We start from the raw sequence: 140,963 nt of genomic DNA, 5'->3' as shown, positions 1-140,963 counted from the left end.
TATCTTGTATCTTGTCAAAGAGGAAACTAAACAACATCACCTGAGTTCATGTTTTAATCTATAGTAGTGTGTCAATTTCTTCTGGGTGAACCCAAAGAGCATCAGATGCATCTTTTCCAAATTCTGATTGATTCATTCATTCCAACAGGATGTAAACACAAAGAATAGAAGGAAAAAGGAATAAAAAGGAAATCCTGTGCTTTAAGAGCAAGACATTTAGGAGTGTCATGAGACAAGGAATGCCACGAAAAAGTATTGACCTATATCCATTAGGTAACCTACATCCTAGAAAAGTGTGACCTGTAATTGTGAAGCCAAGGACTTGGCTGCTCTCCCAGCTGATGTAGGCTGTGCCAATTCTGCTACCTTATGATTAATTGATCACCTCATTATACGGACTGGCCTATAAATTTTTAACTGCCAGTTCACATTCTTCTTGCCTCACAGTAGACTTGGGGGGGGGGGGGGGTAGCTTCCATGAATATGAATACAACTGCCTTTATATCATGTGACTTTTAGAAAACTGAGCAAAGCTTGGTCTTTATCAATTTTGTTTGCAAGACTGCCTTCTTTGTACATTGGGCCAAAATATCGACATGCCAACCTGAGTCAAATTGGGGGGGGGGGGGGGGGGGGGGGAAGAAGCCATTTTAGAAACATTTTATTCATGTCATTCAACAAGCCAACTACCTCTATAAACAAAAATCCAAGTGACCAATAACCCTAATCCATAGCAATCAATTCAAAGAGGAAAAGAAGAAGAATGAATAAGGAAGAGCTGAGAAATGAGAAGGAGTAGTTTCTGCATATAATTACTGGAAAAAAAACTTCTGTTCTAAGAAACTACACGGCAGAACTGTTAGCTGTTTTCATTTTGTGATTGTACATTGTAGCATACACAGTAAATTTATGACACACAATCTGCATAAATACAGCTACAAACAAAATATCAAAAAGATTTGTACAGAAATTGATTCTTTTGGCCGAGCTGATCTTGAATTGGACTGATTTATATCAGCCTTTGTTGCTAAGGTACAATGTAGTTAAGACATCTTTTTAATCTGTTTGTCAAATGATACTGGCTGATATCATCACTAAATGTGAACAGGGACCTAAAATCCTGAGGTTAGTCTGTTTCAAATCCACCTTAAAAATATTCACCAAAAATGCCACCATTGTATGAACAACATTACAGTATTCTGACGGCTGGAAAAAGTGTATTTATGTTGGAAAACATTATTTTTCCCTCACTTGCTATGTGCCATTATGAAATCTGGAGAGAAAAAAAAATAGTATTTTCCGTGAAACCTGCAGTATTTGGGGCAAAATCAAAACAAAACAGTACTCTCTAAAAAGAATCGAGTGAAAATTTTCACTCTGAAAGGAGTGAATACAAAAAAGAGTGAATTTCGAGTGAATTTCGAGTGAATTTCGAGTGAAAATGTTCATTTTCACTCATTTTGGAGTGACCTCAGGGACCACTCGAAGATTTTGGAGTGATCCCTGACGTCACTCTAAAACGAGTGAAAATGAACATTTTCACTCAATTTTCACTCCAATTTCACTCTAAATTCACTCTTTTTTGTATTCACTCCTTTTAGAGTGAAAATTTTCACTCAATTTTTTTTTAGAGAGTACTAAATACTGTAAAAAAAAATAGTTGGCATCTCTATTTCACCCACTGAGATTGCTATAATTTCCTTGATTGGTCAGGCCATTGAGGGAAATTTGAGTTGGATATTTGTCCAACTACATCGTCTATAGACAAGAACTACACTGCCAAACAACTCAGGAGTGACAGGAATTATTCCAATCAATTTAAACTGTCACAAACTAAATTTAGATCATACACAACTGTGAGGTCAAAATCTAACTGCAATGTCTGACAAGTGATGAATAGAAGAAAGGCATACCAAAAGTAATACAAACTAAGCAGGTAGACTCCACTAGTATTTTCTATCATTGATGTACAAAAGATTTGATCCCGTAATCCATTGGCTAAGCATGTCTCTATAAAATTACCACAAAATATTTGCACATCTTACAGGAGCAGTGGAAACAGTGGTACAAACTGCAGGAGGCAACAATGGTACAGGCTGTCATAATTTAGTATAAATGATAATAAAACACTTACATTTCTGTATGTAATTTTCCATACATGTATGCTTGCATCTGTTTCGTAAACCATTAAGAACAAGCTGATTTTGCTATTTCAACACGTTTCCAATAGACACCTGCCCGAGTATACTTGGGACTATTTTAAAGGTTTTAATACCCCCCCCCCCCCCCCACCCAAAGGGAAAAAATCCTGTTACCTTCAGAACAAAATGATAGTTGAAGATAACCAACCACCTGGCTTTACACTGACTGACTAACATCATGAATTCAGCTAAACCTAGCAGAACAATTGCTGAAGTATTGCCAACTTGGAAGTATTGTACTTTCTTCCTGCACCTGATTCTCTAGGGTTTCAACTCTACTCATTATTTTGATGCATCTTCAGACCTCATTTCCAACTTCTGGCTCTCTGCCTCAGAGTGATTGCTCCTGAGTTTGTTATGCAATCTTTGTCATGAATGTGTGTTGTTGTTTTTGTGTGTGTGTGAACACCTTACTTTTTACAGCATTTATATGCACAATAAAAATTCTTACTTTTGAGCAATGAAACCATCAAACCACAATATGATCCAGTACAAAATGTACACAAAAATGTAAGTGTCCTGGAGTACAGTCCAACAGACCAATTATTCAAAGCATACCGGTACTCTGAAACACTGAATGTCCTATTCAGTGCTGAGCTAGTGATGAAAATTAATGTAGAGCATAGCTTCCCAGGATGATTTACAACATTTCTGCTATGGCAACAAAAATGTTAACGAGACTAATGACATTTGAAAAGAGGAAACACTGCACTGTTAAACATATAAGTTTTGGTGAGCTTTTGTGATCACCAGCCTTTTTTAGATACGCCTTCTGATATATATATATACCATACAACTCCATCCATCTCCCTTTGGTACTCTTCAAGGACATGTCAAATAAATTTGCATCCTTCATTAAAGATTGATTTTTCCTTTAGTTTTCTCCTGGGAAATTCACTTGGGTCATCCACTTAATAGCAGTTTCCACACACACACAAACATATATATATATATATATATATATATATATATATATCTTTTTTTTTAAATATATATATACATGTATATATATATATATATATATATATATATATTCTTTCTTTTTTTTTAACCTACTGCAAGTAGCACATTCCACAACATAACCAAGGCATACTATTACTTGATCTAGAGATATGTTCATGGGAAACTTATTCCACTTACACTAAATGAACAGAATAAAAATTAAAAATGTATTTGATATGATGATGTGATGTCAGGACAAGTTTCTTATCACTTACCAACACAGTAAATCTTTACATACTGTATATCTGAGATTTTTTATTTATTTTTTTTTGCCAGTTCCTTTCTGAAAAAGTTCATAATCTCTTCAGTCATGACATACTTATATATTTAAAAAGAAAAAGAAAAATTATATCACAACACTACCTCACCTGCTCTCTGTCAGATGTTGTATACATGATGTGCACATGTTTTCACCTTCAAATGAGCAGTAGGGTCTCCATTGTACTTACCATCTAGACTATATGTCAATGGTTTAACAAAATTGATAATACTGCTGTACATCTATAAGAGCCTAATCAGTTAGTTTTGGTACTGATGAAAGTGATAGCAACAAGATGACTGTGATCCAAGATGAGTTTGTCAATTTGACAGTAGAAGAGACCACTGTTCCAATCTGATGATATTTATGTTTCCAATGCCAAATGGACCTAAGGCAATGACTTAACTTGTGGACAACGATCTCATATTAGTACTGTATGACATTCACAATGAATTAGGCCTACTGTTCATAAAATCAAACTCAGATATAAATGGATGGACTCAGAGTAAAACTGTAGTTTGAATGTCTCACAATAGTCCACTAACAGTTATATTTTAAGCACATTTTAGTTCAGCCACTTGAGGCAATACTGATTTGGAACAACTAAGCAAACTGAATGATTTGTCTCACATCATAGCTTCTAGAACTTAGAGACATCACTTTGTGTTGTATACAGGTGTAAATTAACAGTACTCTCTCACATGAAAAACAAATACTTTCTGCTTAATCTGGTTTGATATATAATTCTATATCAGACATAAATATGTGGTGGTCATAACATATATTTTGTCATAACACAAAAATAAAACCACCCTAGGTCTATATTTGGTCGCTGTAGTTAGGAACGCTTATCAACTGTGTTAATTTACAATACTTAATTTACCTCGTCGGGCGTGTAACGTGTATACAGAAAACATGCCAAAGTCAGCGGAGAGAACAAAGCCTCTTTGCAGATATAGGTCATTGTTCGCAGGACCGCCTGCCCTTAGCTGCCCGGCCCCCGACCCTGTGTGGAGACGACAAAGCCTGGTAGGCTGGAGCGAGTCAGGTACAACCGCTTTTGTTTACATCTAGTCAACGAATCATTGTATCACGGTTCAACGAAAAGAATGTGCAATAACGTACCGAAATAGAATGATGCAGGAACTGAAGTCATGTATCCTTTCTAAATGCGATTACGCTTTATTCTACGAAAGACCAGGTTTGGCGAAATGCTCACAAATGATAGAACAAGTGTCTTCATACATACTTCTCACTAGGGGTTACCCCCTTGCCATCGCCGCGACACACCGACGGTCGATCGAGTAGTGCAGCAGTATCAACTGAGATTGCGCATAAGGCACTCGTACTTTAAATTTCGAAGAACCGCGCGACACACATGATCCACACATGGACGGTGACGACTGTATGCGCGACGCTCGACGATACCCGGTAGTAAGCCAGGCCAGCCCAGACACAAAAACAAATTGACCCACTGACCCAATTCTCGTGTGCTTGCATATCGTGCTTTACGCTGAAAGCAAAAAATATTGCACAGCTGCAGGGCTCCGTTGATTGGCTCGCTCAAGGCACGTTCATTCCCAAAGAGGGGTGCTGAAAAATATTTCGAGCTGCACAGTAGTTGAGGGAAGCCCGTCTTGCAATTGGTAGCGTCGGCAGGTGAACCAAACTTGAGTAGAAAACTAGTATTCAGGGTTATTAATTTACAGTGTATAAAAATACAAAAGCTGTACGCATATTCAACATGCTATAGTACGTGTACATTTTCATGTACGTGTTTAACCCTATAAATCCCAAGCTATTTTGACCCCTTCTAGGCCCAAGGGGGGGGGGGGGGCACATTGTGCCCCCATACAACTTCTTTATTTTATGATGTATGACCGTCATATTTGGCACGTAGGTAGAGCAACTCATACTTTACGTGACCCAACTTTTGAAATTTCTCAAGGTCATCCACTGAGGGCGCTATTTACCAAAATATAAAGAAATACATAGCAAATACACTAAAATCATGTTTTTTTTTCTTTTTATTTCTTTATCCCCAGTATATATGATTTTATCTTATATCAATCATTTTCATATTCACCACAAAGGAAAAGCAAGTCAACCTTGACTATTAGTTATGGTTGACATTTCTCAAGGTCAACATGTGGGGGGCGCCATTCATTACATTATAAAGAAATATAATGAAACCCATGACGTATTGCTTGGAATATTATTGGTATCACATTTCATATTTCCAAAATATTGAATTTTTAGTTTGCAGATCGATAATATGATGAACAAATGATATCACAGGCAAAGCTTGTGTGAAGATGATACAAAATAAAAGGGTAGTCTTTGAAAAATGCTGTATTTTCGAGTTATTTTTATCATATCTATTGTGTGATACCTATGTCATATAAAAAATAAAGGAAATAATAAGAAGACCATTTCCGGGTAATTCACAACCATAATTACTTCACATTTTGGTCCTTCAGCAAATTAGAGCCAAGAAAACTCCCATTTCATCCATAATTATATTGTTAACTGAAATTGAAACAGAAAATCATGCAAAATCTGACGAACATGGTTGTCAATTTACGGTTGCCATGGCAACCAGCAATATCGGACATAGCTAAATTATATATCAAAATATTTGTAATAAGATTTTAGGAAAAGTCACCAAATTTGGTTGAAATCGTGTAAAGGGTGTAGGCGTGGCAAACAAAAATATGGTAGGGGGGCACAATGTGCCCCCCCCCCCTTGGGCTTTATGGGGTTTTAAGGGTGACGTCAGTTTCCTCGACATTCTTACGAATCTCTGTGTATTGATACATGTTGCAGACAAGGCCCTGTTTAATGAAGAGTTTTAATTGATTATAGTTGATTTCTATCATAAGTCTATGGCAACCTGTGTTGTAAGGAAATTTAAAATCGATTATAACTTTTGATGAAACGGGGCCCTGTGGGAGTACTTGCAGACAAACTTGGGAGTGTCCCAGCGATCACTCGGGAAGGGCGAGCGATGCTGCGGAAACTCGACCGTAGCAGGACAGCGCGGACATAGGATCAAGCCATGAGTGGTAATATAACACGGACAGGATGGCTTTCCGACAACCATTCAGATGCGCGGAAAACAAGAGGAAATAATGCAAAGCATTCATACACTCAACAAAAAAAAGAAAGTAAACGCTTTTTCAAGTTTAGATTTCTCATAGAACATTTCGCTGAAAGCTAATGTATTATATACCATATTGAAGGTAATTTAATTGACTATCAACCTGGAAGGTTAACATAAAGGGAATTTTACGCATTAGTGAACACCATTGTTTTCTCTTCCAGGACACAAAAGTAAAAATTGCAAAAATGAACAAAATTGTCATTCATGTGTATGTGCTCTTCCATTGAACAACAAGAACAAACAACAAATTTCACACAAAAAGAAACATTAATCAAGTTGAAAAACTATACCTTTGATCTCTATGATATCTTTAAAGCCCAAAAGATCAATGAAGGCTAAAAATGATGAAGGAAAATAAAGCATCTTATGTCAAAACAAATTCAAATGAAATAAGAGAAGAAGTAATAATTAACAAAAATTGTACAAATTTGAGCTTTTTTGAATTAGGAAATTGTAAATAATGTTTGGTTCTTGAAATTGTCACATGGATTCTTAAATCACTAGATTAAAATAAATAAATAAAGAAATTCTGCTCATTTAATCATCTTAATGCTTGTTATTCCCTATGTCATTTTAAGTTTGGCTTGACAGAAAATTTTTATTTTTCCCCTTTAGTTTCCCACCTTGTTTTTCTTAGAGGTTATAAAGTGATAAAGAGAACAAAAACTTATTTTTCCTATTTCATTCATGTCTCTCATTGTGTTAAACTGGTCTTTTGTTGTCGATGTTATCGTGAAGGGCACTTGCAAATGAAAGAAAACATTCAATTTTTGCAATTTTTAATTTTGTGCTTTGGAGGACAAAAACGAATGTGCTCACTCATGCGTTAAGTTTTCGTTTTATTTAACCTATTAACTTCATAGCCAATTATATTCTCTTCAATATGGTATATAATACATTGATTTTCATAAGAATCTTTTATCAAAACTACAACCTCGAAAAAGTGTTTACTTTATTTTTTTGATGAGTATATATTTGTTTTTGTTTGTTTCTTTTTGTTTGTTGTTTGTTGTTTGTTTGTTTGTTTGTTTGTTTGTTGTTGTTTTTTCCGTCATGACTTGTTCTTCTTCCTCCTCCTTCTCCTCCTCCTCTCGGGCACTATACTATACCATGCGGCCTCGGAAGAATCCAGGGTTTATGATACATGTAATTACACATGAAATGATATGATATAATGTTATATGATATAATAATCACACAATGTAGTATATTGTAAAATGATTTAATGTGATATAATATAATATGATATAATATAATATAATACAATATAATATAATATAATCATAATATGATAAGGATGCTTTAATGGTACATATTTATTCATTCATTCGTTTATTTTTTCATCTGCAACAAAACAGGTAAATACGTTTTTTTTTAACACTTTAATGATATAGTGCATATATATATATAAATATATATACATAAAGACACTGCAAAATATGATAAATGAAAATTATGGATATACCATTGATAAGGTAAACAAGAAAAAAGCATTCTTATTAAGTTTTGCAAATACAGGAGATGGGGGACGCTAAAAAAGCAACGCTTGTATAGCGTGCACCCCCCCCCCCCAACACAGTAAAAAAAGTATACATGATTGTGTGATCTTCTACTTTTGTACATTACACTGGAATTACAAAAACGAATTACACGAACTAATGATAAAAAAACTTAACTAGCCCTATAGACAAACATTCAGACAAATCCCAACACTAAGTCTCTGTCATGCAGAAAAGAGAATAGGAACGAAGAGAGAGGGAGAGAAATAACATGGTTTGAAAATGAAATTAAAAAATTTCGATGGCGAAGACAAAAAGTAATGGGTGAACGGAGCCGCTGAGCTATAAATATACGCATAATGTTTAGATTTAGTTTTGCATATAGGTCTACAGTTAAACCTGTCTATTCAGCGGCCACCCAAGGGAGATCAAAAGAAAAATGGCCTTTACAGATAGGTGTTCGCTGTATAGACATGGTCTTCAACATGGCTTTTCTCTCAGGGAGATTTTTATCTGCAGTATTTATGGCAACTGCACGGCCGCAATTGGTCGCCAAGGCAGGTTTGACTGTGTAATATTTCCTTGGGATATACATGTACTGTTGTTCTTTTTCAGTGACACATACCTCCCAACCTTTCTGAATGAAAAATAGGAATGATTTGGCTCAAAGAAAGAAAGAGCAGTTCCCATAGGAGTGTGTAGTAAAATTGTCAAGAAAAATAAGAAACTCCTACTGAAACAATAGCTGGGAATGGTGAAAATTCAGATTCTTCCCTCCAAATTCAGAATGGCTGGGAGGTCTGAGTGACCCACGTCTTTTTTTTTTCTTTTCTTTTTTACAAGCTCCGCTTTTCAGCAGATCACCCTTTTCTATTGCCTTTATTCTTTGAATTGCAATGTGTGCATTGTTTTCTCATTATAATTATGAAGGCCTATACATATTTTGTATCACTTGTTTTATGAGTGTCTTGTAGTTCTTTCACATTGCTCACCAACATGAATTGACAAATGAAAACTTTGAATTATGCATTACTTTTTGTTTGATGGAAATGAAGAAGTGTGAATTGAATTGAGCATTATTGAATAAATCAGACATCGGCGTATCGGTCACCTCCATGCGATGGAACCGCCTCGTTCGGGGTTAAGGATATACAGTATTGGTGGAGATGAGAATTGGGCTTTTAACTTTTTTGCGAGATACCAAGAAAACACTTATGAAATAGTACAGAGCATACCATTGTAAGGTAAAAAAAAAAAAAAAAAAAAAGAGAGGGCGCTGCTCCTGTGGCGACCAGGGATTTTTACTTCTCGTCCTTTTTTCGTCAAATGTTGTGTTATTACCATTATTATCATCATCACCCTTAACTTTTTTTTTCCTTTTCTTATTTTAGTCATTGACACAGACTGGTCATTATCATCATCACTTCATTTTGGGATTTTACAGTTTTGGGTTTATGATGCCATAGCTAATGATATTTGATATATGTCATTTATGAACTGCTATATATGCTTCCTTTCCTATCTTATTCTTTTTCGTTCTCTCTTCTCTCTACCGCTGATCCTCCCTCTCTCTATATTTTTTTTTCCCCGGCAAGTTGATGTACAACTACAATGATTATATTTTTTAACATTATTATATTTCAGAATTTGGGAAATGACTCTGTGCAATATTGGTGGACTTAGAAAGAAATTTATATGATATGATGATATAATCACTGATATTGTTTCTGTATGTTTTTATTTGTTTGCTGTGTTGTATTTTAGTGCGAGTTGGTTTTGGTTCCAGTCTATTACGGGCTGACGGGGGGGGGGGGGGGTGATATTGGAACGTAACAAGAGGGAAGGTTTTTGAAGTTTTTAGCATCATGCCAATGGAGTCCGTTTTTATGCAACGTTTTTATACGATTGTTCTTTTGCATACATGCCCGGTTATTTATTCATTTGTCAAGTGCTATTCCATGTTGTTCTTTTTTTATGTATATATTGTATTTGTTATGCTTTGTCATTTATATGTGAAAATCCCGCGATGAGTTTCCTGTAATACTTTTTATTGGACGAATAAATATGAATTGAATTGAATTGAAGAGGAATTCAAAGTTTATTTGATGAAAATTGGGTTTGAAATGACTGAAACATCCAAAAACAAAGTAAAACAAGGCAATCGTAATAAAGTGTGGGTCCCACACTTTATTAGAATCGCTCTGTTTTGGATATCTCAGCCATTTCAAAACCAATTTTTATCAAATAAAAGTTGAATTCCTCATGGAATTACATGCTCTTTCATATTTCATAAGAGGTTTCTCATTATCTCACCAAAAAATGTTAGAAACCTGAAATTAGGTCCCAACCAAAACTGTACGATCCCTTTAATGTTGCTGGCTGCTGCATGTGTCTTAGTCGTGATTCTAGATGTTATTTTTTTTAATTTATATTAATTTCGAAAATGTATAGAGAATGATACGATTGTATAGAGCATTTATTTTGTAAAAATCCCTAAACCGAAAAATATGCTTCGCAGGGCGAGATGAAGGGATCTGCTTCTCCCTGCGTGTGGAAACTTATAATGAACACAGAATGCGATCTTCAGCTTTGCCTTCGTTCTTGGGATCTGTGGATTGTCGACATTCACTGGTTCACTATCAGAGGAAGAGATGGTCAGCTTGTCCCCCCCCCCCCCTCCTTCTCTGACTTCTTTTATTTTATTGACCTGAAGCTGGATTTGATTTTGAGGTTAATTCCCTAGTGGTTGAAACCATTCTGTAGGGCTTTTTACACTGTGTTTCTTAACCCCGGACTTTCTCTGACCCAGGACTATCGTTAGTCCCGTACCAATTTTTTCAGCTTTTTACACTCGCCAATTAGTCCCGTACTATCTCTTGTCCGGGGCTAAGGAGAAAACTGACCTTTTTACACTCGTATTTCTTAGCCCCGGACTTTCCAAACCACATGAATATTCATAATTACGCTGTGTACTGTACACGTACACGTACACGTACACGCACCGGCAGCACTTGATTACCTCGTTTCTGATTGGTCAGTGAGGGTCGGACTTCGTCTCCGTCGCTCAGCCCAGGATTATTTTTTCGTTCTGTTTACACTCACTTGCTTGGCACCGCAATTGCGGTGCTAACCCCTGCTATTTTGCAGGGCCAGATAGTACCGTACTATCGGTGGGGCTAGCCCACTTTGGCAAAAACGAGTGTAAACAGAAAGTGGGCTAAGGATAGTCCCGTACCAACGGTGGGGCTAAGGCCCCCCCTTAGCCCCACCGTTGGTCCGGGGCTAAGCAAAAATTTACAAGTGTAAAAAGCCCTTGTGTCTCGACAGATCCGCATCGCGTCCGCGCTTCCCCGAAACATTCCGGGGGACTATACCGCTTGCCTCCGAGAAACACTGTTTGCACCGGGGAGGTTTACAGAAGCGTTCGAGCGGAGGAGCTATACGAATAGAACGGCGGGATGTCCTGACGATGTCCTCACGACAACGCAAACTCCGAATGCAAAGTCTCCGAATGTGTCAGGAAGTCCATTTCAGCGTTCAAACTCTCTCAGAAATTTTGCCAGCTCCCGAATGTGCGGAAACGCTTTTGGCAAAGACAATGAACGGAATCTTTCAAGAACATGCGGAGAGATTTTCGAATAAAAGCGTAAAATTACTAATTTTGAGTTACCGCGTCTTGTCCGCGCCCTATAGTGGACTCCAGGTTTTACATGTTACCAAAAAAAGTATAAAACACCCCTAAGCCGATTCTTCGTTTGTTTTGTGTTTTGCTTACATCGCTGCTTCTCTATAGAACATATCTCTCCGTTTTATTGTTCTGTGATCAAAGAAATACCAATAATGATAATGACATATAGGTGAAGTTAATTTTAATGATGACGACAGTATAAACTTGAAGAATAACAATAATAAAGTATAAACATGTAATATGGGAATATATAACAACGAGAACAGACTACAGTTCAATTGAGAGCTGTTTTCGCCGGGAAATGGTTTCTTGCAGTTTGATTTACTTTCAACGTATATGTAATATAAAAACATACATATTGAATTAAAGATTAAAAATAAAGCGGGCCCTTACGGGTGGAAATTCGTTATCATTTCTGCCAGTATACGATTATCCAAGATCAAAGTCTAAAAGGCCAAGAGAGAGAGAGAGAGAGAGAGAGAGAGAGAGAGAGAGAGAGAGAGGACGAGAGAGGGGGATCTTCTCCCTCCAACTCTAGCAAACACATGCACGTCATGATTGATGATTACCCCCCTCCCCCCGAAAATGCATGTACTTTCAAACAAACTATTTCCTTACATAAAAGATTATAGCTTTATCGATTTAAATGATACGATTATATGAAATATTAATACTATATCTTTGTTCATATTATGGTTGGTACATCAATCGCCTACATTATTCGATGCATTACGTTTAACTCAACTGTAGCAAATCTGTGCGATTTGAATAATACTTGCACTTAAGCTATAGCCGACATCTGGATGTTGTTACAAAATTCACATTTTTCCTTATTAACTATGCGACGAAATTTCATGAGACAAACAAACTTTTAACATTTATTTTCTCGTATTGTAAACTCTTCCTTCTTTGAAAACATAAATTTTCTTGCAAACGCTTTGTTTCCTTTTTTTTTAGAACTGTGTGAAATGGATTTTTGTCTCCAGCAATATAGGCCATTACCACAATTAATCTTCGGGTCCTTTTTTGTTTCAAAATAAACTTTCAAAGAAATGAAGGGTTAGAATTAGATGTCGGCCTGTATCGTACATACTATTTTGCAAATCTATGATGGGAAACCGGAAATATAGGAAAAGGGGTGCATAATGTACCACGTCTAAACTAGTATGTAGATACAATGTATTTTGTTTTGTATAAGAAGGATGACACTTCAATGTGAGTTCAATTGGGGGAGAACCCCCCCCCCCACACACACACACAATACAATCATGTTATACTGCATGTTTTTATTGTGTACTCAGTAAACAACTCAAGTATGATAGTACTTCTAAGGTGCCAAAATAAGAGGTATATACATGTTGTGTGATTTATGATAAATTATGCAAATTTTAATCTTTATAGAATCTCTTACTGTTTGACATTCTTCTTCCTCAGATCCTTCTCAGAAGATATATGAATAATAAGTATACCTAAAATTTGCAATAAAGTATGAGTGTAATTTGAGGTGATATATATATATATATATATATATATATATATATGTTTATATATATATACATATATATATATATATGTTTATATATATTTATATATATATATATATATATATAAATATATATATATATATATATATATATATATATATATATATATATATTGTTGTTTCTGTTTTTGTTTTTGTCGTCGTCGTTTTTCCTTTTTTTTTTTTTGGTGTGTGTGGGTTCTTTCCGCATTTACGCATATACACTGTGTTATAATGAGGTCGATTTATAGAAGATGATAATGTCGCGATGAACATAAACTATTCAAGATGATAATGATAACACGTACATTACACAAGCGCACACTAAATAGACCAGAAATGCACATCTAAACTTACTGACTGCAATTCCAATATTCATCCTTCACTTCACAGAAAACACGAAACTCGAGTTGGATACAAGTCCATGTTCTTCATCATCAGGAATGATATCAAATGCGTCCTTTGACATAGTGGAATTAAAATGGGAAGTATTACAATGCTATATGCGGTTAAAAAAGTCAATTTGCTGTACGCAATAATATGAATGTGTTTTGAAAATATACAGGTCTGAGGGCCCGAGGGCATGAAACAAGAATTCCATTAACACAGGTAGCAGGATTATACGGAAGAGGAGGCCAACGGAGTTTCTTCGGTAACTTGAAACTTCTTTTCATACAGAATAGTTTGGTATTCCATCGTTGGGTTTTTTTTTTTTCTTTAAATAGAATTTCAACAGGGATCGCAGCTTGCTTATACTGTCAGCCAATTATAAGCCATGTTCTTTTTTCTACTTATATAAATTTTACGGCAAAGTTAGTGCGTCATTTGCTTTGAATGCGTATAGGGTATTATGTGTTTCGGAATAACGAACCTCCTTCGTAACGAACCTCCTTCGAATACGAACTTTCGGACCCAGCGAACATCACCCCTCCCCCCCCCCCCCAAAAAAAAAAAATAATAATAATAATAATAATAAAAATGAATAAATGAATAAATGAATAAAATAAAATTAAAATTAAAAGCGAAACGAAATACAGAGAGATACCAGTTAATGATACATTAATAGAAAAACAAAATTGCCAAAACAAAAACAAAAGGAATGGAAATAAAGACAAAGGACTGGGACAATCACAGGAATCATTATATGTTATTAATCAAAGACGCGAAGGCAGAACATGAGATACAGAGAGAAACTGAGCAGCAATATTATTATTGACAGGATGAAGAAGACGGAGACATTGTATAGCCCTATTGACTACATCGACATAGATTTAGTTTCGAGCTGTGCAGCAGAGGACCAACGCGCCCACGCAACGATACCTTGTCGCAACCTCTGCATGCGAGAAACTTTGGATCCACAACGCTTTTCCGTCAAAGGAGGGCAGTGTTCGCAGATAACAATGCAGTCCTTTGACAGTTTTGCTATATAAAAAGAAAAGCCCATAACAGAAATGTATGATAATGTTAAGTAAATCCCGTGTATCTACAGTCCAAATTGACATTTTTAGCAGATCTAGTGCAGGCGGTCTCCCGCAGATTTATACGGACACACGCTAACCTAACTAACATCCTAACAAAAGTCTACAGTCAAACAAGCTGGACATTTTAAAGTGTCATCGAAACCTGATAAGAAAGAAACGCTCTCGCAAAACGGTAATAATTGGTTGCAGCCACATTCAAATTAGATGATTCAGATAATAAACTTGCAGACATCATGATGAAAACAAATGCAAAGGAGAAGGGATTGGCCTTATCTTTTTTGCGTTGCAAGATTTTTGGACAACACCAGCCAGATTCCAACTTGATTGACTGATTGCCCTTTACATCGCCGTGAATAAACACCCCATTATTGTTCAGTGTTTCAGTAATAGCCAACATGGGCCTACAATACTCAGGTTGGACTCAAAGCAACGACCTCCTCATTGTTAGACCGGCTCAAATCTACTGGACTATACCGAGCTTCAGCCCGATGCAAAACAACAACAACAACAACAACAACAACAACAACAACAACAACAACAACAACAACAACAAAACCCAAAGAAATATATAACATAGCTTAGACCCGATGGCCTATACAACTCAACGCAAAAATCATTAGTTTGAATGAATTGATACGCAGTACTATAGTACTATACGCAGTGCTAAGAATGAAACCCAAATATGTGAATTGGCGGGAATGTAATATATTCAGCCGAACACATGAGTGAAAATATGAAGATAATGACTTTGCGACGCCGTTAAAACAATACAAAGAAATGCAAAGAGAATTCAACATATTCTTACTTTTCCGTCAAAATGATAGAACACTTGACGTACCTCTTTCATAAAGCGTACTGAATAATATCACCCATAATGCACGTCATTATTTAATAATCAAAATCATAAAGTAAATTTGTACTTTTCATTTAAAGGGGATGGCTAGTAACCGATCAGTGGGAATCAGTGGGAATGCTGGAGGACGATTGTTCCTATCCTTGTGGGATTCATTAAGAGTACATTATATATCTACTGTTGTGTGAAAATAATTTGCTTCAGAACGGTCTCATATTCAAGTAATGTGCAGATTAACGCCCCGTCACTGACCAGGGACGCTAACCTGGAAACATTAAACTGCACATTACTTGAATATGAGACCATTCTGAAGCAAATACTTTTCACACAACAGTAGATATATAATGTACTCTTAAATGAATCCCACAAGGATTGGAACAATCATCCCTCAGCATTATCACTGATTCCCACTGATCAGTTACTAGCCATCCCCTTTACAAAAGATATTTGGTGGAATTCTCTTGACATTTTGATATTTTCTTCATAGCGTTTCCAGAACTGTACCAATCCATATCAGCAGTGGCTGCAACTTATCTTTCAATATTCCTAACTTTTCCACAGATTGTCGGATTTTCCTCAAATTTTAGCTGATGTGTTGGTATTGATATTGTTGGATTCACTAAATCCGTGTGATATTTGGGTTTCATTCCCCTTGAAGGGATAAGAACCATGATCATCTGGCTATTGGTCGCATGCTTGGTATTATTGTAGTCTATAAGAGCTTGGATAAGAGGCCTGTCCAGTAATCACGAGGCCATTGGTTTGAGTCCAATCCCAGTTTGTATGCCCATGATTTTATCTCAGCTCTTCAAACACTGAACAATCTGTGTTTATTTACATCGATGTAGGGCAATTTGTCAATCAGTTGCAAGAAAAACAACTCAGCGCAAAAATAATGAATTCGAATCAGCCGAATTATATTACAATATCATTGTTTTGACAATTCTGGGTCTTCAGTTTTATTAGCACTTTACGTGACATTTTTATTCCAGCAAGATAGAGTATAATGGAGTTTGACCTACGAATGACAATCGTGTGAAATTACAGGACCTATTGATTAATATCAGTCATTGATACCAAGTCAATTCATTTCGTCAGAGGCAAACAGCGATGCTTTGTATATGTATTTTATAAACATCACGCAATAAATCCAAATTGAAGATATTCAATCAGTGTCTCGCTAAATTATGATATGATCTCTTTACGAGGGAAAGACGCTAAACACGGTACATATAAGAAAAACAAATTGGTCACTTTGTAATTACCACGGTGTGCACTAAGAGATGCTCCCAGAGCAATGCTGTCTTCAACGGTTGCCTCTTCATCAAAATCATATTCGGATGAAAATAGAACATAATTATACAGCATTCTGTCCACAACAAACATCCATCAGCAATTCATTCATACCATTCTGCTGTAAAGGGATAATGCATTCAACTTTGTTTAGTAAATGAAAATGCAATTCAAGAAAGGAATATTTGACCAATGTATTCAACGGCTCATGGTCCCTTGTTGCAGGTTCACTAAACCTATATGTTTTCTTGTTCATTGGCTTTCATACACGTTTATGGAAGTATATTATGCAAAATCATTTTATTCATCCATTTACCACATAACATAATAATTTTGTAAGCTGTTCTTTTAGTACTGTCATCGAAAAATATGTCTTTTTGTACTTTGCCTGGTATGTTACAGGACCATAAACTTATTTTACCATAGATTTTTCTGAAAGCGGATATGACTTGTTTTCCACATTGGCCGAGATATATTATAAGGAGAGACAGACATAGCAGAAATCTAAGAGCAACACGTGTATCAGAAGAGTTTTACAGCATGAATCCTTGACCTAAATCCCAAATCGAACCATCATGAGTGCATCAGTTCTCTTGTGCATCTATCATTTGTTTCATGTTTTAAGTCATGATGTACACGTATCAAACTGTAGCAAAAACGCTGGTAGACATTAATCTGCCGATAAAAAAAAGATACTTCTTAAACAAAACCAAAGAGAGAGAGAGAGAGAGAGCAAAAATCAAAGGCAACCAAAAAAAAAAAAAGGCAATGCCAACAGCTGTGAAATTGACGATTGCATGAAATATTCATCAATGACTGAAATATATATTCAGGGTGTCATATTCATGTAAAACAAGACATATGGATGGTATCTACATATTGAAAACAAGAATAATGCACAAATGCTCATGATGATGAGCCAGAATAGTTTTTGAACAAGATTATAGAATATGAACCATGCCATAAAAGAGGAACGAAGTACTCTGCAAATAAATTGAGAGAGAGAGAGAGAGGGGGGGGGGGGGGGGGAGAGCGAGGAGGGAAAGGAGAGTTTTATTGTATTCCAGTTTTGCCTGAAGTAAAGGGAGCTGCAAGCATATCTAGCTCATTCTTTGATTATGGTTCATCCTAAACATTACATTTCAAATCAAGCCAGTAATATACTAGAATTGTGAAGTGTGAAAATGTTTGATTCTGACGGAAAGTGGAAGCCAATGGAATATTAACCACCTTGACTGAAACTTAATCCCATCCACAAGTCACAACCAAACTAGATTTTATTTGTTCATTATGTAATCTTCCTTACCCTGCTTCAGCAAACAAATCATGATACTGACTCCAATCTGCCACTTTCACTTGAACTTGACAGTGGTCAATGGGTCACTTGGCAATGGCCACATCAGGTCCTTAAACTGAGTGTAAGGCAGGGACCCTCACCCATTAGGTGGGAGAGGTCAAAAATGTCATACCGTTACTTTTTTTGTTGTTGGATATATAATAATAATAATAATAATAATAAGGTCTTATTTACCCAGGGTAGCCTCTTCAGTGTTGCCACTGCTCTACCAGAGGGCCCTGCTATTATTATTACCCTAGCGTTGCCAGGTACCCATTTATACACCTGGGTCGAGAGGGACATTGTGAGTAAAACATCTCGTCCAAGGATGTAAGCACTGGGCAGGATTCGAACTCACGATCCTCCGTTCGGGAGTCGGGAGTCTTATCCACTATGCCACAGCGCCCCCCATATAAGGAATGAAAAGGGAAAAAATGAAAAAAAGGCACGTGCGTCCCCTTTAATAAACAAAAAATTGCACGGGAGCCGTTTTTTGCTTGTGTTTTTGTTTTGTTTTGATTGTCAGCTGATTAAACCCGCAAGTGGCACCAGAAATATTTTTGCACTCCCCCCCCCCCCCCCCTTTACGGAAATTCTGGATCCGCCCCTGGTCACATGACTAGCAAAGTTTAGTCACTACATGTACCATGAACTAATTCTTGATCGTCCTATTCAATCTTTAAAATGCCGCCATGATGCTTGCGGTGTTTGGAGCTTCAATGGCATTGCAGCACAAGTTCCATGTGATGTTTAACCTTAAAATCCTTTTATGCATAAAGACTAACATTCACTTCTATCAGACACAAGTATGTCTGGGGAATACATGTTGATTCTGGATTGTAGGGATTTGTCAAATTTATAAGAAGCATGTTTCTAGTGAGGTTCATAGTTGCCATGGGACATACAGCACTAGTTCAGTTTGCACTGACAGGAAATACTTTATCACTTATTCATTATGGAGTTGTCTTTTAGGAAACAAAAATGCGCATCTCAGCTTCTGATTTATTTTGGTGCTTATAATATTGAGCTATATCATCTGTAAATTTGAATTCAGTACAGTGCACTGCATAATGCACGTGCAGGAAAAGGCACACAGACACACAGACACACAAACACACACACACACACAAGCATGTAAACAAACAAGAAAAATACCTCAGTAAACACTAGGCTCAATTACAATCACCATGACTGTGCCATTGCTCTACAAAGTGCACATAAGAGTGCCTGACATCACAGTGGTACATTGTCTAATGAATCATTTATCCTACAGCTGTCATTTCCATACACAAATTTATCACATCATTACCAAATCACCATCGCTTTCATCATCCCCAACTGATAACAATGCAACGATATCTGGTACAAAGTGGTGCAATTAACATAAATCGTCTTTTGGTGAGCTTTAAATGCCTCTGTATCAATTTTATTACTGAAAATATGAAATCTCTTGTCAATCGAAAGATACACAAGCAAGGGTGCATACATGTCTTTTTAAGGTATCTATCTTAAGCTGCCAAGTTATTTTGAGGGACTGATCCAAGAGGTGAGGGGTAAAACTGAGTTCTCAATGTACTGCATGAGCTGAAATTTTCACGTACAGATATTTTCACGAATTGCTACTTGGAGGAAATTTTTGCGTGTTGTTAATTTCGCGGTTGCGAGGGTCCGACTGAACTTACTTATTCGCGCGTTGTTTTTTTCACGTGTTGTTATTTTCGCGGTTCAAAGGCGATTCACAAAATTCGCGAAAATAAAACCACCGCGAAAATTTCAGCTCGTACAGTAGTCATTAATTCATCAGGCATTTTACTCACAAGGTCACAGCCAATTTCTTAACACAGCTAAGTGCATTTCAGATACAGTACTAAAATTGCTAAGAATTCAATCAAAGCAATGGTAAAGGCATTGATGGGAGCACAGCTATTTACTTATTACAGTAATTTTAAATGTGTATCATAAATGTTGTCTAGTTCCTGTAACACAAAATTAAACTAAAGATTTTATATACAATGTATCTTTATGCATGTAGATGTGCTCCTATGTGACAACCTCCAATTACGCATATATTCAAGATAGCAATGAGAATAACACATTGTCACCGTAGATGTACTGGGGGACTTGCATTCAAACAAACTTATTAAAACAGATATAAAAGCTTTAAAAATATATGCCATCAACACTTACATGTTATTATTCTCAAATAGCCATTTCTCATTTGAACTGAAAAGGAAAAGTCTGAAAGATGGCTATCAACAGCCAGAAATTGCATAAATGTTAAACACTATGCTTTGCGAGATATACTTCCATTCCTCATTTACCATAGTTTGATTTAAATGGACAAGTAAAAATTCTTGGAAGGATGATTGACATGTGTGTTGCACTAACCCAACATACAACTGACAAAACATGGATGTATTCTAACAGAAGAACCTACCACACTTAATCTGATGGGTATAGAAAGACAACTTTAAATCATGATGCCCTCTTAATAGCAACCTTCATCATAGCAGTCCCATAGCAAACACTTATATAGCATCTTGGGTGACAGAGATATCAATTAATGTTAATCGGTGAGAAAATGCATGTATTTAATCCGAGAAAAAAATGGTACACTTTGTAATAATTATGCTTCATATTTGTCAGAGGCCCAGGGGAGGGCAACAGACCCAGAATGATGTATTAAGAGTGTTCTTTTATCATGATCTAACTGGTAACAATTCACCGTCATCTTCTCATGGACATTTTTTCTGATGAAATATCTGAAGCAACTGTAAAGTGACTGAAAATTAACGTCAAAGCATACGTTGTGAGAGTGGTGACATGACATTTGCTCCTGTGACAATTGCTCTGGTCTTATTTTCTCCAAGGACCTAGGGTTAGGGTTGTGAAAGGGTTTTAGGTTTAGTTTGAAGTGAGAATTAGGGATAGGATTAGGGTTATGTTTATAGGTAGAATGTATGTTTGGCTTAGCGTGCCAATATTTCATGGGAGCAACTGTTGAAGGAGCATATGCCATGGAACTGGTAAGTGTAGAGTTTATGAAATAATTACATGAACAATATTATGACTTCCAGATGATTAAGTGAGATATCTGCTCAAACCATACAGTACTGCATTCTAAAATGTCACTTACAGCAGAATACATGCCACAAATACCTAAAGCAAGTCAAACTGCAGTGATCATTAATCAGTTTGTTATCAAGTTTATTCTAAAAGACACAATGCTCTTGACATCTGCATAGACTTGAGATCATGCTTGTTTGCCCATGTAAAGAGGCACCAGGCCTTTGCAAACAGACTGATCTTACTGGCACAGAACAGTGCACTGAGATATGAGATAAAAAATCACAATCATTTCATAAATTCAAAAAGAATCACAATTTTCTTTCTGTATTGAAACTTCTTTAAAATTTTAAGAAAACAGTTGAACAATTATCCACAGACAATCCGTAATACTATAACCAAATCTTCATATCAGAGGCTGCCAAAGAGCAACTTTAGAATGAAATTCAAGAGAATAAATACTAAATACAATATATGCAATTCTAATCTTTATGTCAATTAAAATTTAGAACTTACAATAACATCTTGAAAAACATTTCCTGCCAAGTCTTACCGGGGACATTACTCCTACAAGCATTTTTTAACAACAGATCTATTGAGTATAGCGCTCACTTGGACAAGACAATATCCTCTGTAAATGGCTTATAAACTGACATACTAAAGATATTCCTGCAGGCTATGAGGCTATGTCAAGATAAAACTGAAAGAAATACACATTTAAACAAGTGTAGCCTGTATTTTCCATTGACAATTTGAATGCTTATTCTTGAAGCTGCACCCCTCTCTATGAATCAAATGAAAATATCCTGCAGTAATTCATAAATAACCTTATTCTTCCAGTTTCACACAAATTGAGCTCTAGTTCCTCACAGTATAAAAGTACAACCACTTTTTTTCTTTCACCTGGGAAATTTTTTTAAATCAGGAACACACACTGGACATGAATTCTTCAAATGACCAGTTTTCTTTCAGATAGGAAATTTTCATGAAGGAACATACACTGGACATGAAAACATTGGCAATGACTGTAACTCACTTGTGCCTGTGACTCATGTGAGCCAAAAAGGGCAGTACTTCAGAATAAGAGAAGATGACCGTCTTGAGGCTTTTGTAAGACAAAAACTTCAAGGCATTCAAACCAAACTCTGATTTCCTTCATTTGTTGTTTCAACAGTTTAACTCACTAGTAACATTCCATTGCAAATAGACTGATAATACTTGCAGGAGTGACTCCCTTCTAAATTGTTCATGAGATGATTTTGCATCATCATAACTTCTTCCCCTTCTGGCATGGCAGTCCAGTCTGTAAGATGGCTGACATGAGGATCTTGTCTTGCAGAGCAAACTCAACCTCCTTCTCATTCAATTTCAGTGACATCTAAAGATAGAAAGGAGGTAATATAAACAAATAACATTATCCTTTGAAATGATGTGTAAAGACAGTGATCTGCTCAGAATACAAGCAAGAAGTGAGAAGAAATTAATCCAAGGACTCAATGTGTCCACAATAACACCATTATTAGTAAAACCCTCATCGTGTACTGCATTGTAACAAACTGTCATTCTTAAATGGGGATTCAAAATGTGAAATTGTGAACAGGGAGAGCTAACTATCTTTGGTAATTGTAAAATGATAAGAGAAACAGAAAAAATATGTACAGGGTACTGCATAATGAAAGGGTCTCACAAAAGAGCTGGAAATGAAAGAGTTACAGAAACTGATCTGCAAAATGAAAAGATGTACAGAGGTGCTGAGAATCACAGGGTTATCAAAAGGGTACTGCCAAATCAAAAACGCCTACAAAAGCTGGGAATGAAGGGAATGTCATGTAGAAACTGTTCTGCAAAACAAAAAAGTGAGAAAAGAAACTTTCTGCAAAATTATATAGCATACAGAGACACTGGTTATGAAAGGGTCATTAAAAGGGTTCTATCAAACAAAAGGGTCTATAAGTATAACAAGAAGATGGAAATGTACAATTTAGGCCCCAATTCAGATCCCCACTCCCAAAAGGCCCTAAGGGAGTCTGCCTGGATCCGCCATGGACAAACCTGAAATTGCAGTCACCAATATACTTACTCATAGCAGCAACCTATTGAGCTCCATCACTTCTGGTTCTACAGGAGAAGATTTTTAAAAATTCCTCAATTTGAGGGGGGGGGGGGGGTATGGTGCCCATTTAAACAATCAAAATCCTATCCCCTAAGGATGCTACCTGCCCAGTTTGGTGAAAATCTGTTATGGGGTTTTCCAGAAGAAAATGAAAATGTAAAAGTTTATGCATGCCAGACACTGGACGACGAATGACTGCAATATAATCACTTCAGCCTTTGCCTCAAGTGAGGTGAAAAAGCCCAAAAGATATGCAGAAACAGATGAATTGAGAACCATAGAAAGTTTGTCCCTACCTTGCTTTGTCTTGCATCTTTAGATTTCTTCACTGTCAGAACTCCCCTGGTCTCAATCAGTTGGCACAGTGACAGGAACTCAGACTGATCAACAGGAACCACTTGACGACTGTTACAAATCTGTCGGTAGGTGTCATGAACCTGCAAAATGGAAGCACAGACAAACACTTGCGTGAGGATGCAAGACTTTGTGTTTCCATTACATGAAATAGCGAAAACCTCACTGCTAATTCTGATTACACATTCAAGGCTTATCCTAATTTGTTAGCATTTGTACTTCTGCAACCTAATGAAAAATATCATTAATCATTTTTGTAATCTCCATGTAAATGTAAACACTTCCATCTGGAAACAGGTGTATCAGCCTTTACTGTATATGGGATGATATAATTCTAGGATAACAAATTGGACATTCCAGTTGTTATTTGAAAACCTTTTCTATTAGTAAAGTTTTTTTTTTTCTTGTTACATATCACCGATCTCTTTCAATTCTTGCTGTATTCTAAACATTTTGGTTCAGGTATATGATAATGATGTACTAGTACATGTAATATTGATGCTAGTGTTCAGATGTCCAAGTGCACTTCTCTAAGCTGTGTATGCACTTGGAGGAAGTATCATGTGTCATTGTATATGCCATACATTTTGCGGGGTTCTTATTTTCACAAATTTTGTGAGTCAGGTACTATTTGCAAATTTAACAACGAGCAAAAATAGCTCTCATCCAAAAATGTCTGCCATGTACACACATAACTTCTCCTTTCATTACTGTACTCTACAATCAGAAATTTAACAACAGAAGGTGAAAAGGGTTCTGGAGAGAACATGATGGGAACCTGTAACATCACCATGATATACTAAATCCTTGAAGAAAATTTAAAACCGCCATCACAATGAAACAATAAATTCATGATGGACAGACGACCTGCTCCAAAAATCTGTTACCATTGCAGGAAATAAAAAAAGTCATTTGTGGAATTCATTGAATATTGAATAGCTCTCCCTGAACATCATGGATTAGCACTTAAGATCTTGTTCATGTAAAATTCATCTCTGCTTCACTTGCAGTTAAAAGGGAACTATAATGCAGATATTCACAAAAGATGTACCATGTTAATGACAACTGAATTTCTTGGCACATATTGAAACAATTATCAATTTTGAAATAATTATCAATTATCACAATTTAATCAGCTATGTATATTTTGATGAGTGCATTTGTCCCAATGTGAGATTGGTGTTATAACACTTTTCTGAAAGATAGGAGGTGAGAGAGAGGTTTACATTGATCCCTGTGGAAGAAAAAAAAATATCCCTGTGTCACATTTTGATAAAATTCAAAGGACTCAGGAATAATATATATATATATATAAAACACTTATATTGCATGCATTATCCTGTTCACTATCTACAGAGAAAATCTAAGGGTGTTTCAGAGGAATCATTTGCAAATGAGAACTACTCCCTTAAATTATCATATCAGTACTTAATACAAACAAATATTTACTTACCTTCCCTAGTGTGACCTCTCGGCCTTTGCCTTCCTTGACCATTAGTAACATGGTACAAATGACCAGCTTCTGCTGCATGGGGAAGCTCTGAGGTTGACCATTGCTTGCTGATGTCATGCCTGACCCATACACATCATTGATCACGGAGGAGACCTGGAGAAGGCCCACTTTCTTTGGGAGTTTGGTCAGGGACTTTTTAGGAGACTTCTTGGAGGACTTCTGGGGTGAAGAGGTAGGCAGCTTCCTTGGGGATCCTGCTTTGGAACAAGAGAGGCATCATGCCATATTGGTAACATGTATAACAGATATATATTGTTTATATGTATATAATTTGTGCATGGGGGGAATATATATTATCTAATACCAAAAACTAATCATTATTCTGGGAGGGCTAAAGCAAATGCTGGTGAGACACAGTATTAATTTGGTGGTTTATAAGTCACACATAAAGACTTGAAAAGTCCCTTGTTTTCTAGTTTACCTGGTTAGTTGGGTGTTTGTTTTTTTTAAAGAAAACAGTGAAACTATGATTGGAAAGCAAAACATTGGTGATCCATAATAGTGGGTTTAGATGCAATTTCAAGATGATAGAACTTAGCCTTTCTACTTTTGAGTGCTATACATCTACCATGTTTATAGATAAAAGAGTGCTTTGCTTACCGACTGGTTTTAGAACTGTTTGACTTCTGACATCTGCCTCCACTATTTCCACAGCTCTCCTGTAAAGCAACATCAATGACAATCACTTAGAAAGAAGAAACACTAGATGGCACAACTCTACATAGGCCAACTTCTTTGGTGGCTGCAACTTGATGAAATTGATGAAAAAGTCCTTATGGGATGCAGTGCACATAAACAAAATAAAGGCATTTCGACAGGATTTGTGTGCCTTAAATACATCTTGTGTGGTGGAATAAAAGACATTGCTGCATATGAACACAGTGTGCATTCTTTAACACAAGAGAACACAAGAGGACAACACCTTTCAACATGAGAGGATTCAGTTAGAGATGACATGCTTTCTAAAGCATTGTGGTCAAATTGCAAGTTTGGGCAAAGTCAGTCATGGAGGGTTCTGCAAGTTTCCCCAACACGAAAGAGCTCTTAGGTTAAACCCATCCTATTCAGCTTTAGCTGAACACACCCTCAACACAAGACACAAAATAATGGATTGAATGATGCCACGATACAAGCCTTTGAAAGGAATTCTTGGCCAAGAAAAGTAAAAGAGTCCATCTGGATTAAGAGGATCAAGCCCACACTCAATAGGGACTCGGGGTACACGTGCATAGTCTAGTGTATTGCTTAACTGTGACACAAATTGTGTTGTTTAATCAGTAAGGAAGAAACTTTGCTGTAACTTGTCATGCTTTTTTATCAGCATTCAGATAATTTCTATAAACTTGACTCTATTGTATGTCAGCCATTCAAATCAAGTATAACAATGTACCTTAGTCCAACTGGAAGGCCACAATGACAGTAGGGATTACAATTACAGAGTTGACACTGAGTATAAAGCTTACAGCAAATGGAAACATGCTTTCCCCCAGCATACACACCAAATTTGACCTTCATAGCTTGAATGGTTTATTTTGATACAAAAATGAGTGGTTACCATGGCAACACATTTTCCTTAAACTAACACATTGGCGTCTTGCAAAACTGCACTTCTAGATCACGATACATACTAAATTTGACTTTAATTGCTTGAATGATGGAAAAGTTATTCGATCTGCAAGGTTTTGGTAAAATTGTGGTTACCATGGCAACTGTTTGTGTGACAAACACAAAAAGTATGTGTTCCACATCTATACTTCAGGGCCATAATGCCTACCAAATTTGGTTTCAATTGCTTGAAAATTGTGGAAGAACTTCACTCCACAAGATTAAAAAAAAATGCGGTTACCATAGCAACGCATTGTCCGATACAAATACAAAGGACATTTTGCAAAACTACACTTAAAGAGCATCATATACACCGAATTACAGGGAACTGTCATATCAAAGGGCCTAAAAAATAGCTGGGAATGAAAGGGATATTGAAATTTTTTTTGCAAAACGAAAGGGTACACCGAGGTTCAGAGAATAATTTGTAAATGCTTGGAATGAAAGGGTTATTAAAAATTTTCTGCACAATGAAAGGGTGCACAGAGGTCCAGAGAATAAAGGGGTTAACCAAAATATTCTGCCAAATCAAAGGGCCTACAAAATATCGGGCAATGAAAGGGTTATTGAAACTTCTGCAAAATTAAAGGGTGCACAGAGGTTCTGATAATAAAGGGGTTAATTCAAGGCAACTGTCATATCAAATGGCCTACAAAATAGCTGGGAATGAAAGGGTTATAAAAAAATATCAAAGGGCCTACAAAATAGTTGGGATTGAAAGGGTTATTGAAACTTCTGCAAAATTAAAGGGTGCACAGAGATTTTGAGAATAAAGGGGTTGATTCAAGGGAACTGTCATATCAAAGGGCCTACAAAATAGCTGGGAATGAAAGGGTTATAAAAAATTATCAAAGGGCCTACAAAATAGTTGGGATTGAAAGGGTTATTGAAACTGTTCGGCAAAATGAAAGGTGGAACAGAGGTTCTGAGAATAAAGGGGTTAATTAAAGGGAACTATCATATCAAAGAGCCTACAAAATAGCTGGGAATGAAAGGGTTATTTAAATTTTTTTGTAAAATGAAAGGGTATACAGAGGTTCAGAGAATAAAGGGGTTAACCAGATGTACTGCCACATCAAAGGGCCTACAAAATATCTGGGAATGAAAGGGTTATTGAAACTTCTGCAAAATTAGAGGGTGCACAGAGGTTCTGATATTAAAGGGGTTAATTCAAGGCAACTGTCATATCAAATGGCCTACAAAATAGCTGGGAATGAAAGGGTTATAAACAATTATCAAAGGGCCTACAAAATAGTTGGGATTGAAAGGGTTATTGAAAGTGTTCGGCAAAAATTAAAGGGTGCAAAGAGATTTTGAATATAAAGGGGTTGATTCAAGGGAACTGTCATATCAAAGGGCTTACAAGATAGCTGGGAATGAAAGGGTTATTGAAACTTCTGCAAAATTAAAGGGTGCAGAGAGGTTCTGATAGTAAAGGGGTTAATTCAAGGCAACTGTCATATCAAATGGCCTACAAAATAGCTGGGAATGAAAGGGTTATAAACAATTATCAAAGGGCCTACAAAATAGTTGGGATTGAAAGGGTTATTGAAACTTCTGCAAAACTAAAGGGTGCACAGAGGTTCTGATAATAAAGGGGTTAATTCAAGGCAACTGTCATATCAAATGGCCTACAAAATAGCTGGGAATGAAAGGGTTATAAAAAATTATCAAAGGGCCTAGGCACAAAATAGTTGGGATTGAAAGGGTTATTGAAACTGTTCGGCAAAATGAAAGGTGGAACAGAGGTTCTGAGAATAAAGGGGTTAATTAAAGGGAACTATCATATCAAAGAGCCTACAAAATAGCTGGGAATGAAAGGGTTATTTAAAATTTTTTTGTAAAATGAAAGGGTATACAGAGGTTCAGAGAATAAAGGGGTTAACCAGATGTACTGCCACATCAAAGGGCCTACAAAATATCTGGGAATGAAAGGGTTATTGAAACTCCTGCAAAATTAGAGGGTGCACAGAGGTTCTGATATTAAAGGGGTTAATTCAAGGCAACTGTCATATCAAATGGCCTACAAAATAGCTGGGAATGAAAGGGTTATAAAAAATTATCAAAGGGCCTACAAAATAGTTGGGATTGAAAGGGTTATTGAAAGTGTTCGGCAAAATGAAAGGTTGCACAGAGGTTCTGAGAATAAAGGGGTTAATTAAAGGGAACTATCATATCAAAGAGCCTACAAAATAGCTGGGAATGAAAGGGTTATTTATATTTTTTTTTTAAATGAAAGAGTATACAGAGGTTCAGAGAATAAAGGCGTTAACCAAATGTTCTGCCAAATCAAAGGGCCTACAAAATAGGTGGGATTGAAAGGGTTATTGAAAGTGTTTGGCAAAATGAAAGGTTGCACAGAGGTTCTGGGAATAAAGAGGTTGACCAGATGTACGGCAACATCAAAGGGCCTACAAAATAGGTAGGATTGAAAGGGTTATTAAAACTGTTCTGAAAAATAAAACAGTGCACAGAGGTTCCGAGAATATAGGGGTTAATTCAAGGGAACTGTCATATCAAAGGGTCTACAAAATAGCTGGGAATGAAAGGGTTATTAAAAATTTTCCTTAAAACGAAAGTGTATGCAGAGGTTCAGAGAATAAAGGGGTTAATTACAGGGAACTGTCATATCAAAGGGGCTACAAAATAGCTGGGAATGAAAGGGTTATTGGAAATTTTCCGGAAAATGAAAGCGTGCACAAATGTTCTGGGTAAAGAGGGGTTAACCAGATGTACTACCACATCAAAGGGCATATTAAAAATAGCTGGGATTGAAAGGGGGATTGAAAGGGGGATTGAAAGGGTTATTGAAATTGCTGCAAAATTAAAGGGTGCACTGGGGTTTTGAGAATAAAGGGGTTAATTCAAGGGAACTGTCATATCAAATGGCCTACAAAATTGCTGGGGATGAAAGGATTATCAAAAATTTTCCGCAAAATAAAAGTGTATACAGAGGATCAGAGAATAAAGGGGTTAACTACAGGGAACTGTCATATCATAGGGCCTACAAAATAGCTGGGAATGAAAGGGTTATTGGAAATTTTCTGGAAAATGAAAGCGTGCACAAAGGTTCTGGGTAAAGAGGGGTTAACCAGATGTACTGCCACATCAAAGGGCATACAAAATAGCTGGGATTCAAAGGGTTATTGAAACTGCTGCAAAACTAAAGGGTGCACTGGGGTTTTGAGAATAAAGGGGTTAATTCAAGGGAACTGTCATATCAAGTGGCCTACAAAATGGCTGGGGATGAAAGGGTTATCAAAAATTTTCCGCAAAATAGAAGTGTATTCAGAGGTTCAGAGAATAAAGTGGTTAATTACAGGGAACTGTGATATTAATGGGCCTACAAATAGCTGGGAATGAAAGGGTTATCAATAATTTTCCTGCAAAATAAAAGTGTATACAGAGGTTCAGAGAACAAAGGGGTTAACCAAATGTTCTGCCAAATCAAAGGGCCTACAAAATAGCTGGGATTGAATGGGTTAGTGGAAATTTTCTGGAAAATTAAACTGCGCACAGAGGTTCAGAGGATAAAGGGGTTAATCAGATGTACTGCAACATCAAAGGGTTTACAAAATAGGTGGGATTGAAAGGGTTATTGAAACTGTTCGGCAAAATGAAAGGTTGCATAGAGGTTCTGAGAATAAAGGGGTTAATTAAAGGGAACTATCATATCAAAGAGCCGACAAAATAGCTGGGAATGAAAGGGTTATTTATATATTTTTTTTAAATGAAAGAGTATACAGAGGTTCAGAGAATAAAGGCGTTAACCAAATGTTCTGCCAAATCAAAGGGCCTACAAAATAGGTGGGATTGAAAGGGTTATTGAAACTGTTCGGCAAAATGAAAGGTTGCACAGAGGTTCTGAGAATAAAGGGTTTAATTAAAAGGGACTGTCATATCAAAGGGCCTACAAATTAGCTGGGAATGAAAGGGTTATTTAAAATTTTCTGTAAAATGAAAGGGTATACAGAGGTTCAGAGAATAAAGGGGTTAACCAAATGGTCTGCCAAATCAAAGGGCCTACAAAATAGGTGGGATTGAAAGGGTTATTGAAACTGTTCGGCAAAATGAAAGGTTGAACAGAGGTTCTGATAATAAAGGGGTTAATTAAAGGGAACTATCATATCAAAGAACCTACAAAATAGCTGGGAATGAAAGGGTTATTTAATTTTTTTTTTGTAAAATGAAAGGGTATACAGACGTTCAGAGAATAAAGGGGTTAACCAGATGTACTGCCACATCGAAGGGCCTACAAAATATCTGGGAATGAAAGGGTTATTGAAACTTCTGCAAAATTAGAGGGTGCACAGAGGTTCTGATAATAAAGGGGTTAATTCAAGGCAACTGTCATATCAAATGGCCTACAAAATAGCTGGGAATGAAAGGGTTATGAAAAATTATCAAAGGGTCTACAAAATAGTTGGGATTGAAAGGGTTATTGAAACTGTTCAGCAGAATGAAAGGTTGCACAGAGGCTCTGAGAATAAAGGGGTTAATTAAAGGGAACTATCATATCAAAGAGCCTACAAAATAGTTGGGAATGAAAGGGTTATTTAATTTTTTTTTTTTTTGTAAAATGAAAGGGTATACATAGGTTCAGAGAATAAAGGGGTTAACGAGATGTACTGCCACATCAAAGGGCCTAAAAAATAGTTGGGATTGAAAGGGTTATTGAAACTTCTGCAAAATTAAAGGGTGCACAGAGGTTCTGGGAATAAAGAGGTTGACCAGATGTACGGCAACATCAAAGGGTCTACAAAATAGCTGGGAATGAAAGGGTTATTAAAAAACCTACGAAATAGGTGGGATTGAAAGGGTTATTGAAACTGTTCAGCAAAATGAAAGGTTGCACAGAGGTTCTGAGAATAAAGGGGTTAATTAAAGGGAACTGTCATATCAAAGGGCCTAGAAATTAGCTGGGAATGAAAGGGTTATTTAAAATTTTCTGTAAATTGAAAGGGTATACAGAGGTTCAGAGAATAAAGGGGTTAACCAGATGTACTGCCACATCACAGGGCCTACAAAAATAAAAGTGTATGCAGAGGTTCAGAGAACAAAGGGGTTAACCAAATGTTCTGCCAAATCAAAGGGCCTACAAAGTAGCTGGGATTGAATGGGTTAGTGGAAATTTTCTGGAAAATTAAACTGCGCACAGAGGTTCAGAGGATAAAGGGGTTAATCAGATGTACCGCAACATCAAAGGGTCTACAAAATAGGTGGGATTGAAAGGGTTATTGAAACTGTTCGGCAAAATGAAAGGTTGCACAGAGGTTCTGAGAATAAAGGGGTTAATTAAAGGGAACTATCATATCAAAGAGCCGACAAAATAGCTGGGAATGAAAGGGTTATTTCAGGGTTCTCGCCAGGAATTTCTTCACGCTTGTCGGCATTTATGCGCGCTGTTCTGGGGGTGGGTACGGGGGGTTCCCCCTCCCGCGCGAAGCGCGGAAGCCTTCGCTAATGCTCAATACAACACAGATGAATCGCCGCTAAAATGCCACTAAATGCGACATTTTCACGGAGATGTAATGAACGTTGTGAGGGGCATATTCTCACAGACACAATGCAGAAACTCCATACATTTTGTTAGCGGCAGTTCCTAAATAATAAATGAAAGAGAAGTAGGTGCCGATGGTGGAGGTTCCGATTTCTTTTAGGCCTTTCCTGTTTCACTGTTGCAATAATTAGCCGTCTCTGAATCGCAACTACGCGCGCCGTGTTGCTTTCTCGCCGTCTGCTCGACCACGTGGTAGGCCTATTGCATGCAGATGCGCGAGAAGCGATCGAGAACTTTCGGGACATGGTTGCACTTTCCTTTCTGGGTATACTGCGGTAGTTTGGCCGTGACATCAAAGAGATATCATACAAAAATGTAATGATGGTCATTATTCCGAAGGTTTGTTTAATCATAAAATGAAACGATTTTATGAGTACTTCGAAGGTTTGTAATCGAAAACAACAACAACACCAAAGGTCGGTACTACAGATGAATGTTCAAAATAAAACTGATTTCGTTCGAAGATTAACAAACATTTCTTATTTTTTATTTTCCGATCAACGAACCTTCAGAAAGGAATCTATCATCTATCATCGTGATTGCTTCAGAATAAGAAAACACCCTTTTGGGGCCGTTGTTGTATTCCGAAATTATACTGGCAGAACATTCGAAATAACAAAACTGATTTCGTTTGGATATAAACGAATATTTTCTCCTTTATAATTTTTCTATTAACGGTCATTCAGAATTAAGAATGTAGAGTATTATTTTGCCATTATTCTTTCGGAGTAACGAACCCTGAGGGTAAGAAAACTGTAGTAACCGTTTTCATTTCTTCTTTATCGTTTTCCGATTAACGATCGTTCAGAATTAAGAATCTAAAGTATTATATCGTTATTCTTTCGCAGTAACGAACCTTCAGAGTAAAAGAAAACTGTAACCGTTTTGGGGCCGTCGTTTTATTCTGAAATTTCACTGACGGAAACGTTCGAAATAACAAAACTGATTTCGTTGTGAAATGAACGGACATTTTTTAAAATCATTTTTGGATTAAGGAACCTTCAGAATAAGGAATATAGCATTATTTTTTCATTTATCTGTCGGAGTAACGAACCCTCAGAGTAAGAAAACTGCAACTGAGTGTTTTGGGGCAGTCGTTTTATTCCCAAATTTCACTGGCAAAACGTTTGAAATGACGTACTGATTTCGTTTTGAAATTTACGGACATTTTTCTTTATTCAATTTTCGGTTAACGAACCTTCAGAATAAAGAATCTACAATTTATTATTTCATCATTACTACTTCTGTCGGAATAACAGACCCTTAGAGTACGAAAACACGCTGTTTTGTGCCGTCGTTTTATTCCGAAATTTCACTGGCAGAACGTTCGAAATAACAAAACTGATTTTGTCGTGAAATGAACGGACATTTTTTCTTAATCATTTTTGGATTAACGAACCTTCAGAATAAAGAATCTAGCATCATTTTATCATTAATCTGTCGGAGTAACGAAAAAAAAAAAAAATCTTGGTGGCGATAACTGATGCTGGTGTAGAGAAAAACAAAGACAGCTCGCTCAAAAGATGCTTCCTTCTTTCAGTTTATTTTCTCCCCAGTCATTCCTATCGTTCTCCTCCCATGAACCCCTGCCATGCAGGGACGATGAACAAAACAAAATGTTACCGATGCTGCAATGAAAAAAAAAAGAAGAAGAAAGAAACACGTCCTCAAAGCAAATTATCTACACTTTTCAAGTTGAACAAATTGATGTTCGTAATGAAGACTAAAAAAAAGCACGACCTCAAGCAGTGGGGAAACTTGATATCATGGCTTGTGGAAATTTCCATGAAATTTCCACGAAAGCCAGGTGTCAGATAAAGAATGTCGCGCGTACTGCCACCTTGCTTCAGTGGTCGTAAACAGCGTGTACATAGCATGTAAACCAACTGGGAACATTGATGAATGATCATCATTTATTTTCTGCCCGTGAAGGCCCCCTAACCCACCTTTTAACAAACCCAAGCCAGAAGCACGTGGAGCATTACGTATACGTTGAACTTGAAAGACCATCATGACAGAATTACTATAAATTTCGGCCCGGAGAAGGAAAATGGAATATTCACGAATGACGTTTACAAATCCATAGAAATTGAAAAGGCTAAAATGGAACGCATGGCTTTTTAGATTAAAAAAATAAATAACCCACTGAAACTACCAAAACCTAAATAACAATTTGCATTTGCCTACTCCATCGCAAGTTCTTTTTTCTTTTCTTTTTTTAACGAAAAATGGAGTTAATTTTCTCTCTGCGGCAATGCTTTGAACGCATCTAATTTTGCGTCATTGCCGATGGCCAGCTTCCTAAAGAATTGATACGAATCCTTTCAAATATACGAAACAAAGTCTAAAGATCCTGGATCCTGGCGGTGAATTTCGGTGGTATTATAAATCCTGCTCACTATCAAAATTTAATCATCTGTTCATTGCGCCATTTTACCAACCAACTGTTCCTGAAAATTTCATCCTAATCTGTTCCCAAATTTTGACTTATTTTGCGAAAAAAGAGACAGACAGGCAGACAAACTAACAAACAAACAAAAGCAGCCAAAAAAAAAAAATACAACCTTTGGCGGAGGGGGGCATGCATTTCATATCGTTTGTTTTTGCGTAACCCGACAACAAGCGTGACAACAAGCGAGCACGTGTCAGCCTTCCTCAGCCTCCTTCGGCCTCCAACCCTCTCTTTCCGTCCTCTCTCTCCCTCTCACAATACACTGTACCGTTGTACACGCACAGGCGGCTGTAAGTGGCCGGCTGGGTGCTTGTGCATGTGTGTGTGGATCCCAAATCAGAGCGCATGTGAGTGAGCAAGTGTGTGATGTGGTGTGTATCAGCAGGGAGGTGAGACCTCCCTGGTATCAGCTAGTACGTCGCTCTGTTGAGCCGCGTTGTTGTGATAGGTGCGATGACTGCGTGGGTAAATTTTTGCACTTGTATAAGTATGTAAACTGCTGCTGCTTTCAACATCTAGCTTCTTTTCTAGCCAGATAATAAAGACTGAAAAAGGCGAGAAATTGGTCCGAACTTAGCTCGTCAAGCAAGTTACCCTTGTCGGCAAGTTCACGCGTGGTGTTACCCTTGTCGGCAAGTTTTACCCTTGTCTGCAATTGCTTCTTCAAACCGCACGCTTGTCGGGGCCGACAAGGGTGATATACGCTGGCGAGATCCCTGTATTTATATATTTTTTTAAAATGAAAGAGTATACAGAGGTTCAGAGAATAAAGGCGTTAACCAAATGTTCTGCCAAATCAAAGGGCCTTCAAAATAGGTGGGATTGAAAGGGTTATTGAAACTGTTCGGCAAAATGAAAGGTTGAACAGAGGTTCTGAGAATAAAGGGTTTAATTAAAGGGGACTGTCATATCAAAGGGCCTACAAATTAGCTGGGAATGAAAGGGTTATTTAAAATTTTCTGTAAAATGAAAGGGTATACAGAGGTTCAGAGAATAAAGGGGTTAACCAAATGGTCTGCCAAATCAAAGGGCCTACAAAATAGGTGGGATTGAAAGGGTTATTGAAACTGTTCGGCGAACTGAAAGGTTGCACAGAGGTTCTGAGAATAAAGGGGTTAATTAAAGGAAACTGTCATCAAAGGGCCTCCACTGCTGCTGCTTTCAACATCTAGCTTCTTTTCTAGCCAGATAATAAAGACTGAAAAAGGCGAGAAATTGGTCCGAACTTAGCTCGTCAAGCAAGTTACCCTTGTCGGCAAGTTCACGCGTGGTGTTACCCTTGTCGGCAAGTTTTACCCTTGTCTGCAATTGCTTCTTCAAACCGCACGCTTGTCGGGGCCGACAAGGGTGATATACGCTGGCGAGATCCCTGTATTTATATATTTTTTTAAAATGAAAGAGTATACAGAGGTTCAGAGAATAAAGGCGTTAACCAAATGTTCTGCCAAATCAAAGGGCCTTCAAAATAGGTGGGATTGAAAGGGTTATTGAAACTGTTCGGCAAAATGAAAGGTTGAACAGAGGTTCTGAGAATAAAGGGTTTAATTAAAGGGGACTGTCATATCAAAGGGCCTACAAATTAGCTGGGAATGAAAGGGTTATTTAAAATTTTCTGTAAAATGAAAGGGTATACAGAGGTTCAGAGAATAAAGGGGTTAACCAAATGGTCTGCCAAATCAAAGGGCCTACAAAATAGGTGGGATTGAAAGGGTTATTGAAACTATTCGGCAGAATGAAAGGTTGAACAGAGGTTCTGAGAATAAAGGGGTTAATTAAAGGGAACTATCATATCAAAGAGCCTACAAAATAGTTGGGAATGAAAGGGTTATTTAATTTTTTTTTTTTTGTAAAATGAAAGGGTATACATAGGTTCAGAGAATAAAGGGGTTAACGAGATGTACTGCCACATCAAAGGGCCTAAAAAATAGTTGGGATTGAAAGGGTTATTGAAACTTCTGCAAAATTAAAGGGTGCACAGAGTTTCTGGGAATAAAGAGGTTGACCAGATGTACGGCAACATCAAAGGGTCTACAAAATAGCTGGGAATGAAAGGGTTATTAAAAAACCTACGAAATAGGTTGGATTGAAAGGGTTATTGAAACTGTTCGGCAAAATGAAAGGTTGCACAGAGGTTCTGAGAATAAAGGGGTTAATTAAAGGGAACTGTCATATCAAAGGGCATACAAATTAGCTGGGAATGAAAGGGTTATTTAAAATTTTCTGTAAATTGAAAGGGTATACAGAGGTTCAGAGAATAAAGGGGTTAACCAGATGTACTGCCACATCACAGGGCCTACAAAAATAAAAGTGTATGCAGAGGTTCAGAGAACAAAGGGGTTAACCAAATGTTCTGCCAAATCAAAGGGCCTACAAAGTAGCTGCGATTGAATGGGTTAGTGGAAATTTTCTGGAAAATTAAACTGCGCACAGAGGTTCAGAGGATAAAGGGGTTAATCAGATGTACCGCAAAATCAAAGGGTCTACAAAATAGGTGGGATTGAAAGGGTTATTGAAACTGTTCGGCGAACTGAAAGGTTGCACAGAGGTTCTGAGAATAAAGGGGTTAATTAAAGGGAACTATCATATCAAAGAGCCTAAAAAATAGCTGGGAATGAAAGGGTTTTTTTTTTTTGTAAAATGAAAGAGTATACAGAGGTTCAGAGAATAAAGGGGTTAACCAAATGTTCTGCCAAATCAAAGGGCCTACAAAATAGGTGGGATTGAAAGGGTTATTGAAACTGTTCGGCGAACTGAAAGGTTGCACAGAGGTTCTGAGAATAAAGGGGTTAATTAAAGGAAACTGTCATCAAAGGGCCTCCAAATTAGCTGGGAATGAAAGGGTTATTTAAAATTTTCTGTAAAATCAAAGGGGATACAGAGGTTCAGAGAATAAATGGGTTAACCAGATATACTGCCACATCATAGCGCCTACAAAATATCTGGGAATGAAAGGGCTATTGAAACTTCTGCAAAATTTAAGGGTGCACAGAGGTTCTGGGAATAAAGAGGTTGACCAGATGTAGGGCAACATCAAAGGGCCTACAAAATAGGTAGGATTGAAAGGGTTATTAAAACTGTTCTGCAAAATAAAACGGTGCACAGAGGTTCCGAGAATATAGGGGTTAATTCAAGGGAACTGTCATATCAAATGGCCTACAAAATAGCTGGGAATGAAAGGGTTATAAAAAATTATCAAAGGGCCTACAAAATAGTTGGGATTGAAAGGGTTTTTGAAAGTGTTCGGCAAAATGAAAGGTTGCACAGAGGTTCTGAGAATAAAGGGGTTAATTAAAGGGAACTATCATATCAAAGAGCCTACAAAATAGCTGGGAATGAAAGGGTTATTTATTTTTTTTTTTTGTAAAATGAAAGGGTATACATAGGTTCAGAGAATAAAGGGGTTAACCAAATATTCTGCCAAATCAAAGGGCCTACAAAATAGGTGGGATTGAAAGGGTTATTGAAACTGTTCGACAATATGAAAGGTTGCACAGAGGTTCTGAGAATAAAGGGGTTAATAAAGGGAACTATCATATCAAAGACCCTAAAAAAATAGCTGGGAATGAAAGGGTTATTTATTTTTTTTGGTAAAATGAAAGAGTATACAGAGGTTCAGAGAATAAAGGGGTTAACCAAATGTTCTGCCAAATCAAAGGGCCTACAAAATAGGTGGGATTGAAAGGGTTATGAAACTGTTCAGCAAAATGAAAGGTTCCACAGAGGTTGTGAGAACAAAGGGGTTAATTAAAGGAAACTGTCATCAAAGGGCATCCAAATTAGCTGGGAATGAAAGGGTTATTTAAAATTTTCTGTAAAATCAAAGGGTATACAGAGGTTCAGAGAAAAAAGGGGTTAACCAGATGTACTGCCACATCAAAGGGCCTACAAAAATATCTGGGAATGAAAGGGTTATTGAAACTTCTGCAAAATTAGAGGGTGCACAGAGGTTCTGATAATAAAGGGGTTAATTCAAGGCAACTGTAATATCAAATGGCCTACAAAATAGCTGGGAATGAAAGGGTTATAAAAAATTATCAAAGGGCCTACAAAATAGTTGGGATTGAAAGGGTTATTGAAAGTGTATGGCAAAATGAAAGGTTCCACAGAGGTTCTGAGAATAATGGGGTTAATTAAAGGGAACTATCATGTCAAAGGGCCTAAAATTAGCTGGGAATGAAAGGGTTATTTGAAATTTTCTGTAAAATGAAAGGGTATACAGAGGTTCAGAGAATAAAGGGGTTAATTAAAGGGAACTATCATATCAAAGGGCCTACAAATTAGCTGGGAATGAAAGGGTTATTTAAAATTTTCTGTAAAATGACAGGGTATACAGAGGTTCAGAGAATAAAGGGGTTAACCAAATGTTCTGCCAAATCAAAGGGACTACAAAATAGTTGGGATTGAAAGGGTTTTTGAAACTGTTCGGCAAAACGAAAGGTTGCACAGAGGTTCAGAGGATAAAGGGGTTAATTAAAGGGAACTATCATATCAAAGAGCCTACAAAATAGCTGGGAATGAAAGGGTTATTTAATTTTTTTTTTTTTGTAAAATGAAAGGGTATACATAGGTTCAGAGAATAAAGGGGTTAACCAAATATTCTGCCAAATCAAAGGGCCTACAAAATAGGTGGGATTGAAAGGGTTATTGAAACTGTTCGGCAAAATGAAAGGTTGCACAGAGGTTCTGAGAATAAAGGGGTTAGTTAAAGGGAACTATCATATCAAAGAGCCTACAAAATAGCTGGGAATGAAAGGGTTATTTAAATTCTTTTTTGTAAAATGAAACGGTATACAGAGGTTCAGAGAATAAAGGGGTTAACCAAATGTTCTGCCAAATCAAAGGGCCTATAAAATAGATGGGATTGAAAGGGTTATTGAAACTGTTCGGCAAAATGAAAGGTTGCACAGAGGTTCTGAGAATAAAGGGGTTAGTTAAAGGGAACTGTCATATCAAAGGGCCTACAAATTAGCTGGGAATGAAAGGGCAGAGGTTCAGAGAATAAAGGGGTTAACCAAATGTTCTGCCAAATCAAAGGGACTACAAAATAGGTGGGATTGAAAGGGTTATTGAAACTGTTCGGCAAATTGAAAGGTTGCACAGAGGTTCTGAGAATAAAGGGGTTAATTAAAGGGAACTATCATATCAAAGAGCCTAAAAAATAGCTGGGAATGAAAGGGTTATTTAATTTTTTTTTGTAAAATAAAAGGGTATACAGAGGTGAGAATAAAGGGGTTAATGAAATCAAAGGGCCTACAAAATAGGTGGGATTGAAAGGGTTATTGAAACTGTTCTGTTGCACAAGGTTCTGAGAATAAAGGGGTTAATTAAAGGGAACTATCATATCAAAGAGCCTAAAAAATAGCTGGGAATGAAAGGGTTATTTTTTTTTTTTGGTAAAATGAAAGAGCATACAGAGAGAGAATAAAGGGGTTCTGCCAAATCAAAGGGCCTACAAAATAGATGAAAGGGTTATTGAAACTGCCACATCAGAAGGGCCTACTGGGAAAATATCTGGGAATGAAAGGGTTGTTGAAACTTCTGGGAATGAAAGGGTTGTTGAAACAAAATTAAAGGGTGCACAGAGGTTCTGGGAATAAAGAGGTTGACCAGATGTACGGCAACATCAAAGGGCCTCCAAAATAGGTAGGATTGAAAGGGTTATTGAAATTGCTGCAAAATTAAAGGGTGCACAGAGGTTCCGAGAATATAGGGGTTAATTCAAGGGAACTGTCATATCATAGGGCCTACAAAATAGCTGGGAATGAAAGGGTTATTGGACATTTTCCTTAAAACGAAAGTGTATACAGAGGTTCAGAGAATAAAGGGGTTAATTACAGGGAACTGTCATATCAAAGGGCCTACAAATAGCTGGGAATGAAAGGGTTATTGGAAATTTTCTGGAAAATGAAAGGGTATACAGAGGTTCAGAGAATAAAGGGGTTAACCAAATGTTCTGCCAAATCAAAGGGACTACAAAATAGGTGGGATTGAAAGGGTTATTGAAACTGTTCGGCAAAATGAAAGGTTGCACAGAGGTTCTGAGAATAAAGGGGTTAATTAAAGGGAACTATCATATCAAAGAGCCTAAAAAACTAGCTGGGAATGAAAGGGTTATTTAATTTTTTTTTTTGTAAAATGAAAGGGTATACAGAGGTTCAGAGAATAAAGGGGTGTAAGGGCCTACAAAATAGGTGGGATTGAAAGGGTTATTGAAACTGTTCGGCAAAATGAAAGGTTGCACAGAGGTTCTGAGAATAAAGGGGTTAATTAAAGGAAACTGTCATATCAAAGGGCCTACAAATTAGCTGGGAATGAAAGGGTTATTTAATATTTTCTGTAAAATGAAAGGGTATACAGAGGTTCAGAGAATAAAGGGGTTAATTAAAGGGAACTATCATATCAAAGAGCCTTAAAAAATAGCTGGGAATGAAAGGGTTATTTAATTTTTTTTTTGTAAAATGAAAGGGTATACAGAGGTTCAGGGCCTACAAAATAGCTGGGATTGAATGGGTTAGTGGAAATTTTCTGGAAAATTAAACTGCGCACAGAGGTTCAGAGAGTAAAGGGGTTAATCAGATGTACTGCAACATCAAAGGGTCTACAAAACAGGTGGGATTGAAAGGGTTATTGAAACTGTTCGGTAAAATGAAAGGTTGCACAGAGGTTCTGAGAATAAAGGGGTTAATTAAAGGGAACTATCATATCAAAGAGCCTACAAAATAGTTGGGAATGAAAGGGTTATTTAATTTTTTTTTGTAAAATGAAAGGCCTACAAAATAGCTAGGAATGAAAGGGTTATTTAAAATTTTTTTTTGTAAAATGAAAGGGTATACAGAGGTTCAGAGAATAAAGGGGTTAACCAAATGTACTGCAACATCAAAGGGTCTACAAAATAGGTGGGATTGAAAGGGTTATTGAAACTGTTCTGCAAAATGAAAGGTTGCACAGAGGGTCTGAGAATAAAGGGGTTAATTAAAGGGAACTATCATATCAAAGAGCCTAAAAAATAGCTGGGAATGAAAGGGTTATTTAATTTTTTTTTTTTGGTAAAATGAAAGGGTAAACAGAGGTTCAGAGAATAAAGGGGTCAACCAAATGTTCTGCCAAATCAAAGGGCCTACAAAATAGGTGGGATTGAAAGGGTTATTGAAACTGTTCGGCAAAATGAAAGGTTGCACAGAGGTTCTGAGAATAAAGGGGTTAATTAAAGGGAACTATCATATCAAAGAGCCTAAAAAATAGCTGGGAATGAAAGGGTTATTTTTTTTTTTTTTTGGTAAAATGAAAGAGCATACAGAGGTTCAGAGAATAAAGGGGTTAACCAAATGTTCTGCCAAATCAAAGGGCCTACAAAATAGGTGGGATTGAAAGGGTTATTGAAACTGTTCGGCAAAATGAAAGGTTGCACAGAGGTTCTGAGAATAAAGGGGTTAATTAAAGGAAAATCTCATCAAAGGGCCTCCAAATTAGCTGGGAATGAAAGGGTTATTTAAAATTTTCTGTAAAATCAAAGGGTATACAGAGGTTCAGAGAATAAAGGGGTTAACCAGATGTACTGCCACATCAAAGGGCCTACAAAATATCTGGGAATGAAAGGGTTATTGAAACTTCTGCAAAATTAAAGGGTGCACAGAGGTTCTGGGAATAAAGAGGTTGACCAGATGTACGGCAACATCAACGGGCCTACAAAATAGGTAGGATTGAAAGGGTTATTAAAACTGTTCTGCAAAATAAAACGGTGCACAGAGGTTCCGAGAATATAGGGGTTAATTCAAGGGAACTGTCATATCAAATGGCCTACAAAATAGCTGGGAATGAAAGGGTTATGGGAAATTTTCCGGAAAATGAAAGAGCGTACAAAGGTTCTGGGTAAAGAGGGGTTAACCAGATGTACTGCCACATCAAAGGGCATATAAAAAATAGCTGGGATTCAAAGGGGGATTGAAAGGGTTATTGAAATTGCTGCAAAATTAAAGGGTGCACTGGGGTTTTGAGAATAAAGGGGTTAATTCAAGGGAACTGTCATATCAAATGGCCTACAAAATGGCTGGGGATGAAAGGGTTAGCAAAAATTTTCCGCAAAATAAAAGTGTATACAGAGGATCAGAGAATAAAGTGGTTAACTACAGGGAACTGTCATATCATAGGGCCTACAAAATAGCTGGGAATGAAAGGGTTATTGGAAATTTTCCTTAAAACGAAAGTGTATACAGATGTTCAGAGAATAAAGGGGTTAATTACAGGGAACTGTCATATCAAAGGGCCTACAAATAGCTGGGAATGAAAGGGTTATTGGAAATTTTATGGAAAATGAAAGCGTGCACAAAGGTTCTGGGTAAAGAGGGGTTAACCAGATGTACTGCCACATCAAAGGGCATACAAAATAGCTGGCATTGAAAGGGTTATTGAAACTGCTGCGAAACTAAAGGGTGCACTGGGGTTTTGAGAATAAAGGGGTTAATTCAAGGGAACTGTCATATCAAGTGGCCTACAAAATGGCTGGGGATGAAAGGGTTATCAAAAATTTTCCGCAAAATAGAAGTGTATTCAGAGGTTCAGAGAATAAAGGGGTTAATTACAGGGAACTGTGATATTAATGGGCCTACAAATAGCTGGGAATGAAAGGGCTATCAAAAATTTTCCTGCAAAATAAAAGTGTATGCAGAGGTTCAGAGAATAAAGGGGTTAACCAAATGTTCTGCCAAATCAAAGGGATACAAAACAGTTGGGAATGAAAGGGTAATTGGAAATTTTCTGGAAAATGAAAGCGTGCACAGAGGTTCTGAGAATAAAGGGGTTAATTAAAGGGAACTGTCATATCAAAGGGCCTACAAATTAGCTGGGAATGAAAGGGTTATTTAATATTTTCTGTAAAATGAAAGGGTATACAGAGGTTCAGAGAATAAAGGGGTTAACCAAATATTCTGCCAAATCAAAGGGCCTACAAAATAGGTGGGATTGAAAGGGTTATTGAAACTGTTCGGCAAAATGAAAGGTTGCACAGAGGTTCTGAGAATATAGGGGTTAATTAAAGGGAACTATTAATTATCAAAGAGCCTAAAAAATAGCTGGGATTGAATGGGTTAGTGGAAATTTTCTGGAAAATTAAACTGCACACAGAGGTTCAGAGAGTAAAGGGGTTAATCAGATGTACTGCAACATCAAAGGGTCTACAAAATAGGTGGGATTGAAAGGGTTATTGAAACTGTTCGGTAAAATGAAAGGTTGCACAGAGGTTCAGGGAATAAAGGGGTTAATTAAAGGGAACTCTCATATCAAAGAGCCTACAAAATAGCTGGGAATGAAAGGGTTATTTAAATTTTTTTTGGTAAAATGAAAGGGTATACAGAGGTTCAGAGAATAAAGGGGTTAACCAAATGTTCTGCCAAATCAAAGGGCCTACAAAATAGGAGGGATTGAAAGGGTTATTCAAACTGTTCGGCAAAATGGAAGGTTGCACAGATGTTCTGAGAATTAAGGGGTTAATTAAAGGGAACTGTCATATCAAAGGGCCTACAAATTAGCTGGGAATACAAGGGTTATTTAATATTTTTTGTAAAATGAAAGGGTATACAGAGGTTCAGAGAATAAAGGGGTTAACCAAATGTTCTGCCAAATCAAAGGGCCTACAAAATAGGTGGGATTGAAAGGCTTATTGAAACTGTTCGGCAAAATGAAAGGTTGCACAGAGGTTCTGAGAATAAAGGGGTTAATTAAAGGGAACTGTCATATCAAAGGGCCTACAAATTAGCTGGGAATGAAAGGGTTATTTAATATTTTCTGTAAAATGAAAGGGTATACAGAGGTTCAGAGAATAAAGGGGTTAACCAAATGTTCTGCCAAATCAAAGGGACTACAAAATAGGTGGGATTGAAAGGGTTATTGAAACTGTTCGGAAAAATGAAAGGTTGCACAGAGGTTCTGAGAATAAAGGGGTTAATTAAAGGGAACTATCATATCAAAGAGCCTAAAAAATAGCTGGGAATGAAAGGGTTATGTAATTTTTTTTTTTTGTAAAATGAAAGGGTATACAGAGGTTCAGAGAATAAAGGGGTTAACCAAATGTTCTGCCAAATCAAAGGGCCTACAAAATAGGTGGGATTGAAAGGGTTATTGAAACTGTTCGGCAAAATGAAAGGTTGCACAGAGGTTCTGAGAATAAAGGGGTTAATTAAAGGCAACTGTCATATCAAAGAGCCTACAAATTAGCTGGGAATGAAAGGGTTATTTAATATTTTCTGTAAAATGAAAGGGTATACAGAGGTTCAGAGAATAAAGGGGTTAACCAAATGTTCTGCCAAATCAAAGGGACTACAAAATAGGTGGGATTGAAAGGGTTATTGAAACTGTTCGGAAAAATGAAAGGTTGCACAGAGGTTCTGAGAATAAAGGGGTTAATTAAAGGGAACTATCATATCAAAGAGCCTAAAAAATAGCTGGGAATGAAAGGGTTATGTAATTTTTTTTTTGTAAAATGAAAGGGTATACAGAGGTTCAGAGAATAAAGGGATTAACCAAATGTTCTGCCAAATCAAAGGGCCTACAAAATAGGTGGGATTGAAAGGGTTATTGAAACTGTTCGGCAAAATGAAAGGTTGCACAGAGGTTCTGAGAATAAAGGGGTTAATTAAATGGAACTGTCATATCAAACAGCCTAAAAAATAGCTGGGAATTAAAGGGTTTTTTTTTTTTTTTGGTAAAATGAAAGAGCATACAGAGGTTCAGAGAATAAAGGGGTTAACCAAATGTTCTGCCAAATCAAAGGGCCTACAAAATAGGTGGGATTGAAAGGGTTATTGAAACTGTTCGGCAAAATGAAAGGTTGCACAGAGGTTCTGAGAATAAAGGGGTTAATTAAAGGGAACTGTCATATCAAAGGGCCTAGAAATTAGCTGGGAATGAAAGGGTTATTTAATATTTTCTGTAAAATGAAAGGGTATACAGAGGTTCAGAGAATAAAGGGGTTAACCAAATGTTCTGCCAAATCAAAGGGACTACAAAATAAGTGGGATTGAAAGGGTTTTTGAAACTGTTCGGCAAAATGAAAGGTTGCACAGAGGTTCTGAGAATAAAGGGGTTAATTAAAGGGAACTGTCATATCAAAGGGCCTACAAATTAGCTGGGAATGAAAGGGTTATTTAATATTTTCTGTAAAATGAAAGGGTATACAGAGGTTCAGAGAATAAAGGGGTTAACCAAATGTTCTGCCAAATCAAAGGGACTACAAAATAGGTGGGATTGAAAGGGTTTTTGAAACTGTTCGGCAAAATGAAAGGTTGCACAGAGGTTCTGAGAATAAAGGGGTTAATTAAAGGGAACTATCATATCAAAGAGCCTAAAAAATAGCTGGGAATGAAAGGGTTATTTAATTTTTTTTTTGTAAAATGAAAGGGTATACAGAGGTTCAGAGAATAAAGGGGTTAACCAAATGTTCTGCCAAATCAAAGGGCCTACAAAATAGATGGGATTGAAAGGGTTATTGAAACTGTTCGGCAAAATGAAAGGTTGCACAGAGGTTCTGAGAATAAAGGGGTTAATTAAAGGGAACTGTCATATCAAAGGGCCTACAAATTAGCTGGGAATGAAAGGGTTATTTAATATTTTCTGTAAAATGAAAGGGTATACAGAGGTTCAGAGAATAAAGGGGTTAACCAAATGTTCTGCCAAATCAAAGGGACTACAAAATAGGTGGGATTGAAAGGCTTATTGAAACTGTTCGGCAAAATGAAAGGTTGCACAGAGGTTCTGAGAATAAAAGGGTTAATTAAAGGGAACTATCATATAAAAGAGCCTAAAAAATAGCTGGGAATGAAAGGGTTATGTAATTTTTTTTTTTGTAAAATGAAAGGGTATACAGAGGTTCAGAGAATATAGGGGTTAACCAAATGTTCTGCCAAATCAAAGGGCCTACAAAATAGGTGGGATTGAAAGGGTTATTGAAACTGTTCGGCAAAATGAAAGGTTGCACAGAGGTTCTGAGAATAAAGGGGTTAATTAAAGGGAACTGTCATATCAAAGAGCCTAAAAAATAGCTGGGAATTAAAGGATTATTTTTTTTTTTTTTTGGTAAAATGAAAGAGCATACAGAGGTTCAGAGAATAAAGGGGTTAACCAAATGTTCTGCCAAAGCAAAGGGCCTACAAAATAGGTGGGATTGAAAGGGTTATTGAAACTGTTCGGCAAAATGAAAGGTTGCACAGAGGTTCTGAGAATAAAGGGGGTTAATTAAATGGAACTGTCATATCGTAGAGCCTAAAAAATAGCTGGGAATGAAAGGGTTATTTAATTTTTTTTTTTGTAAAATGAAAGGGTATACAGAGGTTCAGAGAATAAAGGGGTTAACCAAATGTTCTGCCAAATCAAAGGGCCTACAAAATAGGTGGGATTGAAAGGCTTATTGAAACTGTTCGGCAAAATGAAAGGTTGCACAGAGGTTCTGAGAATAAAGGGGTTAATTAAAGGGAACTGTCATATCAAAGGGCCTACAAATTAGCTGGGAATGAAAGGGTTATTTAATATTTTCTGTAAAATGAAAGGGTATACAGAGGTTCAGAGAATAAAGGGGTTAACCAAATGTTCTGCCAAATCAAAGGGACTACAAAATAGGTGGGATTGAAAGGGTTATTGAAACTGTTCGGAAAAATGAAAGGTTGCACAGAGGTTCTGAGAATAAAGGGGTTAATTAAAGGGAACTATCATATCAAAGAGCCTAAAAAATAGCTGGGAATGAAAGGGTTATGTAATTTTTTTTTTTGTAAAATGAAAGGGTATACAGAGGTTCAGAGAATAAAGGGGTTAACCAAATGTTCTGCCAAATCAAAGGGCCTACAAAATAGGTGGGATTGAAAGGGTTATTGAAACTGTTCGGCAAAATGAAAGGTTGCACAGAGGTTCTGAGAATAAAGGGGTTAATTAAAGGGAACTGTCATATCAAAGAGCCTACAAATTAGCTGGGAATGAAAGGGTTATTTAATATTTTCTGTAAAATGAAAGGGTATACAGAGGTTCAGAGAATAAAGGGGTTAACCAAATGTTCTGCCAAATCAAAGGGACTACAAAATAGGTGGGATTGAAAGGGTTATTGAAACTGTTCGGCAAAATGAAAGGTTGCACAGAGGTTCTGAGAATAAAAGGGTTAATTAAAGGGAACTATCATATAAAAGAGCCTAAAAAATAGCTGGGAATGAAAGGGTTATGTAATTTTTTTTTTTGTAAAATGAAAGGGTATACAGAGGTTCAGAGAATATAGGGGTTAACCAAATGTTCTGCCAAATCAAAGGGCCTACAAAATAGGTGGGATTGAAAGGGTTATTGAAACTGTTCGGCAAAATGAAAGGTTGCACAGAGGTTCTGAGAATAAAGGGGTTAATTAAAGGGAACTGTCATATCAAAGAGCCTAAAAAATAGCTGGGAATTAAAGGGTTATTTTTTTTTTTTTTTTTTGGTAAAATGAAAGAGCATACAGAGGTTCAGAGAATAAAGGGGTTAACCAAATGTTCTGCCAAAGCAAAGGGCCTACAAAATAGGTGGGATTGAAAGGGTTATTGAAACTGTTCGGCAAAATGAAAGGTTGCACAGAGGTTCTGAGAATAAAGGGGGTTAATTAAATGGAACTGTCATATCGTAGAGCCTAAAAAATAGCTGGGAATGAAAGGGTTATTTAATTTTTTTTTTGTAAAATGAAAGGGTATACAGAGGTTCAGAGAATAAAGGGGTTAACCAAATGTTCTGCCAAATCAAAGGGCCTACAAAATATGTGTGATTGAAAGGGTTATGGAAACTGTTCGGCAAAATGAAAGGCTGCACAGAGGTTCTGAGAATAAAGGGGTTAATTAAAGGAAACTGTCATCAAAGGGCCTCCAAATTAGCAGGGAATGAAAGGGTTATTTAAAATTTTCTGTAAAATGAAAGGGTATACAGAGGTTCAGAGAATAAAGGGGTTAACCAGATGTACTGCCACATCAAAGGGCCTACAAAATAGGTGGGATTGAAAGGGTTATTGAAACTGTTCGGCAAAATGAAAGGTTGCACAGAGGTTCTGAGAATAAAGGGGGTTAATTAAATGGAACTGTCATATCGAAGAGCCTAAAAAATAGCTGGGAATGAAAGGGTTATTTAATTTTTTTTTTGTAAAATGAAAGGGTATACAGAGGTTCAGAGAATAAAGGGGTTAACCAAATGTTCTGCCAAATCAAAGGGCCTACAAAATATGTGTGATTGAAAGGGTTATTTAATATTTTTTGTAAAATGAAAGGGTATACAGAGGTTCAGAGAATAAAGGGGTTAACCAAATGTTCTGCCAAATCAAAGGGCCTACAAAATAGGTGGGATTGAAAGGGTTATTGAAACTGTTCGGCAAAATGAAAGGTTGCACAGAGGTTCTGAGAATAAAGGGGTTAACCAAATGTTCTGCCAAATCAAAGGGCCTACAAAATAGCTGGGATTGAATGGGTTAGTGGAAATTTTCTGGAAAATTAAACTGCGCACAGAGGTTCAGAGGATAAAGGGATTAATCAGATGTACTGCAACATCAAAGGGTCTAGAAAAATAGGTGGGATTGAAAGTGTTATTGAAACTGTTCGGCAAAATGAAAGGTTGCACAGAGGTTCTGAGAATAAAGGGGTTAATTAAAGGCAACTGTCATATCAAAGAGCCTACAAAATAGCTGGGAATGAAAGGGTTATTTAATTTTTTTTTTGTAAAATGAAAGGGTATACACAGGTTCAGAGAATAAAGGGCTTAACCAAATGTTCTGCCAAATGAAAGGGCCTACAAAATAGGTGGGATTGAAAGGGTTATTGAAACTGTTCGGCAAAATGAAAGGCTGCACAGAGGTTCTGAGAATAAAGGGGTTAATTCAAGGGAACTGTCACATCAAATGGCCTACAAAATAGCTGGGAATGAAAGGGTTATAAAAAATTATCAAAGGGCCTACAAAATAGTTGGGATTGAAAGGGTTATTGAAACTGTTCGGCAAAATGAAAGGTGGAACAGAGGTTCTGAGAATAAAGGGGTTAATTAAAGGGAACTATCATATCAAAGAGCCTACAAAATAGCTGGGAATGAAAGGGTTATTTAAATTTTTTTGTAAAATGAAAGGGTAAACAGAGGTTCAGAGAATAAAGGGGTTAACCAGATGTACTGCCACATCAAAGGGCCTACAAAATATCTGGGAATGAAAGGGATATTGAAACTTCTGCAAAATTAGAGGGTGCACAGAGGTTCTGATATTAAAGGGGTTAATTCAAGGCAACTGTCATATCAAATGGCCTACAAAATAGCTGGGAATGAAAGGGTCATAAACAATTATCAAAGGGCCTACAAAATAGTTGGGATTGAAAGGGTTATTGAAAGTGTTCGGCAAAAATTAAAGGGTGCACAGAGATTTTGAATATAAAGGGGTTGATTCAAGGGAACTGTCATTATCAAAGGGCTTACAAGATAGCTGGGAATGAAAGGGTTATTGAAACTTCTGCAAAATTAAAGGGTGCAGAGAGGTTCTGATAGTAAAGGGGTTAATTCAAGGCAACTGTCATATCAAATGGCCTACAAAATAGCTGGGAATGAAAGGGTTATAAACAATTATCAAAGGGCCTACAAAATAGTTGGGATTGAAAGGGTTATTGAAACTTCTGCAAAACTAAAGGGTGCACAGAGGTTCTGATAATAAAGGGGTTAATTCAAGGCAACTGTCCTATCAAATGGCCTACAAAATAGCTGGGAATGAAAGGGTTATAAAAAATTATCAAAGGGCCTAGGCACAAAATAGTTGGGATTGAAAGGGTTATTGAAACTGTTCGGCAAAATGAAAGGTGGAACAGAGGTTCTGAGAATAAAGGGGTTAATTAAAGGGAACTATCATATCAAAGAGCCTACAAAATAGCTGGGAATGAAAGGGTTATTTAAAATTTTTTTGTAAAATGAAAGGGTATACAGAGGTTCAGAGAATAAAGGGGTTAACCAGATGTACTGCCACATCAAAGGGCCTACAAAATATCTGGGAATGAAAGGGTTATTGAAACTCCTGCAAAATTAGAGGGTGCACAGAGGTTCTGATATTAAAGGGGTTAATTCAAGGCAACTGTCATATCAAATGGCCTACAAAATAGCTGGGAATGAAAGGGTTATAAAAAATTATCAAAGGGCCTACAAAATAGTTGGGATTGAAAGGGTTATTGAAAGTGTTCGGCAAAATGAAAGGTTGCACAGAGGTTCTGAGAATAAAGGGGTTAATTAAAGGGAACTATCATATCAAAGAGCCTACAAAATAGCTGGGAATGAAAGGGTTATTTATATTTTTTTTTTAAATGAAAGAGTATACAGAGGTTCAGAGAATAAAGGCGTTAACCAAATGTTCTGCCAAATCAAAGGGCCTACAAAATAGGTGGGATTGAAAGGGTTATTGAAAGTGTTCGGCAAAATGAAAGGTTGCACAGAGGTTCTGGGAATAAAGACGTTGACCAGATGTACGGCAACATCAAAGGGCCTACAAAATAGGTAGGATTGAAAGGGTTATTAAAACTGTTCTGCAAAATAAAACAGTGCACAGAGGTTCCGAGAATATAGGGGTTAATTCAAGGGAACTGTCATATCAAAGGGTCTACAAAATAGCTGGGAATGAAAGGGTTATTAAAAATTTTCCTTAAAACGAAAGTGTATGCAGAGGTTCAGAGAATAAAGGGGTTAATTACAGGGAACTGTCATATCAAAGGGGCTACAAAATAGCTGGGAATGAAAGGGTTATTGGAAATTTTCCGGAAAATGAAAGCGTGCACAAATGTTCTGGGTAAAGAGGGGTTAACCAGATGTACTACCACATCAAAGGGCATATTAAAAATAGCTGGGATTGAAAGGGGGATTGAAAGGGGGATTGAAAGGGTTATTGAAATTGCTGCAAAATTAAAGGGTGCACTGGGGTTTTGAGAATAAAGGGGTTAATTCAAGGGAACTGTCATATCAAATGGCCTACAAAATGGCTGGGGATGAAAGGATTATCAAAAATTTTCCGCAAAATAAAAGTGTATACAGAGGATCAGAGAATAAAGGGGTTAACTACAGGGAACTGTCATATCATAGGGCCTACAAAATAGCTGGGAATGAAAGGGTTATTGGAAATTTTCTGGAAAATGAAAGCGTGCACAAAGGTTCTGGGTAAAGAGGGGTTAACCAGATGTACTGCCACATCAAAGGGCATACAAAATAGCTGGGATTCAAAGGGTTATTGAAACTGCTGCAAAACTAAAGGGTGCACTGGGGTTTTGAGAATAAAGGGGTTAATTCAAGGGAACTGTCATCAAGTGGCCTACAAAATGGCTGGGGATGAAAGGGTTATCAAAAATTTTCCGCAAAATAGAAGTGTATTCAGAGGTTCAGAGAATAAAGTGGTTAATTACAGGGAACTGTGATATTAATGGGCCTACAAATAGCTGGGAATGAAAGGGCTATCAAAAATTTTCCTGCAAAATAAAAGTGTATGCAGAGGTTCAGAGAAAAAAGGAGTTAACCAAATGTTCTTCCAAATCAAAGGGATACAAAATAGTTGGGAATGAAAGGGTTATTAGAAATTTTCTGGAAAATGAAAGCGTGCACAGAGGTTCCGAGAATAAAGGTGTTAACGAGATGAACTGCAACATCAAAAGGTCTACAAAATAGCTGGGAATGAAAGGGTTATCAATAATTTTCCTGCAAAATAAAAGTGTATACAGAGGTTCAGAGAACAAAGGGGTTAACCAAATGTTCTGCCAAATCAAAGGGCCTACAAAATAGCTGGGATTGAATGGGTTAGTGGAAATTTTCTGGAAAATTAAACTGCGCACAGAGGTTCAGAGGATAAAGGGGTTAATCAGATGTACTGCAACATCAAAGGGTTTACAAAATAGGTGGGATTGAAAGGGTTATTGAAACTGTTCGGCAAAATGAAAGGTTGCATACAGGTTCTGAGAATAAAGGGGTTAATTAAAGGGAACTATCATATCAAAGAGCCGACAAAATAGCTGGGAATGAAAGGGTTATTTATATATTTTTTTTAAATGAAAGAGTATACAGAGGTTCAGAGAATAAAGGCGTTAACCAAATGTTCTGCCAAATCAAAGGGCCTACAAAATAGGTGGGATTGAAAGGGTTATTGAAACTGTTCGGCAAAATGAAAGGTTGCACAGAGGTTCTGAGAATAAAGGGTTTAATTAAAAGGGACTGTCATATCAAAGGGCCTACAAATTAGCTGGGAATGAAAGGGTTATTTAAAATTTTCTGTAAAATGAAAGGGTATACAGAGGTTCAGAGAATAAAGGGGTTAACCAAATGGTCTGCCAAATCAAAGGGCCTACAAAATAGGTGGGATTGAAAGGGTTATTGAAACTGTTCGGCAAAATGAAAGGTTGAACAGAGGTTCTGATAATAAAGGGGTTAATTAAAGGGAACTATCATATCAAAGAACCTACAAAATAGCTGGGAATGAAAGGGTTATTTAAATTTTTTTTGTAAAATGAAAGGGTATACAGACGTTCAGAGAATAAAGGGGTTAACCAGATGTACTGCCACATCGAAGGGCCTACAAAATATCTGGGAATGAAAGGGTTATTGAAACTTCTGCAAAATTAGAGGGTGCACAGAGGTTCTGATAATAAAGGGGTTAATTCAAGGCAACTGTCATATCAAATGGCCTACAAAATAGCTGGGAATGAAAGGGTTATGAAAAATTATCAAAGGGTCTACAAAATAGTTGGGATTGAAAGGGTTATTGAAACTGTTCAGCAGAATGAAAGGTTGCACAGAGGCTCTGAGAATAAAGGGGTTAATTAAAGGGAACTATCATATCAAAGAGCCTACAAAATAGTTGGGAATGAAAGGGTTATTTAATTTTTTTTTTTTTTGTAAAATGAAAGGGTATACATAGGTTCAGAGAATAAAGTGGTTAACGAGATGTACTGCCACATCAAAGGGCCTAAAAAATAGTTGGGATTGAAAGGGTTATTGAAACTTCTGCAAAATTAAAGGGTGCACAGAGGTTCTGGGAATAAAGAGGTTGACCAGATGTACGGCAACATCAAAGGGTCTACAAAATAGCTGGGAATGAAAGGGTTATTAAAAAACCTATGAAATAGGTGGGATTGAAAGGGTTATTGAAACTGTTCAGCAAAATGAAAGGTTGCACAGAGGTTCTGAGAATAAAGGGGTTAATTAAAGGGAACTGTCATATCAAAGGGCCTACAAATTAGCTGGGAATGAAAGGGTTATTTAAAATTTTCTGTAAATTGAAAGGGTATACAGAGGTTCAGAGAATAAAGGGGTTAACCAGATGTACTGCCACATCACAGGGCCTACAAAAATAAAAGTGTATGCAGAGGTTCAGAGAACAAAGGGGTTAACCAAATGTTCTGCCAAATCAAAGGGCCTACAAAGTAGCTGGGATTGAATGGGTTAGTGGAAATTTTCTGGAAAATTAAACTGCGCACAGAGGTTCAGAGGATAAAGGGGTTAATCAGATGTACCGCAACATCAAAGGGTCTACAAAATAGGTGGGATTGAAAGGGTTATTGAAACTGTTCGTCAAAATGAAAGGTTGCATAGAGGTTCTGAGAATAAAGGGGTTAATTAAAGGGAACTATCATATCAAAGAGCCGACAAAATAGCTGGGAATGAAAGGGTTATTTCAGGGTTCTCGCCAGGAATTTCTTCACGCTTGTCGGCATTTATGCGCGCTGTTCTGGGGGTGGGTACGGGGGGTTCCCCCTCCCGCGCGAAGCGCGGAAGCCTTCGCTAATGCTCAATACAACACAGATGAATCGCCGCTAAAATGCCACTAAATGCGACATTTTCACGGAGATGTAATGAACGTTGTGAGGGGCATATTCTCACAGACACAATGCAGAAACTCCATACATTTTGTTAGCGGCAGTTCCTAAATAATAAATGAAAGAGAAGTAGGTGCCGATGGTGGAGGTTCCGATTTCTTTTAGGGCTTTCCTGTTTCACTGTTGCAATAATTAGCCGTCTCTGAATCGCAACTACGCGCGCCGTGTTGCTTTCTCGCCGTCTGCTCGACCACGTGGTAGGCCTATTGCATGCAGATGCGCGAGAAGCGATCGAGAACTTTCGGGACATGGTTGCACTTTCCTTTCTGGGTATACTGCGGTAGTTTGGCCGTGACATCAAAGAGATATCATACAAAAATGTAATGATGGTCATTATTCCGAAGGTTTGTTTAATCATAAAATGAAACGATTCATGAGTACTTCGAAGGTTTGTAATCGAAAACAACAACAACACCAAAGGTCGGTACTACAGATGAATGTTCAAAATAAAACTGATTTCGTTCGAAGATTAACAAACATTTCTTATTTTTTATTTTCCGATCAACGAACCTTCAGAAAGGAATCTATCATCTATCATCGTGATTGCTTCAGAATAAGAAAACACCCTTTTGGGGCCGTTGTTGTATTCCGAAATTATACTGGCAGAACATTCGAAATAACAAAACTGATTTCGTTTGGATATAAACGAATATTTTCTCCTTTATAATTTTTCTATTAACGGTCATTCAGAATTAAGAATGTAGAGTATTATTTTGCCATTATTCTTTCGGAGTAACGAACCCTGAGGGTAAGAAAACTGTAGTAACCGTTTTCATTTCTTCTTTATCGTTTTCCGATTAACGATCGTTCAGAATTAAGAATCTAAAGTATTATATCGTTATTCTTTCGCAGTAACGAACCTTCAGAGTAAAAGAAAACTGTAACCGTTTTGGGGCCGTCGTTTTATTCTGAAATTTCACTGACGGAAACGTTCGAAATAACAAAACTGATTTCGTTGTGAAATGAACGGACATTTTTTAAAATCATTTTTGGATTAAGGAACCTTCAGAATAAGGAATATAGCATTATTTTTTCATTTATCTGTCGAAGTAACGAACCCTCAGAGTAAGAAAACTGCAACTGAGTGTTTTGGGGCAGTCGTTTTATTCCCAAATTTCACTGGCAAAACGTTTGAAATGACGTACTGATTTCGTTTTGAAATTTACGGACATTTTTCTTTATTCAATTTTCGGTACACGAACCTTCAGAATAAAGAATCTACAATTTATTATTTCATCATTACTACTTCTGTCGGAATAACAGACCCTTAGAGTACGAAAACACGCTGTTTTGTGCCGTCGTTTTATTCCGAAATTTCACTGGCAGAACGTTCGAAATAACAAAACTGATTTCGTCGTGAAATGAACGGACATTTTTTCTTAATCATTTTTGGATTAACGAACCTTCAGAATAAAGAATCTAGCATCATTTTATCATTAATCTGTCGGAGTAACGAAAAAAAAAATAAATCTTGGTGGCGATAACTGATGCTGGTGTAGAGAAAAACAAAGACAGCTCGCTCAAAAGATGCTTCCTTCTTTCAGTTTATTTTCTCCCCAGTCATTCCTATCGTTCTCCTCCCATGAACCCCTGCCATGCAGGGACGATGAACAAAACAAAATGTTACCGATGCTGCAATGAAAAAAAAAAGAAGAAGAAAGAAACACGTCCTCAAAGCAAATTATCTACACTTTTCAAGTTGAACAAATTGATGTTCGTAATGAAGACTAAAAAAAAGCACGACCTCAAGCAGTGGGGAAACTTGATATCATGGCTTGTGGAAATTTCCATGAAATTTCCACGAAAGCCAGGTGTCAGATAAAGAATGTCGCGCGTACTGCCACCTTGCTTCAGTGGTCGTAAACAGCGTGTACATAGCATGTAAACCAACTGGGAACATTGATGAATGATCATCATTTATTTTCTGCCCGTGAAGGCCCCCTAACCCACCTTTTAACAAACCCAAGCCAGAAGCACGTGGAGCATTACGTATACGTTGAACTTGAAAGACCATCATGACAGAATTACTATAAATTTCGGCCCGGAGAAGGAAAATGGAATATTCACGAATGACGTTTACAAATCCATAGAAATTGAAAAGGCTAAAATGGAACGCATGGCTTTTTAGATTAAAAAAATAAATAACCCACTGAAACTACCAAAACCTAAATAACAATTTGCATTTGCCTACTCCATCGCAAGTTCTTTTTTCTTTTCTTTTTTTAACGAAAAATGGAGTTAATTTTCTCTCTGCGGCAATGCTTTGAACGCATCTAATTTTGCGTCATTGCCGATGGCCAGCTTCCTAAAGAATTGATACGAATCCTTTCAAATATACGAAACAAAGTCTAAAGATCCTGGATCCTGGCGGTGAATTTCGGTGGTATTATAAATCCTGCTCACTATCAAAATTTAATCATCTGTTCATTGCGCCATTTTACCAACCAACTGTTCCTGAAAATTTCATCCTAATCTGTTCCCAAATTTTGACTTATTTTGCGAAAAAAGAGACAGACAGGCAGACAAACTAACAAACAAACAAAAGCAGCCAAAAAAAAAAAATACAACCTTTGGCGGAGGGGGGCATGCATTTCATATCGTTTGTTTTTGCGTAACCCGACAACAAGCGTGACAACAAGCGAGCACGTGTCAGCCTTCCTCAGCCTCCTTCGGCCTCCAACCCTCTCTTTCCGTCCTCTCTCTCCCTCTCACAATACACTGTACCGTTGTACACGCACAGGCGGCTGTAAGTGGCCGGCTGGGTGCTTGTGCATGTGTGTGTGGATCCCAAATCAGAGCGCATGTGAGTGAGCAAGTGTGTGATGTGGTGTGTATCAGCAGGGAGGTGAGACCTCCCTGGTATCAGCTAGTACGTCGCTCTGTTGAGCCGCGTTGTTGTGATAGGTGCGATGACTGCGTGGGTAAATTTTTGCACTTGTATAAGTATGTAAACTGCTGCTGCTTTCAACATCTAGCTTCTTTTCTAGCCAGATAATAAAGACTGAAAAAGGCGAGAAATTGGTCCGAACTTAGCTCGTCAAGCAAGTTACCCTTGTCGGCAAGTTCACGCGTGGTGTTACCCTTGTCGGCAAGTTTTACCCTTGTCGGCAATTGCTTCTTCAAACCGCACGCTTGTCGGGGCCGACAAGGGTGATATACGCTGGCGAGATCCCTGTATTTATATATTTTTTTTTAATGAAAGAGTATACAGAGGTTCAGAGAATAAAGGCGTTAACCAAATGTTCTGCCAAATCAAAGGGCCTACAAAATAGGTGGGATTGAAAGGGTTATTGAAACTGTTCGGCAAAATGAAAGGTTGAACAGAGGTTCTGAGAATAAAGGGTTTAATTAAAGGGGACTGTCATATCAAAGGGCCTACAAATTAGCTGGGAATGAAAGGGTTATTTAAAATTTTCTGTAAAATGAAAGGGTATACAGAGGTTCAGAGAATAAAGGGGTTAACCAAATGGTCTGCCAAATCAAAGGGCCTACAAAATAGGTGGGATTGAAAGGGTTATTGAAACTATTCGGCAAAATGAAAGGTTGAACAGAGGTTCTGAGAATAAAGGGGTTAATTAAAGGGAACTATCATATCAAAGAGCCTACAAAATAGTTGGGAATGAAAGGGTTATGAAAAATTATCAAAGGGTCTACAAAATAGTTGGGATTGAAAGGGTTATTGAAACTGTTCAGCAGAATGAAAGGTTGCACAGAGGTTCTGAGAATAAAGGGGTTAATTAAAGGGAACTATCATATCAAAGAGCCTACAAAATAGTTGGGAATGAAAGGGTTATTTAATTTTTTTTTTTTTGTAAAATGAAAGGGTATACATAGGTTCAGAGAATAAAGGGGTTAACGAGATGTACTGCCACATCAAAGGGCCTAAAAAATAGTTGGGATTGAAAGGGTTATTGAAACTTCTGCAAAATTAAAGGGTGCACAGAGTTTCTGGGAATAAAGAGGTTGACCAGATGTACGGCAACATCAAAGGGTCTACAAAATAGCTGGGAATGAAAGGGTTATTAAACAAGAGACCCGCGGGTCTAGCGCTCACCTGAGTATCGCAAGTTCACCTTTCACGCAGTCACTAATCTAAATTATTCACAGCTCTACCAAAATTTGACCAGGCATTCTGAAGTAGAAGATGAAAATGTACAATAAGGGCCCAAATTTTTAAAGATTCCTTAATTTGGGGAATTGGGGGCCCCCTGGGGCCCTCTGGGTGGGGCATGGTGCCCATTTTGATAAATTGAGATCCTGACCCCCTAAGGATGCTACCTGCCAAGTTTGACGAAAATCTATCATGAGGTTTTCAGGAAGAAGATGACAATGTACGATTCAGGCCCCCATTTGGACCTTCCTAACCAACCCCCCCCCCCCCCCCCCACCCCTGCCCCCAAGAGGGGCACCCCTGGATCTCCTATGAACAAACTCGAAACTACAGTCATTAATGTACTCACTCATAGTATTATCTTAGCTGTATAACTTCTGATTCTAGAGAAAATTTTTAACGATTCCTTCATTTGGGGGGTTTGGGCCCCCCTGTGGGCCCCCTGGGTGGGACATGGTGCCCATTTTAACAAATTGAGATCCTAACCCCTTAGGGATGCTACCTGCCAAGTTTGGTGAAAATGGGTCATGGGGTTCTAAAAAAGAAGATAAAAATGTACAATTTAGGCCCCATTAGGACCCCTCCTCACCTCCCTCCCCTGGGTCCCAAGGGGGGCACCCCTGATTCTGCCATGAACAAACTTGAAACTGCAGTCATCAATGTACTAACTCATAGTATTAACTTAGCTCCATCACTTCTGGTTCTAGAGAAGAAGATTTTTAAAGATTCCTTAATTTTGGGGGATTTGGGCCCCCTGGGGGTCCCCTGGGGGCCCCCTGGGTAGGGCATGGTGCCCATTTTAACAAATTGAGTTCCTAACCCCCTAGGGATGCTACCTGCCAAGTTTGGTGAAAATGGGTCATGGGGTTCTCAAGAAGAAGATGAAAATGTACAATTTAGGCCCCATTAGAACCCCTCCCCACCCCCCTCCCCTGGGTCCCAAGGGGGGCATCCCTGATTCTGCCATGAACAAACTTGAAACTACAGTCATCAATGAACTAACTCATAGTATTAACTTAGCTCTATCACTTCTGGTTCTAGAGAAGAAGATTTTTAAAGATTCCTTAATTTTGGGGGGTTTGGGCCCCCCTGGGGGCCCCGTGGGTGGGTCATGGTGCCCATTTTAACAAATTGAGTTCCTAACCCCCTAGGGATGCTACCTGCCAAGTTTGATGAAAATCGGTCTTGGGGTTTTCAAGAAGAAGATGAAAATGTAAAAAGTTTACGCACGACGCACGACGCACGACGGACGACGGACGACGCACGACGGACGCCGGACGAAGGGCGATTGCAATAGCTCACTTGAGCCTTTGGCTCAGGTGAGCTAAAAACCTACGAAATAGGTGGGATTGAAAGGGTTATTGAAACTGTGCGGCAAAATGAAAGGTTGCACAGAGGTTCTGAGAATAAAGGGGTTAATTAAAGGGAACTGTCATATCAAAGGGCATACAAATTAGCTGGGAATGAAAGGGTTATTTAAAATTTTCTGTAAATTGAAAGGGTATACAGAGGTTCAGAGAATAAAGGGGTTAACCAGATGTACTGCCACATCACAGGGCCTACAAAAATAAAAGTGTATGCAGAGGTTCAGAGAACAAAGGGGTTAACCAAATGTTCTGCCAAATCAAAGGGCCTACAAAGTAGCTGGGATTGAATGGGTTAGTGGAAATTTTCTGGAAAATTAAACTGCGCACAGAGGTTCAGAGAATAAAGGGGTCAACCAAATGTTCTGCCAAATCAAAGGGCCTACAAAATAGGTGGGATTGAAAGGGTTATTGAAACTGTTCGGCAAAATGAAAGGTTGCACAGAGGTTCTGAGAATAAAGGGGTTAATTAAAGGGAACTATCATATCAAAGAGCCTAAAAAATAGCTGGGAATGAAAGGGTTATTTTTTTTTTGTGGTAAAACGAAAGAGCATACAGATGTTCAGAGAATAAAGGGGTTAACCAAATGTTCTGCCAAATCAAAGGGCCTACAAAATAGGTGGGATTGAAAGGGTTATTGAAACTGTTCGGCAAAATGAAAGGTTGCACAGAGGTTCTGAGAATAAAGGGGTTAATTAAAGGAAAATCTCATCAAAGGGCCTCCAAATTAGCTGGGAATGAAAGGGTTATTTAAAATTTTTTGTAAAATCAAAGGGTATACAGAGGTTCAGAGAATAAAGGGGTTAACCAGATGTACTGCCACATCAAAGGGCCTACAAAATATCTGGGAATGAAAGGGATATTGAAACTTCTGCAAAATTAAAGGGTGCACAGAGGTTCTGGGAATAAAGAGGTTGACCAGATGTACGGCAACATCAACGGGCCTACAAAATAGGTAGGATTGAAAGGGTTATTAAAACTGTTCTGCAAAATAAAACGGTGCACAGAGGTTCCGAGAATATAGGGGTTAATTCAAGGGAACTGTCATATCAAATGGCCTACAAAATAGCTAGGAATGAAAGGGTTATGGGAAATTTTCCGGAAAATGAAAGAGCGTACAAAGGTTCTGGGTAAAGAGGGGTTAACCAGATGTACTGCCACATCAAAGGGCATATAAAAAATAGCTGGGATTCAAAGGGGGATTGAAAGGGTTATTGAAATTGCTGCAAAATTAAAGGGTGCACTGGGGTTTTGAGAATAAAGGGGTTAATTCAAGGGAACTGTCATATCAAATGGCCTACAAAATGGCTGGGGATGAAAGGGTTAGCAAAAATTTTCCGCAAAATAAAAGTGTATATAGAGGATCAGAGAATAAAGTGGTTAACTACAGGGAACTGTCATATCATAGGGCCTACAAAATAGCTGGGAATGAAAGGGTTATTGGAAATTTTCCTTAAAACGAAAGTGTATACAGATGTTCAGAGAATAAAGGGGTTAATTACAGGGAACTGTCATATCAAAGGGCCTACAAATAGCTGGGAATGAAAGGGTTATTGGAAATTTTATGGAAAATGAAAGCGTGCACAAAGGTTCTGGGTAAAGAGGGGTTAACCAGATGTACTGCCACATCAAAGGGCATACAAAATAGCTGGCATTGAAAGGGTTATTGAAACTGCTGCGAAACTAAAGGGTGCACTGGGGTTTTGAGAATAAAGGGGCTAATTCAAGGGAACTGTCATATCAAGTGGCCTACAAAATGGCTGGGGATGAAAGGGTTATCAAAAATTTTCCGCAAAATAGAAGTGTATTCAGAGGTTCAGAGAATAAAGGGGTTAATTACAGGGAACTGTGATATTAATGGGCCTACAAATAGCTGGGAATGAAAGGGCTATCAAAAATTTTCCTGCAAAATAAAAGTGTATGCAGAGGTTCAGAGAATAAAGGGGTTAACCAAATGTTCTGCCAAATCAAAGGGATACAAAACAGTTGGGAATGAAAGGGTAATTGGAAATTTTCTGGAAAATGAAAGCGTGCACAGAGGTTCCGAGAATAAAGGGGTTAATTAAAGGGAACTGTCATATCAAAGGGCCTACAAATTAGCTGGGAATGAAAGGGTTATTTAATATTTTCTGTAAAATGAAAGGGTATACAGAGGTTCAGAGAATAAAGGGGTTAACCAAATGTTCTGCCAAATCAAAGGGCCTACAAAATAGGTGGGATTGAAAGGGTTATTGAAACTGTTCGGCAAAATGAAAGGTTGCACAGAGGTTCTGAGAATAAAGGGGTTAATTAAAGGGAACTATCATATCAAAGAGCCTAAAAAATAGCTGGGATTGAATGGGTTAGTGGAAATTTTCTGGAAAATTAAACTGCACACAGAGGTTCAGAGAGTAAAGGGGTTAATCAGATGTACTGCAACATCAAAGGGTCTACAAAATAGGTGGGATTGAAAGGGTTATTGAAACTGTTCGGCAAAATGAAAGGTTGCACAGAGGTTCAGGGAATAAAGGGGTTAATTAAAGGGAACTCTCATATCAAAGAGCCTAAAAAATAGCTGGGAATGAAAGGGTTATTTAAATTTTTTTTGGTAAAATGAAAGGGTATACAGAGGTTCAGAGAATAAAGGGGTTAACCAAATGTTCTGCCAAATCAAAGGGCCTACAAAATAGATGGGATTGAAAGGGTTATTGAAACTGTTCGGCAAAATGAAAGGTTGCACAGAGGTTCTGAGAATAAAGGGGTTAATTAAAGGGAACTGTCATATCAAAGGGCCTACAAATTAGCTGGGAATGAAAGGGTTATTTAATATTTTCTGTAAAATGAAAGGGTATACAGAGGTTCAGAGAATAAAGGGGTTAACCAAATGTTCTGCCAAATCAAAGGGACTACAAAATAGGTGGGATTGAAAGGGTTATTGAAACTGTTCGGAAAAATGAAAGGTTGCACAGAGGTTCTGAGAATAAAGGGGTTAATTAAAGGGAACTATCATATCAAAGAGCCTGAAAAATAGCTGGGAATGAAAGGGTTATGTAATTTTTTTTTTTGTAAAATGAAAGGGTATACAGAGATTCAGAGAATAAAGGGGTTAACCAAATGTTCTGCCAAATCAAAGGGCCTACAAAATAGGTGGGATTGAAAGGGTTATTGAAACTGTTCGGCAAAATGAAAGGTTGCACAGAGGTTCTGAGAATAAAGGGGTTAATTAAAGGGAACTGTCATATCAAAGAGCCTACAAATTAGCTGGGAATGAAAGGGTTATTTAATATTTTATGTAAAATGAAAGGGTATACAGAGGTTCAGAGAATAAAGGGGTTAACCAAATGTTCTGCCAAATCAAAGGGACTACAAAATAGTTGGGATTGAAAGGGTTATTGAAACTGTTCGGAAAAATGAAAGGTTGCACAGAGGTTCTGAGAATAAAGGGGTTAATTAAAGGGAACTATCATATCAAAGAGCCTAAAAAATAGCTGGGAATGAAAGGGTTATGTAATTTTTTTTTTTGTAAAATAAAACGGTGCACAGAGGTTCCGAGAATATAGGGGTTAATTCAAGGGAACTGTCATATCAAATGGCCTACAAAATAGCTGGGAATGAAAGGGTTATGGGAAATTTTCCGGAAAATGAAAGAGCGTACAAAGGTTCTGGGTAAAGAGGGGTTAACCAGATGTACTGCCACATCAAAGGGCATATAAAAAATAGCTGGGATTCAAAGGGGGATTGAAAGGGTTATTGAAATTGCTGCAAAATTAAAGGGTGCACTGGGGTTTTGAGAATAAAGGGGTTAATTCAAGGGAACTGTCATATCAAATGGCCTACAAAATGGCTGGGGATGAAAGTGTTAGCAAAAATTTTCCGCAAAATAAAAGTGTATATAGAGGATCAGAGAATAAAGTGGTTAACTACAGGGAACTGTCATATCATAGGGCCTACAAAATAGCTGGGAATGAAAGGGTTATTGGAAATTTTCCTTAAAACGAAAGTGTATACAGATGTTCAGAAAATAAAGGGGTTAATTACAGGGAACTGTCATATCAAAGGGCCTACAAATAGCTGGGAATGAAAGGGTTATTGGAAATTTTATGGAAAATGAAAGCGTGCACAAAGGTTCTGGGTAAAGAGGGGTTAACCAGATGTACTGCCACATCAAAGGGCATACAAAATAGCTGGCATTGAAAGGGTTATTGAAACTGCTGCGAAACTAAAGGGTGCACTGGGGTTTTGAGAATAAAGGGGTTAATTCAAGGGAACTGTCATATCAAGTGGCCTACAAAATGGCTGGGGATGAAAGGGTTATCAAAAATTTTCCGCAAAATAGAAGTGTATTCAGAGGTTCAGAGAATAAAGGGGTTAATTACAGGGAACTGTGATATTAATGGGCCTACAAATAGCTGGGAATGAAAGGGCTATCAAAAATTTTCCTGCAAAATAAAAGTGTATGCAGAGGTTCAGAGAATAAAGGGGTTAACCAAATGTTCTGCCAAATCAAAGGGATACAAAACAGTTGGGAATGAAAGGGTAATTGGAAATTTTCTGGAAAATGAAAGCGTGCACAGAGGTTCCGAGAATAAAGGGGTTAATTAAAGGGAACTGTCATATCAAAGGGCCTACAAATTAGCTGGGAATGAAAGGGTTATTTAATATTTTCTGTAAAATGAAAGGGTATACAGAGGTTCAGAGAATAAAGGGGTTAACCAAATGTTCTGCCAAATCAAAGGGCCTACAAAATAGGTGGGATTGAAAGGGTTATTGAAACTGTTCGGCAAAATGAAAGGTTGCACAGAGGTTCTGAGAATAAAGGGGTTAATTAAAGGGAACTATCATATCAAAGAGCCTAAAAAATAGCTGGGATTGAATGGGTTAGTGGAAATTTTCTGGAAAATTAAACTGCACACAGAGGTTCAGAGAGTAAAGGGGTTAATCAGATGTACTGCAACATCAAAGGGTCTACAAAATAGGTGGGATTGAAAGGGTTATTGAAACTGTTCGGCAAAATGAAAGGTTGCACAGAGGTTCAGGGAATAAAGGGGTTAATTAAAGGGAACTCTCATATCAAAGAGCCTAAAAAATAGCTGGGAATGAAAGGGTTATTTAAATTTTTTTTGGTAAAATGAAAGGGTATACAGAGGTTCAGAGAATAAAGGGGTTAACCAAATGTTCTGCCAAATCAAAGGGCCTACAAAATAGGTGGGATTGAAAGGGTTATTCAAACTGTTCGGCAAAATGAAAGGTTGCACAGATGTTCTGAGAATTAAGGGGTTAATTAAAGGGAACTGTCATATCAAAGGGCCTACAAATTAGCTGGGAATACAAGGGTTATTTAATATTTTTTGTAAAATGAAAGGGTATACAGAGGTTCAGAGAATAAAGGGGTTAACCAAATGTTCTGCCAAATCAAAGGGCCTACAAAATAGGTGGGATTGAAAGGCTTATTGAAACTGTTCGGCAAAATGAAAGGTTGCACAGAGGTTCTGAGAATAAAGGGGTTAATTAAAGGGAACTGTCATATCAAAGGGCCTACAAATTAGCTGGGAATGAAAGGGTTATGTAATTTTTTTTTTTTGTAAAATGAAAGGGTATACAGAGGTTCAGAGAATATAGGGGTTAACCAAATGTTCTGCCAAATCAAAGGGCCTACAAAATAGGTGGGATTGAAAGGGTTATTGAAACTGTTCGGCAAAATGAAAGGTTGCACAGAGGTTCTGAGAATAAAGGGGTTAATTAAAGGGAACTGTCATATCAAAGAGCCTAAAAAATAGCTGGGAATTAAAGGGTTATTTTTTTTTTTTTGGGTAAAATGAAAGAGCATACAGAGGTTCAGAGAATAAAGGGGTTAACCAAATGTTCTGCCAAAGCAAAGGGCCTACAAAATAGGTGGGATTGAAAGGGTTATTGAAACTGTTCGGCAAAATGAAAGGTTGCACAGAGGTTCTGAGAATAAAGGGGTTAATTAAAGGAAACTGTCATCAAAGGGCCTCCAAATTAGCAGGGAATGAAAGGGTTATTTAAAATTTTCTGTAAAATGAAAGGGTATACAGAGGTTCAGAGAATAAAGGGGTTAACCAGATGTACTGCCACATCAAAGGGCCTACAAAATAGGTGGGATTGAAAGGGTTATTGAAACTGTTCGGCAAAATGAAAGGTTGCACAGAGGTTCTGAGAATAAAGGGGGTTAATTAAATGGAACTGTCATATCGAAGAGCCTAAAAAATAGCTCGGAATGAAAGGGTTATTTAATTTTTTTTTTTGTAAAATGAAAGGGTATACAGAGGTTCAGAGAATAAAGGGGTTAACCAAATGTTCTGCCAAATCAAAGGGCCTACAAAATATGTGTGATTGAAAGGGTTATTTAATATTTTTTGTAAAATGAAAGGGTATACAGAGGTTCAGAGAATAAAGGGGTTAACCAAATGTTCTGCCAAATCAAAGGGCCTACAAAATAGGTGGGATTGAAAGGGTTATTGAAACTGTTCGGCAAAATGAAAGGTTGCACAGAGGTTCTGAGAATAAAGGGGTTAACCAAATGTTCTGCCAAATCAAAGGGCCTACAAAATAGCTGGGATTGAATGGGTTAGTGGAAATTTTCTGGAAAATTAAACTGCGCACAGAGGTTCAGAGGATAAAGGGATTAATCAGATGTACTGCAACATCAAAGGGTCTAGAAAAATAGGTGGGATTGAAAGTGTTATTGAAACTGTTCGGCAAAATGAAAGGTTGCACAGAGGTTCTGAGAATAAAGGGGTTAATTAAAGGCAACTGTCATATCAAAGAGCCTACAAAATAGCTGGGAATGAAAGGGTTATTTAATTTTTTTTTTGTAAAATGAAAGGGTATACACAGGTTCAGAGAATAAAGGGCTTAACCAAATGTTCTGCCAAATGAAAGGGCCTACAAAATAGGTGGGATTGAAAGGGTTATTGAAACTGTTCGGCAAAATGAAAGGCTGCACAGAGGTTCTGAGAATAAAGGGGTTAATTAAAGGAAACTGTCATCAAAGGGCCTCCAAATTAGCAGGGAATGAAAGGGTTATTTAAAATTTTCTGTAAAATCAAAGGGTATACAGAGGTTCAGAGAATAAAGGGGTTAACCAGATGTACTGCCACATCAAAGGGCCTACAAAATATCTGGGAATGAAAGGGTTATTGAAACTTCTGTAAAATTAGAGGGTGCACAGAGGTTCTGATAGTAAAGGGGTTAATTAAAGGGAACTATCATATCAAAGAGCCTACAAAATAGGTAGGATTGAAAGGGTTATTAAAACTGTTCTGCAAAATAAAACGGTGCACAGAGGATCCGAGAATATAGGGGTTAATTCAAGGGAACTGTCACATCAAATGGCCTACAAAATAGCTGGGAATGAAAGGGTTATAAAAAATTATCAAAGGGCCTACAAAATAGTTTGGACTGAAAGGGTTATTGAAAGTGTTCGGCAAAATGAATGGTTGCACAGAGGTTCTGAGAATAAAGGGGTTAATTAAAGGGAACTATCATATCAAAGAGCCTACAAAATAGCTGGGAATGAAAGGGTTATTTAATTTTTTTTTTGTAAAATGAAAGGGTATACATAGGTTCAGAGAATAAAGAGGTTAACCAAATATTCTCCCAAATCAAAGGGCCTACAAAATAGGTGGGATTGAAAGGGTTATTGAAACTGTTCGGCAAAATGAAAGGTTGCACAGAGGTTCTGAGAATAAAGGGGTTAATTAAGGGAAACTATCATATCAAAGGGCCTCCAAATTAGCTGGGAATGAAAGGGTTATTTAAAATTTTCTGTAAAATCAAAGGGTATACAGAGGTTCAGAGAACAAAGGGGTTAACCAGATATACTGCCACATCACAGGGCCTACAAAATATCTGGGAATGAAAGGGTTATTGAAACTTCTGCAAAATTAAAGGGTGCACAGGTTCTGGGAATAAAGAGGTTGACCAGATGTACGGCAACATCAAAGGGCCTACAAAATAGGTAGGATTGAAAGGGTTATTAAAACTGTTCTGCAAAATAAAACAGTGCACAGAGGTTCCGAGAATATAGGGGTTAATTCAAGGGAACTGTCATATCAAAGGGTCTACAAAATAGCTGGGAATGAAAGGGTTATTAAAAATTTTCCTTAAAACGAAAGTGTATGCAGATGTTCAGAGAATAAAGGGGTTAATTACAGGGAACTGTCATATCAAAGGGGCTACAAAATAGCTGGGAATGAAAGGGTTATTGGAAATTTTCCGGAAAATGAAAGCGTGTACAAAGGTTCTGGGTAAAGAGGGGTTAACCAGATGTACTGCCACATCAAAGGGCATATAAAAAATAGCTGGGATTCAAAGGGGGATTGAAAGGGTTATTGAAATTGCTGCAAAATTAAAGGGTGCACTGGGGTTTTGAGAATAAAGGGGTTAATTCAAGGGAACTGTCATATCAAATGGCCTACAAAATGGCTGGGGATGAAAGGGTTATCAAAAATTTTCTGCAAAATAAAAGTGTATACAGAGGATCAGAGAATAAAGTGGTTAACTACAGGGACCTGTCATATCATAGGGCCTACAAAATAGCTGGGAATGAAAGGGTTATTAAAAATTTTCCTTAAAACGAAAGTGTCTACAGAGGTTCAGAGAATAATAGGGGTTAATTACAGGGAACTGTCATATCAAAGGGCCTACAAATAGCTGGGAATGAAAGGGTTATTGGAAATTTTCTGGAAAATGAAAGCGTGCACAAAGGTTCTGGGTAAAGAGGGGTTAACCAGATGTACTGCCACATCAAAGGGCATACAAAATAGCTGGGATTCAAAGGGTAATTGAAACTGCTGCAAAACTAAAGGGTGCACTGGGGTTTTGAGAATAAAGGGGTTAATTCAAGGGAACTGTCATATCAAGTGGCCTACAAAATGGCTGGGGATGAAAGGGTTATCAAAAATTTTCCGCAAAATAGAAGTGTATTCAGAGGTTCAGAGAATAAAGGGGTTAATTACAGGGAACTGTGATATTAATGGGCCTACAAATAGCTGGGAATGAAAGGGCTATCAAAAATTTTCCTGCAAAATAAAAGTGTATGCAGAGGTTCAGAGAATAAAGGGGTTAACCAAATGTTCTGCCAAATCAAAGGGATACAAAATAGTTGGGAACGAAAGGGTTCTTGGAAATTTTCTGGAAAATGAAAGCGTGCACAGAGGTTCCGAGAATAAAGGTGTTAACGAGATGAACTGCAACATCAAAGGGTCTACAAAATAGCTGGGAATGAAAGGGTTATCAATAATTTTCCTGCAAAATAAAAGTGTATCCAGAGGTTCAGAGAACAAAGGGGTTAACCAAATGTTCTGCCAAATCAAAGGGCCTACAAAATAGCTGGGATTGAATGGGTTAGTGGAAATTTTCTGGGAAATTAAACTGCGCACAGAGGTTCAGAGGATAAAGGGGTTAGTCAGATGTACTGCAACATCAAAGGGTCTACAAAATAGGTGGGATTGAAAGGGTTATTGAATCTGTTCGGCAAAATGAAAGGTTGCATAGAGGTTCTGAGAATAAAGGGGTTAATTAAAGGGAACTGTCATATCAAAGAGCCAACAAAATAGCTGGGAATGAAAGGGTTACTTAAAATTTTTTGTAAAATGAAAGGGTATACAGAGGTTGATAGAATAAAGGGGTTAACCAAATGTTCTGCCAAATCAAAGGGCCTACAAAATAGGTGGGATTGAAAGGGTTATTGAAACTGTTAGGCAAAATGAAAGGTTGCACAGAGGTTCTGAGAATAAAGGGGTTAATTAAAGGGAACTGTCATATCAAAGGGCCTACAAATTAGCTGAGAATGAGAGGGTTATTATAAATTTTCCACAAAATAAAAGTGTATACAGAGGATCAGAGAATAAAGTGGTTAACTACAGGGAACTGTCATATCATAGGGCCCACAAAATAGCTGGGAATGAAAGGATTATTAAAAATTTTCCTTAAAACGAAAGTGTATACAGAGGTTCAGAGAATAAAGGGGTTAATTACAGGGAACTGTCATATCAAAGGGCCTACAAAATAGCTGGGAATGAAAGGGTTATTGGAAATTTTCTGGAAAATGAAAGCGTACACAGATGTTCAGAGGATAAAGGGGTTAACCAGATGTACTGCAACATCAAAGCGTCTACAAAATAGGTGGGAATGAAAGGGTTATTTAAAATTTTCTGTAAAATGAAAGGGTATACAGAGGTTCAGAGAATAAAGGGGTTAACCAGATGTACTGCAACATCAAAAGGTCTACAAAATAGCTGGGAATGAAAGGGTTATTATAAATTTTCTGGAAAATCAAAGCGTGCACAGAGGTTCTCGGAAAAGAGGGGTTAACCAGATGTACAGCTACATCAAAGGGCCTACAAAATAGCCAGCTGGGATTGAAAGGGTTATTGAAACTGCTGTAAAATTGAAGGGTGCACTGGGGTTTTGAGAATAAAGGGGCTAATTCAAGGGAACTGTCATATCAAATGGCCTACAAAATGGCTGGGGATGAAAGGGTTAGCAAAAATTTTCCGCAAAATAAAAGTGTATTCAGAGGTTCAGAGAATAAAGGGGTTAATCACAGGGAACTGTGATATTTAAAGGGCCTACAAATAGCTGGGAATGAAAGGGTTATCAATAATTTTCCTGCAAAATAAAAGTGTATGCAGATGTTCAGAGAATAAAGGGGTTAACCAAATGTTCTGCCACATCAAAGGGCCTGCAAAATAGCTGGGATTGAATGGGATATTGGAAATTTTCTGGAAAATGAAAGCGTGCACAGAGGTTCAGAGGATAAAGGGGTTAACCAGATGTACTGCAACATCAAAAGGTCTACAAAATAGGTGGGATTGAAAGGGTTATTGAAACTCTTCGGCAAAATGAAAGGTTGCATAGAGGTTCTGAGAATAAAGGGGTTAACCACATGTTCTGCCAAATCAAAGGGCCTACAAAATAGCTGGGATTGAATGGGATATTGGAAATTTTCTGGAAAATGAAAGCGTGCACAGAGGTTCAGAGGATAAAGGGGTTAATCAGATGTACTGCAACATCAAAAGGTCTACAAAATAGGTGGGATTGAAAGGGTTATTGAAACTCTTCGGCAAAATGAAAGGTTGCATAGAGGTTCTGAGAATAAAGGGGTAAATTAAAGGGAACTTTCATATCAAAGGGCCTACAAAATAGCTGGGAATGAAAGGGTTACTCAAAATTTTTTGTGAAATGAAAGGGTATAGAGAGGTTCAGAGGGGTTAACCAGATGTACTGCCACATCAAAGGGCATACAAAATAGCTGGAATTGAAAGGGTTATTGAAACTGCTGCAAAACTAAAGGGTGCACTGGGGTTTTGAGAATAAAGGGGTTAATTCAAGGGAACTGTCATATCAAATGGCCTACGAAATGGCTGGGGATGAAAGGGTTATCAAAAATTTTCCGCAAAATAAAAGTGTATTCAGAGGTTCAGAGAATAAAGGGGTTAATTAAAGGGAACTGTCATATCAAAGGGCCTACAAATAGCTGGGAATGAAAGGGTTACTTAAAATTTTTTGTGAAATGAAAGGGCATACAGAGGTTCAGAGAATAAAGGGGTTAACCAAATGTTCTGCCAAATCAAAGGGCCTACAAAATATCTGGGAATGGAAGGATTATTGAAACTGCTGCAAAACTAAAGGGTGGACTGGGGTTTTGAGAATAAAGGGGTTAATTCAAGGGAACTGTCATATCAAAGGGCCTACAAAATAGCTGGGAATGAAAGGGTTATTGGAAATTTTCCAGAAAATGAAAGCGTGCACAGAGGTTCTCGGAAAAGAGGAGTTAACCAGATGTACTGCCACATCAAAGGGCCTACAAAATAGCCAGCTGGGATTGAAAGGGTTATTGAAAATGCTGTAAAATTGAAGGGTGCACTGGGGTTTTGAGAATAAAGGGGCTAATTCAAGGGAACTGTCATATCAAATGGCCTACAAAATGGCTGGGGATGAAAGGGTTAGCAAAAATTTTCCGCAAAATAAAAGTGTATTCAGAGGTTCAGAGAATAAAGGTGTTAATCACAGGAAACTGTGATATTTAAAGGGCCTACAAATAGCTGGGAATGAAAGGGTTATCAATAATTTTCCTGCAAAATAAAAGTGTATGCAGAGGTTCAGAGAATAAAGGGGTTAACCAAATGTTCTGCCATATCAAAGGGCCTGCAAAATAGCTGGGAATGAAAGGGTTATTGGAAATTTTCTGGAAAATGAAAGCGTTCACAGAGGTTCCGAGAATAAAGGGGTTAATTACAGGGAACTGTCATATCAAAGGGCCTACAAAATAGCTGGAAATGAAAGGGTTACATAAAATTTTTTTTTGTGAAATGAAAGGGTATACAGAGGTTCAAAGAATAAAGGGGTTAACCAAATGTTCTGCCAAATCAAAGGGCCTACAAAATATCTGGGAATGGAAGGGTTATTGAAACTTCTGTAAAATTAAAGGGTGCAGAGAGGTTTTGAGGATAAAGGGGTTTAAATCAAGGGAACTGTCATTTCAAACGGCCTACAAAATAGCTGAAAATGAAAGGGTTATTGAAAATTTCACTCAAAATGAAAGTGTATGCAGAGGATCAGAGAATAAAGGGGTTAACTACAGGGAACTGTCATATCAAAATAGCTGGGAATGAAAGAGTTATTGGAAATTTTCCTGAAAATGAAAGCGTGCACAAAGGTTCTGGGTAAAGAGGGGTTAACCAGATGTACTGCCACATCAAAGGGCATACAAAATAGCTGGGATTGAAATGGTTATTGAAACTGCTGCAAAACTAAAGGGTGCACTGGGGTTTTGAGAATAAAGGGGTTAATTCAAGGGAACTGTCATATCAAATGGCCTACAAAATGGCTGGGGATGAAAGGGTTATCAATAATTTCCTGCAAAATAAAAGTGTATGCAGAGGTTCAGAGAATAAAGGGGTTAACCAAATATTCTGCCAAATCAAAGGGCCTACAAAATAGCTGGGAATGAAAGGGTTATTGAAACTTCTGCAAAATTAAAGGGTGCACAGAGGTTTTGAGAATATATATATTCACTTAGGCATCTCTGGTTAATCAGGTACACAGTTTAACCCGCTGAGGACGGACGGATTTCCCATAGACACTTGCCCGAGTATACTCGGGACTTGTCCTCAATAGGTTAATCCAGGCACTCCAAACACCACTCACCTGCAGACATCTAATGCTTTGCGGACATCTCCTGCCACTGCTGCGACCTTCCTAGCACAGAGCTGTACAGCTGTGGGTTCTACAACTGCTTCACCATCCGATGATGACTAATGGCAAGAACAAGAGAATTAGATGTGAAAAGCTTCCTTTTATAATTACATTTCTTATGGTTCTTAGACTGGTAGAATATTACTTATCATGCATCAAATGGAAGATAAATCTTAATTCATTCAAAAAACTTATAGTATATCAAGTAGTACAGAACATATTCAAGTTTTGTATTTTTTTGAACTTATTGGTGTACAACTGTTTATTAATCCAAAGCCTAAAGCTGAAAAATTATGCTATAATTATGCTATGCTAATTTTTCATCAAACTGCAGATTTAGATAGGAATGGGATTGTCTGATGAACACCAGCCCATAATCCTTGGGGAAAACATTGATTTGAATCACATACAGTATATACCAAAAGAAACTTTGCGTTAATCAACATTAACGTTTCATTAACGCAAGCGGTTTCACCTGAATCGTTAGTAACGCAAAGTAACGATCGGGAAAATTAACGTTTGTAGTAACGATGAGTAACGATGAGTAACGATCCCTCACGCAAATTAACGATGTTTCGTTAAAATTAACGATAGGTAACGCAAGAACTCACACGAGATTTTGGTTTTGTAACGAGACCTGGTGAAAGGACGACGTAGCCCCTGCCGAGTGTAGCGATTTAGCGGAGTCTTTTCGCGAATCGAATCACGATTTCGCGAATGGTTTATTTGCGACCGGCGTCACCAAAAACGCACGCCGGGCCACCAAAAAAAGCCGGATGTTTGCCTTCAGTTTTGAAAATGAACAGCGGTAACTATCGGCTTCGTAAGCATCAGGCCTCGAATTAACCGACGGCCATGGCCGTCGGTGCCCCTCTCGTTGGCCGTAATGCCTTTTTTTGATCAAAGTTACGGCCAAAAAAAAAAAAAAAGTGCCCTTTTTCTTGGGGCCGTGGTGCCCTTTTAGAATGAAAGTTATTATTTATGACGTATGATGCCCTTTCTCAAAGTCTCTTTAATAAGCTTGAACAACTTTCCTGATCTCAAATATCATACCTTCAGTTCACTCGCGTCCCGATGTATCTGATTCAAACTCAAAGTATCTTTCCGAGATACGAGACGACGTGTACGTACATGTACGCCCGACCGGCTTTTACCGTCCCGACTGCCTCCGCAGCGCAGCGGCCGCGAGTATGTACTAGCTAGGCAGCGCATATTCAGATAGAGTGAACTCCAAGGGTGGTATTCTGTAAGGATCCTAGGACAGCTCTCGCTCCTAAATACGCGATTGGTATTCTGTAACACCGCGCGTAGGAGGAGAAATAGGATAGTGACGTCAGGGATCCTTATTTCTCTCCCAGTTTAGGATAGGGGCGTAACTTGATATGTTAATTAGATGTAATTAGATGTTAATGAGATCTTAAGATAAGTGGTATTCTGTAAGCACAAGTAGGATCAAGTTTAGGAGCAAAAATAAGGATAGCCTCTAGGCAATCTTTCTCTGGCGATTATGCCGGGCTATTGCGTATATAGGCCTACTGACGACCCACTGTCTCTTATTTTGTATGTTCATGAACAAGAAAATAGATACATGAATCGTATAACAGAGTTATCTGTCCCTTTCATACTGAGGATTCTAAAACTGCAGTCTATTAAGTTCGAAACAGTTGTATTCTTTATCTAGCTGGTATGTGTTTATTTGTTTGTTGTTCGCCATTTTCAATTCAATTCACACTTCATTTTATTCGGCACAAAATAAATAAAAAGTACATTATGTACACAATAACAACAAAAGCTATTATTATAATTATAATTGATATTGTAATAATAATAATAATTATTATCATTATTAATATTATCATTGTTATTATTATTATCATTATCATTATTATTGTTATTATTATTATTATTACTATTATTATTATTATCATTATTGTCATTATTGTTGTTATCATTATTATTATGCTCAACGTCTGCCCGAACGTCATGCGGACGCGGTGCAAGTAGCCTACCTTCGCCGCCCACATTACGTGACCCTCGAAGTCGTTGCTATGAAGATCTAGTAACCAAAGAAAAAGAAACGTACGCAGTGTGCTTCTAGGTCGCGTGAAGAATAAAGCAGGGCCGACTGAACGTTTTTAAAAGCGTGGGGGCCTACTTCTGGGTTTCATGAGCTAACAAGAAAAAAAAAATAAAAAAAAGGTCCTCAGCTCCTCTCACCCTTTCCATTTCTGGGTTTCTTCAGCTGACAAGCGAATAAAAAAAAAAAGTCTACATTGGAAAAACATAACCTTACCGCGCTCCGCACACTTCAAGATCTCTATCTATTTCTATTTAGTGCCACTTACGTACTTCCGGGTTAAAAAAATTGTGGGGGCCCAAAGTGATGACACCTTATGTATTTCTTTGTGTTCCGCCGGCCATGTAAAGTATTAGTAACGCAACGATCCATACGCTCACATTATTGTTAAGACGTACGTATAGTGTGTGACGCAACCCGGTGACCTAACAGTCCATGTGCATGGATTAACATTTTTTTTTTTCCAAAATGTAGTGAACTTACGTGTTTATACGGTTACAGCTCGTTATTCCGAAGGTTCGTTATTCCGAATGCTCCAGTCCGAAGATTCGTTATTCCGAAGGTTCGTTATTCCAAATTTCATTTTCGAATTAACAAATCTTCAGAATAACGAACCTTCGAAATAACGCCACAAATATTCGGATTAACGAACCCTTTTTCATTTTCGGATTAACGAACCTCTAGGTATGGAGAATTTGTGTGTTTCGGATTAACGAACCTTCGGAATAGCGAACAGCACCCGTATACAAGGATATCATGGAGCTATAGTAGCTCCATGTTTATATCTTTGTTTAATCTATCAGTAATCTCCTTTATTTATTCTGTTTATTTATTCTGTTATCATTGCCCTGCATGTTAGTCTATACTACCATAAAGATAGGGGAGAGCTAGCGGGGTGAATTAAGAGGGACAAAAATTGTGATTTGATGAAGTTTCTCGAATAACTTTCTAATATCTAGAATGGCCGGGTACATGTGTATCGGACCAAAAGACTTTTGATGCTAGCCATATAACGGGTTGCTACGCTTTATTCGTATAAGTCTCATATTTGTGTTATCATTGTTTTTTGTTTTTTTCCTGGGAGAAGTGGAACATTGGTTTGGTTTAAGTGGGACAAACAGTAGGTCCTAACTATAAGCAAGACATTATTATTACAAGCATATCGATCATATTTATAGAATAATGTGAGCGCATGTGTGTGTGTGTCTGTGAGTGCATCTATTATTATCATTATTATTATTTATATTTATTTAAGAAAATCTTATATATTTTATAATAACTTTGAATTAAGGGCGAAGTTTGGCATGCAGTGATGATATCCCAGTTTACCCCAACATCCTCCAAAAGTTCAAAATTTGAGCTAATTTCTGCAAAAACTTTAAATGCTAATTAATGGAACTCGTAAGGTCACATCTATTATGGTGGGCTAAGTGCGTGCTAAAGCTTTGATAATCAAAATTGTATTCTTAACTGTAAAATTAGACTGACAATACATTTTAACTCCTCGCACAGTAAGAGCTGCGTGAAGCGCATGTTTGAGCAATGTAGATCTTGGGCGCGCATTGCGTAAAATTAGCCAGATGATTGGCTTATAGATACTGCGCCGGGCGTGTCCTGTCTTTCCTCATTAATATTCATTATTCATAAATGACTGTCCTAGGATAGGCTTAGGACAGGCTTACAGAATACCGATTTTGCCTGTCCTAAGGGTATCCTATTTTCTGTCCTACGCGCGCTCCTAGGATCGAAATAAGGATCGCGCTTACAGAATACCACCCCAAGTTCACCAAGAAAAAAGAAAAATCCCACGATGCCAAGGGGTGCCAGACTGGGGAATGGGGAGGGGTGGAGAGAGAGAGAGAGACCAATCAACGGAAGAAACCGCGCGTACTGGCGCATTCTTGGAGGTCATGAACTGTCTGTCACAGACTAATCATAGCAATCTACACGCGCACGCAAATTCCTTTGCCTTGTGGTTTTGCCAGCCAGCTGTCGGAATGTGCTTTGAAGTTTCATGGCAGCCTGGGTGTGAAAGGGTGTCGAGTTTCGATCAATACCTACCACCTACTGTTGTTTTATTCCTGTTTTAAAAAATGTTGTTTCACCTGATAGAAACGCGGAGATCGGGAATGTGTTACAGCTGTAGGGAAAGAGGTTTTTGTTGTGTGTTGCACTTTATGTGTGTGTGTGTGTGTGTTTGTTTTTCTCGGTTTGTTTTTCTTCTTTCTTTTTTCATAAACACCAAACATGCCCTTTCCAATGTGGCCTTGCTGGTGCTCCTCTGACTGAGTGCCCTGGCCTCTTGGAAAAAGTGCCCTTTTCTAAATGGCCTTGCCCCTCGAAAATCCTATTTCGAGGCCTGTAAAGCTGCTAGATTAAATGTCAGATGTTTGCTCTTAATTTTGGAAATGAATAACGGTAATATTCGACTCCATATTATACAAAAATAAATGTCGGATGTTTGCTCATACTTTTGGAAATGAATAATGGTAAGATTCAGCTCCGTACGGTGCTGAAATTAATGTCAGATATTTGATTTTGCGTTCGGAAATGAATAGGGATAAAATACGGCTCCGGAAGATGCTGAAATAAATGTCGAATGTTTGCTTTGACGGTCGGATATAAATGATAATGAATTTCAACTCCGTATACGATGATAAAATAAATGCCGGAAGTTTACTTTTACGTTCGAAAGTAAATAATAATAATATTTAGCTCTGGAATATGCTAAAGTAAATGTCGAATTATCCCTTTGGCGTTCGGAAATGAATAACAATAATAATAAACTTCGTACAACGACGAGATAAATGTTGGATGTTTGCTTTTGCACTTTCGAAAGTGAATAGCAATAACATTCGGCTCCAGAAGATGCTGAAATAAATGTCAGATGATTGTTTTTACGTTCGGAAGAGAATAACAGTAATATTTTGCTCCATACGATGCTAAATAACTGTCGGATGTTTGCTTTTAAATTTCGAAATGAATAACAGTAACATTTAAATGCGTTTGATGGTGAAGTTAATGTTTGCTTTGACGTTCGGAAATGAATAACAATAGTATTCAACTCCGTCCGATGATAAATAAATGTCTGATGTTTACTTTTATGTTCGAAAGTAAATAGCAATAACAATCAGCTCCGGAAGATGCTAAAATAAATGTTGAATGTTTGCTTTGGCGTTCGGAAATGAATAACAATAGTATTCAACTCAGTACGATGATGAAATGATTGCTGGATATTCGCTTTTACGTTCAAAAGTAAATGGCAATAACATTCAGCTCCGGAAGATACTAAAATATATGTCGAATGATCCCTTTGACGTTCGGAAATGAATAACAGTGATATTCAGCTCCGTACGACGATGAAATGCCGAATGTTCGCTTTTACGTTCGAAAGTAAATAGTGCTCAATAACATTCGGCTTCGGAAGATGCCAAAATAAATGTCAGATGATTGCTTGAACGTTCGGAAGTGACAAGCAGTAACATTCTGCTCCATAATTAAGATGCTAAAATAAATATCAGACATTTGCTATAAATTTAACATTTCGAAATGAATAACAATAACATTCAGTTGCGTTTGATGGTAAATGTCGGATGACGTTTGAATGTGAAAAACAGCATAACATTCGGCTACGTAGGATGCTGAAATATGTCAGATGATTCATTTCACTTTCGAAAGTGGACAGCAGTAACATTCGGCTCCTTCGATCATAAAGTAAATGTCGGGTGTTTGCTTTTGAATTTGGAGATGAATAACGGTAATATTCTGCTCCGTACGATGCTAAAATAAGTAACAGATTGTTGCTTGTACATTTGGAAATTATAAACGGTATCAATCGGCTCAGTTAGATGATAAAATAAAGAGCGGATGTTTGCTTTCACGTTCGGAAATGAATAAGGATGATATTCAGGTCCGTAAGATGATAGAATGAATGTCGGTTGCTTGGTTTTACATTCCGGAAGGTGTTAAAATACTTGTAAATGTTGAATGATTGCTTGAATTTCCACCAGAAATAAATAACGGTAATTTTTTGGCTCTTTACGATGCCAAACAAATGTCAGATGTTTACAATGTCTGCAAATGCTCCCACTTTCTCATTTCAAACATAAATTTTGACCAATTTAATAGGCATCAACTATAATCTATAAGCCTATTTGCGAAATCTTAGAACTCAGAATAACGGTATAAGATGATTAAATTTTCTCCTTATTTTAGACGTGGGTACCTGTATCACTTCAGTAATACTTGATATTTATTTTTCTATGTTTAGTAGGACCGACAGTTTTGCTTGTTTGTTTTTCTTTTCGGGCCACCAAAAAATAAAAATCAATCATTTTGGTGGCCCGATCAGGCCACCGAAATAAAAGTTAGTGTGGAGCCCTGGCCTTTTGTGGATAAAGTGTCTTGCTTAAAGGCAAATATCGGGCTTCGAGGGGATTGAAGCCGCAAACCCGTACCATGGCTAATTGATTCAGATTTTACTTAAGTACATGTACTTGAAGGTCAACTTTAGATAGACTTCTTTTTTTCTTTTTTTTTTGTGCGATACAGCTGGGGCTCCATGCGCATTTATTTACAACAACAGTATAATCGGAAGACGAGCAGAAAGAATGTCAGCACCAGGAGTAATCGCACCGGGCCGAAAGGGGAAAAGGAAAAGTATATCCTGACTCTATACCCCCCACATCGACAAGAAGACAAATGAAAAAAAAAGAAAAGAAAATGGATGGACCCACATGACGCATAATTTTGGTAAATCTGCGGGATATTCGTTATTTCATTTTGCTGTGTTCAAAATATACACCAGTATAGCTTTTCGAGTGTGATCTTAATGCGTATGAATGTTCTATGGACTTTAAGTTTATAATGCGAAAGAGGGTAACTATATAACAATTAACGACATTGATAACGCCAAACAATAGGAAATTTCAGAGTGCAAGAAAAATAAGACGTCCCGGAAGTACGCCAGACATCATAATTGCTTTTTTTGTTCCTTTCTAGCTCCACAGCATCACCTAGGAAATCGATTTGACCAAGAACAAAAGCGCGTCCCTCTTTTCTTCCTGGGCAATTACCCCGGACCCTTCCCCTGGCTCTAATCCTACCCATAACCCAAACTCCTCACCCTAAACCTAACCCTAATCTTTACTCTAACCTTACCATTAACCAGTATTTAGCGGGGGAGGGGGGGGGGGGGGGGGGGTAATTGCCCTCTGGGGTTAATTGCCCGGATTAGGTTGCAACACACAACAAAAACCTCTTCCCTGGCCCTACACCTTCCCGATCTCCGTGTGTTGTCAGGTGAAACGACATGTTCAAATACAAGAATAAAACAACAGTAGGTATTGATTGAAACTCGACACCCATTCATGCCAGCCAGGCCAGGCTGAAATGTAACTTCAAAGCACATTCCGACAGCTGGCTGGCAAAACCACATGGCAAAGGAATTTGCGCGCGCGTGTGGATTGCTCAATAAAATTGGAGGGCCTGGGAGCGGGAAAACAAGGGTGATTACTGAGTAGTCTGTGAGTTATCAAAAGCAGACCTTTCGAACAATTGCAAACGTCATGATACTATTTTGTCTTCCTTTTGGACTGAAGAAAAAAATCACAAAGACGAGTTGAGTACACGTTGTATCACAATTTTTTACATAGCCATGCAAAACGATTACTACACTCATGTTATGACAAGAAGAATCAATATTCCAAGACAAATACAAAGCAGCCTCGGGTACTGACGGTGACAAGAAACGCCACGCATTCACAATGCACGTTGGGGAGCAACAGGGAGGTGGGAAGAGACTCTTCCCGCCTCCCTGGGAGCAACATGGAGTTGGCAGGGAGGGGGGATCCTGGAGTTTGTGAGAACTTCCCGATACTCCGTGACAACAGGGAGGTGAAAGAGAGACACTCCACCTCCCTGGTGACAACACGATTGTGACGATCTCAAAGCATGGACCCTAACACGCCCAGCAAATCTGCGTGCTACTTCTCAAAAATTTGAAGGAACTTTGTCTCTGATCTGTTGAGTTGTTTTTGCTGAATATCAGGAGCTTTTCATGCCTGACGTTCAAATGGATGGTTGCCAAAAATTTCATAATCTATAAATCTCTAAGTAATTTATTTTAGGCTGTTGATGCTGCCGTAAAAACATTAGAAATTTCATAGGAACTAGTCAGGATAAAGACAAAAAAAAATCTCCGCACAAAACAAATACAAGTATCTTTTAATGTCATTGGTAGTCAAATTTGTGTTATACAGATACATTGTATGATTAAAGCAATAGGAATAGTATTAACTATTGTACACGTAGTAACACTTTCATGGTAAGTTTGACGTTTTAAAAATCGCAGGAGAGTTTTTTTTTTTTTTTAAGGAGTGCATGCAACCATTTCTAAACGTGAAGGCATGATAAAATTAATGAAAGGAGAAAAAAAAAAAGAATCAACGTTTGTAATCCTGGGTCTTCGACTTGAGCTATCTTTAATTAAACATTCCTTCTCTGTTCATCTCCAAGACCCCAGACTGTTCATGACCTCCGAGAATGCGCCAGTACGCGCGGTTTCTTCTGTTGATTGGTATCTCTCTCTCTCCACCCCTCCCCATTCCCCACTCTGGCACCTTGGCATCGTGGGATTTTTCATGTTTCTGGGTAAACTTTCATGTGAAGCGTGCCTATCAAGTCACCACTTGACTCACCTGCTGGCAGTGTAATAATGCGAGCAGAAAGTGGTAGACATTTTCTTCTGCTGCAGCTACTTTTACTGCCGAAATACTCGGCTTTGTCACCACACACTACCACCAGTTATTCGGCGAGACACACGTTGTGTATTGGAATATAAATGGACTTTTGCACCTTCCTGAATTGAGTAAGTGTCTGACCGTTGTTGAAATCGTGACATCGCTAACGTTAGACAGTCGGCGTTAGTTTTAGGCTTGCGTATGCGTGATTTCATGGGTTCAATGTTCGATGGAATATGTTGGCTGTGGGGAAAAATGTGGCTTCGAAATTTTTGCTTGCCCGATTCCATTGACTGCGCCCATGAGTACAAATTTGACGACCATGACAATACGACATTGCCAGGGGAGTTCTGCTCAACTACAAAATCTTTTCGGTATTTGATATCGCTATTTAAATGCCTTCCGCCGGCAGGAAATTGTCCGTAGTAAATATTACGAACGACAGTTACTTAACCGAGGCATCTCCGAGTCTCGCAATTTCCGAGATTTCTTGCCAGTCCACATGACAAGTCCGCTAACGCAAGATCTAAAAATTAACGCACAGTAACGATCTGTAACGCACAGTAACGATCTGTAACGATCTGTAACGATCATTCACGCACGGTGATCGTTAATTTTGTAACGCAGAAAGATTAACGCAGTAACGATCGGCGCTTGCGTTACACGTAAATTTAACGCAAAGTTTATTTTGGTATATACTGTAGAACAAAGATATTCAGCACTGAAATAGAGCCATGAAGACAGGACACCATTCTGAAGCCTGTCGTATCTCACCTCTTTCAGCCTGTCATTGAGGATGGCACTGATCTGATTTCTGGTGTATGGAGCAAAGTGCAGAAGCTGTGGCTTACATCTGGGTCTAGCTTGAAGTCTAGGCAAGATTCTGTCAGTTAGATCCAAAGCATTGGCTACACCTGGGAGAATCAACATAGGGATGGAAAAACAGGATGTACAACTTTTCTTTCATCACATAAAACTCATGATCAATTATCTTCCCCTTCAAAAAATGCATCTCTACCTGTAGGTCTTCTCGACTTGAACAAAAATCAGGAGAATGTGTCGTAAATGATATGAACTCCTGGATATTGTATTTTATTCTTGGTCATGTTAACATATTAAGAATTACACTGACCTTTGTGTCAAAAAGTAACATTTGCATGAAAATAAAATAGTTTGGGCTAACATCAGCACTCAACATGAGAACACACTTGGGAAGGATCACTCTACTGTGAGCACACCAGGCTTGGTTTAATATGGCATCTAAATGTGGCCATTGCTATGCCAAATGTCATCTATAATTCATATTTGACATAATCTAGTGGACTTGCTAGAGAACAAATTGTTCATCGCTTGTGGGCAGCATAAACAAACTACAATGATTTCAGAGACATCAAGAATTCTACTGAAAGAAATAGTTCTACTCTATCCAGACATATGGAGATACAAGGATGGGGCCTTTGTGCCATGGAATATAAAAATCCTAGTTTTACTTCTCACACCAAATCCGCCCAAAGTTGAAATTTAGGCTAAGTTTTCAATAACAAGGGTAACTAGATCTGTCGTCTTTGGGACATGATCAATATATGGTATAAGTTTGAAATTGATAAGCAGAGGACTTTCTGAGCTAACCTCTACACAACTTTTGAGGAGAAATAAGAAGAAGAAGAAGAAGAAAGAATCCATACAAAAATGGAAGGTGATCCGAGAGGATACTCGGATCACCTAAATCTGAATGTAGGCAATCATGCTTTGGCAAGAGTTTAAATAAAGACAACAGTGTTCCATGGGATAGGCATTTAACTACACTGTAAGAAAACATATGAAAGGTCAGTTTGAACAATATGAGGTATTTCTTTTATCATGGCTACTATTAAAACACTGATCAATTCAGTGCTTATTCACATCAATGGAGGGCAATTTGTCAATCAGTTGCGGGAGGCGTTTTCACATCAGCCCGATAAAAATCCAAGCTCGAGATATTTTTCGCGATCGCAAATTAGCGCGCTATTTCATTTCCTATTCACATCAGCCCAAAGAGAATTAGCCTGAAAATTTTTCGAGCTAATTCGACAGCTGAGCATGCGCAAACAGTGTCGGGTATACCAGTAGAGCGCACCCTTTTGGGTCACACACGCTAGGCATGATGGGATGCATCGCGCTAATTTCTTGAGGGGATTTCACATTATCAAATAGCGCGCTAGTTCGCTATGTTATCCCGCTATTTCAGAAATTTCCCGAGTTGGACTCGAGAAATTTTCTCGACCAGAGCGATACAATTAGCGCGCTAATTTGTGTTCACATTATCAAATAGCGCGCTATTTCGTGATCGGGTTAATTTTCCTAGTCAGAAAATAGCGTGCTATTTCGAAACATCAGACTGAAGTGAAAACGCCTGCTGAAAACATCTTGACAGAAGAATTTCATGAATTTGAATAAATATGAGAGGTGCTGTTAATCCCCTCATTGTGCACAGGCAAACTTCCTATAAGTTAGATATGTGTTGTTTTTTTACAGAAAGGGTGAGTACTTGTACTGACTAGGCAGGCTGTAGAAGGAGGGGAGTGTCTCTCCATCACCCCTACACATTCACACTACAACAACAACAACAAAAAAGTTACACAGCCCATCCTAGATATGTGAAAACTGAGCTAAAGCTTCAGGAAATGCATTTTATTCAGGCAACATGTTGTACTAAGAAAACCAACAAATATAAACTTATGAATATGCTGGAGGGTTTCAGTATAACTCCCTTTTGACTTCAAATGGTTGACTTTGTAATTTCAAACTACATGGCCACCAAATAACCATTGAGAAAGCATACTTACCAACAAGAACTAGACGAGACCTCGGTAAACTTGGCCATTCAAACATTGTGTACAGCACCTCTTGTCCCTTGGAATCTAGGTGGTCTATTTCATCCAACACCAGAAGCCTGCAAGCAAATTACAGAACAGACCATTGTCATAAGACATTTAATATCTTTTGCCATATGTAATGATCATATTTCTTAGTATGTCATTTAATCTATTTAGTATCTATTACACAAATCTGAAAGTTTAAATCACCAAGTTCACCTGTATTTCAAGAAGGAACAATGTAACATGCACACTATAGGTGATATTATGAGGTTGATTCAAAAGTGACAGGTTGCAGTGAGCTGCTTAAATAAACCACAGCCAAATAAACAGTATCCACTCAATACATACAGCCACTTGTCGACTGTGACACGCGGAAAATGTAATCATTAAGCATCATGGCAAATGAGTACCAGCCGAATTCTGTAGAGATAAAACCAGTGATAGGAACTGGATGGCTTCAAACTGCCTCTGAGCAATCTGCAACTTTACATTATAACCTCAAACACAAATTTGTTGGCTGAGAATGACAAGACGTTAAGGTGCCTCAAACACTATGGCTTTAGTGGCAACTTAACGCCCTTATCATTCTCAGCTGATGAATTATAAATTATTGTGGCTAAAAATATAGACAATGGACTGTGAATCTCAGTTCCCTGGTTCGCATCTTCTTGCTACACCTGTGGTGTCCCTATAGGCAAGGCACTCGACCCTCACGCCCAGTCCTAGTCCAAGGGACTTGACGCCATCAGCCCCATGGTCGCTTGCCTACAAACAATCATAACTTCCTTAGAAGCCACATAAAACAAATTGTTAATACAACTCAAATACATATACATACTATGTGCCCGATATCACCGATTGTGAAATCAGAACAAAATGAAATGTATATTGCATTCAAATCATAGGTACGTAGAGGCATTGTACTTACAGCATTGGACCACTTGACATGAATGTCTTCTGGAGGGCCTTGGCTGCCTGTTTGGCAGACATCTTGTCAGCAGTGAAGTCATCTTTGAATTCTTTCAGGACTTTGTTGAAGATGCCTTGGCTCTGTCTGACCAGCATGCAGTTCACAAACATCACTTTTGCCCTGCTCACGAGATTCTAGAAGGCCAGAAGACAAGACGATACCTATACTAAATCTATTCTTTAGTGGTTATGACAGGTGTGCCATATAATGCTCCTCTATAGGGAGTTAGAATATCTTGGAGGCAGAGTTTTACACACTTTGGGATACTGTATCTCAGTATAATAGTTACGTACTGTATACGCCATATATTTCGCGAGTCTAAATTTTCGCAAATCGGAAATTCCCGACATGTACGTCACATCGACATCGGGATCAGAGTCAATATTTTCGCAAATAGCACCTGACTCGCGAAATTCACGAAAAATAAAAACCTTGCGAAATATTCGGCATATACAGAAGTTTAGTGCAATTCTACACAATATACATGTACGTCAAGGTAAAGACAAAATTTGTAAGTCCATAGAGTGGGGACATACCCGTTCATTGGTACATCTGCTAGCATTTTCTTAAGATTACCGAGTCACTTCTCAAGAGTTCACACACAGATATGACACTGTGTTGCACACACAACAATGTCTTTTGCATTCTTCTGATCATAAGTCCCAAAGTACAGTCGGATCATTTCTTTTTCCTTTCTTGATCAGATTCAGAATTTATCCATTTATCTGAGAGTGCACTTGTCATTCTTACTTCCATCCTCAAACATTTAAAATAATAATACACAACAGTACATGTAGATAAGATTCACTTGTCAGTACTCAATCATCTTGTAGGGTCTGCTTCGTAAGTGAAACAGTATCAGACAATTATGATTCTACCAGATCTTATAAACAAACAATTTACCGTTTTACAAGACATTCTAGATAAACCAAATACTGAAGAAAAAGTGTGTGATCCTCCACCACCACATTTGTAATAAATTTGATACTGATTGCATCATACACATGTAGTTGTAACAACCACTACCTTGTCATTCTGAAGAATCTGCTTGAGACATGCAGTCTTCCCTGTCCCTGGTGCTCCTGACACATAGAGGCTGCCTGGTCTCTTAGCCTGGACATGGTCTTGTAAGAAGGTCTGCATTACGTGGATCTCTTTTTCTCGGCAGAGGACTCGGTGTGGCTGGGATGTGTGGAGTGCCTTCTTGGCTGAGCTGTAACACTCGTCTTCAAACAAAAAAGAGAAGGAAGGACAGACAGAAACCAATGGAAATGTTAAGCCAACAGACAAACAAAATGGAATGTAACAAGAAATGCGCTGAGATGGATGGGATTAAATTATATCATGATATGAAGATAGGATTGTTGCACATAGACTTAGGAGTGTGGGAGGTGAGTAACACCTGTTTCCAAGGCTATATTGTGATTTTAGTTGAAATTTGTTCAGCTTCATCCAAAAACTTTCTTTCATAACTTAGCAGTGTGTACACACACGCACTTTGTTGTTAGTCATCACATCTGCATGGTCATGACTACATGTATGGTCAATTAATGAAACACTTCCTTCAACATAATGTACCGGTACTAAAACATTTCATCACAAAAATTAGACTAATTGCTGCAGAGATTAGTGATTTGCAGCAGAGTATGTCAAAATCATTGAAACTGTGCTTTCTCCTGGACAATGGGATTGAAAGTGGCAAACTAAATTACACAGAATTACATTACTGATGATAATGATCTCTTCTTATGACATACACTATAATTAAGCATGAAAAAATGACTGTTATTACAAAATACGGGTATCACATTCCATAGCCAACTATGATGAATTTGATGATTCTTATCTTACCTCCTTGTAATGTAATTGGGTAAAAGTATGACTTTGTGAGGGCATACTAAAATAAAAAGAGTGCACTTTTACCATTGATGTTACATCGTAGCATCACATTGAACAAAAAGTGAGAAACTCAGATACTGCCGAATGTTTATTGCATCACTTTATTGGCAAAAAGAGTGAAGGAAAAAGATAAAATCATGCTACTGGAATACAAAGGGAAAAATAAGTTTGATTTCACTCACTTTCTTGCCTGCTGATACAGACTCTTCTGAGAGGAGAAATGAGGGAGGGTGACATTTTCGTTGGTGTCTTCAATGGAGATACTGGTTTGTCACCCTCACACAGAACCCTCTTAGCTTTGCTGGGACTGCAATGCATCGGTTCTTCATTTTCATCATTGAAACCACCTACACATAATATGAAAGTAATACATCATACTGTATGAAAGATAACCTTGCATGTGTCTACAAATCTGAAAACTCAATAGCTGGGAACAGATTTTCTGCCATGTTATTTGTCTTTTCTAGCACAAGGGACACAAGCTAACTTGTTATTTTAAGTGTTTTGTAACACTCTCACATTGACTTCATCACATTCTTTAATATCATATTCCAGGCAAACATCAGGTATCTGGCCATGAACTTGAATATTTTATAAATGTCCACTGATTATATCTGTCTTCTTTTAGAGTGGGAGAACATCTCTCATCTGGTGTCCTATTACAACCAAGACATGCTCTTGTAAATTATATCAGCCACTACTGGTACAGCTGTATTTCATTTCCTTTATGAACTCCCTACTGCTACCATGTCCATGAAATCATCCATCGTTGATACACAGCACACACTGTACCTGGATTTGCTCTCTTTCTGGGGGACTTGGATGGTGATGAAGTCACTTTACTAGAGGCTTCCTCTGAAACTGACATAAAACACATTTAAACTTAGAGAAACCTGCCTTGCTGAAGAACTTTAAAACTGCAATCAAAAGATGATAATCAACATGTAATATCACACATTACAATCTACTTTAAACAAGTATCATGAATGTATAATTTGATGTTGTTTTCATACTCTAGACAGATTACTTCACAAGTTTTTGACAGAATTCAGATAGACTCAAATGATTTGGGCTCACACAAGCATTTATCTGAATTCAAGCTACTAACTCATAAAAAAAGGATTTTCAGAAGAAAAGTTTGGATATAAAACAAATATTTGTTTAAAGAAGATTATAACAGATCAATCATTTGCATTCAAATGCAAAAATGCAAATACAAAAATGTATTCCATCATCTCCATGGTGGAAAAATGCTAACTTTTCTCTGGAAGAAGGCTAATACTTCTTTCTTATCCTGCCACTAATCAACATAAAATTCAATCACTTGCAAAACTACCTCACATGTCCCAATTCATGAAAAAATGCAATAACATGTACAATTTGTATGAATATGGCATGTACATTACATACATTGAACTACATGTATACCCGTACAAATAATCCTTGGCTCTTGCCGTTTTGGATTCAGAGAAGCAGTATAACATTATTTGATTATATCTATTTCTCTTGGGTGAACATCTGTTTGGCTTTGGTGAATTTCACACATTCAAGATACAGTGCCCGTTACTTGGTACTGTTTGGTGACATTAATTTGCTTACAAAGGAATGAAAACTGCTTTTGCTGACAGACTCATGCCAGTGTATAATTTGAGATACAAATTGTAAATACCTCTTTGACTTGGCAAAACTCTCCTGGTGAGACGTCCATTGGCATTAGTTTCCTCAGTGGCTGGCCCTTGTCTTCGTGTTTCCTGCACTGAGCTAAGCTCTTGTCCACATGGAAGGTGTGACAAACTTTTGCTGTGACTGCAAGGCTTGCTTTCTGGAAAGGTTGGTACAATGTTTGTTTTACTACCTTTAGGAGCAGAAGTCTTGTACGTCTTTCTGCAAGGAAACGACAGAGTTGATTGTCGTCTGCTCCGTGTTTGAACAGGCATCTTAGCTTGCAAAGGGCTCTTGGAGATCAAAACTGAAATGTGAGGAGAAAGAAAGACAATAATCAGAAACTCAAAATGTTCTACACAATTGATGTAATTAATCTATGTCATTCACTACACACTAAGAGAATTGAAGCACAATTTTGCAGTCTGTTTTGCTTTTCTGCTGCAAGCTTGAGTCTTACTTAGTGATGGTGGCACTATCCTGAAATCGATCACCACTCCATTCACCAGTATTCATTTTGTCACTGCCGATGACTGCTATCCACCACCATAGACTTTGCACATACCGGTAGTGAAGACGTACTCACACAACTTGACCAAAAGATCGGTCTGTATCTGGTCGTCGGGGATATGTTCCGCAGAGACTGCGTCTGGCTTCATGGAATCCCCTCCTATCCTATGTCTATGGAGGAGAGCGATAACGTCGAAAAAATAAAAAGATTTCTCCTGACAGACAGATCTTTCTATCGCAGAACAATTCGAGGGGACCAATACCACGATTTAGCCATGATGGTTTGCACAAGAATTAAAGCCAAGATATAGTTCCCACAAAACTCAAATTTAACCTTCCACCATTTGCAGTTGGAATTGAATGTAGACATCGAATGATTGTATGTGATGATTGACCCTACTGTAGGCCCTAACCCCGATATGACACGAACGTGTCATTGTCGGCACCAGTGCAGTTGCTCTGCACCTAGACAGAAAGATCCGTCTGTCCAGAGGACTCTTCTATATTTTTTGCCATTAACGCTGTCCTCGAGGGGATCCGTGAAGCCAGACGCAATCTCCGCGGAACATTCCCCGACGGACAGATACAGACCGATCTTTCGGTCAACTCTGCACCTAACCCCGTCGCGGGGCGCTGTAACATCCGTATGGGGTCGCTGCTGCGGTTACTCTGCACCCTGCCCAATAATGCAAACCCCGGGGAGCTCCTTGTAGTTTGTACACAGTTATTTCGCATTCGGGCTGGTCGCCGTTACCTTGCCCACAGCGTGCAGCAGTGATATATGCAGTTGTGGCCAGAGGCCTGGAGGCTTCACACTTGACTTAGGCTCTAATTGGCTTGTTATTGAGCATTAGATCTAACGTTATGTGAAATAGCAGGGTTGGTTTATGGTACTCGAGCAGTATTACTCCTGTGTCTTGGTCCTACGGGGACTAGTCTATATCTAGCTTTCTGTTTTTTTAACATGGTTTAGATCTAGACTAACACAAGAAGTTATTCAGTAAAGTCATATCTTGACTCCAGAGCAAGGCCCAGTACCCAGCAGGGCAAGTTACATGTATTTACTGAGAAGACTAGTCTAGAATCTAACGTTAGTTTACTAATCGCTTTTTAGTTTTACCACGCGCTGCAGATTGATCGAACTCACCTCTATTCTCTAAATTTGAGTGTTTTAAACTTTGAATGTGGATGTACACGTCCAGTCCAGACAATCCTTGTTCATATGCATGAAAAAAATGGCGAATTGACAGAGAAACGCTTCCACTACGAACGTGTCACACACCGGAGTACAGGCTCGTTACAAATCCACTCGCGAGTCGAGCGAGAGCGACGCGACACAAGCTCCTCTTCGTTTGTTCCGGTGCATACAGCTGCAGCCACCACCTACAGACTTATAGGACAGTGTACATTGCATTGTCCACCGGCGGCCACAGGTACAATGTATGTTCATTCATTCCCGCTACGAACAATCCGCGCGAAAACGCTGTCAGCTGATTGCACAAAATAATGGAACTAGCCGATGTGATTGGTGGAAGGCAGGAGTTGCTGTTAATTATGCACGCCTGGAGCGTGGCCATTTAAACATGGCATGGCCAATTTAAAAGAAAATATTTTATAATAAAAAAAGTATTTTAAATAATTATTTTTTCATAAATAAAGGTGTTAAAAATTAAATATAGCATAAATAAAAATTTTTAATTTTTTTTTATTGCTGTGAATTTTATTTTAAGATGACATAATATGATATTTTATATGTACAGTCAAGATGTAATGAATATTCATAAAATAAGTGTCTAACATCTTTGGAGTGAGTTCAGTGGTGTACACGGTATCTAGGCACTTATTAGAATAATAGAAAACCTACTGAAATTATGTGCATGCAGAACTCCTTCATATAGATCTTAGGTTTTTTTTTTTTTTTTTGGTTTTTTTTTTTGTGTGTAAATAGTCCCGTTGTGTTTTGATAAGGAATTTGTACAGGGAATGAATGAAGAAATAAAAAGTATTGAATTACAGTGGTTGACGGAGTTTGATACTAAATCTTCTTTCTGGGATTTTTTAAAGATGAAAATGAGAAATTTTGCAATGAAATTTTCGAAGAAAAATCAAAGGAGAGAAGATTAAGTATACAGCAATTGGAATATGAAATAGATATTTTGGAGAAAGATCTTCTGTCGTCTCCTGATAGTGGTGGAATTTTAGAGGATATAGAGAGTAAAAAAACGGAATTGAAGAAATTGTATAATGTGTACTAGTATACGGATGGATTAAAAGTTAGGTCAAGAGTGGTCTGGTATGAAGAGGGTGAACAGAATCAAGAGTATTTTGAGCAGTTGCTCAACTCGAATAAACAGAAAACGGTTATACGGGAATGTGCGATGATAAGGGAGATGTGATTAGAGAGAAGGATGTAATAATGTGATTGATCAGAAATTTGTATAGAAATCTTTATTCAGAGAATGAATTAGTGTGTGATGATTCAGAGAAAGTGTATTTTGTAAAGATATTCCTCAATTAAGTGATGAAAGTAAGAGTTTTTGTGAAGGAAAAAATTATTAAAGAAGAATGTTGGGAGTGTTTAAAAAGTATGAAATTAAATAAATCACCCGGGAATGATGGATTAACAGTTGAATTTTATCTTACATTTTGGCCGCAAATAGGAAGTTTATTAGTTGAAGTTTTTAATGAAGCTTTTGAGAAAGGTTGTTTAGCAACGTCTCAATAACAAGGTGTAATAACACTGATTGAAAAAGAGGGCAAAGATCCATTATTTATAAAGAATTATAGACCAATTACTTTGTTGAAGATGGATTATAAGATGCTTTCTAAGATAATGGCAAAGCGAATAAAGGGAGTCTTACATGAGATTGTTCATTTGGATCAAGTTGGTTATATAGAAAACAGGTATATTGGTGAGGCTTTGCGTTTGATAGATGATATGATTTTTTTATTGTGATAATTATTGTGAAGAAGAGGCATATTTGATAGCAGTTGATTTTGAAAAAGCGTTTGATTCAGTTTCGCACAAAATTTTATTTAAGGTATTGGAATTATTTGGGTTTGGTGAGTCGTTTTGTTCCTGGGTAAAAATCGTGTATAATGGAATTGGTTATAGTTGTGTTATGAACGGAGGTGTTTCGACAGCTTATTTTGATATAAAGCGAGGGGTGAGGCAAGGCGACCCATTATCACCATATTTGTTTTTGTTAGTAATTGAAATTTTGGCGCAGGCAGTGAGAAGGGATAATGGGGTTAGAGGTATTCAGTTTGAGAATTTTGAGGTTCGGCAAGTTTTATATGCTGATGACATGACTTTATTTGTTAGACATAGGTGATAAATTATCAGAATACAAGAAATATTTAAGGATTTTTATGAATTATGTGGTTTGAAGGTGAATATTGATAAAACAAAGGTAATGAGGATAGGGAAGAAAAAGGGAGGATATGAGAGTATTACCCATGGGCAATCTTGAAACTGAAAATAAAGATTTTAGGAGTGTATTTTGCATTGGATATTAAGCTCAGAGAAGAATTAAATTATAAAGAGATATTGAGTAAGATTAAAAGACTTTTGGGATGGTGGAGACAAAGAGATTTGTCTGTGATGGGAAAAATATATTTGCTTAAAACATATGCTTTGTCTAAATTATATTATGTTTCTTCATCAATAGAGGTTCCAAAGTGGGTAGTGGCAGATATTGATAAAATTTGTTTTGAATTTAAAGATCGAATTAAAAGGGTTATCAATTTTGTTATCATTAGGATTATAGTGAGGGCGGCCTTAGAATGACAAATTTTGAATTATTTGTTAAGAGTCAAAGAATTATGTGGTTGAAGCGATTGTTATACGGTGAGAAGCTATGGGATGGAAACTTTTTTTTGATTAATTTTAGACTTGTGGGAGGAAGATTCATATTTTTGTGTAATTATACGATTATTAAAGCTTAAAGTACCATTGTTTTGTTTAAAAATTTTGAGGGCATGGCAAGAAATGGAGAATAACCGAAATTATCAAGAAGGTAAGATCAATCCAATCATTTTTAATAACAACTGTGTAAAGGGAAAATGATTTTTTGTGAAAATTTGTATAGGAAGAATATTTATTTAGTATAGCAAATTTTGGAGAAAGATTGTATGAGATCAGCAGTACATTTTCACAGGTTAGGATTAGATTGTGAAAATATAGTTAAAGTTTGGAAAATAGGGGAGGTTGTTGTAAGAAGCCAGAAATTTGAGGGAAATATATATGATTTTTATTCTGTTGATAAAGAGGTATATAACATTTCTTTGAAATTTTTGAAAATGTAATTTTATCGAAAGATGTTTCATTTAGAAAGGTGTATGAACCCTTAGTTACAAATTTACAGCAATCGTATATTTTACGAATGAAAGATGGCCAAAATGATTATTTGTTTTCGAAAAAGGAAATTACACATTTATTTCTAAGACCAAGAATGACAACACTTCTAACAAAACTTAGGGAATTTCAGTATAGATTATTACATGGAGTTGTTTATACAAAGGAAAATCTTTTTGAGTTTGGTTTCGTTGCAAATAACCGGTGTTCTTTTTGTGAGCAATCGGTAGAAACATATAAACATTTATTTTGGGATTGTGTGTATGTTAAGAATTTGTGGCAGAAAGTGATAGATAGGTTTGAGATGGCAGATCTTCGAAATATAGAGTGGAGAGATGTTCATTTTGGTGTTATGGGAAGGGATCCAAAAGTGAAATTTTATAATACAATAATTTTCATTTTTGAAATATATTATTTTCAGATCTAGGTCGGAGGGAAAATTCCTACTTTTGAGGAAATTTGTAAAAGAATAATAAGTTTTCGGGATGAAGAAAAAGAAATTGCTTTAAAAAGAAATAAGTTGGGATGACATTTGCTGAAATGGGAAAATGTTTCTGACACAAGAGCTTAAGTATTGTTTTGTTTTGTTTTGTTTTTCTTTTTTAGTACAGTGTAGATATCAGTGGTGAAGGCAATAATGTGTTATTGGCCGCGTGCGGGGAGGGGTAAGTTTTTGTTTGGCATAAAGGTTATAGGATTTCATCGGCAGTTAGGCGTTTGATGAGTTTTGTTTGATGAATTTGAATGTGAATTTGGAGCGTTATTTGGGTGCGGGCGGACGATGCTTTTCTGCATAATTAGATACGGTCCATTACACGCTTGTATGTTTTACGTATCAATCAACATTTGGAAGTCGTTTTCATTAGGAAGGAAGGTGGTATCGCTTCGGGTGTGTTTGTGTGTGCACTGTGTATGTGTGTTGGTGTTTGGTGTGTGGTATGTGTATGGTGGTTGTGGGTGTATGTGTTTGGTGGTTGTGGGTGTGGGTGTGGGGTATAGGTTTTAGTGAATCGGGGTTGGTGGGGATGGGGATTTGATTTTCAATGAAATGATTTAATTCTAGCTTTGTATAACGTATTTTTGTTGTTTTTTTATGTATATACCCTTGTGAGAGTGAGTAACATGATTCAGTATAGTCAAAGAATATATATTTTTTTATACATGTCAATACTTTCTCGTGAATAAATGGTCAGTAGGATTGATTTATAATCGAGTTGTTATGTTGAAGAGAGATGATAGCAGTATAAGTTGATAAATGGATTTGTGTTTTGAATGGCATTTGTACCATTTTATGTTAAAGGTACACCCAGAATGGGTTGATTTATGAATGATTTGAATGAAATCAATAAAATATCATTGCCAAAAAAAAGTGTGTGTGTGTGTGTGTGTGTGTGTGTGTGTGTGTGTTTAATGCTGACGATGATATGACTCCTATGGAAATAAACCTACGCAAAGAGCAATTCTACACCATGGTCATATAATTATGTTCACTATAATTCACAATCAGGAGCCGCGAATTCTTTCTTTTTTTTGGGGGGGGGGGGGGGGAGGGATTGGTCTTTTAAGGGGAAGAGGGTAGCGCACAGAACAAATCGAAATACATGTAAATTGTTTGAATTGGGAGAGGGACTGGGGCTGAACTCTCAGTATGTTACGGGCGTTATTTTGTTTTTCATGATTTATGTTTTTATTATTGTTTTTAAAGAACCAATTAAGTGTCCCCCCTTACGCGCCAAGTGATCGAGTAAAATCAGACGCCATGACAGTTACACATTTCGATAGTGCACATGTTTTCACAGAATACTGATACAGATTACAACCACAATAGATAACTTGGTTGAAGAATTGATGCGACATGTCATCAACTGACAACTCTCTAAATCCTAGTCCATTCTGCGCACTAAGTCTAGAGGATGGTAACAACTTGTAATTTGACTATATACCAAAGTCAGATTTTGGGCCTGACCATGTTTTACAATCTGTCATTTTTTAAAATCATTTTACTGAGATGTGATTTTCTTTGCCCTATATATTTCTAAGGCACTGAATCCAAATCTGGATGATGCACGCAACTCTTATTAGTGATCCTTGAGGGTTTTGAGACTTTCGAGATGGCCGCTAATATAGCCGCCAAAATATCTCCTTGCAAATGGTGAAATATTGAAAAGAATAATTGGGGCTACAAAAGGTGAAAATGGAAAAGATACGTTATGATTGTCTTTGACCTATTTTAAGAGTGTTGAATCTGAATCTGGATGATGCAAGAGATATGCAAGAGTTGCATCAACTATAGACTCAAGTCCAGCACCTCGAAATTGTGAAATCACTAAAAAAGGCATTGGACGGGTGGTGACAGCACAAGGTTTAGCCTCAAGTATAGACCTATGGTATCAATCCAGACCAAAACTATATACAGTGTATTTCAAAACTGCAGCTCATATAGTCTAGTGGGATTTCTGAAAAAGGGCTCTCTAAAATGGTGTTAGAGGCATTTTTGAGTAAAAGTTGGGAACCGGTCTCTTTTACCTAATTTGAGTATGCTGAATCCGAAAAATCCGGTTCCCAAGCGAAATTCACCGATCTTGACCATCTAATTTGCATAAACAAAATGGCTGCCAAGCTACAGAAATTATCAGTTTCAGATACGCATTTTCTAGCAATTCTTTGCAAACAAGCTGGAAAAAGTGATTTGAAATGTTTGTACAGAGTATAGAATTATCAATTTATAAGGGATAAACGTTTCTCAGGTGGCAAAAAGTATATTTTATTCATAATCATGCAAATTAGGACTGAAATATGCAGATAAATATATATATATATATATATACATTAACACTGGAAGAGTAATTTTGACATTTTTTATTTCTTGAGAGGCAAATTAAATACTAAATATGTAGACTTTAAGGATTTGAGGGTCAGCAAAACTCCGGTTTCCAGCGAAATTCACCGATCTTGACCATCTAATTTGCATAAACAAAATGGCTGCCCAGCCACAGAAATTGTCAGTTATTCAGTTTCGGACACGGATTTTCTAGAAATTCTTTGCAAACGAGCTGGAAAAAAAGTGATTTGATATTTTGTACATATAATAGAAGTAGCAATTTGAGGGATAAACGTTTCTCAGATGGTAAATAGCATATTCTACTCATAATTATGCAAATTAGTACTGACATATGCAGATAAATATATATTAACACTGGAAGAGTAATTGTTACAATATTTTTCTTGAGAGGCAAGTTAAACACTAAAGATGTAAACTTTAAGGTTTTGAGGGTTAGGAAAACTCCGGTTCCCAAGCAAAATTCACCGATCTTGACCATCTAATTTGCATAAACAAAATGGCTGCCCAGCCACAGAAATTGTAAATTCCAGACACGCATTTTCTAGATTTTTTTTTTTTTGTAAACGAGCTGGAAAAAAGTGATTTGAAATCTATGTACATAGAATGGAATTAGCAACTTGAGGGATAAACGTTTCTCAGGTGTTAAATAATATATTTCTTTCATAATTATGCAAATTAGTACTGAAATATGCAGATAAATATATATTAACACTGGAAGATTTTTTATATTTTTTTTTCTCTTGAGAGGGAAGTTAAGAATATTAGATATATACACTTGAAGGTTTGGAGGGTTAGATGAAATCTGAATCCCTTCTCAGTGGTATCAAAATAAATGAAAATACATGTATTGTATCGGTATGGAAATTATATGCAGGCTTCATGAGTTTTATGCGCATGCAGTTCATCAATAGTCTATATACCCTGGTAAAATTTTATTTTTCACATCTTTTAAAATGGTCCTTTTGGATTTTTTTAAAGAATTCAAGTTAGGAACCCGATTCTTAACCAAAAATGATTGCGCTAGGGCTAAAAAAAAACAAAAACAAAAAACAAAAACAAAACAAAACAAAACAAAAAACGGGTCTTTTTCAAGCGAATGAACTTTAAAATCTAATTTGCATAATACATACAAAATAGCTGCAATATTGCCATAAAATTGTTAATATCATGCAAAATATTTTGAGTACATCGATAATCGCAAAACGAGTTGATGAAAACTCTCTCTACACGGATCATGACTGAACTTTTTAATGGGGGGGGGGGGGGGAAATGTCATCGAACAATGCCATTTTATTCATATGCAACATCCATTATTGTATTGTTCCAATATGCAAATCTATAGCATTAGCACGGAAATTCTATTTCCCAGTTTAATAACCAGATCATGGTAATCATATATATATATATATATATATATGATAATAAAGATTACATATGATTATATATAGCAAACATTCGTCTATAGGTTGAAATGGATAGGTGGTTTTATTCTATTTTGTCTTATGAAGTGGTTTTTTTTTTTGGTTAGTTTTTCCAAGTCGACGAAAAATACCTTTAATGTCACAACAAACATTACTGATGCCCCAGTGAATAAACAAAATTATGTTGCAAGTCCGTTAGATATATAAGACTGGAGAAGGATCCATTGGAAAGTTAAGTTTGTAGAATAGCCGCGATCACACACTGGCAAAAGATCAAGAAGTTTAAGATCGCGATCTCCAAGATCTCAAAAGGCGCGGCCAAATTGCCAAAATATCGAAAAGTTTCAGATCGCAGTCTTTAAGATCTTGAAGTTTTTCAAGTGCGTGTGACTGCAAACTTTCCGCGAAACTTCCCACTACAACTAGGGATATTTCATTTTATAATGCTGTCCTCTCCAAACTTCTCGATCTCTTTCCAGTGTGACCGGACAACAAAAGATCATGAAGACGTCGCGATCTTAAACTTTGCGATCTTTTACCACTCTGACCGCGCCTTATCATGATAAACTTTAATAACGATGTTAGAATAGCAGTGAGGGAGAAGAAATGGAAAAAAAGACGTGTGGCACACATCCACCTATATTATATCCTTCTACATCTGTTATAAGAATGTAACTTAGTCAACTTCCAAGACAGTTCGAACTCTGAAATTGCATCGGCCAGTGCAATCTGCGAAATAAGGGGTTTACACCTTCCTGTTCCTTTTTGTTTTTGTTTTCAGTATACTTGGATAACATGCCGCCAGTGATAACCACCAAGTATGATGCATTTCAATTTATTCTTAACTGGACGACGCCACGCTCCCTTGTCTGTCTGACTTCTGATATCAGATCATAGAAATTCTTAGCAAACAGGCCTCTATAGTAGATTGTAAGAAATATAAGGAATAATGAATACTCATTAGAAACCATGTTACATACAGATGATTCCACTTCATATCAGACGTAAATGGACGTCATTTTGCCTCTCATTATATGGTTTATCAAGTATAGTTTTTGAATATCCACATTATCACTTGAATTTCTGCCCAAGAATTAGGATATGGATCTTTTCATGGAGGACCTGGGTTTTCCATTACCTTGCGAACATGAAGTTACTTTTGTTTCCTTGAAAGATAACATCTATCCGATAGCTACCTTAAAGAGGCCTTCTTCCGTATAGATACTGGAGTTGTGCTTTTTCTGCCAGACTGATACTGACAGTAGCACTCACAATGACTCACAATCATCAAGGATGCTGCTTGTACGAGAAAAAAACTAAAGGGTTCCAAGAACATGGTTGTTATCAGTCGTCTTTATAAGAATAAACTTATATTCGATTCAAAAGACGCATCACACAAGCTCGTTTGGCACAAAATATGTTCCGCCATTTTACCGACAAAAGTATACTGGACGCTCGAAAAGCAGTCCAACGACAATACTCCAGTATCTTAAAAAAAGTAAAAAAGGAAGAAAATCCTGCTCACTGTGCCAGACCTGATCTTTCTTCACCAGTAGACATTGGATGGGAACGTTTTGATCTGATCTACAGCCTGTACAACTGATATATCTAGCTCCAATCCTGCAAATTTGCCTTGAGGGGATTTCATGTGCATGCGAAAGCATTGCAGAACATGTCGATGCAATGTCACAAATTAGGCCTACGATGTACAGCCGTGTGTGCATGTTAGCAACAATGTGATGATGCAAACCTTGCATGAATGCAGATCAATTTAGCTCGATTGAGAAATAGACTTTTTGACTCAGATTATGTTTCTTTTCAGCCAAAATAATTATAAAGGTGTTGATGACTAGAATTACAAAGTTCATCCTACGTTTCTGTTTCCGACACTGTCCAAGATATCAGGATTTTTCTTACAATTTTTTTTTTGTTTTGCTTGAGCCTGCAGAGTGGGTAAAGAGATAGATTTAAAAAAAACCCCCATAAATTATGACGAGATTTATGAAAGTTGCCACTTGATTTTAAATTCAACAGATTGAAAATAATTATAAACCAATCTATCCAATGAAAACGACAAAGTACAGGGTGGAAAAAGCGACCTTGCACTAATCCATAATGTAATGTATAGTGATGTGATTGTTCGATAACTTTGATGGCAAGACCTTGTTTTGGTGGTGAATATGCATATAGAAAATGGGTGAATATTTGCATAATTTATTATGCAAATGAGATGATAGATGTGTGTTGTTTACTAGTTGCAGTTAATTTTTGCAGCTCTTAATCACACCAGGAATCATTAACAGGTGTTGATATTGTTATAACTGTTATGAAACATATTCATATATTGCGGCAGTGCGTTGTAGAATCTCGAAACCTGCCTGGTCTACGACCTCTTGAATATCAATTTGCAAACATATTTCATTTTAGTATCATTCAGTTCTCCTTTATTGATTGATTCCAGTACTTGATTTACTTCAGACTCTGACGACATCATTATGTGCAAAGTGTTTGCCCGATATCTTAGCTGTATTTTAGTACGCCAAGGTACATTTTGTTTTAGGGAATATATCCATAGAAAATTTGTATAATCTATATGCAAATTAGATTATTGGGGTATTTCTAATAACTGTGTTTTTTTCTTGTATCTCCTTTATCACAAAAGAATCATCAACTTACGTCTTGATATTATAACTATAATGATTCAGATTCATATATCGCGGCAATGTGTTGTAGAATCTCGAAGCCTGTCGTAGTAAAGCCTCTTGCGTACCAATTTGCATACGTTATCACAAATATTGTTATTCATTTTCTTATTCTGAATTGGTTGATTCCAACACTCGATTTTCCTCGGACTCGGATGACACCATGAACACTTTGTTTGACCGATAGCATATCTATATTTTTCACTACGCCAAGGTACATTTTGATAGCAAAACTTTGTTTTAGGGGAAAATATGTTTAGAAAATGGAAAAATATTTGCATAATTTATTATGTAAATGAGATGCATGTTTTGTTTTAATACGTAAGGTTGGTTCTTGTATCTCTTTAGCGCACTAGGAATCGTGAACCGGTCTTGATACAATGACAACTATCTTCAGAATTATGATTCAGATCCATATATTGCAGCAATGCGTTGTAGAATCTAGGATCCTGCCAGTTATGTATCCTCTTGTGTACCAATTTGAATAGATATTTGCATAAGTGTAATTAAATTCTTGAATTGATTGAATTCTTTTGAATTGATTTATTTTGATTCGACTCCGGCGACACAAAGTACTTTTTGTTTGCCCGGTAACTTGTTAAAATGATTAAAAACAGAAGTGAACACGTAGGTACTATACATGTGCATATATATGCGGTAATGCATTACTGTATCAGCGGCAACGCCTAATTTGCATATTTCACTTCTTAATTTGCATATATAAGTGAAAGTTATGAACAAATGATGACCTAGATATTGTCTTTGCACCTTAATTTCTGAAATTACTACTATTGCTGCATGTCTAGGGAGATGTTATGAAAATTAGATCATCGAATCACCTTAAAAAGCAATGAATTGGCGGCCATTTTGTTTATGCAAATTAGATGCTCTTAGACTCAAAATTCCGCTTGGGAACCGGGATTTTTGGATTCAGCGTACTTGAATTATACAAAATAGACCGGTTCCCAACTTTTACTAAAAAATGCCTCTAACAGTCATATTTTCCCCAAATCCCACTAGACTAATATAACACATTACAACAGGCAAATCAATCAAAATTCGTTTGTTTGTTTCCTGCGTAAGGGCCCTGTTTCATGAAAAAATGAAAGTTGATATGATAGCAAAGCAACTCTTGCTGGAATGGCAATTGTCATGACAACGACAAGAATCCAGCTTCCTGATTGGCTGTTGCTATTGGAAATTGTCATTCCAGCAACGGTGAGTTGCCACATAACACCTTTCATGAAATGGGGCCCTGCACACTACACCTTCCCGGTTGGTAGCCTGCCCTGTAGTCCTACCGGTATACCCCCGAAAGAAAAAAAGAGATTGAGTGAAGCGTTGTTATTGTTTGCAATGTCTTACCCACGTTGTATAAATTTCAAACCACCATGGTACTAGTACATTGAAGACGCGAGAAACTGTGAGTTCATTAACAACAAAAACAAAAAAAGAATAAGAGCAAATCAAACAGGGACAAAACTAAAGAAAGAAAAGGAGACATACAGTGTCATTCAATACCATGTACTAGTATTTTACACTTGATCAGTGTTTATACATGAAGAATGGGAGGGGTGTGTCACTGTGTGTGTATGTGTGTGGGGGGGTCATAAAAGAGACACATTTGATTTACTGCGTCTTGAACATCGATAAAAGAAAAGATGACTGGTAGTCATCTGGTACCGACTGTAAAAATGAACTAAAGTCGGTGGGAACAACGCAAAGACATTGTTATGCAATATACGATCCCCTGTGTTGTGTGTCTAGCATTGTAAACATTATAATTCAAGGCAGAATTGCATCCATATTGGAGTTCAAGGGGTAGTAGTCTTTAGTCTCCACGGTTGCACCATATGTCGCTCATCGCATGCAAACAGTGGCCGGGCCACCTAAATCCTGCTTGCCTCCACCATATCCACATACACTTGTATCTGACAGTTTCCCGAGGAAGTACGAGTGTTATTCAGGTACTAGTAACCTAAAATCGATATTATAAATTGCCGATACTTGCAGGTGTAGTTGCTGTTTCTGTTGACGGCATATAGATAAGACTCATAGTACATGTACTGAAGTCTTAAATCTCGTTCGAAGTCTTGGAGACCTAGTACCTATATGCTGGGGGATGATTGTTCCAATTCTTGTGGGATTCATTAAGAGTACGGTGGTACTAGCTTCATACTACTGGCCACTCTGCGGTGCATGCCGGGCTACCACACCGGCGGCGCTGAGCTGGGCGGACTTGGGTACCTACCGTATACCGTCGCGTGCCCTACTAGTACTCGTATGTACCGAAGCCGTGGAGCAAGGAGTGTGTAAGAGTTCTGTGGTATATAGGCCCTACGTGGACGACGTATAACATACGGTGCGGTACGCATATCGTACATATCATACACAGGTCTGGAGAAGTGTCTGTGCTGTCAATCGTTTACATTGTTTAGTAATTACCCAAATATTAGGATATTGAGGAGTTAACTTCCTACAACGTTCATATGTTTGGAGACATTATTCAACAAATTTTCAGGTAAAGGTTATACCAAGACGACACAGTTGAAATTATGACATCGTCAATTGGGGAGGGGGGGGGGGGGACAATTTCTCAGTCCCACTAGCTGATATCTGTGTATGTTTACAGTGTCGCACGTGGCGTGGCCAATGGCTGCCAGCAATGGGCAATGGTAGGGCTAATTAAAGTTAAATTGGTAATTTCACAAACAGTCGCTAATTCGATCAAGGATATGGATCATTTTGTATGAGGAAATGTGTTTAAATTTACTCAAGCAGTCTTGCCAAACTCATTTTCTATAGGTTTCTACAACATGTAGACTAACGTTAGATGTCCATTTCAATTTTACCAAACCTTGGCCATTGGGCCCTTCCCTTGTTTACCATGGCCCAGTCGCTGTACGTAGCGCGACAGCATGTGATCGGGCTAACCAGGGAGGTGCTAGAGAAGGAGAGACAACTATTGCTCTCCTCTGAAGTCATGCGCGGCACCATCGAGAATTTATGCGTTAATTATTAAAAGATAGAAAACTAACATGCGGAAATGTGCGCATTATAGAAAAATATTAGGTTCTTAAGAGGGCCTAATTTTCATTTCATTTTGATTTGTGCATTACGAAGAAACTAGAAATACCTGGTACATGTTTATAATATTGAATTCTTTCCTAAACTATTCTAAATCAATTTGAGTATTTCATTTAAAATTTCACTGTGAAATAAAGCTTGTAATTCAACGAAAGGTGAAATGCACTCTTCGTCTCTGAACTTTGTCTTGCAACTAGAGCGGTGCCGAGCATGACTTAAAAGCGTAGTGGAATGCTAGACATCCCATTGACGTTGTAATGTCTTGAACCCAAACATGTGTTTGCATGAATTACGAGTAACGAACAACAAGTAACGAAGAGTTGCCACTCCATCACTGTAACACCTCTCTACTTATACAGTGCTTAGTCTGTACACTCGTGCTCTCTAGGCCTACACTGTCTGGGTTTTTTTAATGAAAAACATTTTCCATGTAGTGCCTGATAATATTTGTCTGTTTCTTCAAATGTCTCATGTTAAAAATCATGTTTATAAAAATAATTATGTTTGAGATAGAAAATTTCATTTCATGTCATCCTGCAGGTTCAAAACGACGAAAGGACTGTGTGGGTGTGAACAATGGCTCCGAAAAAAGGAAAGGAAGCTCCTCCCAAAACTGTTTTATTTGGGCGTTTTGGGACTTCTCTTAAGATTGGGATTGTTGGACTGCCCAATGTTGGGTAAGTGTAAAATGGGTTAGCCTAGTTACAGAATCAGTGTCAGCATCAGTTGCTGGAAAATAGAAGTAGAAATTCAGTAAGATCAGTAAGATTCGTGGTGGACGTTTTACTAAATGCTGCCATTTACTAAAAGCAAAGCAAACAGACCCCCACCAAATCTATCAACAGCACCTAGTGTATTTCCAGATTTATTTTGCAAGGAGTTATGATGTATTTGGTGATTTTATTTTTCATAAGTAAGAGATAATTGTATTAGATAGAGCATTGAATATCATATTACATTGCATTGAGATGAATTTCGTGGATAGAATCCCTCCGTTGTCTGTTTTCACATTTCCAAGTGCCCCTAATGGAAATATCAGTGTAACACACTAGTCAGAGAAGGTTCAGTGTTTTTACAGGACTCAGCATACTAGTGTATCTTGATAATTCAGTCATCTTACTCACAATTGTTTAAATTCTTGCCATGCCAAAATACAAGCATATTCATATACCACTATCTTTCAATTGCTGCAAATCTAAGAATGACGTTCCATTTGCCCCCAGTACAATGTTTTTGTTTGTTGTATTTTCACACAGGAAATCAACCTTCTTCAATGTGCTCACAAAAAGTCAAGCTGCTGCAGAGAACTTTCCTTTCTGTACAATAGGTAAAACACATCCTTACTACATTTTAGAATCATTTCTCTGTGTAGGCTTTTTGATAACATTTCATCATTTATGAAAGGGAGAAAATATGTAAAATGATTAAAAGGAGAAGTTCCCCAAATCTATAAATGGATTTAGGGAAGGCAGAAAGATTACTGATGAACTGCTGAGTGAGAGTGCAAGGACAATCAAACAATCTGTTGAAAAAGCAATGGATTTTTAAAGTTTGGGTAATATTGTATGCTGCCCTCTATGGATGTGAACCTCTACAATGATTGATGATGTTACAGTAGCACTCCAGGGGGGGGGGGGGGGGGGGGGGGGGGGGGGGGGCATTTCATGAAGCGTTTTATACGGATATTCTTCCGACAAACTGTTACAAGCTACTGAAATCCTTGCATCTGATTGGCTTAGAGCAAATTGGTCCAACAACTTCGTCGGACAAAATCAAAATGCCTCATTAAATGCACCTCCCCCCCCCCCCCCCCCCCCCGTTCAGTGTATAGAGAAAAATTATAAAAGGAAATTCACGAATACCAGGTATTATTAATTCTTCTGTTAAAGACAATGAAAAAACACATGACTTCATCTCCTCCAGAATACAAAGAGAATAACATAATGTTGAAACACAACTTTAAAAAAAAAATCAAATGAATGCGTTCTTTTCATTAAAAAGAATAGTAAAGGTTTGTAAAAAAAAAAAGAAAAGATCATGTACGTTTTCTGTGTATTGTTCTGCAATTATAAATTCGTGTTACCCTAATGGCCTAACAGCCCTTAATTTGAGTTTTAGAACCATGCAGATTCCCTGTTATAGATTACTTTTTATGAAAATATTGTTTTTATGCCGGATTTCACAGAGGTTTTCACTGACTTGGGATGTTTTGTTTACTGTACGTGCATATGTTTAAGAAACACGTTTATGGACATTCATTGCTCATTCAACTTTGTTCTTGTTATTCTCCCTTCATGAACGCAACTGGTGGAACGGGATGCTGACAGACCCCAATGAAAATAAGTATACATTTTAAACATTGCCTTTTTCTTTTGTCAGGCTTTTACTATGCTCTGACAGCAGACTGCCAGTTAAATCATTCCCACACTAAATATGAACATTGAGCTGTCAGATAAGTTGTTGGCAAGACCTCTGACTTTGTTTAGCTCACCTGAGCTAAAGGCTCAATGAAGCTATTGCGATCGCTCTTCGTCCGGCATCTGGCGTGCGTCGTGCATAAACTTTTTACATTTTCATCTTCTTCATGAGAACCCATGACCGATTTTCACCAAACTTGGCAGGTGGCATCCCTAAGGGGATAGGATCTCAATTTGTTCAAATGGGCACCATGCCCCACCTGGGGCCCCAAGGCCCAACACCCCCCCCCCCCCCCCAAAAAAAAAAAACAAAAACAAAAACAACAACAACAACAACAACAACAACAACAACAACAACCCCGAACAAACAAACAAACCAAAAAAAACAAAACAAAACAAAACAAAACAAACAAAAAATTAAGGAATCTTTTAAAAAAAAAATGTTGAACCAGAAGTGATAGAGCTAAGTTAATACAATGAGTTAGTACATCGATGACTGTAGTTTCAAGTTTGTTCATGGCGGAATCAGGGGTGCCCCCACCCCCTTGGGACCAGGGGGAGTGGGGTAGGGTGGGTCCAAATGGGGACTTAAATTGTATGTGTTCGTATTCTTCTTGAAAACCCCATGATGAATATTCACCAAACTTGGCAGGTAGCATGCCAGGGGTTAAGATCTCAATTTGTTCAACAGGGCACCATGCTCCCCTTGGGGGCCCTTGGGGGCCCAATTCCCCCCCCCCCCCCCTCAACATTAAGGAATATTTACAATTTTCTTCTGTAGAATCAAAAGTGATAAAGCAAGGTGGATTTTCACCAAACTTGGCATAAGTAGCATTCCTAGGGGGATATGATCTCAAATTGTTTGAATGGGCAGGGGGCCCCAAACCTCCTAAATTATGAAATATTTGATAATATTCTTTAAGTCTATTTTATTTCCAAACTGCATTGTCCAACATTCCATAAAGTGCAGTATACTTGGCATGTCCTTTTACCAGTGTGATAGAATATGCAAATGGACATCATGCCCCCCCCCCCAAGTTTCCACTGTTTTAAGGTAAGAGTCTGCAAGATGCAAGGAAGGTGAACTTGCGATACTCGGGTGAGTGTGAGACCCCCGTGTCTCTTGTTTTCTGTGTGTTCCACAACTAAAATGGTCATCAGAAATATTGAAGTGTTGACTTCTGATAGTGGTTGATATAACCAGCCATGTTTCACTTCTTTCTTTTTTTTTTAAACTGAAGAGTTTACTTTTAGAAGTGCAATATGGACATAGATAATGTCAATGGTGTGTAAATATGTAAAGTTACTGAAAAGTTTGATGTGAGGTATTAACCCGTTGAGGACGAGGCCCGAGTAAACTCGGGCAAGTGTCTATTGGAAATGTGTGTTTTAGCAAAATAAGTCCGTCGTAAGATAGTTTAGTCAATGAGCAGTAAATACTGTGGAAAGATTATGTAGATTTTCTGATGACATCCATGTCATATCAAATTATAGTATTATCACTGACTCTAGCTCTTGCAAGATCAATTAACCCTTTGAGGACAGACTGATATTGCTGCAACACATATTTCCCAACGACACTTGCCCGAGTATACTCGGGCCTCGTCCTCAAAGGGTTAACATTGCCTGACCATGTCATTCATTATCAATGAGAGATCCAGAAATTCAGATTGGGAATTTTATGAGTCTATTTCATACCATAGAGGAAGACACTTTGTATGTGTTGGAGTTGTATGTATTACAGATTTTTATTCTAGTTGAGTTGTGTGACTAAAACTTAAAAAATGACATAGGCAAGCCAGGCATTAAGTTCCATGTTGAGTAATAGATTTTTCCTCTCTGTTGCGTATGTCAGCATCTCTATGTTTACAAGTCTGACTACCAAATGCCATGAAAGTAGTAGTCGGAAGTAAATTCCTCATGATGTTTTTTTTTTATCAGAGGTAAAATGGGCTCAAAGGCAGTTGTATCATATTGAAGCTCTCTCTGTCTTTCTTTTCTTTCTTATTTTGTTGGTCTAACCAATATACCCCTTTTCCTTTTGTCAGGCAAGTCGCGTTCCAGTACCTGATGCCCGCTATGATTTTCTCTGCGAGTATTTCAAGCCTGCCAGGTAAACGCTCAAGTTCAGGGATAATGGAATTGGACATCCATAAGTATTCTGTAACTGTATTTTAACTTAAAGGTAGACTTTACCATTTGCAGATGAAACAAAAACCTAGCTTTAGTGCCTCAAAATAGTTCTAAAATGTGAGTTAGGGATAGAAACAACCAATGTTAACCCTAACTTACCTGGGCTATTTTGTGAGCTTAAAGTCCTGGGGGGGGGGGGGGGGGGGGGGGGGGGGGGGGCATGATGGCCCCCCTTATGATCTCAGCTGCGATTCGCGCGTTCGTTACAAAAATTGGCACACACGTCACTCATGACGCAATCTATAGGGCTGTGTTGTTAAATTTCAATAAGTTGCTTTATTTTATTTTATATGAATTATGTTGATTTATGCATAAAATTAGAATTTGGCTGGAAATCATTAAATAAAGCCCCCAAACTTCAAATTTTTTTGCTTAAGGACTCTTTGGTGAATTCTGAGTTAATTTAGGTCAAAAACAAATTGGTATCAATTTTAATGTCTTATGTATTTTATTGTTTTATAATTTCTTACGTATTTCTTTGTTTTTTACTTTTTGTTTTTTTATTGTTTTTTCAATGGGAATCATTGGCAACACTATTTCAATCTTAAGAAACATAAAATTAATTGTTTTTAATCTCTAAAAGTAAAAATAATGATACAATTACGAATTTCAGGTAGAAACCTGATTTGCATTGGTTTTGTACACAAAATCACGTTTTTGAGCAATTTTCAGTCTGACATGCACTTACATAATGTTGCGTAACTTCAAAACCGCGTACCCGGAAGTCGCAAATTTGGTCTTAAAAGTTGCGCAAGGCTTCAAGGTAAATTGTCATGAATCGCCATGTGGATGCGTTGGAGATGTCGCGCGAAGTTTTGAGGGGGGGAGGCCCCAGGTAAGTTAGGGTTAATGTAATGTATTATTAATAGACAGAATGTGAACAAAAGCTATAATAAGCATGTTTCTAGACTTAACTGTCTACAGTTATGTTTTATTGAGAAAAATAGTGATATCTCAGTATATTTTAGGCTTTATCGCAAAATTTTTACATGGTAGGATGTTTTGCGATACAACTGACCTACACGTATGCATCAAATGTGATATCTCGAACATTTTTTAAATCACTGCTCCCAAAGGTAAACTGTACCTTTAAATGTGTTCAAATTGTGGTAGTCATGTGCTTTTCTGTAAGAATTATTGCTACTTCTTGCCAAATTATGGATAGCAATTTGATATATAGATAATAAAAAGAAAGAAAATGCAAATGTAAACAAATAAGTATATGATAATTAACAGATAAATGAATGAATAAATATAAGATAAACAAATGTAACTGAATTATAGGATGTATAGACAACGCTGCACACGGGCACTGGTCCGACGATCTCTGACCAGTAAAAATTACTGTTGGTCCAGTAACTTTTTCAAGAATCAACCAGTAAAAATGGAATACTGGGTACCTACTGGTCCGACAGACAGGTCGGACCAGTAGAAAAAATGGGTAAGTGTGCAGCTCTGATATAGGTTAAAGCTAAAACAGCTCTTGGAAGGGCTCAAAAGGGCTCAGAACGTAACATGATGATCGACCGTGCCCTTGCAATCATATTTCCCGACAAGCTGCATACGTTTTACTCTTGCACAGAAGAGTGATGGATATCACTGTGGCCTGATTTGTTGATTACCAATAATCTATTATGAAAAATTACGTAGCAACCTCAGTGGGGTAAGCTCTGAGATTGTGGACTTCTGGCAAACCTTTTGGGCTTGTGTTTCAAGCAAAGGAACCAAAAGAAACCTAAATGTATTTGACCTCTGTACCCAACCAACTTGGATGTCTCTGCATCTGATGCAATCACTTGTCTGCCATAAGTACATAGCCCGTCGTTTATGCTTCAATGCAGCTCATTGATCTTGACCTCTGACCAGGAATTGACCTTTAACCCTCTTTAAAAAAGATGAATATTTCCAAATTACACCTGTCAGTTGCATCAAATAATGTTATTATTTGATTACATTTTTTTTAATTTGCAGCTAGAGAATAACATGGGAACTAAATTGTGGTGACCTCTGACCCCTACCTTTCACCACTTTTATTTCAGACAACAGTTTGGTTTTTAGTACATGTTTCACTTTTTGTACTAGATTACATTACCTGTAGGTATTTCACACCTGAACTTGACTTGATGATGGTATTTTTCAAAGTATAGCGACCTTTGTCCTTGACCTTTAATTTTCACCACTATTTTGTTTGTGCAAATTTTTGTCCAGTCAAATTTACCCCATTTGCCATCTACATATTAAACCTGTAAATTCCTAGCTGATTAGTAATTGACAGGAGATATTTTTGCAAAACTATGGTGATTTTTGAGCTTATATAATCATTATTTTTCCTATCACCCTGCTATATTATATTACCACTGAACCTTGCTATGCTAAGTTGCACTCAAAAATTTTGATTTTTAGCCAAAGCTCGATGACATGGATCTGATCTTTCGCCTAGGAAATCTTCCCCAAAATCTAGTCATTGCATCTACACTTCATGAGAGGGTTGTTTCATAAATGCAATAATGAACTTGGGGATGGACAAATAGATGGATGGAGATATGGACAGGTCCAAAATTACCGTAATGCCTCTGACCCTGTCCAGGCCAGAGGCCTAACAAAGGGAGAGTTACAAAATGTAGACAAGAATGTGTGATACTCATGCAGTGGTTTTTGTTGAACTATGGCTAAATTGATACAAAGTTTCATGTTTTCCTTTCCCCAGCAAAATTCCAGCATTTCTGCATGTCACAGATATAGCCGGGCTAGTGGCTGGTGCCCATGAAGGCCAAGGTCTTGGCAATGCCTTCCTTTCCCACATCAAAGCCTGTGATGCCATCTTTCATCTCACAAGTAAGTCCTCCAATACTTGCATACAAATGTTCAGAATTCTTTATCAATATCCCCCGTGTTTACAATAGCAGTAAACTGGTGAATGATTGTTGTTTGTAGTGCAATTTAATAGATGCAGTTTGCTTGTAATTGTCATGTGAGACAGTCATGTCAAACATTCAATGTTGTTGAGCTAGTGTTGAATGAACAATAAGTTGTTCACTTATGGCCTCAACACTCAACGACATGGTATTTGGTTTCCTCCATTTCCTGTTTAGAGGTCTCAAGAATGCTTTACAAGACGTATTCAAAATTGTTGGCAGTACAGGGGAAACTCGATATAACTAACACTGCTATATTTTCAACGAGATATCAGTTACTGTATATGCCGTTATTTTCGCGAGGGTTTTATTTTCGCGAATTTCGCGAGCTTCGGGCTGATCGCGAAATTAAAGACACGCGAAAATATTACCCCGTCATACCTTATGTGCAAATTGATGACAAAATGCATCCAACGCTGGCCGGACCAGAACGCGGCTGTTACATCGGCCAGTACGTACACATGCTATATTACTAGGAACATGTACTTACGCTACGGTGCAACCGATTATGGAAGTGCAGTACGATGCTAAACGTGCATTAAAATGTGCAATCTCCGCGCTATGTTACCCTATGCGAACGAACTCCAGCTCGACGTGGTTGGGTACACGGGTGAGGCCTAGGGATGCATGTAGCCCGACCAGACGCCGTGGTGCGCAGGGCCTTGCAGACGCCATGCGCAGCTAGGTGTAGCTAGCGCGACACTTGTGTACAGCGAGCGACAGGGCCGTGTATATAGGATGCATGTAAAACTTTCGCTAGCGCTAGCGCAGCTCTGAAACTTTGTCGTCTATTTGTTGCAACATTTGGTAGGAACTGAGTACTTGTGAATGCCGTAATTGTTTCATTTTATAAATGTGACCGTGCACCTCAAAACGAACATAAAGTCGCACACACTGATTTTGCGTGAGGACTGAAAATAAGTGAAATGGGTCAACCTAGCCGAACTTGACTTTTTCATATTTTCTGAAAGAGCGGGTCTTCTTTTACATAATGCCAAAATTTGGTATCAAAAAATGGGCAGGAAAGTGTGTTTTTTTAGCAGTTTATCTCGAACATTTTTGGTAGAATAGTGTGATTGGGTGTGTCTTTAGAATCCCTTTTTCATTTCTGAAAAACCTTTGTCCACACTCTTCACTTTCAACTCTAATAACCTTTGAAAGGATAGCGCTACTGCTTTGAAAATTGGCATTAATTATGGACAGAATGTGTTAATGAGGCATGCTAAATTTCAGTTTAAGTTGATAATCCCTTCATTGTTGTTACTCTGGTGGTTTACTTCCTCTTTTTTTGTCCCATTCATGGCACAGCCAGCACGGTGTGGTAAAGGTTAAGCGCTTGAATAGACACTGTACTTCAGAGCCTCTTTTCTCACTTCACACTATTCCTGAGTTTGTGCTTTCTTTCCAATATTTAGATAAGTAAGGAGAGTCCATTTGATTTGAGTTATACATCATTTTAAAGCTTAAAGTCTGCTCTTTCAGAATATGGTCTTAACTGAAAATTCATGTCTGGCGACTTTTTGTTTGTTTTGAGGTGCAGGGTCACAAATCTTCTACTGTGTCGTTTCTATTTTCATGTTTGGGAGTCACAATGCAAATGGAAAAACGTTACGAGTACGTTGGCAAGTGTGTGAACGTGTTTCTCGGGCTTGGCAGTAGACCCTACTACTACTATCAAGCGCGAATTTAACAACACGCGAAAATGCCACTGATACTGTGATTCGCGAAAATATCTGTATGCGAAAATATTGGCGTTTATAAAATGGGTTCAAGAATGTAGCCAATAGGAAGCGCTGAAATGAGACACACCTCCTTCCTTTACTTCAGTGCAATTGCACTGCCTGTAATCCTATGGTAGATTGCCGATCATCTGTGCGCGCGGCGGCTCCTTTGATGAATTGCATGCATACGCGCTGTCAATCCTGTAAACAACTTCTAGTTCGGGCTGCCGGCCGGCCGGCCTAGTATAGCCTGTCTTCCCTTGTGCATAACATGTGTGGCGTACGTACGTATACTCTACTATACGTACGTACACTTTGTACAGTACAGTAGACCAAGCGTTATGGGACCGGACGCGTACATGGAGTCACTTTGAAGAGCAAATCCAACGATTAAGCAGGTTAATTCTCACGCCGTTTTCAGAGTATGTTGTCTAGTAGGCCTATATGAGGAGTCTATATCAAGTCTTTAAGGTAAAGGGTGCATATTCTATGTAAAATAAGTAAGTTTTCATGCGGGAACTTAAGTGTCCAGAAACCCAACCCCCCATTATACTTATACTGTATGTGCGGGACTTCCACGAGTGCGACGTGCGTAAATGTTTGGGACGAACATCTTCGGACGTCTTGACCCACAAAGGTACGTGAAAAACGCTGAAAAATGATGTTAGTTTTTGAATTTTCGACCCATTTTATAAAACAAATGATGCACAGGATTATTTCGTGGCGTTAGTGGAGGCGTAGCTCACTCTCGGGTATTTACAATGTAGTGCAACATGCACTCGGCTTCGCCTCGTGCATGTTTCACAATTGTAAATACCCTCGAGTGCACCACGCCTACACTAACACACTCTATCCTGTGCATCATTTGTATAATACAGTATTACAAGGAAAATTTCCTGGTCCCAAATTTTCTTCCACACAAGTCTGTGTAAAGAGGTAAATAATCTTACCCATAAAGGTGAGTAATTCCCTCAGACACACAACCAGTGTTGATTGAAAGATGATGGGTAGCCCACATGTGCAAATTAATGTCTTAATGTAGCATTGATGCTTTGGAAAAAAGATCATGAACAGAATGTGCAATGTACTTCTAATGTATGCCAGGTTCCACAGTATCCTGATAGTCCCATCATACATGCCATGGTTTCCATAGAGTTTGAAACCCCTTTTCTGTGTGTGCCCAATGGAGAGTGAGTCAGTGCTCTTCAGTGGAACCTTCGTAGTCTCATTTCTCAAGAGTAACACTCCCAGCGGTTTTGTTTCCTGCATCTTACTGTATTTGGCTGGGAGAATCAATTTTGATGCATTTTAGATCATTTTCAACTGAGAGATTCTCCCTTTAGTGTCTGACTATAAAAAAGAAAAAATGTTTAAAAATCTTTCTGGAAAGCTTTTTTTTTTTTTTTTTTGATGCCAGGTCACATACATAATAACTCACCTAAATGTAATGTTCCTAAACCACTGATAGGAATACTCTCTAGCATCACTGTTGTTGCTGTTGTGTGTGTGTTCATCGATTGAGAAGGAAATGAAGAAAATAGTAGTTAAACAAAAATAACAATCCTGCAAAATTATATCAAAACGTAATTTCTTCTTTTTTTTTATTGTATCCTCGAAAACTTCTCAGATCCTTTCAGAACCTGATCTTATCTTTACTGAAATAGGGTCTCATTTGATATAAGTCGTCAAAATATGATGTTCCTGATCTACTAAAATTTGTGCTCACTGATTTCATTATACAAATGATGCACAGGTGTGAGTGCATCAGACAGAAATGTTAAGGTAACTATGGAATCCTTTACCCATGAGGCAAAGCCGAGTCGGTTTAGACTAAATTCAGTAGTTACCACATGCACACTATTCTGACTAACGCATGAAAAGACATATCGTCGCTGGGGTGACAAGACCTTGTATAGCTTTCTACATTTTTGGCGAAAATGACTTTTTCAGATTAATGGTCAAATAATGGGTTAAGTGATGTCCTGTTCAAATCCCAACTGTCTTACTACAAAAATGAAGCCACCACAGCATGTCAAAGGAAAGGCTATCCCATTCGCCACAGTGCTTTGGCCGCCATGTTTTTTTGCTCTCCTGAACATTTGACATTTTGTAGTGTATACGAGGTCTTGTCACCCAAGCGACGATATGCATCTGTGTAATAGAATGGGGACAATTTTCTTGCCAAAAATCCAGTTGTCGATCATGTTACTTGATGGCAAATGTACTGGATGCATTTCCTTTTGGCTTGCCATAGACGAAAGCCCGAAAAACCATGGATCCAGCACTTCAAAACCATTACTAGATGTATGTTTTTTTAGCCAATAGGCATCTCATACTGGGTGCGCGACTGCTTGCTTAGTGCGGGATCAACATGTTTACCACTGTATGCGGCCAGTATAAAATCAACACACAGATCTCGACCAAAGAGATCAACAAGGATTTTCGCCACCCATATAAATAACATTGTTTCTGTTGTTGGCATGTGTTTTCATGATCATTTCCATGCTTTTTGTGGATGAAATTTAAAAAAAAAGAGTCAGAAAGAAATGTTTAACTTTGCCGGTAATAGAGTAAATTCTCCACATTTCCCTCTCTATGCTGTCCTTGTAGGAGCCTTTGTTGATGAGGAGGTGACCCATGTGGATGGTGATGTAAACCCTGTTCGGGATCTGGGCACTATCTTTGATGAACTGAGACTGAAGGACATTGAATATCTCCGGGATAGGACTGGTGACCTAGAAAAGAAAGTCACCCGTGGGGGCGACAAGAAGTCATTACCAGAATACGTAAGTGTAATTCTGCTGATTGATATAAAGCACAAGGTGATTATGCTGGGTTCTGACTGTTGTGTGATCCACAATGCTGGCCATGATTGACCATTTATGACTGATTGTGGAATTTTTGTTATGTCTGTCACAGTATGTATTATGACTGAAATGGTGCCTTAATCGGGGTGGGGATGGGGCTGGTAGTAATTGTGATGATCGTATCAGATCTTATCAGATCTTAAGGTCAGTTGTGGCACTTGCAGTGATGGTAGAAAAAATTTTCAGGGTGCTCAGACGCAAAGAATTTATACAAGAACGGTATCGCTATACCAAAACGGTACAGCTATACGATTAATTTATACACGTACATCTGAACGCTGACTAACAAAACGACGTATAACGAAACGACGGTCATAGCATCGTTTCGAACTAGAATTTAATGACGAATCAGCATTCCATCGTGTCCATAGTGCGTCTGAACGTATGGCGACCATAGAATGGTATAACTGGGTGGGGCTTAATGGGAGCACACATGAAAGGTGGCCCCATAGCTGTTACCCATGACCATAACAGCTTGTGCAGTGGGTGCAGTGGGAGACTGCACGTCTACACAACTTTTTCCAAAACGGTCGAGATTAGTGTCAGAACGGTCTGTTGGCTATACATTGATTCTCTATGTGTCATTTTTAATCAAGTTTTGGTATAAACTGCCTTGCGTCTGAACAGGGGGCAAGATGTTTACAAAATTTGCTATTTTCAATGGGATTGCCATGACTGACCTCAAAATCTGATAAGATCTGATAAGGTCTGATAAGATCTGATTAGAGCACCACAATTACTCCACGATTAAGACCACAATTTCAATTGTGTTGCAAATTGTTACAGACATTATAAAAAAATTCCACAATCAGCTACTAATGGCCAATCACAGCATGTGTACCAGATTGCATAACAGTGGAAACATAGCATTAGGAAAATGATATGTACCTGGTACTTTTGACTCCACTTATTCATTTAGAGTATGCCTGTAGATGTCACTCAAATTGGAACAATAGTTTAATAATCTTACCCTAATTTATTCAATGAACCCTTTAATATTGACATACACACATACATGCATGCATACATACATATTGTATGTACATATCTACATATGGCCATGGATTAATATGTGTACATTTTACCCAAAAGAGTTAGCACAATTGTATTTCTGAAGAAGTACTTGTGGACATGAAATTTTGTGACCTAAATGTTGTAACTGCAAATTTGTGCTCTCTTACACCATCTTACACTAGCAGACCATGCGGCCAAGATGTCACAATGAATTTTTGTTTTATCTCGATTGCTTCGTGAAACAGTTGATTAATCTTATTTCCTTTATTCATTTTCTTTGTTGTTCCATCTCGTTCATGATCCAAATTCTTGGCAATAGGAATGCGTATGTCGAGCCCTGAAGTTCCTTGAGGAGGAGAAGAAGCCCATTAGACATGTTTCATGGGGAGTCAATGATGTGAGTAGCCATTATATTGTAAAGAAATAAGATCATCAAATTAGTGAAACATACACCAGAATGTAAGTTTTGTGAATAAAATTAATTAAAACAAGTGGTCATACCGTGAAAGAATGGTTGTTGAATTCAGTGGCTGTGAAGAAATAAAAAGGGATTGCTATTCTAAGAATTTTTTAGAAAAGATGGACTTTTTCTGCATGTTTAAAACCTGTTGAGGACAAGTCCTGGGTATACTCAGGCAAGTGTCAGTGGGAAATGTAGCAAAGTCAGCCAGTCCTCGACGGGTTAAAACTAGTCAAACATGCCTTAGTCATGAAGGGGGTTTCCCTGTGTTAGCTAATTTGCAACTGATCATGAAGTCATATGTAAATGATGAAATTATTTGCACAACATGCCTTCCCAACTGGTATGAAGATATATCTACATGCATGCACGCACACACACTCACACATGCGCACAGTATATTTTAACCATATATTATAATTGTGTATTGGTCCATGCCTTTTATTCCATATCTTTTATTCAAAGTGAGACATGTGTACACTGTTCTTTAAGGATATCTTTATTTTTTATCATGAGCTGTAGTTTTTGTTCTGGCATGAAACAGATCGAGTACTTGAACAAGCACCTGTTGATCACAGCAAAGCCTATCGTCTACCTAGTCAACCTGTCAGAGAAGGATTACATCAGGAAAAAGAACAAATGGTGAATAAAATTGTCAATTGTCTCATTTTACTTCTGTCCCTTTCCCTCCACTTTACTATCTTTGTGCCTTCCTTCAAACCATTCTTAATCCTGTCATCAATTTTATCTTCATTGTATGATTGATCATGTTTTTCATCCTATCTAAAGTGTATCCTGTACCTGCATAAAGCTCACAGTGTACTATGACATGAGTAATATCCGTAACGAGTGTGAAAGTGTGAAGCCCTCAAGTAAAAGATAGTGGTGAAAAAAAAAAGCCCTCTCTTCTAGAAATCTAGAAATTCATGTGTGTCTTCAGGAAAATGGGCAAGCTCAACTAGTTGCATTTGATTGGGATTTATTGTATAATAACTATACAGTAACTATAATTCTCTGCAATTACTGGGTTGCGCATGCAAATATGTGTGTGATGATATAATGAGACAAGTTTATTTCCAAGCACCAACCAGTACCACTAGCATCCAGTTTGTCATGAGAACTGCGAAGCATGGTTCCCATCTTTAATCGCCTGCCATGTTGAGCCAGCATGTCGGTCAGTATGTCATCAGTTGTATGTTGTAATAGAAGGTAAATACTGTTTTAAGTCTATTCTCTTTCCTTATATTTCAGAGGTTACCTGTGTGGCTTAAAACAAATATCATCCAACTCAAATGTTATATTCTCTGACTCATTCTGTTTCTTTACTATTAGTCTCACTTATACCATTTCTTGATATGCGACAGTTATCTTTTTGGTCCATTTCTTAAAAATGTCCTCAAAGTCCTGAAAAATCTTTGATATCATAGTTGAAAACTCTGCAGCACACCCAACAGGCATTTTCATGAAAGTGAACCTTAACATGCAGTTCGAAGAAAAATTGAAACAGTCGCCATGCCATTCAGCACATGATTAGCAAAGTGTTCATTCAGAACTGTGCATGCATAACAGATTATTACATGTTCATGCGATATTGCAAAGTGAGCTATCTGCTAGCTAACATGTGTAATGCTGCAGTACATCCCAGGAGAGCAAACCCTTGTATGAGCTAAATTCATGGCAGAAAAGAATTGATACAATTATGAGAGTATAAAATACTAGTAGGTGCAAGTAGGTGAGCACACGCAAAAATTGAGTACACGTACATGTAGAAACTATCTTCTGGCATTCCCTACATTTGTGTAGATTATGAGTTTTTTTCTTGGAAGGTGAAGTTCATTCTGGTTTGTCTAGTTGTAGACCTGATGCAGAGTTCAGGATCTTTTCATAGAAGTACTGGATTTGTCAGAATAAGAACTACCATCCAATCTACTACTAGTTAGTAGCTATGGCAGCACAATTTTACTGTAGCATTAATACTGCCAGCAATACATGTGTTGTAGAGTATGTTTCATTTTCATATGTGTTTGATTGTTTGTGTATTAGGCTTGTAAAGATCAAAGAGTGGGTGGATACCAATGACCCAGGGGCCAGTGTGATTCCTATCAGTGCTTCTCTGGAGGCCACTCTCTTTGACATGCCTGATGAGGACAAAGAGAAATACCTGCAAGAGCATGGTACAACCAGGTACAACTACTTCTCTATATCTCTCAGCATACCATTTCAACTACTGCATGAAGTACTTTGCACACACTGTCATATCCATGAGTTTAACCCTAACTAGGCCAGGGGGGGGGGGGGGGGGGGGGGGGGCTCTGAGGCCCCCCTCGACATTCCACGTGATGTATCGCTATCGCAAAAAGCTATCGCCACGACGTTTCATGACTTTTTTTTTCTAGTCTCCTGCATCTTTTGACTTTACGTGCATGTCAGACCAAAAATTGCTCAAAAACGTGAATTCGTGTACAATTTTAATGCAAACTGTGCTTACAGGCACATTTCATAAAAGCATGATTATTTTGGTGTTTTATTGATTAAAGTCAATTAATAACATATTTTCTTGTTCGGAACAATGTCACCAACAATTTTCATCGAAAAAACAATGAAAAACATAAAGTCGAAAAAACACAGAAATACATAAGAAATTCAAAAAACAATAAAATACTTCAGAATTTTTTTCTGATGGCACAATTTTTTTTCTCTTACATTTGCTATTCAAAGGACACTAAAAAGAATATTTACACAAAAAATGTGCCTGTTTTGAGCTGTGTTTAGTGATTTACACCAAATTGTCAAATTTCATGCATCATTATGCATAAATTAGCATAATTTAGCATAAATGACAATTTAAAAAAAAATTAACTTCATAGTACTTTAGATTACTTCATAGGCAACATGTGTGCCATTTTTCGTTGCGATCGCGCGGTCGACAGCCGAGATCTGGAGGGGGGGCCTGGGAGGCCCCCCGGCTCTATCATCTGCCTTAATAATAGCCCAGCCTAGTTAGGGTTAAATTTGTTACATGGGGGGTATATCATTTAACATGACTGGTTTGGTTTATTTATTGACCCATAACAGCAACAGTTATATAGAATACAAATACTGCGATGTGCAATGCAGACCTCCTTTGAAAGTGACATAATAGTCAGCTTCACTGGGAAGAAGAAGACTATTCAAATCTTGAATCATTGTTTAGCCACTTCAAACCTCTTCCTGTGGGTAAATGTGCTCATTTGCCTCACAATACCTGGGCCCGGTTTTATGAAGAGTTAAATTGATTACATAGGTTGAGGTCAACTGTAAGTCTATGGCAGCCTGTGTAGTAACGAAATTTAAAATCAATTTTATCTTTTGATAAAACGGGGCCCAGGACAATCACCTTATTACTGGTAGTTTGCAGACTTTCAGTTTGTGATAGCATCAGTGGAGAGCTAAATCAATGCACTACACAAAGACATAACAAGTACATTTATTCCTGATTTCATATTGCAAGATATGAACATGTTTTGTACATACATCGCAAGAGAACACTGTTATTCTATTTTCGTTGTACTTTTTCTTTCTTTTTTTTCCGGATTGATGCGCTTATTATCATTATCATTCGTTATAGTATTTAAATTATGGTGACTATTGGCCTACCTTAGCCTGTAATTGTGTTTAACCCATATCCCTGGGTTAGGTAATTCAGTTTACAGCCTGCTGTAAATCTCTGAAGTGAATACAAATCCAAACGAAAATATCAGTACCAGGAAATGATGCAAGGACTCTGGGATATCAGGTCATAGTTCACAGGCTATATAAGCTATATAAATGATACCATAGTTCAAGCCATTTCTGCTACGGATTATCCCGTAGATCGGCGTTCGCAGTGTTTGCGTGAACTGCGGGATATCCCGTAGATTGGCGGATATGGGTTAAGAAGCTCCCCAAAAATGGCATTCATAGTACCTCATTTTTTTCTGTATGTTTAATAGCCTGAAACAGGATGACTTGCTCATCAGGTGTGTTCCTTGAAATGCTTGATAAAGGTTTAAGTTTTCCAGCACCTCAAATTGGTAAATGCCTTGTGTATTAAAGTTGCAGTGTATTTCTGGTATCTGCAGTGTGCTTGAGAAAGTCATCAAATTGGGCTACAAGACTCTACAGCTGGAATATTTCTTCACTGCTGGCAAAGATGAAGTCAGAGCATGGACAATTCAGGTAAGAAGAGAGTGCAGAACTAAGGCAATCTAGAAGGTATGGTGTTCAGTATTGTTAGAAGATTGGTGACTGTAAATTCAAACTCATGACAGATTTGGGGATGCACCCCCTTTAGGCCCAGGGGAGGGAGAGGGGTGGGCAAATTGGTGCCCAGATTTCACATTTTCATCTTCTTCTTGAAAACACTTGTCGAATTTTCACTAAACTTGGCAGAAAATATCGCTAGTGTGATGAGGGAATGATTATACAAATGGACACCATGCCCCCTTGAGTCCCCCAAAGCCATTGAGTAACCACTAAAAACCACCAAGTCTCTTACCATTTTTCAGAGCTTTTTCTATAACTCTTCCATTTTGCAAAACAGTTTCTTTCACACATTCATCTATTCATAATCAATTTTGTGGACTGCATAGCTTAAGCACCGTTGAGGTATCCAAATGAAACTAGGCATATAAGTGTGTATGAGGGGACGAAGCTGTGCCTATTAACTTTTGGGCACACATGCTCTAGGTCAGAGGTCAAATACTAATATTTAATGATTTCCTCCATATCTCTTCAATGCCTAAAAGTATTTTAATGAAACCTAGTGTATGAAACCAGGGAAAGATTCTGTAGATAAAGTAGATCCAAGGTCAAGTGTCAAGTGAAAATGTTCAAGTTCCACTTATATTTCCATATCTCAGAAATTGCTCAATGTAGCTTCATGAAACTGAGAAAAAATACATGTACTGCCTGACAATGATTTATGTTGGAGGTTGGGGTCTTGAGGTAGAACGTCATGGGTCAAAGGTCAGGTTGAAATGCAAAAATTATCACTTTAATACTGATGAATTTCAATATTTTCTCCATACAGATATGTTTCCTTAGAAATGACTGTACACTTAATTAAACTTGTATACTGGACAATGCTTATGTAGGGAAAGATTGGGCCATGGTGTGAAAGGTCAAAAGAAAATGTTAAAATTGAACTGTTTTTGTCTATATTTTGAAATCACTCAAGAGTATTGTCATAAAAATTGATGTATGCAGATGATGATTATTTGCCAAGATATCCGTAGACCTTTTATAAAAATAATGCGAAATAGCAGAGGCATACTAGTCGCCATAGTAAAATTTCTAGTCGATTGATGCAGTGGTTAGATTGTGGTGGAAGTCTAGTGATTAATGTCCAGTGCACTGATTGACTAGAGAATTCCATAGTCTCATTGGGCGACTGTTTTTGTCCCCGCCGAACGAGTTCGAGCAGGGGACTATGAAACGGGCTCCGTACGTGTGTGTGTCCGTGTGTCCGTGTGTCCGTCCGTCCGTCCGTCCGTCCGTGTGTCCGTCCGTCCGTCCGTGTGTCCGTGTGTGCGTCCGTGTGTGATCAAAATCTTCAATTTGCTACTTCTCTGTCATTTATGAGCCAATTTTGATTCTGTTTGCTTTATATGATAGCACTACATGGGAGCTTTGAAACTTGTACACAGAATTTCAGTCGTGACCTTTGACCTTGACCTTTGACCTATATTGTACATTTTGCTACAAAATGCTACTCCTTCGCCATTTCTAACCCGATTTCGATTCCGTTTGCTTTATGTGATGGCACTAGGTGAGGGCTTCAAAACTTCTACTCAGAATTTTGACCTTTGCCTTCTTTGACCTTTGACCTTGATTTTTGACCTATATTGTACATTTTGCTACAAAATGCTACTCCTTCGCCATTTCTAACCCGATTTCGATTCTGTTTGCTTTATGTGATGGCACTAGGTGAGGGCTTCAAAACTTCTACACAGAATTTTGACCTTTGCCTTCTTTGACCTTTGACCTTGATTTTTGACCTGTATTGTACGTTGGCTACAAAATGCTACTCCTTCGCCATTTCTAACCCGATTTCGATTCCGTTTGCTTTATGTGATGGCACTAGGTGAGGGCTTCAAAACTTTTACACAGAATTTTGACCTTTGCCTTCTTTGACCTTTGACCTTGATTTTTGACCTGTATTGTACGTTGGCTACAAAATGCTACTCCTTCGCCATTTCTAACCCGATTTCGATTCCGTTTGCTTTATGTGATGGCACTAGGTGAGGGCTTCAAAACTTTTACACAGAATTTTGACCTTTGACTTCTTTGACCTTTGACCTTGATTTTTTACCTATATTGCACATTTTGCTACAAAATGCTACTTCCGGCGGGGACATATATTACGCACCGCGTAATTTCTACTTTTCCTTGTTCCTACAAGTTGATGTGGATTCTAATAATGACATGTAAAAGAAGTCAGTAGTCAGTCTGTGATTAGGATGAACTGTAATCTGATCCCCATGAGTGGAAGTTATTTTTGTGTGCTCTTTGTCTTTGTGGCATTTAGAAAGGAACCAAGGCTCCACAGGCTGCTGGGAAAATCCACACTGACTTTGAGAAGGGCTTTATCATGGCAGAAGTCATGAAATTTGATGACTTCAAGGAACTGGGCAGTGAGGCAAATGTGAAGGTGAGCAAAAATGTTTTGGTACAGTACACAAATGACTCACAGGTTTGAGTGGGTCGGTAGGAATTGTGTACACAAAGTACCTCTGAATTGTTGGAACCCACGAGGTGTAGCTGAGTGGGTTTGGATAATCAGAGGCACTGCGTGTACACAATTCCTACCGACCCATGAAAAAAAAAAAAACCTGTGAGTCATCTGTGTTATAAAATGGGTCAAAAATCCTTTTAAAAATCCTTAAAATATGGCCTAACTGTGAGCTAACTGTTATTTACCTGATGCATGGAAAAATCATGCGTCCGGTATTTACCGGATGCATGGTTTTGGAAATGGCATTTTGAATGTGCATATGGCTCGGTACTCACCTTAAGATTAAAAGTAGGTTGAAGAAAGATGAAACAACAATTGGTGAATGCTGAACTGGAACAACTTCAACAAGAACTCTGGTACTCTACAAGTAGAATTCTGGGCTGGCGGTGAAGTCTAATAAATGTGAATGTGCACCACACAGTCACTGATGTTAAAGTTATGGCTGCTGGTAGTACATGTATTGTCTGATGTATAGTCTGATGACACAGCCAACGTAAGTGGGGCACACTGCTTAGGAACTTAGGGAGGCATTTGGAGAGTAGTTGGTGGTGGTACCAAAGCCACTGTCATTTGACATTTCCTCCAATAGCTGCTGGAGTTGCAGATGAAGAAGCACTAAGTGATTGAACGTAGGACCACTGTTTGCCAATTTGACTGCTCGTTTCTTTCTTCCATCACTCGTCTTCATGTAGACTTTGATCGAACTTTCGCTCTTGTGACCCGCTAACCGACATGATGTCTCGGGATTGAAAGCCTTCTCGGTCCAATGTTGTTTGTTTGTTTGGTTTATTTCTGCATTTTCTTTCTCCGAATACAATTGCAAATGAAAACAAAATGATACAGATACATACAAATCAATACAAAGAAAAATCATTTGCGTAACAACATTCAGTCTGAAGTGGCATAATTATGAATCAAAATAACATATTAAGGCATTCTGTATCTATTAACAAAGGAGAAATCAATACAGGGGACCGTCATCATAAGCAGAGCTTGATGTGGATGAGGCCCTATCTGAATATGTGATACCAATGTAATACAACACCAATTATATATGTGCTCATAAAACTCTTAATATTAATGCACAAAACACATTTTGCTACAGAAAAAAAAAACAGAAAAGAAAAATAGTGACTTGGCGCTTTAAAACAAGAAAAAAAAAAAACAGCACGCAGCACCATTGACTGCTGCATGGTATAGTAGACAATAAAAGTGTAGGTGTGTGCGAGTGACAGTGCGTCGTGTGTGCAGGTGACAGTGCAAGAGAGAATAAAGGCTGTAGCATGCCTATTTGGGGGGTAAGGTATACGCTTTAATGAATGTATGCAATATCATTATCAAAGAAAGAAACGGGAGGGAATGAAAAAAAAAAAAAAAACACTTTGCATGGATTAGGGCTTACTGAGACTTCAGAAAAAAAAGAAAAAGTACATTGATCAAAGACTACTAACTGGAAACATATTTCAATAATAAATGCTTTTTTAAATGAGCTTTAAAGGAAAACAGTGAAGTACACTGCTTTAATTGATCAGGTAGGTTATTCCAGACATCGGGACCGTAATGTCTAATTGATTTCTGAGCTAAAACAGTTTTGGGGTTTACAAGGTGAAAATCTGTCGAACGGCAAGTTGGATATGTGTGTATATTCGAATTTAAGTGAAAAATATTATGAAATAAAGAGGGAAGTTGATTTGTTGCATACTTGTACATAAATATACCTGTTTGTAAAATGTGGATGTCCTGAAGCTTCAAAGTATGCAAACGATGAAATAAAGGATCTGTATGAGATAAATATGTGGAATTAGTAATAATACGAATAGCACGCTTTTGGAGTAGATACAATGAATTCAGTTTAGTAATACTACAATTTCCCCATACAATATTTGAATACAATATATGAGGCAAAATTAAAGAATTATATAAAATAATCAGGGATCGTTCTGATAAGAGATCTTTCAACTTCCAGAGTACACCAATATTTCTTGATAGGGTCCTTTGTAAACAGGATATATGTTCGCTCCATGTCAAATGAGAATCGATTGTAATGCCTAAAAATCTAATAACCTGTTTCTCGCAAAGAGAAAACCCATCAATTGATATGTTGACATTAAGATCCTGTGAGTAGGGTTTTCTAAAATGAACAAAATTTGTCTTATTAACATTCAAAGATAACTTGTTTGATTTAAACCAATTCAATATATTCAATAATTCAGTGTTCAAACGATTAACAAGTGTCCCTATATCATAATCTGATGTAATAATGAATGTATCATCAGCAAAAAGTATAAAATTCAAAGATGGAGAAGAACCTATAATATCATTTATATAAATGTTAAACACATGTTGCCCTGAGGCATGTGACACATGTTGCCCTGAGGCAGTGGATGGTGTAGATTTTGCTACAGCCAGCAGCAGTAGATATTGTCTTTAGATTGTCTGAAAGAGTGTCGATTCCCACAGGGCTGTTGCAATACCATGGCTCACTTTCATCCTGTGGAGCTTGTTTCTTAGGCTTCTGCCATAACCACTCACATTCCGGATGAAGTTTAGAGATGTACTTCTCGAAAGATTTGACAGGGCACTTATCGCTGTGCAAAACCTCGTACATGTAACCGCCAGTCTTTTCATCGTCATTCTCACGATTTTTTGTTAGTTGATATCGCTTTGTTTCATAGCGTATACCATCATCATCATGAAGGATAGAGAAATCAGACACCCTGAAATTTCTAACATTTTCCCTACCCCTGTTACAGAAGAATGTCAGTAGGTCTATGAAGACCTTGCTTTGTAAGCCCTTGGGAGTAGTACTGTCCAGCTCTGAACCCGATTGAATTTGTCCATGTCAACTGTAGAAATTGATTCTTTATGCTTGGTAATAACAAGGAGGTTCGAGAAATTGAGTCACAACAGTCTTATTCACTTTGATCCCATGCTCGAAGCCGCCACTCAAAAATATTTGAAGTATGTGTCAAACTGGATCTGCCGCTCAGATGCAAAGACAATAGACTCATGTCTCATTGCATAATCACCAGCCACTTTTCAAGGAAGATATGTCTTTGTGATGGTAATTACTTTTCGCTATGATCCCTACTTACAAACGATAGGCGGTAGACAATGGTAAAGGCACGGGGTGTGCAAATAGAAATTGCTCAAATATTGCTGAAATAGATATCGAAATTACTTGACTGTACGGGTCTGTACGCTAATCTGACATATCAATTTATAAAGAACTATACTTGAAGATGATACCATATTACTTTCATTTGGCGGAAATAAGGGGAAAAGTGATAAAACCGGCTTTCCATGAGGGTAAAATTTCAAACACTTTCACAAAATACAGCTCAGATTTACATATTTTCGAACGGAATTAACTTTTGTTTTATATGCTTTATCATAAGGTGAAATTTCATTGCATTTAATGTATAAACGAGCAGCATATACACGATATTATGTTAGCGTTAAAAATGAATCTTCAGATTGCTCAGAAAGATGACGGCTTCAAGCATCGAACATCAAAGGCACAAATGCACTTGTGGAATTCTTTTGTCCATCCATAGAAAACTGACAGCTGATTGAATAATTATAGTCAGTTGTAACTCCATCTCTCGAACCTCCTTGGTAATACCTAGTCCAGCACGTTTTACCCTCACAAGCACTGTTTAAGTCCGGCAAATTTCTCAAGCTTTGCAAATGAATACTTGATTGATTTCTTTGTACTGGCGGCATCTGAATGGTCCAATAGCTAATTCAACTCTTCGTAAGAAAGCATTTGAAACGACTCCCTGCAGCTGCATTTTGGCTCACCGGCAAATGCTGAGAACTGCAGCAGATGACTATGAATGTAAACAAACGGGCTATCGTTGGTATCAATTTTACATATCGTGGATATCGCGTGCGGTCAGTGAGAAATGACTGCGTGGCAATTGACCAATCAGATCGCAAGAATTCCGCAACCCATTGTATAATACATTTTTACTTGTGGTAGGAGATACCAAATTCGCACAAATACGTACCATTGCAATAACTTGGTTTTCGCTTTTCAGAAACTAGTCAATGTACCCGTGGAGTGCTGAATCAGCCGAAGTGGGGAAGGGGGGGGGGGGGGGGGGCTATGATGAAGTCATCGCAGTAGTTTGGTGTGGAACGATCCGTACTATCAGAGAGTACATGTATCATGTTTGTTTGGCTTCAGCCAGTGCTTAGAAATCCTGTATGGGGATTCCCCCAGACATGGTCAAGGTCACTGGGTCAACGGAGGTCAAATAACTGTTTTGCACTAATCCTTGGTCCGATCTTGGCCAAACTTGCTGGAAGCATAAGTAGGCCTACACCTGGGAAATCCCCATTGAGGATATTTCTGGGGGAATCCCCATATAAGTAGGCCTACACCTGGGAAATCCCCGTTGAGGATATGTTTGGGGGAATCCCAAGGAGTAGCGAAAAACAGTTATTTGACCTTTGACCCCAGTGACCTTGACCTTTCCAAAAATGAACCCCTCAAGGGCAATTTCGTGGTGAACCTGCATCCACCCACTAAGTTTGATGGAGATCGGACCAAGGACCTGGGAGGAGTAGAGGAACAAACAGACAGACAAACGTTGCTCGAATTATAGTATGATGATGTCAAGGTGACTCATTCGTTACTAGAGAAAGTAGAACAATTGCAGTTCAGGTGATGCTTGATGAGCTGATGGAATACATACAGACATATTGAATCATTTCATAAAAATAGCGCACAGGTGAGAGTGCATTAGTAGAGATGCAGCACACTTTGAGGGTATTTACAATGGTGAAGCATGCCGAATGCATGCTTCACAACAATGTGAATACCCGAGAGTGAGCTGCATCTCCGCCAACGTCCTGAACTTAATACCTGTGCAGTATTTGCTTTATAAAATGGTTTTATGAACTATTTTTTATTTACCATGTATTATGGGTAAATACCAATCAGCATCATGTAAAATTTGCTTCTAAAAAATACCAAGATGTCCAAAGAAATGTGCCAAACACACTGGTACTGGACACAAACTTATTGCAGTAAATAGGTGATTGAGCCCACACTTGTAACTGACTGAGTGGACGTTGCTGAGGTATGTAGTTGTGATGTCATTGAGCGTGATTACGGTATTAAGCCACAGCCATGAACGTATCTCTCAACGGTCATTAGTACTGATCATTAGTTATATGGTCGATGGTAAAAAAACGTATGCCTGCTGGGTATGCTTGGCAAAATTAAAGACTGGTCATGTGATTGCTCTCAGCCACTCATTTGATTAGGGTCCATATCACCATTTTATAATCTTCATTATTGTTTGGGGTTTTTTACCTTGCACTTTGCAGGCCAATGGCAAGTACAGGCAGCAAGGAAGAAATTACACAGTAGAAGATGGAGACATCATCTTCTTCAAGTTCAACGCTGGTGCAGGACTGACTGACAAGAAAAAGTGATGAATACCAAGACTCACACAATTGTACATTCATAGACTTTCAAATTTCAATTTTTAGTTTTTTTCAGATTTTAAGTGTATCCTTGGTGTGAAGGATGGTCTTTTAAAAGAGGATGTATGGGTCTTGAGATTTCATCCCATTTGGGATGGTATGCTGTAAATTGCAACAAGTCAGGATATCTTTCCTTACATCCCTGTCTTCTCATTGTTGCAATTTAGATGAAGTCTTCTCTAGCTTTTTCTATTTCACACTCATGCTGTATCCATGTGATTTCCTTGGCAAGGTAGTGCATAGATGGAAACACATAATGATAACCGACCATATGCAACTGAGGGCTGTGGGTAGCACAAGGCATGTATGAGATTCTGAGGTGGTACATACAGGTACTGGCATGTGGTAACTATCGGAAGTTAAAGATGAGTGCACCTCAACAGAATATGGAATCATATGATATGAAGCAATTTTGATAATCATGGAATGTTTATGTTTATTTTCTGTGAAAGTATGCATGTGTGTTGAAATTACTTGAATTAGATCAATGTGAAATGAATATTTTCATCCCACAAGTGCACCAAGCTACAGGTTTGATCCTATAGGCAGCTGAGTGATGTATATTACACTGTTAGTATGGAGTCACTCTCGGCTTTTAATCGTTGTCCTTGATAAAGAAGTGACACAGGACTCATTGATGGAAGCCATTGGTTGTTACATCATACTTTCTTTCAGTAGGGGGAGAGGGTAAGTAAGTAATGTCTCAACCTCATACCCATTAGCCCCCTCCACCCCCCAGCTAAATATTACACTGAAAATATGCTTCACTTGCACAATATTAGACAATGCAGACATGAAAATAGGCCTTTCCAGGAGTCATATTGCCCTCTTTAACATGTGTAAATGTAGCAGATAAGTACATAAGTCTGATGACAATTTCAACTTTATACTGGAGTTGAGTGTTTGATTGGTTGATGTGCTTTCCCTGGTAAACAGTGATTCCATGAATTATGTGGTCCACTTTATTATCCTTTGCACTGAATTCTAAGACTACTTTAGCCAATATTAGATTTATGTCTGGCACACAAGGAATAAATTTGGGGATCACTCTTTATTGTATATGGCCTGTAAATGCTTTTTGTTTTCATATGTCATCATGCAGTAAGACTTCATGTACATGTGCGACTACACGAAGTCATGTCCAACAAGTATCTGAGTTGTGTAGACATAGACATGTTTGCAGTCTGTTGATAGTTTCTAGTTTTCCAGTTAGATGTTCACAAAAGGGAATGTACTGACAGTCATTTGCATTCATGTAGACTGTACAAGTTCAAGTTGAATATCAAGTACAGTAAATCCTACTTATCAACCCGTTCAAGACGGGCTGATTTTGCTACAACAGGCATTTCCCATAGACACCTGCCCGTGTATAGTTGGGACTAGTCTTCAACAGGTTGAAGTTGACATTGTGCAACTTGCCAATGATCCACAACATCTTAGATTTAGAGTATGTACGCCCATGATTTTTTATCATGGCTACTACTAAAACACTGATCAATTCAGTGCTTATTTACGTCGATGTAGGGCAATTTGTCAATCAGTTGCAATCTTAGATTTTGTTCATTGTATCATTATATTCTGTAACTTCTAACAAGGTTTTGCATGTAAGTCAACATTTACAAGTCTGCCAATCGCCTTTATCTACTAAAGCCATGTTTATAGCCTCATGTCTGTTAACAGATGTTTTTGCTGTAATAAGCATAAAAGACTGCTGCAAGAAAGCTTTATAACCATGTGATTCAATGGTCTGTACTGTTGGTTTAAGTCCACAAAGCAACATGTTGCATGCAGCAAGGTACAGTATAAATAGGTATTTGATAGTGTCACATGCATGTGTGTTTATCATTATCCTTTACATTTGCTGTGTGGTCAGCTGCTGTTGACAGTTCAGAAGCCTGAGTATGGGGAAAATCACCCAAATCCATCTTATCTGTAATGTTAACATGAAATGTACTTAAGAAGCTCACATCTTAACTTGCCTTTCATTAAGGTCTCCATCAAGAGTAAAGGGTAAAAACTTTAGAGATCAATAGACTCCAAGAGTTCACAACAGCAGATCATATATCATTTTATCACTGTATACATGTTAAATCAACAGCTACAGGTGGGTACAGATACCACAAGCTCCGTGTATAATGTGGAAGTCATTTTGTTGTTGTTGTTGTTGTTGTTGTTGTTGTTGTTGTTGTTGTTGTTGTTTTTCTTTTTTTTCTTTTTTTTTTTGGGGGGGGGGTCAAGTAATGCCTAAATTTACATTTGCATAATAAGACAGAGTTACTCTGGTCCCATGTGCATTGACTTACATGAGGTTTTCATTATGTCAAACTCTTTATAGTAGTCCTAGCCAATTCTACATGCAGGCTTATTTTACTCTTGATTATGATATACAAAAAGTTTCAGTAAATACACATGTTTATCAGGTGCATTGTTGTAATAAATGAAGTATTGTAAATTAGAAAACACTGGCAAGAGCTCTTGACCTTTGTCTGTATTGGCTTCAAAGGAACTGGTTTCGGTAGAATATGTGATCTAGATCTTTTCTTTGATGTATTCACAAATGCTTTGTCTAATCAGTAGACATTGTAACAACATCTGTAGTGCAAAAATTATAAGGGGGTGTATTTTGTTTTCTTTCTTCTAAAGTGTAGTTAGAAAGTCTGCCTGTCTCCATGTATAAACCAAATGTGCAAGAACTTAAGTACTGGTTTGACTACCTGCAGACTATTATTATGTATAAAAGCAGCACTACAAAATCAAGTTACATGAGAAGACCACAATTTGTTGAAACCACAACTTTACCTGATAGACGCTGATTATCAACATAGGTCAGGGTTTAAAGAAATCCTTGCCGTAAAGCACAAATTGCAATTGTGTTTAACATTTCTATCAAACTTGTGTCTGTAAAGTTACATGTACTTGTTAGACACATTTGTTTTTGATTTAGTGTTTACTCGATAATTCTTGAATTCATGCCTGAGAGAGCAATATTTGATGTATGATAATTATTTTGCTGAGTGAGTGATTGGCATTTGACAGTTATCAAACTTTCAGCTTTCCTATCTTGTAAGGTCCCTGGACCACATACCCAGTACATGTATCCTCTTTGGAAAAATGCATTAAAATAAGGTTGACAAGTAATGCAAACTATAATTGCTCTACTGTGCTGAGTAGCAAGCTGAAAGATGCTATACGTACTTGTGACTTAGATAAGGTTGCTGGTTTACAGAGTAAATTGTTTTCTGGCTGTTACACATCATGTCTATGATTGTAATTTGCAAGTTCAAGGAACGATATTCTTACCACACACAGTTGTATGAGGGTTGTGTGTAACAGGTATGAAGGTAGTTTTGGGTTTCATTGGGACTTGAAGAAGTCTAAGAAAGTAAATAAATCCTTGTACCAACACAAGAAAAATGTATATGTATTTTGACTTATGTTGTGTATCACTATGATTCATATGAAAATGTCTTCATTATGATGAAGTATATTTATGTGTCAACATCATAAAAACAGAAATACATGTTGTACTCAAAATTTGCACAAGCTTCATTGATTGCCAATGTTCAACAGATTTTGATAGTAGGCCCTACTTGGCCCAGGTGTGCCACATGAAATACAGATGTGTCAGTTACATTTTGGGTAGAATCCTTCAAGATGAAATGTTATAAGGTCACTGAGGTGTGAAAAAACCAAACATTCAGCTGTACTCCATCTAGGAGAATCCAGTAGTAGTAGTACAGTTTGGTGGGAAGAAGAGATAAAGGCAACCTAAAATGGTAATTATTGACACGAAAGTGCATTGATGAAAGGTTAAAGTCAAAGGTCACTATACTTTTTCCACAAACTGGTTTCCAGCTCTAACTTCAGCTTAGGACTTCCAGTAGCGATGTTAATAGATTGACCAGGTAACCATTTACTGACAATTATTATATATACGAAAATGATTGTGGTACTTGGTGAAATGTCATGATCAAAGATAAGAATTAAAAAAAAAAAAAAAAAAAAAAAAAAAAAAAAATATATATATATATATATATATATATATATATATATCATAATTTTCCAGCCATATCTTTGGCTAGGAATGTCTACGTGTATTAATAGAAGACTAGTTACTAGCTACTAGTGTAGAAGAGTAGAAGTTATTGGAATATTAGTTGCCTGAATGACAGTGTTTGCAGGCCAAAGGGGTAAAGACCACCAAAATGGAGTTAAAATGCCATTATTTTTACATCATTACAGGGGTGGCACTACGTTTTTCAAAGTGAGGGGAACAGGGACGTCAATACATTCTCAAGATGGAAGGGGGAGATGTGTTGCTACCAATTTTCTGTCAAAATTGCCGGACAAACTAAAAAAAAGAAGAAGGGGGAAAAAAGTCTTCGCATTTTTGGCTGCCACTTATCTACCAAATTTGGCCAACAAGGAAAAAAAAAAAGTTGGGGCTTCACAGTGTTGGCTGCCACTTCTCTATTAACATCGGCTGACACGAAAAAAAAAAAAAAACACACACACACACACACACACACAAAACCAACAAAAGAGTTCAGACCTTACATTTTATGCAGAGAAAAGGGGAGGGCAAACACGATTACCCCATATTTTGTTCAAAAAAGTAGGGGCCTGCATTAGTAGTTTGATCACTTTGGACAGCAGATTCTAGCTGGTTTACTTGTGGTCTCTGCATGTAGTAAGTCTTATGGGGAGCAGCCTTTGCACGTGCTGGGCTGTAAATCTGGAATTCAATGCCACCTTAATTAAGAAATGCATCAACATTCATTAAAAATCAGTTGAAAGCTTTCTTGTTTTCATAGTATTTGAACTCTTCTTCTTTTTTTTAAATCTTATCTTTTTCCTTTCATCTTTATATGCCCCGTGAGCATTTCATGTAACCCTTTTTGTGCCAGTGAGTCAAATGTGCACAAACCTATGAGCAGGTAATATGTCGCATGCGCGCTTGATCTGGCGCAATATAAATTGCATCTACATTATGTATTACACGTATATGTATTACTGATAGGTGATTCAAAGAGAATATCATGTTATTTAGCGTGATCGACAGAAATACATCGGAATTATTTCCTTTGTGCAGGCAGAGTTATGGTCAGTTCTTGGTCACTGGTCAAGATCAATGAACTTCATCAACTTAAATGTAGATAAAGGGAAATGTACTTGTACACGTATATACAGAAATTGGCAGAGAAATTTAAAGCCAGCGCCTGCAAACTACTGTAAAACCCTTGATACTCGCCAAATTTTAGAGCAGCACTGATGTTGCCACACACCACATTTATTCCGTAGGATGTTCGTGCAGATGGCATGCATTTGGATTTGTTTGTTTTTGTGCGTGTGTGTGTGTGTGTGTGTGTGTGAGAGAGAGAGAGAGAGAGAGAGGGGGGGGGGGAGGGAGGGAGAGAGTTTGAAGGGGACAAGGATCAATAGTCATCTCCTTCATTTAACACCTTGCCCAAGGATTTTTAAATAACTTTGTTATCAAAATCAAGGACCTTTTTAAAATAATTAAAAAAAAATGTTTGGAAACGTCCATAAAAGTCATAATAATGATTCCATTACTTATCTGCACACTAAGCCAAACGTAAATTCTACCCACAAACTTAATCCTAATCCTCACATCAAACTAAATCTAAGACCCTAAACCCACCCTAAACCCACACTTCTGTTCTGCTCCACGATGTTGCGAGAAATATCTGACAGTCGTAAATCACATACCAGCCCTTGCAACCCCGATTCAAGATTGCAATTAAACTTCGAATGCCATGCCATAAAACCGCAGATGTGGTTGTTATTGATTAGAAATTAGTATTTTCAGCGTGTTTTTGTTTTTGTTTATTAGTTTGTTTTTCAGGCATATCCGTGTTTTCCTTTCGGGCAAGTAAGGAAAAGGTCAGTGTGAAGCCCTGTTAACAGTAGTTACTTTCATTTTCATTCATACCCCTATAACAACGAACAAATGAAAAGAAGGAAATCCTGCTCTGCTCTATATTAAAATATTTCAATAGGACTTTATCTCGAAACCTTCAGCTTCCTCGTGCAAGGATCATCACTTGTTGTGTTGACAATGCCGGCAGAATGCTTCCACTTAGATTGCCTCTTTCTGTACTTACTTTAACTTTGTATTTACATGCCATTGTATCTTCTATCCTAAGACACATTACTGAATATCTTTTGATTGCTTTATTACCAGTACTTCCTTTCGCTGAAAGACGTATAGTGATTAACCCGTGCTATCAGCATGTACAACAGTATACAGTTTCACTTTGAAAATGACGCTGTGATTCTTTCAGTTTCTATCATATTTTGTCTGCGTTCTCACTGTGGTTTGTTGCTGTCATTTAGTAGTCAGATTATTCTCTCCCCTGGATGATGTTAGGAAATAGATAAGTAGGACCTACTTTTGACAATTTACGAATACATTTAACGACTCAATGAAGAAAGCAAAGGAAAAGATACAGACACGAGTTGTACTTGTCAAGTCTTGCCCTTGTAGCATTTTGCAACTTTTGTGCCATAATTGTATGACCAAACAAACAACGACGACAACAACACAAATATTCAGAACTGATTATTCACACTGATTCACGACTGATGCCTCACAATCCCAATATCCCAAAGATGCATACAAATTGTAGAATTTGACTGAAAAAGTTGACAGCATTAACTTGTTATGTAAGACACCAGTTGAATGATTCATTTTGAGTAAAAAAAATCGAATTAATAATTCAATTGATGCCTCACATATTCCAGACATGCACAAGATAATATATTGAAAAGACCTATACTCCGGTAAAAGCATGAACTCGGGTTGAGTGTCTTTGTGCAAGATTCTGGAGGTTGGAAAAAGTGCATTTTTACAGTCATTGTCTTGTTCAAGAACAATTCTCTAATCAATCGGTGTGATCTGGCGTATGAATTTGGTATCAATAGAAAGAAGAAAATCTGCACTTTCCTTACATGCAAGCTATCAAATTTTGACATTCTGGTGCTTTTGAATAATAAGGCCTGAAAATTGGATTGCTTTTTTAAATCCACGGTATAAAGGCCTATGCTGAAACATGACCTGGTTCACTTAGGTCAGTGATGCCAGCTGTCTTATTCTTTCCTAAGATAAACTTGGAGTTTAATTTGTTGTCTTCTATTTAGAGTAAGGCGCAGCTAGAATAAGGTTCAGTGTTCATCTTGTGTGGGTGAAGGTGTGGGGGGGGGGGGGGGGTCGTAAGGGGGGGTTCCTTGGCTTTATTACAAACGCCGAGGGGTCGCTATCGTTACCGAGTCTTTTGTGAGAGCTTAGTGCTGGTTCCAAACAAGACATCCCTGCACATGGCTTCGGGCAGTGGGTTAGACCCTAGAGTATGATGCTTTTATGATACACGTGTACGGTTGGAACCGTGAGCGAGATTGGTTAGCAACCGTTGTGTTTACAAATATGCGGGCTACGTGAGGTCGTTTAGAACCAGTTTCCATGGCGATGAATAACTAATGATGATGAATGACGTCCCATTCCATTGAACACATCATACAGTGGGTGAAGCAAAGATGTTGAAGAGCAGAAGTTTCAACTGGCTGTGATTATAGGTTTTTCCACTTAATTTCATCAGATTTGCATTTGAATTAATGAAAAGGCGTTCAAATTCAAGCGATTTTGGTCACTGCTTTACTCTCACGGTTTATTTTCTTTGAGCATTCAATTTCGTTTCATGTCATTCCTTTTAGATTCTATTTCATTCAATTTAGAGAGAAATTCATTCAATTTGAACTCAAAGTTGGCATTCAATTTCGCGCCAGCTGGATAGACGTTCAATTTCGTCCCAAGTCCCAAAATCAATTCCATTTTTTTTTTTATTGGAACAAAACTTCGCACTTTTAACGTTCGAATTCAATCAACACAAACAAGTTTCTTCCCATTTCTACGGATCTTTTTTTTTTCACTGTGATATACTGGATTATATAATTTCCTTTTCATTTCAAAGTTTCATTTAATCAGTTGATTTTAATTGTATTGTATATATTTCTTTCCTGTCGACCTTTCTTCACTTGCAGTCTACCGCGCCTCTAACAGTATGACTGTAACATTTAGGGAATGGCCCATGGGCGTCACCAGCTTTTTTTCAAGGGGGGTGCGTTTTGACATTTAATGTAACGAGTTTTTTTTTTTTTTTTTTTTTTTTTTTTTTTTTTAGACATTGGGAATTTAGGAAGCTCTCAATCCCCAGACTTTTTAGTGTTTTTTAAGGGAAATCAAGCGCGGAAAGGGCACCGGCGTAGCTAGGATTTCATCTTATTTTTTGAAGTGTAAGTATATGATGCGAGGGGGAGGTGTGGGAGGGGGTGTCCCCCTCCCACGGTGAGAACATTTTGCATTTTGATGTTGTAAATGGTGCAATTTGATGCATGCTTTTGCTTGTTTTATTGACTTGAAACAGTCCCACTCGTTTTAGGTAGCAGTATATTTTGATGTCGATTACTATTGAACAATTTTTCTGTAAAATAGTATCACTCCAAATAAACTTCCTGCTTTGATATTTAACATGAATATCATGAACGCGACCAAGCAGGAGCGAGCGGAGTGAGCGAGGGAGAGGGTGTGGGAGGGGGTGTCCCCCTCCCACTGTGAGAACTTTTCGGATTTTGATGTTGGACGTTATGGTGCAATTTTGTGCATGTTTTTGCTTGCTTTATCGACATGAAACAGTCCCACTTGTTTAAGGTAGCAGTATAATTTGATTTAGATTAATATTGAACAATTGTCTGTAAAGGAGTATCATCAAAATTAACTTCCTGTTTTAGTATTTTTACTTGAATATTATGAACGTGATTTTTGCGTGTTTTGTCGACTTAAAACAGTCCCACTTGTTTAAGGTAGCAGTAGATTTTCGTGTAAATTGTAATTGAACAATGTGCCCATTATACGATATCATTTAAATAAGCTTCTTGTATTATTCTTACACTGATGTCATGAGCGCGACCGAGCCCGAGCAAGCGGAGCGAGCGAGGAGGGAGGGTGTGGGAGGGGGTTGTCCCCCCCCCCCTCCCATGATGAGAACTTTTTGCATTTTGATTCTGTAAATGGCGCAATTTGATGCATGTTTTTGCTTGTTTTATCGTTTTGAAACAGTCCCACTTGTTTAAGGTAGCAGTATATTTTGATGTAGATTATTATTGAATAATTTGTCTATAAAATAGTATCATCCAAATAAACTTCCTGTTTTAATACTTATATTGAATATCATGAACGCGACCAAGCAAGAGAGAGCGGAGTGAGTGAGGGGGAGGGTGTGGGAGGGGGTGTCCCCCTCCCACGGTGAGAACTTTTTGCATTTTGATGTTGTAAATGGTGCAACTTGATGCAGGTTTTTGTGTGTTTTATCGACTTGAAACAGTCCCACTTGTTTAAGGCAGCAGTACATTTTGATGTAAATTATTATTGAACAATTTGCCTATAAAATGGTATGATTTAGATAAACTTCTTGTATTAATTCTTACTATGAATATTATGAACGCTGTCTGTTGAGCAATCAAACAGAAAAAGCATGCACAAGAGGGTGTACATAAGGGGCATTTCTCCTCTCACACGATGGTGATTTTGTATTTTCAGACCTGAAATTCAGCGATACTTTTGGTGCATTACTTGAATTTCAAGCCCCCTCCTAAAAATAATAATTTAAACAAATAGGTTTTTTTTTTTTTTTTTTCATTGAGGTGTTAATGGCTCTTATTCCGAGTGTGCATCATCTATGTGTATGTACAAAATATAGTGAGGTAGAGTTAGGGTAGAGTTTAGGGGGAGGATGTGGGAGGGGGATACCCCCGTTCGACGGAGCTTTTGAGTTTTTAGAATTGAAATGAAGCAATCTGAAGCACACTTTTTGTGGAAAATCCGGAAATTGTCCTTCCCCATATATAGTTTACCAAGTCTAGAGAAGGGACAAGGCAATGGGAGGGTGACAAGATACCTCTCCCATATTCTATTATAATTTTTTCGCCTTCCAAATCCCCAGACAAAATCTTAGGGGGGGGGGGGGCGATTGCCCCATCGCCCCCCCCCCCTTTTGCTATGCCAGTGGGAAAGATTTAATTCTCGCTATCGCCAATGACGTAAAAAGTACCCGGATTTTGATTTAAGCGTCATTTACGGTGCATTATGGGATAGTCCGGTAGCAAAGTCACTTCCGTTCGTACGCGCGTGATACGTGACTAATGCTATTTACACACACAACCGACTGTATTCTACGTGTACTTCCGGTTTTCTCGACTTGAATTACAGCTTTAATATGATTTGAAATTTCTCCATTCTTAAGAAATTGCTGTTAATACGACTATTGGTTGTTGCTGCGAAGCTGCCATGTGTTGTTCGCACGACAATAAATGAAAAAAATCTGCAGAAATAGGACCCTTACTGGCATGCGAGACGTGACGTGGCCGCGTGGGTGAAGTTTGCGGGTGACTCCACAGCGCAGTACGTGCACGCGCGAATTACTAGTAGTGGTA

General features: G+C 37.8%; 2 protein-coding genes across 2 annotated transcripts; one reads left to right on the top strand and one right to left on the bottom strand.

The window, feature by feature from the left end:
• Window positions 1-22,630: 22,630 nt before the first annotated feature.
• Window positions 22,631-91,553, bottom strand: LOC139717017 (cell division control protein 6 homolog). The gene is made up of 13 exons (XM_071628533.1): window positions 91,356-91,553; window positions 89,706-90,005; window positions 88,829-88,897; window positions 88,219-88,383; window positions 87,164-87,363; window positions 86,096-86,271; window positions 85,135-85,241; window positions 83,084-83,223; window positions 73,445-73,551; window positions 25,944-26,002; window positions 25,284-25,537; window positions 23,773-23,913; window positions 22,631-22,741 (listed from the first exon to the last, which is right to left on the bottom strand). The coding sequence occupies exons 2-13, from the start codon at window positions 89,971-89,973 to the stop codon at window positions 22,631-22,633; spliced, it is 1,797 nt and encodes a 598-aa protein (XP_071484634.1). The 5' UTR covers window positions 89,974-90,005; window positions 91,356-91,553.
• Window positions 91,554-103,914: 12,361 nt separating this feature from the next.
• LOC139717016 (obg-like ATPase 1) lies at window positions 103,915-131,898 on the top strand. The gene is made up of 13 exons (XM_071628532.1): window positions 103,915-104,051; window positions 105,158-105,294; window positions 105,874-105,944; window positions 108,145-108,152; window positions 109,083-109,147; window positions 111,935-112,062; window positions 116,474-116,649; window positions 118,064-118,141; window positions 118,749-118,846; window positions 120,248-120,388; window positions 122,305-122,401; window positions 124,752-124,874; window positions 130,299-131,898. Exons 2-13 carry the CDS (start codon window positions 105,194-105,196, stop codon window positions 130,404-130,406), a joined length of 1,194 nt encoding a protein of 397 aa, XP_071484633.1. The 5' UTR covers window positions 103,915-104,051; window positions 105,158-105,193; the 3' UTR covers window positions 130,407-131,898.
• The last annotated feature ends 9,065 nt before the right edge of the window (window positions 131,899-140,963 follow it).

This window comes from Diadema antillarum, unplaced genomic scaffold, assembly GCF_040938485.1.
Source record: "Diadema antillarum isolate AM-2024a unplaced genomic scaffold, OU_Dant_1.0 scf00000071, whole genome shotgun sequence".
Classification (NCBI taxonomy): domain Eukaryota; kingdom Metazoa; phylum Echinodermata; class Echinoidea; order Diadematoida; family Diadematidae; genus Diadema; species Diadema antillarum.
The sequence above is the reverse complement of the archived record's forward strand: the minus strand, read 5'-3'. Positions and strand labels throughout refer to the sequence as shown.

Excerpts from the sequence above, each read along its gene's own strand:
- LOC139717017 (XM_071628533.1), bottom strand. The coding sequence starts at position 89,973 with ATGCCTGTTCAAACACGGAGCAGACGACAATCAACTCTGTCGTTTCCT. Across the intron at positions 25,538-25,943 it reads AACAGTTCTAAAACCAGTCG|GATCCCCAAGGAAGCTGCCT; the intron begins GTAAGCAAAGCA and ends GTTCCAAAGCAG. Across the intron at positions 22,742-23,772 it reads AAGATGCAAGACAAAGCAAG|ATGTCACTGAAATTGAATGA; the intron begins GTAGGGACAAAC and ends TTCTATCTTTAG.
- LOC139717016 (XM_071628532.1), top strand. The coding sequence starts at position 105,194 with ATGGCTCCGAAAAAAGGAAAGGAAGCTCCTCCCAAAACTGTTTTATTT. Across the intron at positions 120,389-122,304 it reads CAAGAGCATGGTACAACCAG|TGTGCTTGAGAAAGTCATCA; the intron begins GTACAACTACTT and ends TGGTATCTGCAG. Across the intron at positions 122,402-124,751 it reads TCAGAGCATGGACAATTCAG|AAAGGAACCAAGGCTCCACA; the intron begins GTAAGAAGAGAG and ends TGTGGCATTTAG.